This window comes from Acomys minous (genome assembly GCF_964271855.1).
Source record: "Acomys minous genome assembly, chromosome: 19".
Lineage (NCBI taxonomy): Eukaryota > Metazoa > Chordata > Mammalia > Rodentia > Muridae > Acomys > Acomys minous.
The window spans coordinates 52867634-53011812 of record NC_140499.1 but is presented as its reverse complement, the minus strand read 5'-3'; the positions used below and the strand labels follow the sequence as shown (position 1 = coordinate 53011812).

General features: G+C 41.3%; 1 protein-coding gene and 2 long non-coding RNA genes across 3 annotated transcripts; 2 read left to right on the top strand and 1 right to left on the bottom strand.

Annotated features, from left to right (window-relative positions):
* The first annotated feature begins 41353 nt into the window (after positions 1–41353).
* On the top strand, positions 41354–42585 carry LOC311590229. Its single transcript, XR_014776802.1, has 3 exons — positions 41354–41566; positions 41960–42124; positions 42281–42585. It is a non-coding gene; the product is annotated as an uncharacterized lncRNA (long non-coding RNA).
* A 32021-nt stretch (positions 42586–74606) lies between these two features.
* On the bottom strand, positions 74607–124475 carry GASK1B (golgi associated kinase 1B). Its single transcript, XM_084768654.1, has 4 exons — positions 123528–124475; positions 105567–105781; positions 81362–81588; positions 74607–76547 (listed from the first exon to the last, which is right to left on the bottom strand). The coding sequence occupies exons 1-4, from the start codon at positions 124432–124434 to the stop codon at positions 76340–76342; spliced, it is 1557 nt and encodes a 518-aa protein (XP_084624780.1). The 5' UTR covers positions 124435–124475; the 3' UTR covers positions 74607–76339.
* A 131-nt stretch (positions 124476–124606) lies between these two features.
* On the top strand, positions 124607–143239 carry LOC311589921. Its single transcript, XR_014776694.1, has 3 exons — positions 124607–124735; positions 125758–125846; positions 140135–143239. It is a non-coding gene; the product is annotated as an uncharacterized lncRNA (long non-coding RNA).
* Positions 143240–144179: the final 940 nt, after the last annotated feature.

The following is a 144179-nucleotide window of genomic DNA, read 5'->3' as shown; positions in this document are numbered from 1 at the left end:
TTTCCTGAAAGGAAAAGGCTCTAAGTGTCTTTTCTATTGTCTTCCTGCTCACAAAACAACTTCAAAGGAGGAGAGATGGTGTTGGCTTGCCTTCTCTTTAATGGCACTGGTCTATTTTAAAAGCTAGCCTCTTTGTCCATAACGTTAAATGTACGTCTGTTCTAGACAGACAAATTGCAAATCTAGACAGGCAAATCTAGACAAATTGCAAGGTTTTCAGCTGCCATGGAATTCTGTCCATCAGGTAAACTAGTCCGTTACCTTTAAACCCTTCCTCCCTCCATGAGCTTGGACAAAATGTAGCCAAGTTTTTGCCAAACGTAATTGGAAGGGCCATTGGACACCTACTTGTTCTCAGGGAAATCTTGTCTTTGCGCTGTTGGCAGTACTTTGGGTTTCTGCGCTCTCACCAGAGCCACCTACTCTGGGCCCTACTGCGCTCCCGGCCTTCTCTAGCCCACGTACTCAAACATTTCGAAACACCCACGCTTCACCATGAAAGGTTTTTAAAACACGGCACCGGGGAAGGACACAGCACTTACCTTCATCCTGTAATAATCAGCTTTCTATTTAGTCAGAATTTTCATCACTGAGACTAAAGAGCTCACAAAACAACTTTAAAGGAAGAGAGATGGGTTTGGCGCATGTTAGCAGAGGTTTCAGCCCACAATCAATAGCGTTGTCTCTGAGCAGCATGGTGGCCAGGGAGCAGAGCAAGAAAATACTAGTTCTCGCTGACTCACTCTTTTTTTCCTTGTATTTTTATCTGGACATAAGCAGAGCCACATTCAATGGGTTTCACTTAGGAAACCTCTAAAAACCTCCCTCAGACCCACCAGAGGCGTCCCTCCTGCTAAACCCTCAGGTGCTCCTCAGTATGGTCAAGATTAACGACCTTGTCAGACTATTTTTTTGTTTAAAAAAGGGAATGATGAAAGAAATTATGTATTTCAAAGTTGCATAATTACATAGGGAATTCAGCCTTCTGCCCAGGGAGCTATTTATTGGGTCAGATTAGAGAATGAGTCAGCTGAATAGAATTTCTGTGTAACCCTTGCAATACTTACTTCTTTTTTTAAATTTTTTTATTAATTCATTCATTTTACATCTCAATAGTTATCCCATTCCTTGTATCCTCCCATTCCTCCTTCCCTCCCGCTTTCCCCCTACTCCCCTACCCTATGACTGTGACTGAGGAGGGCCTCCTCCCTCTGTATATGCTCAAGTCTCTTCTTGGTAGCCTGTTATCCTTCTTCTGAGTGCCACCAGGTCTCCTCACGCAGGGGTCGTGGTCAAATATGGGGCACCAGAGTTCGTGTGAAAGTGAGTCCCCACTCTCCACTCAACTGTGGAGAATGCCTTGACCTTTGGCAGATCTGGGTCAGGGTTCGATGTTTACTGCACGTAGATTCCTTGGTTGGTGTCATAGTTTGAGCAGGACTCCGGGCCCAGATCTGCCCATCATAATGTTCTTCTTGTAGGTTTCTAGGACTCTCTGGATCCTTCTATTTCCCCATTCTCCCATACTTCTCTCACCTAAAGTCCCAACAGGATGTCCTCCCCTCTATCCCACTTTTCTGATAAGTGAAGACTTTCGTGGGATATACCCCTTGGGCTAGTGTCCAGATATAAGTAAGTATATACCATTTGACTCTTTCTGCTTCTGGGTTAAGTCACTCATTATGATCATTTCTAGTTCAATTCATCACGGGGCTGGGTCCACCTAGCTCAGAGAGAGGGCCCACAACCCACCAGGCCAAACCGGGTCCACATGGGAACAGAACGCAGGGCAATACTTACTTCCTGAACTGCACGGCTTCTTCCAGCTTCCTCTGCTCTCTCCCTTCAGCTTCACAGGCTCTCAGCTGAATGGAGTTTGAGGATTTTTTTTTTTCATCACCCGTAGTGGTGCTAGTGATGGGGGTAATGGCAGCCTTTGAAACAACTGCTTCCTATTTCAAGTGTTTCTTCTCTTGCTTCTATTTTGCTCAATGCTGTCCTTGGTCTAATCAATAGTTCGCCACCACTCACAGGAACCTTGCTTGGCAGCACAATGTGAGACTTCAGCTATCTGACTTCAGTGATCATGTGGTCCATAGACTCCTCCATCAAAGACTCATTTAGGAATAAGACAATGCATTCAGAAATTCTCCTGTGGTGAGCAGCATTTCCATCTCTCTTTAGATGAATAATTCCCCTGTCAAAGATCTAGTTTCCCACATAATTATATACAGAGAATTATTATTTATTTTCTCCAACAATACATTGGCATCATACCAATAAATCATGTGGCGTGGCGTTAAACGCAGCTGAAATAAATGAACTTGGGTTTTTTTTTTTTTGGTGGCATGCTCTGTGAATCAAAAGTACCTATGACTTACATATTTACCCATCATTTACTCAGGAGCTGACAGGAGATTAATAATTGGAAACTACCGTCCTAATGTCACAGGGGGAACCCACTTCTGCAGAGATGGGTTCCTGTTTGAAATAAAGAGTCCGAGTACTCTCTCTACCTCTATTGTTGGCAATCTAGGTTTCTCCTAATGTAGAAACATCTAAACCAACCCTGCTGATGCAGGAAATTTCTCTGCTCTGAATAACATGGCGTCAAAGGATAAGATAAGGGAAAATGCACAATGCTTCTGAAAGTAAGATGGGGAGCTGATTTAAAAATAAGCTTTAGATGTAATTTTTAGTATGAAAAACATTTATGTTAGGCTCATGCATGCAATGAGTAGCAAACATATTTTATTTATAAATGCTATGCCATTGCCATAATTATGTACATGTATCCTGCCACTGCAATAATTATGTACATACATCCTACATATAGTTGCATAGGAAAACAAAATTTCTCTTTGAGTAATATCAATTATGAATAGTTTTTGTAGTTTGCTTTTATATCTTTCCAAATCTTCTACAATGGATATAAACAAATTTAATATTAAAAATAAAATGAATACAGACCAAAATGTTTTAACTATAGGCATAGATTTAAAAGTAGTTTCTTCCTCTACTTTTATTATCTTTCAAGTGTTGTCACTATTTTTCCCTCCCCCTTACCTCTAGAATGATTTCAGATAAGAAACAATGAGAGTTTGTTGTATAAAGATGACTTGAATTGGCCTGGTGTAGGTGCCTTATGCTGTAATCCCAGCACTCTAGAGGCTGAGACAGAAGGATCGCTGTGAGTTTGAGGCCAGCGTGGGCTACAGAGTGAACAGTAGGCAGCCTGTGAAGTGTTGTAAGACTATCTCCAAACAAATTACTTCAATTAAATGTTTTATCTTATAGTATGAACACTACTTAAAATTATAGTACTAGTTAATGATACGGTTCAAAATAGAACGTGTATCAAAGCTTCATGATGTCTAGATGGCATAGCTTTAGCAAAACACTTGAGTTCCCTGTCTTGTTTTGCTGATATGTTTATGTATGGATAAATAGAATGCACCCAGAAGACTGTTGTGAGTCACTATGTCCAAACATGAGAACAGCGGTGCACCGTGTGTGTTAACTTCTACACCATACACACCATTGACAACTGAGGTGGGTTTGTCTTGTATTGGTGTGACAAGTAGGTCAATAGGAACCACTTCTTCCTGTAGTTCTCTGGTTTGGTCCTGATGGATATGTACTCGTTCGCTACAGTCTCAGCTTCTGTACCTGATGCCTGGTAAGGACTCATGGATGGAAGTGGAGGCCACTGTGCTGGTAAACCAAGCCAGGCCAGGAAGACAAGCACCGCATGACTGTAGGAATGGAGTCCATAACAGTTGATCTCACAAAAGCTGAGAGTGGAATGGATCCTACCAGAGACTTGTAGAGTAGCAAAGGAGCAAGGCAGAAAGACTGGTGAATGGACACTAGGTTACAGTTAGGCAACACACTTTTTTTTTTCAGGTAGGTGGCTATAAATCCCAATAATGCAAGAAACAATTCAGAAAGCTAGAAGACATTCTCAAAGTGTTACCATAAGAAATAATAAATATTTAAGTACATGTTTAACCTGCCTTAAACATTATATAATAATGCACATGTCAGAATATCCCATTGCTATATATATATATATATATATAGCATTGGTTTTATGTAGCATTTTAAGCAAACTTAAAATATTTGAGGAACTAGAAATAAGGCTCAGCATTTAAGTGGGTTAAGAGTGCTTTTGGCCAGAAAACCAGGTTGGCTACCCTCAAACCTTCTCCGCAGACCCCATCTGTCTCACCCCTATCTCTGCAATGGAACACCATCTGTGGCCTGCCTTCCCCATGCCCACATCTCTTGCGATCACACAGACCATCCCCTTCTAACTTTCCTTGTCCCCCTCAGCACTTATCCCAGCCTCTAACACCAGCAGGCTTTCCCTGTGAACCCACGAGCTGAGCAGGCCAGTAAAATGGGCACTCTCTCAAAATCTGGAGAAACTGAGGAACAAAACACCCACCCAATGAAGACAAACCCAGAAATCAGCACCTAGATAAATAATCACCCCCAAACTCAGATGCCTACACCCCAGCATAAGGACAAATAATCCAAGGCAAATGTCTCTTCTAGAGCCCAGCTGTCCAGCAAAGCAGAACCTGAATATTCCAACATAGCTGAAGCATAAGAAAAAGACCTTAAATCCAACTATATAAAGATGATAGAGGTCTTTGAAGAGGAAGTGAATAAATCTCTTAAAGAAACCCAGGGAACAAAACCAAACAATTGGAGGGAATTAGTAAATGCCTCAGAGAAAATAGAAGCAAACAGTTGAAGGAAACAAATAAAACTGTTCAAGACTTGAAAATGGAAACAGAAGCAATAAAATCCAGACTAAGAAAATTCAGGAAATGAAAAGTTCAGTAATTTGAACAGGAACCACAGAGGCAAGTGTCACATCAGAATATAAGAGATGGAAGAAAGAATCTCAGGCACTGAAGATATAATAGAATAAATTAATATATCAGTCAAAGAAAATGTTAAATCTAAAAAAAAAAATTCCTGATACAAAACAATGACTTCCTGAAAGTTTCAAGAAAATGGATGGAACTCGAAAAGAAAAAAATCCAGACTGAGGTAATCCAGACTCATAATAACAAATAGGATATGTATTCACTTAACTGTTAAGTAAATAATAACCAAACTATAGTCTATAAACCCAGTGAGATTAGATAAAGAGGTCTAGGAGAGAGTCATGGATCTTCTTGGGAAGGGAAAATAGAATAGATTTTAGTCATGGACTCAGGGCAAGTGGAGACCGGAGCAGGAGGGATCATGTGTAGGGAGTTGGGGTGGAGGGAGAGTGTGCCAATAGAGAGGAATGGAATTGGGGTGCACTTGGAGGGTGGAGTGGAAACCTAGTACTGCAGAACCTTCCTGAAATGTATGAAGGTGGTCCTAATGAGGACTCTTAGTAATGAGGGAGATGGAGTCTCAACTAGCCATCTTTTATAGCCAGGCAAGGCTTCCAGTGGAGGGAGTGGTTTGCATTCAATTGAGTTGTTGGCCAAGGGGGGACAGGTGGGGGTGGCATGGAAATTCATGCCAAACAATCCAGACTGATGCTAGGACAAAGGGTTGCTCTCTGCAGACTGACAGCTGAGCCCATTGGCAAGGACAATATTCGCACAACTCTTGACACATGAAGAAGTTGAGCTGATGCCCGCATGAAATTATAGTCTCTTTAGTGCAGGAAGGTACTCTTCGGGCTACAAAAGAAGAAAGGACTACACCAGTGCAGCCACATAACCTTTGACCTACAATCTGTCTTACGAGCAAAATATGTTAGGGTAATGTGTCACAGAACTTGTGGGAGTAGTCAACCCATTCCACAAGAAGGAACACACACCTTACACTGCTTGGGTTACCAAGAACCAGATAGATACACATTATATCTTCGTAGATCGGTGCCTTATGCAGTCATCATCAGGGAGGCTTCCTCCACAGAGGCAGAGACCCATAGACAGATACGACGCAGAGACAGAGTCTAAATTGGAGGTCTCCATCAAGTCCCTCTCCTCAGAGCTCAGAGAATCCTGTGGTTAAAAAAAAAAATGGTGGAAAGATTGTAAAACTGAGAGGGGATGGACAACACCAGGAGAACAGCCTCTGAATCAGCTAAGCAAGGTGCATATGTGCTCACAGAGACGGAAGCAGCAAGCACAGAGCCTACCTGGATCTAAACCAAATCCTCTGAGAAAACATTATAACTATTTTTGTGGGGCTCCTGACTATAAGAATGAGTGGGTCTCCGACTCATGTGCCTGTTCTTGGAACTCTTTTTCTTCTGTTGGGTTGCTGCATCCAGCTTTGATATGAAAATTTTTGCTTTGTCTCATTTTATTTTATTTTGTGTTGTTTGATTGTTATCTCTTAGAAGCCCGTTCTTTTCTAACAAGAGACAGAAAGGGAGTAGATCTGGAGAGGAAAAGTGGTAAGGAAACTTGGAAGAGTAGACAGAGGGGAAACTATAGTCAGGATCTATTATATGAGAAAATAATTTATTTTCAATGAAAAATAATTGTGCTCAATTACTCTCATTATAGTGTGTTTGTCTTACTCCCATAATTATTTTTGAATAAATTTAAACCATAACAATGAAAAAACAATAATAAAAATAGCAGAAAAAAATAACTAAAGTTCTACATCTGATACATTAATATTTTATTTTGCATAGCTGGCTTGACTATCCATAGACTTTGAATATCTGGTAACAAGCTCCACACCAAGCAAGCTTTGAGCAGGTTGAAACCTTTGAGGAGCTTGGTTCTGTTCTCTTCTGTGAGCATCCACAGACTCAAGATGCTATGACTTGCTGGGAAGCCACAGTGAGCCTCACAGTATATGTGTGGAATTTAAATTGGCGTTAAATTGAATTTTAAAAAGCTCTTACAGAAAGTAGAAAAATGCATCTACTTTTCCGTGATCAATATCCTCTTTCTCACTTTGGTAATATTTTGAAGACCAGGGCCTCAGATTTTTGGTGTTCCTCCTTGTACACTCAGTTGGGTGCCTTTTAATGATGATTTGGTGATTATCACATATGGCTCTGGAACAAAAGGAGGTAAATGACGACTCATCTTGTGGTTCAAAGTCATCATTCCACTTTCTCACCCACAGCTGTGCTGGATTCCTGCCCACAGTATGTTGGTCTAAAGTCCCCCCCCACACCCCCCACCCCCCCCCACCCCCCCCCTGTTTCCCCTTTCCTCATTTACTTGACACCTTGCCCCCAGATGAGGAGCTAGAGAATAACAGCTAACACACACTGAGCGTAGCTGGCATCACTTTTGTATTGTATATTTAATCATTAGAAGCCATGAGGTAAACACTATTACTATGACAGGATAATGGCCTTTCAGAGACACTGGGTCCTTAATAGGTGACACAAGGATATGTTATATTATGTAGCAAGAAGATGTCAAAGCTTTGGAAGAGATTGGAAATATTGGGTCTCTCTCTCTCTCTCTCTCTCTCTCTCTCTCTCTCTCTCTCTCTCTCTCTCTCTCTCTGTATCTGGAAAAAATCCCTCATTGTGTCACAGGGATCATTTCATTTACTTTTTTTTTTTTTTTTTTGAGATAGGATCTCTCACAGGCCTGTAACTCAACAAACAGAACAAGCAAGCTGACTGACCTGCAAAACTCGGGGATCCACTTACCTCCACCTCTTCAGCAGGTGGCCATTCAAGTGCATGCCCCAACACTTTTGTGGACATGTTTTTGTTTTTGTTTTTCTGCAGAGGAAACTCAGGTCCTTGTGCTTTCAAGACCAGCTGAGCTATATCCCAGGTCCCCACTCAGTTTTTAAACAGAAAGCTTATTATGGCATAGCGATTAGGTCAATGGAATGATAAGAATTCCTCAAATGTAGAAGTCGGAGGGATGACGATCAGAGAAAATTGAAGATGTTATATTGCACATAAAGATGGAGGAAGAAGTACAAGCTGAGGACACGAGCAGCTTCTAGGAGCTGGAACAGCAGCAGAAATGTGAGTCAGGCTCTGATGAGGTCCTGCTTTGGGGTTGCACTAGTATTTCTAGCAGAGATGCCGGAGTGTTCTCTGGGGCCTTTTCTGCATGAATACTGATCTCATTCACAAGATCTCCAGCATCATGAACTAATTGTCTCCCAAAGGCCTCATCTCCTAATACCATCGCATTAAGTGCCAAGGTTTTAGCATGAATTCAGAGAGATATGCAAACGCTTTACAACAAAGTGTGTTTCTCAAAAAGTGGATGCCAGAAGGCAATAGGGGATGACATACCAAAGGAAAGAGCTTGCAGTGTATCAGCACATTCTTATACACGAACGCAAATGCCACAGTAGCCCTACATCATGATCAGTATGCTTAATAAAAAGTTTTCAAGTGTGAAATATTAATCCAGTTCACTATGTGCCTTTATGTTATAATATAAAAGTAATAAAAGCTGCAAAAACTTTAGGTAAGTTGACAGTAAAACGAAGCTGAGCCAACTTTGTTAGCACCTGACACAGCACTGATGTCTCCTATTGATACAGTGCCCTGTGATCCAGAGAAATGTGACAATCATTGATTATAAACACCTAAAGCAAAAGTCCCCAACTATAGAAGGGGCTGGTAAGGTACTTCTCCAGGTAAGGTTCCTACTGCTAAGACTGAGGACCAGAGTTCAGTGGCCAAGACTAACATGGTGGAAGAAAGAAAAAACTCTCACAAATTGCTCTCAGATTTCCACGTGCTTCATGCCATGGAATGCTCAGGTATATATTCTACCCCCAAATACATAAATGTGTGGAAGGACGGCAGGGTTGGCAGGCTTTGCCCCTTTGCAGGCTTTGCCCCAGATGAAAGCAGTCTTGGTGGGCTTTGCCCTTGGACACACCACAGATACTTCCTGAGATTAACCTTGAGATAGACTGGGTGGAGCGATCCTGGGTCTGGAATTCAGGAAGTAGACCAGGGGACTCTATCTGGACTATTGTGTTTCTAATCAAATCTTGATGGGTGGAGGAGACCGACCCTTGCTCGAGAGAGACAGACCCAAGCAGAGGAAGAGAGGAGGCAGCAGGTTCGGACCATGCTGGAGAGCACATGGATCTGGAAATGGATCAGTGTACTGGCCGGACCAGCGCACAGGCCAGAGACACCTAGGGACCCATCCTGTGGAACAGATACCAGAAGGTTCACTCTCGTTCCCTTTAACCTTTTTTCCCTCTTGTGTAAGGTAGTCGGGTTGTATAATAAAGTTTAATTGTTAAGAAACAGAGCCAACATAAATGTAATAATGTTTTTTAAAGCTCACATAAATGTATAAGAAAAGGAAAATATCAACAATTAGAAGTAGCAAATTTGATACTCCATCCTCAGTGGTTAGCAATGAGAGTAAAATCAGCAGTGTGGATACAAGATACAAAATCCAACTTAACCTGACACCTGGAGAAACTATCATTGAACGGTGAGTCCACTCTCTTCTGAGGACACTAGGAACTCTCAGCATTGACCCAATATAAAAAATGTTTCAACCCTTTGAAATAGGTTTAAATAGCACCCAATGTATCCTCTTGAAAGACCCCATTTCTAAATGTTGTTTAGTCAAGGCTTGCTATTTTGTAAATGATTCTATTTTGTAAGGCTTGTACAATGGTTAAGGGAGGTCACCTGAAAGGCTCAGTCAGACTGGAAAAATACCACCATGTCACAAGGCTCGCAGATGTCACAAGGTTCGTGGTCACCCACCATTTCACAAGGTCTACACAAGCGGTTCTGGGAAACTGCCCTGGGGTCAAGTTATTAGAAAAACAAGATGTATGGTCAGTGAATAGGCTAGCCTAACCATTTCCTGATTCCAAAGCCCTAACCAGAGCTAAATCTAGCCGCATTAAGTTAGCCAATCAAGACCCTGTAACTATGCTTCTCGCTTCTGTAACCCCCGCTTCCTGCTTCTCACCCTATAAAAGGGTCTCCTCCCCTTCACTCGGCGCGCCAGTCATCCGATAGACTGTGTCGCCCGGGTACCCGTGTAATCAATAAAGCCTCTTGCGTTTGCAACCGGACTTTGGTTTCGCTGGTTCTTGGGGAGGGTCTCCCTGACGAAGGACACTCCGTGAGGAGGGTCTTTCACTCTAACCATAGAAATCAATGTTGGAAATAAATGACAAAGAGTGGTCTGTGCTTACGGTTAAATTTATAATTTTAAGTACTTACAGTTGAAAGGAAGAAAGATCAAAAATCAATAACCTCTGCCTCTACCTTTAGAAGCTAGGGAAATAACCACAAATCCAACACAGCGGGGGATGCGGGGGAAGAGCACAGAAATAATAAACCTAGGGTGGAAATCAAAGAGAAAACAGGAAACGCATTAGGGAAAAATCAATGAAGCCAAATGTTGGTTCTTAAGAAAAGCCAACCCTATTGTTGGAAGGAAAGTGGTAGAGGCAGGAGCAGAGCAGAGAGAAAGGCACTTCAGCCTTCATGTGTCACCTCTGCTGCAGGGAGGCGAGGCGGAAGGACAGTGGGCTGCCCACTGGAACATCGGAGGCCCACAGACAGCCCCCTCTCCCCCGTTGTATTTGGAACCAGAGATGATGCAGATAATCCTTTCCCATCTCAGTGTGGGTACAGCACACCCAAAGGAGTGAAAGTGGGGGAGAGGGGGTCTGAGGAAATCCCTGGCCTCCTGCAACAGAGTTTTAGGAGAACATTCAGATGCTCTGTGTCCCTCAAGAGAGATTTGAAACCAACTGAGAAGCAATGCACTAGATGATCACTGCAGCTAGGGCCCTGAAAATCCTCCAGATGGTCCTGTGTTAAAAGCATTGTGCCTAGTTTGGTGCTGTTAGGGGAGGAGAGGGGATGGAGACTTTAAGACAGGAGGCCCCGCGAATGAGCGCATTAGAAGCTGGTCTGTGCCTTTGTGGGAGCTAGGTTGTCTTTTTCTTACTGTTCCCAGCCATGAAATGAATGTTCCCCCTCTAAGCTGCCTCCTCCGTGGTGTTCTACCTGTCACAGACCCAAGGCCGGCTGACTAGTGATGGACCAGTATCTCTACAGCAATGAGCCAGCAGGCCTCTGTGTATTCTGTTATTCCCTCAGCTGTGCAGGTTTACCACAGTTCCCCCTGATAAAGGCTGTCTGTTTGCTGTGCAGTGTTTTCTTTTGTTTCATGTAGGCTTTACAAGATTGCGTAAAAACCCTCTTGCATCATTTTAGTATTGTTTCCTATGCTATTAAAAATCTTCTCATAAAGATCTTGTTTCTTCCTATATCCAAGATTTTTTTTAAAAAATCTATCTTTTCATCTAGTAGTTTCAAACTTCCGATTCTTATACTAAGGTCTTTGATTTGATTTTAAATTAATATTTGTTCATGGCAAGAGAGAAGGATCTAATCTCTCATCCCTCTATATGTGGATTATGTGGATGTTTTCCTACCAGGATTTGTTGGACAGGCTCACGCGCTCTCTCTCTCTCTCTCTCTCTCTCTCTCTCCTCTCCCCTCTCTCTCCTCTTCTCTTCTTCTTCTTCTTCTTCTTCTTCTTCTTCTTCTTCTTCTCTCTCTCTCTCTCTCTCTCTCTCTCTCTCTCTCTCTCTCTCTCTCTCTCTCTCTCTCATGAACACATTTTGACACCTTTCCCCTGTCTGTAGCTGTGCAGGTTTATCAGGTTTATCCTTAGTCTTTCCCGCTGGATTCTTTTGTGCCAGCACTATGCAGTCTGCTTTGCCATGGCTCTGTAGTACAGCAGGTCTGAGCAATTACAGTACCTCCAGCATTGCTCTTTCTGCTAGGATTGCTTTGGCGGCTCGGGGTCCTCTGACCTTCCACATGAGCTTTTGGACTGCCGTTGCTAGTTCTGTGAAAAACATCACTGGAATTTGGATGGGCATTGCACTATATGTGTAGATAACTTTTTCACAGTATGAGCTTCGCACATTACAAGTACAGAAAGTCTCGCCATATGCTGGAGTCTCATCTCCTTTGCTCTCAAAGTTTTCACTGTAGAGGTTTTTACATCCTTGGCTAGGTTGGTTCCTAGATGTCTTATTTTATTTTGTGAGGCTGTGTGGAGGAGATTTATGCCATTTTAATATCTACTTAGGTTAGATTAATATCCTCTGTTTCTTCCCCCATCTCCCTGTCTCCTATCCCAGCTGTGCCCTTTTACCTCACCATGTTCTCTTCTAATTTTATCGCACGTGTGTTTTATCATACTCCTCACCACAGTCCTTTAAAGCCACTTCCCTGATCATGGGCCCCTTTCAAAATTCCCTGGTCTCTACTTACACCAACTCCCTCACATTTAACAGAAGCTGGATTCACATGCAAGAGCAAACAATCAGTATTTGTCTCTCTTGGGCTGGGTTAACTCAGTTAGCATACTATTTTCCAGTTTCATTCTCTATCTGCAAATTGTATAATTTAATTTTTTGCTGTTACTGAATAGAACTCCATTACGCATATCTATCATATTTTTATTATCCTTCTGCTGCCCTGTATTCCTTTCCTCCTGGTGTATCCTGGCTTGTTGTGCACCAAACTGGACTTGAGAGAGGGAACCTTAGTCTGGCATGGTTGAGTGTAACGCAGGAACTTGGTGGACCATGAGAGCTAGGCTTGTGTGGCTGTGTACCGTTGGCCTGGGCAGGGGTGTTAGAAGATGCTTCATCTGCGTACCCAGGGGCTGTAGGGGTGAGGGAAACCTTATAAGGTCAAACAAGGTCAGAAGCCTGATAACTGTCAGGGTAATACATTCTTACTAGGGTTGATGGTCGGGGAGCTAGCTTTATGGTACCCAGTTGGGAGGGTAGCCAACTCCTGCCATCCCCATGTTTGAGATATACAAGACTGAAGCTCCCTCAACCCGCCATGACTCTGAGCCATTATAGTCCCACAGCCATTCATCTGCTGATGGGCTCTGTTGGTTCCATCTTCCTTGCTGTTGTTAAAAGAGCACCCAATAAACACGGATGTGTGAGTATCTCTATGGTAAAGTATAGAGTTTGTAGGTTTTGACCAGCTACCAGTGGTGTAGCTGGGTCACATGGCATTTCAATATTTAGATTTTCCCATAGTCCTGTACTGTTTATACTCCCTACCACCAGTGGATGAGGGTTCCTCTTTCCTCATAACCTCAGTAACATTTGTTGTCATTTAGTTTCTTGATAAGACCCATTCTAAAGGGGAATAGGATCCAAAAGTAGGGACTCTAGATGAGAGAAGCATGGGAGAATGGCAAAGTAGAAGGATCCAGAGGGTCCTAGAAGCCTACAAGTAGAACATTATGATAGGCAGATTTGGGCTCAGGGGTCCCGCTCAAACAAAGGCACCAGCCAAGGACAATACAGGCTGTAAACCTTAAACCCCTACCCAGATCTAGCCAGTGGACAGAACACTCTCCACAGTAGAGTGGAGAGTGGGATATTACTTTCTCACATACTCTGGTGCCTCACCTTTGACCATGTCCCCTGGACGGGGAGACCTGGTGGCACTAAGAGGAAGGACAGCAGGTTACCAAGAAGAGACTTGATACCCTATGAACATATACAGGGAGAGGTAATCCTCCTCAGGAACAGTCATAGGGGAGGGGAATAAGGGGAAAATGGGAGGGAGGGAAGAATGGGAGGATACAAGGGATGGGACAACCATTGAGATATAACAAGAATAAATTAATAAAGGAGAAAAAAAAGATTAAAAAAAAGTAGTTTTGATTGGCATTTCTCTGATGGATAAGAATGTTGAACACTTTTAAAAAATATTTCTTGTCAGTATGTATTTCTTCTTTTGAGAACTATCTGTTCAGTTTATTGGCCCAGTCACTGACTGACCGTTTGTACATATATGTGTGCATGTTCATGTACAGGTATGCAAGCAGAGGCCCGAGTTTCAATACTGAGTGTCTTTCTCAATCACTCTTCACCTTATTTTTTGAGACAAGGTCTCTCGCTGAAGAGTTGATGCTGAGTCAATGAGGCTGACTGGTCAGTAAGCCCCAGGGAAGCTTCCTGCCTCTACTTCCTCGGTTCTGACTTACAGTTCTGTGCTGCCGACCCTTGCCTTTCGCATGGGTTCTGGGTGATTGGGCTCAGCTCTTCATGCTGTGTAGAAAGCACTTGACCAACAATCTGTAACTGAAGACTTGGGTTATGTAATTTTTGAAATTCTTTGAATTCTATATATTAACCCCTTGAGTTAAGTACAACTGGAGAAGATTTCTCCAGAATGAAATTCTTTAAACAACAATAACGAAAATAAATCATCCAATCAACAAAAGGGCTAATGAACTGAATTTATAGTTCTAAAAAACTACAAATGGTCAATATATATTTTGAGATGTATACACCATTAGCTGCCAAGGAGATGCTAACAGAAACTCCTTTGAAATTGCCACAATTAGAATGGCTGTCTTAAACCAAAGAACAACCTGAGGCTGTAAGAATACTGGGAAAGAAGAAAACCCATTCACTGCTGGTAGGAATGTAGACCAGTGCAGCCGCTGTCAGAGTTGAGCTGCCTCAAAGCACTTAAAGTAGAACTACCATATGCGTCACATACACTCCTGAAGGACTTTAAGTCAGCCTACTTCAGAAATGCTTCATGTTTATCACTTTGTTATTTACAATGACCAAGATATGTAACTAGGATAGACGTCCATCAACAGATAAATGACTAAGTAAAACATGGTAACTATATACATTCATTGGCTCTAAAAAATAAAACATGGACATCTATGGTAACATAGAAAAAACTGGAGATCATTATATAAATAGGATAAACCAGACACAGAATTTGTCTCTATATGGCATGTTTTCTTTCATGTGCATATGTGAAAGTGCATGTAAATTCAGTGTGTGTGTGTGTGTGTGTGTGTGTGTGTGTGTGTGTGTGTGTGTGTGTGTAGAGGGAAGGAAATAGTCTTAATGAAGGAAGGTGGAGGAAAAAGCGGGTAATAGATATGTGTGAGGTAAAACTAGGGAAGAAGACTAGTAAGGAGGTGGAGAGCAAGAGTGACAAGACAGTACAATGGGGAATGTGATGACTTAGAAGAAGGTATAATGACATTTGTATATGAAAACCTGATAACAAAACCCACTCCTTTGTTTGCTAACTTAAAATTAAAAAAACAAAACAACTCCATAAATAAAAATAAATCTAGATAACATTATTAGAAAAGAAAGTTTTCTCTTTTAACTTGGTTTATCTCGGGTATTTGTTACAGTGACGATAGCTAACAATAAACGATCTTCTACAGTTTAATAATGGAGCTAGAATAACTTTTTTTCCTGTGAGAAGTTCAAGTTTCTTATACTGTCATTATTGGGGTGCCAAGACAGCAAATATGTTATAATGGGTAAAATTCTGCTTGATTCCCGGGGACTGCAGGGATGTGGTGGAATATTTAGGGTTTGGAACATAGATTTGAGCTGAGGATCCTGGTTTCTGGTTGTGAGATTCTGGCAAAGCAACCTGACCCTGTTGAGTCTAATTGTCTGTAGTACATGGCTGGCTATTATCTATTTTCACCTAATTCTACCAAAGTGTGATGTCATTTGGATGCATATATGGCATGGCATCTGGAATACTTCTGAAATATTATACTTATATCTCTATATAGTAATTGGACCCATTTAGAAATACAGGCCCATTTTTTTCTTATTGACTTAAACATTTTCCTTTAATATTATTACAAAAATTTCCCATTTTGCAATTTCTTTGTATACAAAAAAAAATAGTAAGCTTGGAGATTGTCTACTTTGCCAAGTTCTAAAACATATTTTATTGTTTTCATAAGTCTCTGTCAGAACGGTTCTGACAGAAACTCATACTTGACTCTTCGTGTAGCTACACTGACAGACTTCCCCTCTCCCCCCTCAAAATAGTCGTCCAGTGATTCACACTAAAATAAAACACTTGGAATGGCTCGAAGTGATATCTTTGGGGAGAGAGCCTGACGTTTACTGGAATTTCAATCTTTCACACGTACTCTTCCTGGACCACAAATATCCTCATGCAGTCATTCTGGGGTGGGGTTTAGATGTCTGCAATTTTAAATGAGATATTTTAAAACGCTGAAGGATGCCCATCTTTAGAACTGCTGACCTCAAGGATAAAGCACTCTGTAACGTCAGGTGTTAGTGACATGAGGAGGGCATCCTGGTCTGCCTGGAAGCCCTGAGTCATGTCACAGAGATAGCTGTTCTTCATGACAAATCTCTTTCTGCCATCTGATGGCTTTGCAGACACAGGAGGAGTTTTCAGTGTCCTCTCTGTCCTGAGAGACAGAGGCCTAGTATAGCAAATACTGTTTGTTCTTGTCTTCCTATAGCATGTTTGTCTTAGTAAAATTGCTAATATTGATAGGCAGCCAGTTTATTAGTGGCCTATAACTCAGACAAGCAACACTTTCATCCCTATGGAGCTCTGCTTCAGCTGTCACTTCTTCCGCAGAGTTTATATTTGACAGACACATTTCTTTTTTTTTTTTTTTTACATTCAAATAACTTTAGTACATAACTGCTAATATTTATTTTCAAATAAGTTTCAAAACAATGACTAAATTGCCCAACAACGGGAAATTTCAACTCAAGTGATTTTTTTTTATTATTATTTTTTTTTATTTCATTTTTTTTTTATTAATTTATTCTTGTTACATCTCATTGGTTATCCCGTCCCTTGTATCCTCCCATTCTTCCCTCCCTCCCATTTTCCCCTTATTCCCCTCCCCTATGACATTTCTTAAGTATTGATGCTCATATGGATTTTTGATTCATATTATTTTTTTATCCTTATCTACGTTTTGTTGGAAAAATAATTAGAAATAGTTGCACTTTTAAATTATTTAAATTGTTTTTTATGACATTTGTGTGCTACTAGTAATTTCCTTTAAAGTATTTAGTTTCTTATAGGATTTGAAGGCAAGAAAGAGTTGTCACACACAATGCTACCATATAGGTGAGTGGCCTAACATGTCATATTTCCAATTGTCAGAATCTTTTGGTGATGTAAAGCTCACACAGTTATGAAGCCTAGACTCTCAGTCGCCAACTCCCCTGGCCGCAGGAACAGATGTTAGCACTTGGGGATTTTTTTTTCTTCCTGCCACATATATTGTCTTCCAGGAAGTCTTCTGTCTTTCCTTCCAGGATCCTGTGATGACATTGGAATTATAGATGTGTGCCTCCATGTCTAGGTCGGTTGTGAGAATTCAAACTCAGATCCTCACACTTGCACAGTAAACACTCAGCTAGCCATCTCCTCAGTCAAAAAGTGTACCCTGGGCTGAACCTGCAATCCTCCTGACTCTGCCTTTCCATCTTATCTTTCTGCCATGTACCACCAGCACTGATGGTTTGAAGTATTCTGGTAACGACAACCATTCAAAGCATAAATCAATCATAAGCAAGGTTGCATATTTCCACCAAAATGCAACAATCAGTTATTCTTTATTTAATGCATAGCTTTAAACTGACCTTTTAGTGCCAGGAACTATTCTAAAGATTTTTCACATCCACTATTTTGATATGTTCCTATAAAAAATGTAATTAAGTAGATCATCAACAACAAAACCTCCCCAAAACAACAGCCATTCCACTTTGAAAGGAATTTAATACAGCAGCAGCCCTGTCATTAAGTCAAAGGAAGCAGCTGGAAGTACCAGCCTGTCACTCCCTTATTTCTGCAATATCATCACAGTTGCGTCACTGATGCTTTGCTTTGAATGTAGTGAGGACGAGGAGTGAAAGGAAGACAGATTGTTCTGTTTTCCTACTGTGGACCTTCTGTTCTGTGCTGCATGGTGCAAAGTCCCGCAGAAGGAGCGCAGTGTCTAGCACTTTTGCAGTGAGGAAATATGGTCTCATTCCAGTTAACATATGTCCGCTATGTGAAGGCCACGCCCTCCCATTGCTCTTATGGGCAGCAAGTGATGAGCATTTGGGACTGGGGCCCATATAGGTATGAGGATGTCCTTTTGAAGTTCTATACAAAGTTTCCATTTAGCCTTATGTGTGGTATTTGGGAATGTCTTTTTTAAAACTTTATTTTAAATTCACAGAAAACATCCAAGTGAGGTGCCTTATACCATGGCACTGGAGAGGCTGAGGGGAAGAGATTTACAAGTTGCAAGCCAGTCTGGTTTATACAGGGAGATCCTGCCTCAAAGTGTACATACATGTGCGTAGCTCATGGGAACATAGCAATATAATGTTGAAAAATATGTGGCAACTCATAAAATTCTCAATTTTTTCCTAAGGTTTTAGAAAGAAAACCAAGAAATGATAAATATTATTAGCTAACTAAATGATATTACTCTTAAACTTCATGACAACTATTTCATACTTTAATAAGCAACTATTTCTTTAAAAATATGAGCACACAAACTCTTGGGCAGAACACTGTTAAATAGTAATACATAGCTAATTTGTTTCAGGAGACAAATAAACAGCCCCTCCAGTATGTTTAGAAAATGTTTAAAAAGCCTTGGTGTCACTACAAGCTTGCTGTCGCCCCAGGAGCTGATCTGTGCTCACAGAGTGGAGACACACTGCCAAGGGAGCAGCGGAGAAAGCCTGACGTCTGTTCTTACGTTGCAGAGATTACTTTTTAACAAAAGGAAAAATTAGATTACTAAGAGAGAAAGAACCTGCTGAGTGCTTCCCGGGGCTCCAGCTTATCTGTTTTTCTAGTGTAACTGAAATACATAATGAACAATGACCTATTGTTCTCCAAAGCGCTGCTATTTTTCCAAACGAATTATACCAGTGTTAAGAATCTGAGATTTTTAACAAACAGTTACATGTATCACTAAAATAATTTCCTAGCTTCCTATTAGGATTTATCATGGATATAATCTACTAATACAGAAACTTTCTTGAATTATCAAGATGTTCAGTTTGTTGCAGATGTTCAAAGTTTTCAATGTCGGTGTACTGTAGGTATTGAAAACCTGCTAAGAGAACAGGCTTTGGATGCATGTGAAAAAGTTACTACATGGGGAGATGCATTTTTTGATTTGTTCACCTATACCAAGAGCTTCACCATGTGTGTATAAACCCAGACCCATGTTATATATATTAAGTATATCCAAGTTAGGGGTGGGGGGAGGGGGGCTAGAGAGATGGCTCAGAGGTTAAGAGCACTGACTGCTCTTCCAGAGGTCCTGAGTTCAATTCCCAGCAATCACATGGTGGCTCACAACCATCTATAATGAGATCTGATGCCCTCTTCTGGCATGCAGGCAGAGCACTGTGTACATAACAAATAAAAATCTATTTTTTTAAAAGTATATCCAAGTTAAAAAACAAAACAAAACAAAAAACTTATCCTAGTCCGGTGGTGCATGCCTGTAAGCTCAGCACTCCAGAGGCAGAGTCAGGCAGATCTCTGTGACTTTAGGCCCAGCCTGGTGGACACACAGGACAGCCAGGGCTACACCATGAAAACCTGTCTCCACCCTGGACCTTGCACCCGTGCACAAGGAAACGTGTTTACAAATAGACATCAGATCCAGCTTTTTTAAAGTGTTGATTAGGCCTTTACTTTTCTTATTTACTTACACATTTACCCACGTGATCGGTGCTTAATTGGTCAGGAATCGTTCACATACGCAGTTCTGAATAACAAATCAACCCCTGATGCAGCTTAGTGGGCTTGAAATGGTTTTGACAAGCCGTCCTCATACATTAGCATTTCCTTCGGTTTCTCGATGGAGTTCTCACAGAATGCTCATATTTACTAGAGAATTTCCAGGCAGCCTTTTTAACTTAACCACAGATTGTTAGAAGCCAAAGGTCAAGCCGTTGCCTTGCTTTCTAGAGGTCAGATTCTGCATATGGAATTCCCCACACAATGGAACATTTGTGAACTCAACACACATTCTTGCTTTCTGAGCATCTCTGTGCAGGGAAAGCATATGGAAAATTCAACATTTTTTTTTACTATTTTTTTTTAACTGAACGTAATAACTCAAATGGAAGGAGAGAGTTGTATTTAGGTGGATGAGCCTCTTGCCTGTTGAATGTCAAATTCTTCACAGTCATAAGGTATGTAGCTTTCTTCCCCTGAAAGGGTGCTTGTCTACAATCAATCATTTCCTGTTACTTGGGCAAGTGGACATTAGTGTTATGCATGGTAAGAGATCAAAATATTGAAGGGTCTGTCAGAAAAAAACTAAAAAGTTCTGCCCTGATATCATGCAGTGAATATGAAAATTGAAAACAATAATACACTATGAGAGAAGAAAACAAAGTGGGTTATTTTCTGGGAAAAAAAAAAACTCCTAGTTGCTGATAATATAAATATATAATCACATTAAATTAGTAAGTAGTTTTGGAGAGAATTTAACTGTTTAAAATATGCAGTCTATATCTTATAAACCAAAACCTTGATGACTTAAATAAACACAAAACCTACAGTAGTATTGTAAGGAGAACACTTTCAGATCTGTACAAAACCAAGAAAATTATTGAAAATGAAACTTCAAAATGTTAACAATTGGCATTTCTAAATGATATGGTTGTATTTTGTTGTTGTTGTTGTTGTTTCTCTTTATAATTTAAAATTTTTCTTTCTGCAGTTGTGACTTGTATCTCCATTTCAGGGTGAATGTTCAGCTGTGTCACAGCATCATACATGACTGGGCTAAACAATTCATTTAAGAAGGCTCAAGTGTGCTAAGCCAACACACACATACACGCACACACACACACACACACACACACACACACACACACACACACACACAGAGTCTTAAATTGTTAAATCACCCGAGAACCAACTTAGTAAGGACAGTGAGAATCATGAAGCAACATCTAGACCCCTCTGCCTCAGTGGGTTTTGATTAAAGGCTCCGGAGATGGGTGATGTGCCAAGGTTTTGCAGGTAGGGCACTCATGCATGGTCTAATCCTTCTTTTTGTGACAATTAAGAAATATAGAAGGCCATCAAATTCACTGGACCCAGGGCCTCTATTTCATAGTACTGTCAGTTTTCAATAAGCCTTTTAATTCTGGGACATTAGGTTGCTATAGAGTGCGTTTGATTTAATTAAACATGGTAGTTAAATATAAAACATTTTTAAAGCTAAAAGTAAGTGTGTCCCTGTTGTAGTCAGGGCTACTATCGCTGTGATGAGCGCTACGAATAAAGGAGCTCAGGGGTGAAAGGGTTTATTTGGCTTATGCTTCCACATCACTGTTTATCACTGGAAGAGGTCAAGACAGGAACTCAAACAGGGCAGCAACGTGGAGGAAGGAGCTGATACAGAAGCCACAGAAGAGTGCTGCTTACCAACTTGCTTCTCGTGGCTTCTTTACCCTGCTTTCCTCTAGAACCCAAGACTGCCAGCCCAGGGATGGCTCCATCCACAATGATCTAAGCCCTCCCACTTCAATCAGCAATTAAGATCATCCTGATCCTGAGTGAGAAAACTCGGACCCAAAAAGACACACATGATATGTACTCAGTTATAACTAGCCTATGACCACATAGTGGGGGAGGAGGTCTCCCTCGGTCTTAGACCTAGGGGAGAGGAATAGGGTGAAAGAGGGAGGGAGGGACGAACGGGAGGATACAAGTGATGGGATAACAATTGAGTTGTAATCTGAATAAATTAAGTAGTAATAATAATAATGATTATTATTATATTTTATTTTATATTATAATAATATATTATTATTATTATTATTATTATTATTATTATTATTATTATTAAATTTTTAAAGTGAATTTTAGCCATACAGTTCAGGATAAATGTACTACAATGCCCAGACCCAAAGAAGGTAACTAACAAGGGAGACCCAAGGGAGAATCATAAATCTCACTCAGAAGAGGAGATAGAATAGACAATGGTAGTGGTTGAAGAAAAGGAACAGGGTAGGAGAAGGAGCACAGAGAGAAATGAGAGATCAGACCCAGGGAGAGCTAGTGCAGGAGGACAGAAGGCCTGTAAGGAAAAGACAAACTGCAGGTAGGGGCATCTCTATGACAAGCTGGAGACATAATTCAGAATAGACTTCTGAGGGGCACTCTAGCAGGGACCATGGAGATTGGAAAGGACATCCTCTAATAGACAAGACTCCTAGTGGGGGGAGAGGAACATCAAGCCACTCACAAAAAACTTTGACCCCCCCCCAAACTACCCTGCCTACAAGATATACAGGAATCAAGATAGAGCAGAAATTGAGGAAATGTCCAACCAATGTCTGGCCCAACCCAAAATCCACCCCGTGGAAGAGAGCCAGCCTCTGAAGCTATTAATGATACTTTACTATCCTTGCAGGCAGGAGCCTAGCATTGTTGTCCTCTGAGAGGCTCCACCCAGGAAAAGTTCGAAACAGATGCTGAGACTCACAGTCAAGCAGTATGTGAAGTGTAGGGAATTTTGTGGAAAAGTGGAGAGGAAGGGGAAAAGGACCTGGAGGTCGCAGGAGCTCCACAAGAAGACCAACAGAGCCACCTAACCAGGACCCAGAGGGGCTTGTGGAGACTGAAGCATCAACCAAGGGCTGGACCAAGGCCTCCTACACAGATGTAGCCAGTCATGTGGATCCTCTAGTAAGGGGAGCAAAACCTTTCTCTGACATGGACTCTGTTGTCTGCTTTCTGATCACTTCTCCCTGGTGGGACTGCCTTGCCTGACCACAGGGAAAGAGGAAGAGCTCATTCCTGATGTGATTTGATGAGCTGGGATGGGTAGGTAGGGGGCTCCCCTTTTCTGAGAAATAGGGAGAGTAGGATGGGGTAGAAAGGAGGGAGGTGGCTATGTCCAGGTAAAGTGAATAAATAAATTAATTAATTAATAAAAAGAAAAGAAAATGTCCCACAGGCTTGTATGCAGCCTGATTATATGGAGGCAATTTCTTAATTGAGGTTCCTTTCTCTCAGTTGACTTCAGCTTATGTCAAGTTGACTTAAAACTATCTAGCACACTCCCTCTAAGATAATAATTAACATACCAATCTATTTGATGCCCCCAGTTTTAACATTCACAGGTGTTACTTAAGACATATTTGTGATTCTTTTGTTATTATTCTTCTCAGGAAGAAGTATAAAAGACTCTGGTTTTCTTTAGAACAGAGCTTTCAGCCAATCACATTAGAGCTCTGAGACAATAGTTTATTTCTTGTAAGTGTGTTTATGCAGAACTGAACAGTAATCCAATGTAACTATCAATTTTGTAATGGGAAAAAGCAATATTTCTCAACCAATGATGGGCAGCCTCAAAAACAGCTTTGACACATGTCTATAAAGCACATTACCTGAATTATCCACACAAGCTTTGCGTGACAAAGACTGGGGTCACATTTATTCATGTTTCCAACTTCCTGTGGGTTTGCACAATTTGGACAGAAGTAAAGGGATAAACATTCTTTGGCCCACAGAAGCTTTTCAGTTTCATGAGGTCCCATTTGTTAATGTGGTTCTTAGAGCCTGTTCTATCAGTATCCTGTTCTGAAAGTCATTTCCTGTGCCAATGAGATCAAGGCTCTTCCTCACTTTCTCTTGTATTGGGTTTAGTGTGTCTGGTTTTATGTTGAAGTCTTTGATTCATTTGGAGCTGGACTTTGAGCAGAGTGTTAAGTATGGATCTATTAGCATTCTTTTGACTAGCACCATATGTTGAAAGTGCTGTTTGGGTTTTGGGGTTATTTTTCCCCAGTATTTCTAGCTTTTTTTTTTTTTTTCTTTTTTAATCAAAAATCAGATGTCTGTAGTTGTGTGAATCTCTTGTTTGGGTCTTCGATTTAATTTCACTGATCAATGTGTCTGTTTGTTTGTATTTTTTTATGCCAATACCATGCTGTTTATTACTATAGCTCTGTAGAACAACTTGAGATCAGGGTTCTTGGGGTTTTGTGGTGTGTCTGTGTGTGTCTGTGTGTGTGTGTGTGTGTGTGTGTGTGTGTGTGTGTGTGTGTTTGTCCGTATGAAGCAAAAAAAATGTCTTTTCAAGTTCTGTGAAAAATTATGTTAGAATTTTGATGGGGATTGCATCTGTAGATTGCTTTTGGCAGCATGGTAATTCTCATTATGTTAATCCTACTGGTCTGTGAGCATGTGAGATCCTTCCATCTTCCAATATCATGTTTAATTTTTTTGTGTCTTGAGGTTTTTACTGTATAAAGTTTTTCATTTGTCTTCAAGTACTATAGTGAATCAGTACAGAGAGATTGGATAACCTTGTCTTCTTCCTGAGTACAGTAGAACTACTTTGAATTTCTCTTCTTTTAGGCTGATATGGGCAGTGGGCTTGCAGTATATTGCCTGTTGTTGTTGTTGTTGTTGTTGTTATTGTTGTTGTAGCTGTTGTTGTTGTTGTTCTCTCCCTATATTTTAGTTAACTCTTTATTTCATCTATTCTTTATATTGTTTGTTATATTTTCTTGATTTCAGTTCTGAGTTTATTTATTGTCATCTACTCCTTTTTGGTATTGTTTCTTCTTTTTGTCTAGAGCTTTCTAGTACGCAGTTAAGTTATTGATATATCTCCATTGTTTTAATCTAGGCACTTAGTGCTATCTTTGATGTTAAGGTATGATTTGTGGATGCAGCAGAAGGATGGATCCTGTTTTCTAATCCATTCTACTGGTCTGTGCCTTTTAAGGGTGGGAAATTAAGACCATTGATATTGAGAGTTATCAATGAGCAGTGTTTGTTGACTCCTGTTACTTTGTTGTTATGATATGGGTTCCCCCCCCCCTTTGGATTTGCTGTTCTTGGTTTATGTATACCTTGTGTTTTCTTGAGTGTAGTTAACCTCGTCAATTGAGGTTTTTCTTCCATCACCTTTTATAGATCTGAGATTGTAGATACAGGGTACTTTAAAGTTGATTGTACTAGCCAATCATGGTGGCTCAAGCCTATAATCCTAGTGCTCAGGGAAACAGAGGCAGACAGATCTCTATGAGTTCTAGGGCCTGGAATTTATGGGTGTTGGTATTTATTCAAAGGAACTGGAAACTTATAACCACATACACAAAAAGAAAAACCTCTACAACAATGATTATTGGAGTCTTATTCATAACTAACAAAACTTGGAAGCCAGAAAAGTGTCTTTCCATAAGTAGATGCATACTCCAACAGCAGCAGGAAATAGGGGTCAACTCTCAAGACATTTAGGATAAAGTAAACTATTCTAATCTTTCCCACCATTTCTATCTTTTGGCAGACCATGACTTTGCTAGACCTTAAAAGAAAAACATTTGACTGTGAAGAAGAAGTGAAGATTAGTATAAATAGAATGTGTACTCCGAAATCCATGTGGGCTTCAGTGAGAAGTATATGATTCTTGGTCTCTTGGTCCCAGTGTTTCATTGAGCCACACAACTTAATACCTTTAATGGGGAACTGATGAACTGAGTCAGTAAAGTCTTTATTCCTAGCTGGTACCAGTTGGGAAGAATGTTAAAGGAAGAACATCTATTGCCAAAGGGTGGGCTTGCAGCTGTCTATACCCTGCTTACAGAACTGATCTTGGGGCTGGGTCATTTGAGAGAGCAACTTGAAGGGAGTAGGAAGCTGAAGCGAGACCAAAATGAGTCATGGAGCAAGTTGCCGATAACGAGGTGAATTCATCCAGTGTAAACTGTTTTAATAAGTCCTTTAATGCAGAAGAGGACCAGGGAAAGCAACCAGTTTTAAGTGAGAGAGGAACAGACTGGAGAAGGAGTATTATCTTTTTTAAGATAAGGAATGTGAAATTGTTTTTAAAAGGAAGGGAACGAGCCAACAGAAGAAGGAGGTCTGGGGTGATAAAAGTGGATATAATTGAGAGTGAAAGATCTCAGAGCAGACAGGAAGAGAGGGTGGAGATCCAAAGTGCAAAGGAAAAGGCTTATCTTTAGACACATGTGAAATAGGATGACAAGAGAAAAGAAGGGGTTACAGTCAAGCAGATAGTGAAGGCAACCTGAAGGAAGTCTTTCTTTATGGCATTTGCCTCCTTTAAATCAGAGAGTTGTCCAACTATTAAGTGGCAGAAAAGTTATGTTTAGGTCAATCAAAATTCAGATTAAGTGGTTGCAACTGATGCAGGGTGGAAAATGGTGTTGGTAAAAGTGAACATCATTTTGGAGCAGTACCAGAGAGAGGATACAAAATCTGGTGAAGACCTGGTAGGATTGTGCCAAACATTTCCCACCATTTTTCGTTTGTTTCATTTTGTTTTTGTACGATTCTCGTGCTAAGTTCCACCTCAAAAGTGCTGTTGGGTAATAAAGCTTTTTCCATCTCAACCAAGAGAGTTGAGTGATGAACTTGTTTTAAGAGGATGCCAAGTGCAGCTGAAAGCAACTGGAATTGGAAATAGATCTGTGCTATTTGCAGCAAGCTATCTGAAGCTGTTTCAAAAACTATAAAGGGAATACAGGATTAAATGAGACGTGCTGTCCTTCTGATTGTTGTGCTATTGTCTTTATTCTTGCTATAGTCTAGAGGAGAGTTTAGAGTCTATATAAATCTCAATCTTCTTAATGCTGTGACCCTTTAATACAGTTCCTCCTGTTGTGGTGACTTCAGGCCATAAAATTATTTCATTGCTACTTCATAACTGTAATTTTGCTACTGTTATGAATTGTAATATAAATATATGATAGACAAGATTTCTGACGTGTGAATCCTGTGGGGGTTGAGACCCACAGGTTGAGAACTACTGGTCTAGAGTCTAGCAGGAGATTTCTAGTAGAATATGCCTTCCAAGCTGGACTCAATACTACTGGCTATCCCATCTGACCTTTTCATACACACACACTCATTACTTAAAACTACAATACCACAGCACCTAGCATTCTCACATCTTTTAGTTATATTCTTCCATTGAGAAGAATTGTAGCCCATGCTCTTGAAACACAAAGGGTTTCTGGGATTGTTTGACCACCAGTCAAACAAAGCGTGGCAGAAGTGGCATTGGAGGACCTTTCAGACAAGGACATAGTAGAAGTCTTGGCTTCCATTTTGCCCCATTCTGGAGTCTTGACCTGTGGTGTGACTTGACATATAGCTTTGAGATTATTGCACTGAGCTGAATTCGGTGGTGCACGCCTTTAACCCCAGGACTCCAGAGACAGAGGCAGGTGTATTGCTGTGGGTTCAAGGCCAACCTACTCTACCAAGCAAGTCCAGGATAGCCAAGGCTACACAGAGAAGACCTGTCTTGGAGAGAGAGAGAGAGAGAGAGAGAGAGAGAGAGAGAGAGAGAGAGAGAGAGAGAGAGAGAGATTGTGCTGTGAAGAGTACCAAATTAACTCATGTTATGAGATTGAACAGAAAAGCTATGAGACCCTAAGAAGAGATAGAAATAGTTGGACAACTCCTACCTGTCACATCTTTACCTTCTTGGAGACATATCTGCCTAGCTACACTACTAATATGTTCCTAACAAGTACAAATCATGAGAAATAACATTGTGATGGATTTAAGATGCTAGCTTTATGGAGATTTGTTTTATTGCACCATCAACTGACCCAGTGATTTTTTTTCTAACACTTCTCAGATTTATTTTTAAAAAAAGTTTCCCTTAATCAGTGGATATATTATATTTACTGTTATATTACATTTAATAAGAGTGTGATATTTAATTTTAAGCATTGACATTTCCCTCTCTTATATTTATGACTAGAAATACACTTTTTTTTTTATCTGTAGGGCTATAACTCTCACTTCTTTTTTTCCCTTCCTTATTTCCAGCTCTTCAGGGAGAAATGAATCTGAATTTCATAAAGGAGAGCTACAGCAATGGAGTTGTGCATTACTTTCTGGATCAGTCAACTGCCAGAGTCAGTAACATCTTCTTTTAGCATCAGTTTATTTGAAATTACTTTATTACCAAAAAAAAAAAAATATGTCTTCCAAGTACCTCAATGAATCTACCATTCAGAGATAATCCCAGCTTTCCCTGTATTTCCTACTTCTGGTAGCATCATTGCTTTGATCCTTCTGCACACATATAATTCTTCACGTATTTTACAGTATGATTTCTCTTTTTTTTTTCAGTGTGGTTAATGTTTTACCATTTATGCCAATATGGTTCTTATACTAATTTGCTGCCTTGCCTCTCATGGTCAAACTTTCTCAAACATCTGCTCCCTGGGTTTCTTTTTGAGCCAAGGTGAAGATGGTAACAATGATACTGGGAATTTTCCTCCTCTTTTCTTTGCCCTTTGTAAAGGGATTCTAATGTACCTGTTTCCCAACTCCGCTTAGTACCAAAATAATGAACTATGCCTGACTGTCCTTTGATAGTATAAAATTCATTGCCTTCATTTGTAAGTTGGCCTTAGGAAGTATGTACTATCAAGGAAAAGAAACTAGCCCCTTTTCCTCATTTCCCATCTTGGATAGTGGAAGTGGCAGGGAGGAAAATTTTCAAGATGGTGGAGTCATCTGGCCAAAACCACACACACCTTCTCTTTCTCCCATTTCAATACCGTCAACCTTTGTGGGTCTCAACAGCCAAATGGTTTCTTTCCTAGAACTGCAAGAAAATTTTCTCTTAGCTCTTAATTTACTCTGAAGTACAAGTGACTATCAATGACACGGGCATTATTTTTAGTTTGGAGAATTGAACCTAAAGTTTAAAGTATGTTGCACAAGCCCCAAACCCCCATGGAACATATTTTCAAGAGCTTTTTCCATCCACTGGAAGATTTCCAATAAAGTATTCATTTCCTTAGCTTTACTACCACTGTCCAGTCTCATCGGATCTTGGCTCTTACATTCTTCTCCACTTAGACTACCACTTCACATAATTATATTATTTCAAACTCAAATGTGTATATTTCCTGACATTTGCTTTTATGTAAGCTCAATTTTACCCAGATTTGGAACTCAAATGTTTGTAATTGAAAGGGGAAAAAACTATTTGGTAGCTCTCAACCAATTCTTAGCAGTAACGGCAACACAGCTGTAATCCCAGCACTCACAATAGAGGCAGAAGGGCTGGGAGTTCTGGGGGGTTCCGAGGTGAGGACTAAAGCCCCAGCCACGCAGGGGTAGCTTGTCTCAGTCTCTTCCTCTATTGCAAACAACCAAATAAACACCCAACAAATCAAAGCAAACACCCTGTGTGTGTGTGCTTCTTTTTGTCAGTCTGCAAAATTCTCTTAATTACAGAAAATATTTTTTAGCATAACTGATGTGCAAAAATCTTGTTACAGTGTTCAGTTGTCATCTTATGCCTCCCCTGTGAAACCTGGTCAGTAGGGATGATGCAGTTAGTTTTCATGCTGCATGTAAGTGAGGACATTTTATCTATACCCAGCTGATCTCTGGATGACCATGAGGAAAGTGTGCCTTTGGCAGTAGTCCACTCTTAGAGGAAAAGAATAAAATAAATTATTCTGGGGGGTTTATTCTCTGTTCTTGAGAATTCCTTGCCTAGTGTGGTAGAATATACCTTTATATTCAGCACTTTGGAGGCAGAGGAAGATAGAACTCAGTGAGTTCAAAACTAGCATGGTCGACATAGTGAGTTCCAGAATACATAGTGAGACCCTGTCTCATATATATATATATATGTCCTTATTTGAGCTGAGTGCTATTTGTGAATAAGGTACATAGCCTGGTTCAGGTTGGTAGAATGCCCTGCCTGACATTCTGCCCTGTGACTTTTTATAAGCCTACCACAAATGGATGAAAAACAAAACTTCAGTCATCTGGAAATCTATGCATGTGGTATAAGTATATGATAGCTTTCAGGACACTATTGAAATGAACACTATTTTCTCTCCACCATTGATTCCAGGACATGCGAACGGACTTGTTGATAGTTAGGTGCTTAGTGGTGCAATACTTCTTGTTCCCTGAACTAAGCATTTGGAGATTCCAGCATGCCATAAGCACTGAACAAATACTTGTTAAATAAATATCACTGTGTGATCAAATACAAAAGCCTGAATGCTCTTCTTTTAGCCTCAGGTGTATGACTTCTCCCATCATTTTCACATCTGTAATATGTCGGTAATAGTAGCTTGTGTCCATTAGGGTGAGTTAAATGTGTTAACACAGGCAACATTCTTAAGAAAGTGCCACATGTATTAATAGCAAGCACTGCCTTTAGTCACCCACTTATCCCCAGCATGCCCAAAGATAGTGCCCACACTCTGGGCTACACCACTAGGCTATAATTAGAGTGATGCTTCGCAGCCTTGGCTTTATATGGAAAACCATGGAAGGCTTAAAAATGTTCTTGCCTGGGTTCCATTCCTAATGAGTTTAATATCATTGATTAAGGGTTTTACTAGAGCAGAGAGCTTTTCAAAAGCAACTGTATCTCCCATGGTACCTGAATAAAGGTTTAGCCACCAGGCCATCGCCCAGCCATCCTTCAGACTTGCTAATAGGCTTCTTTTAAGAGTTGCTCCTCCATATTTGTAATCCCTTTATGCTAGATGAAGCCTAGAAAGGGAATACCTTCATAGTCTCAACATCTGAGGCTTGTCTTGAGACCCTTGTGGTGTGTGGGCTGTTGGGTCTGTCCCTGCTGCTGCAGCATTACATTGGTGTGACAGGAGCGTGCTGGTGAATTATGAATTCCATACACGCACTTTAAAAGTGGCAATGGCAGGTTTTCAAAGCTTCTTAGCAGGAATTACTGCTTTGAGTCAGTACCAGGGGATGGTGAATGCTGTCTGAATACCCATTTGTTTTACTGTGAAAATTCCTTTAGCATGATGTCGAGGACTGACAAGATGAAAAATGGCTTTTGTGATTCATTCCCAGTCCTGGGCTTCTAGAAGCACTTAAATATTGTGAGACGCCCCCCTCTATCCTGTTATTGTGCTAAGTTGAGGCTGAAAGGATCCCAGACATATGAGCTTGATCCCAGGGTTAAGATATCATACTTTATTTTCCTTTTCACAATTCACTAATGCTGTGAAAATAAGCATCACTGAGAAGCATTAAATGTGATTAACTGACAGTTTTGAACTTCTCATACTCCAGTATAAATTGCCTCCAAAAGTAGGGGGAAAGATGTATGCATGCTCTCCACCATCCACTCCATATCAGGTGTAACAAATGACCAAGGTATCATTGGCTTCTTGAGGCAGGGGAGGGGGGACAACATTTCTAAGCACAGACCATGTGAGGCCAGTTTTTAACGTCTTTTGTTGTTCTAATGCATTTTAAAATAACTCCCAAGAAATGTTCTGACTGACTCTGACTCAACAGTCAGGGGATCTAGCCAGTGGAACTTCTCAGCATGCAGGACTTTCCGAGGTCTGCAGAGGCTGTGGGTACGCGTCAATGTATGCAGCCAGCAAGCAACACAGGAAGGTCAGGTGGCAAACACATGCCAGCCCATTCAGAAAATACCAGCCTGTGCTCACCAGAAGCTTTATATCAAGAAAGAATGCAAGCCCACTAAGAAGCAACAGACCTTCAGTGAAATACATAAACAGTAGTCTAGGGTCTACAAAAATAACCTCTCTGAAATACTGTCTAGTTGCTCTTGATATAGATAGAGTGTAGCCTCCAAAGTTCAGATGACTGATCCAACACCAGATTTCATTTTTAGCCACAGTTAAAACTGGACTTACTCACTCAACAAATATTCCTTGTCCTAAAAAGACTTTTAAGAGACTCACTCGGTGTGTGTATATCGAGTGTGTGCATGTGCATATGTGTGTGTCCCTGTGCATCTATGTGCATGCGTGAGTGCGCATTCACACGTATGCATGCATGTATGTGTGTGCGTGCGTGTGTGTGCGTGCGTGCGTGCGTGCGCGCGCGCGCGTGTGTGTGTGTGTGCGTGCGTGTGTGTGTGTGTGTGTGTGTGTGTGTGTGTACACACAGAGGCTGAAAGAGCTAGTCCTGGAGCTAGTTACTGAACCACTCAGTATATGTGATTCAGTCCTCAAGTCCTCTAGAAAAACAACAAGCACTCATTTTTTGTTAGTTTGTCTAGTTTTCTTTGTTGTTGTTGTTTTGTTTTTGTTTTACAGAATATATTTATTTCTCATACTATATACCCTGATCATAGTTTATCCTCCCTCTACTTCCACCCCGTCACCTGTCCCCTCTGCATCTACTTCGCTTCTGTCTCTCATTAGAAAAGAACAGGCTCCTAACAAATAATTGCCGAACATTTACAAGATAAAATGTAGTAAGATGAAACAAAAACTTTTATATCAAATTTGTACATAGCAACCCAGCAGAAGAAAATGAGTCCTAAGAGCAGGCAAAAGAATTAAAGACTCACTCATTCTTATAGTCATGAGTCCCATAAAGATACTAAGCTAATAGCAGTAATATGTGTGTGTGTGTGTGTGTGTGTGTGTGTGTGTGTGTGTGTGTGTGTGTGTGTGTGCGTGCACAGAGGACCTGGTATAGACCCATGTAGGCCCTGTGTTTGCTGTTTCAGTCTGTGAGCTCATGTTGCCTTGCTTACTTGATTCAGAGGGCCTTGTTCTCCCGGTGTCCTCCATCCCCTCTGACACCCTTTCCACCTCATGTCCCGTGATATTCCCTGAGCTCTGAAGGTAAGGATGTGATGGAGACCTCCAACTCAGACTCTGTCTCTGCATAATGCCTGGCTGTGGGTCTCTGCATCTGTCCCCATCTGGTTCTAGAGGAAGCCTCTCTTTTAATGAATGGATAAGCCACTAGTCCGTGAATATAGCAGAATGTCATAAGGAATCATTGGATTAATTTTTTTTTTTTAGGCAAGTTGTGTTGGGCTTTGCTTCTCTGGATTATCTAGTCCCTGGTTTGTGGTTACCCAAGCAGTGTAGGGTGTGGGTTCCTTCTCGTAGAGTGGGTCTTACGTCAAATCAGGCATTGGTTAGCTACTTTCACAAGCTCAGTGACCTCTTGTAAGGCTATTTTTTTTTTCAGTAAAAAAGTATGCAAAGTATATTTGGCATAAAAATAACTTCTGAAAGAAATACAAATTGTAACTAGGGTAACAAGCTTCAAATAAACACATATAATATAATAGAACCATTGTTCATAGAACAGTCCAGGGCTATCCATATTAATATACAAAATAGTGATGTTAATTACAAAGCATTGCCCTTCTCATATCAGGGGGAAAAGGTTCTGTCTGTGGTATAACAGGAACTCTAACAATTACAGAGAGTAAAAGGTGTATGGGTTGACTTGGTGTGGGGGGACACTTTTCAGCACATGATGAACATGGCTGTGGCCATAAACACTGCCGTATGAAAACACCCATGCGTTGGCATATAGTGAGTGTGGACTACTGTGTATATTATCACAGCATTGTCCTGATTACAAAAGCTGAAAAGCATCCTATGGCCCATTTCTGGGAAAGACGTTAGGAAAACCTAACACATCCTATGGCGTTAAAACCATAGGATTAGGTAGCAGTATGCAAACACTGGCCATGAAATACAGAACTGAGAAACAACATCAGGCTGTTAATATGATTTGAAAGACACATGAAACAATATTTTAAAGCTATTAGTATGTTTTTGTGCATGCTGCATGCAAGTCAGCACATGTGTACCATGGTGCAAATATGAACATTGGAGGATAATTATTTTGAGTGAGTTCTTTCTGCCTTTTTATTTATGGATCGAGCTCGGTTCATCATGCAGATGTAAGAAAGAGTATAGAAAGGGGAAAAATACCCCACGTTAAAGCTGTGCATGCAATGAAAGGAGAGTGCAGAGGGAAGCACAAAGAGAATGGGGCATCAGGCTGTAAAACTTCAAATTTCCCTGTGAGACAGATTCTTCATCAAGCCTCCACCTCCCAGAGAGATTCCACACCCTACCCAAGCAGCCTCCATTTGGGGGAACCAAGGATTCACACACACGAGCCCATTGGAGACATTTCACGTAAATGCCGCCTTGACACTTAATTTTAACCCAGCAGTTAGAAAAAGAGCTATGCCTTTATCAGGTCAGAAGTTCACGTAAAATTCACAACAATTAGCAGGATGGTAGTGCTGCCTTTAAAGGCACACAGCAGCATCTCTAGATTTTACAAAGTTCAAAGAATTCCCCCATGACGATGTGCAGTTCACAGAGGTGCAGAGGCACCAGGCAGCTCAAGAGTGTGAAGACCAACTCCTGTTCCTGCCTCTCCCTGAGGTACTTTCATTCAGATATTCACTTTAATCTCAAAAGCCATTCACTTCAGTTGTCCCCGGTCTGTCATTACTCATAGCTCTCTGTCGCACCCTTGAACCTCCATCAATTTGCACTCAAAACACTCTGAATGTTTAAACCAGGGACAGTGTCATTCCGAAGTCTCTCAGTATGCCTCACTTAAGAGGCTGTTTCTATCTTGTGACAATCCTGCAAAACCATCACATAAATCCTGTCGATGTGTCTAGAGCCAAAGCTATAATCAGGATGGCCATCAGAGATGCCCTTTATCGTGGGTTTCACACTGCAACCACACCATCATGAGAATGAGGATGCTCCTATCATCCTCTGCAGGAAGCATATATGAGTAGGAGAGAATAAGAAATGTCAAGATCATCTCATATGCAGATTTACATTTCCCCAGATGCAGCTACCACATTATTATAATTAAGAAAGACAAGCTAAATTTTAGCTAAGCGAATGAATGTTTTTTCTAACTTAAAAAAAAAAAGTTAATAAAGAAATTCAAGTATTTTCTTTCTTAATAATTCAGAAAGAAATGTGTTGACATGGATAGTAAGCAATAGCAGTGTTTTTATGTTATTTTGTCATTATGTAGATGATACCGCTAACTTCAATACTATGTTCAAAAACTACATCTATGTGCTCTGCATGTTTAAAGTGTAATATGGCTCTGAGCACATCCTGAAATGGCTCCATCATCTGGGAACCAGATGATGTGGAGGATGTCGCACATCTAACCCATGACAGTTTCCAGTAAAGGCATATTTACAGAAATAGAAGTAAGACCACATCCTGTGTGTGAGCATTTATCTGTTCCTAACCACTTAATCTACTTGTCATAATTCACAGTTTATCTACTTCCTAAATCTGCACAGTACATTTTTTATGAAAAAGAAGGAAGATTGTTTTAAAGTCCCAGTTCTCACCAATTTGCTTCTTAAGACTGATTTCTCCTTGATTCACAGCGGCAAAGCTGAAAACTGTTATTGCCAGTTTATAACTTGAGTCCTACGTATTTACCTTTCTCTACTATATTTGATATAAGTGCTACCTACAATTGATGGGTTTTCTTATTATTTACAAACAATTCTGTGGTCCATTATGGAGATTTCATGAAGCAAATCATACTGCCAAAGAAAATATTTCATAGAATCCCAGGTCCTAGAATAGTTTAATGTGCTAAACAAAACTGAGGGAATTTTGAAGAAAGGCAAAGCTTTTGACACGGTTTAAAGACATAATTTGTCAACAGATGCATTGAGCTAGATTTCATTCAACACATTTAATTAGACAAATTAAATGGCTGCTAGAATGAATGATGAGTGTTAAAGAAACCACACTTAGCCTTTAAAAAACCTAATAATTGGTGTTGAAAATGCAGCATCTTTAGCTTTCTTTTCTTGCAGCCAATTTCAGCTTTTCAGGGAAAGATAAATCTAACATGCTGCGAATAAAAAAAATTCTTAAATTATTTTTCTTTTTTTTCCAAGATATATATTATTTTATTAATTTGTTCTTGTTACATCTCAATGGTTATCCCCTCCCTTGTATCCTCCCATTCTTCCCTCCCTCCCATTTTCCCCTTATTCCCCTCCCCTATGACTGTTACTGAGGAGGATTATCTCCCCCTGTATATGCTCATAGGGTATCAAGTCTCTTCTTGGTAACCTGCTGTCCTTCCTCTGAGTGCCACCAGGTCTCCCCCTCCAGGGAAAATGGTCAAATATGAGGCACCAGAGTACATGAGAAAGTCATATCCAACTCTCCACTCTACTGTGGAGAGTGTTCTGACCATTGGCTAGATCTGGGTAGTGGTTTAAAGTTTACAGCCTGTATTGTCCTTGGCTGGTGCCTTAGTTTGAGCGGGACCCCTGGGCCCAAATCTGCCTATCATAATGTTCTACTTTATTCAAGTTTAAAAAAGAAACAACAAGCAAATCAAATAAATATATAAAATCTCAATTTTACTCTCTACATTTTTTATTTTCTTGATGCCTTTTAGTTGTTGTCTCTCTGAAACTGAATGACCTTCCCTTGGTAACAGGACCATGCTTATCATAATAGGTTCTGATTTCTTCACTTTCTTTTTACTCTCTATAAGAGGCCCTGCCTGGCTAACAAATCCATCTGGACACTTCAGGGGTACACTGGCAGAATTTCATACAACTCATATGCTGATGATACTTCTGGAGAAAGTTGTGTAGGGCTCATTTTATGAAATGGTAAATATTATGAAGGGTTGTCTATTCTTATCCACTACAAAATAATTGATTAGCTGTTGTATTTTATATAACATGATATTTCCAAATGACTTCACAAATGTTAGCACATTATATTCTTCTAGATTCTTGGAAGTCATTAGAGTGGCTTATCGTGTTTCCATTTTTCAGATATAAAACCCATCTCTCAGGGGATAAATTATGCATACAAAAATCAGAAAATTAGTTAATGATAGAACTTAAATTAGAACTTATATGCCCTTCCTCCCCTATTCCATTTACAGCCTACTAAACTCCATTGCTATCAATCGTCTTAAGATGTGCATAGCACAGGGTGCACAGGAAGTGTAAACGTAAACAGAGTGAGTTAAGAATCGGAAAGGCAGTTCAATTCAGAAGAAGTGGGTTACAATACAGAGTTCAAGGCCAAAGGTATGGCCCACAAAGCATGAACATAGGTTGTTTATTTCTTTGTTTCTTTGAGACAGAAAAAAATTGCCCAGCAGGCTTAACATTTGCAGTGATCCTCCTGCCTCTGCTTCTCCAGTGCTGTGATTACACACGTGCATTGACGTTTTTGGCTTGAGAACCAAGTTTTAAAGAGCAGATTATTTAAGGATAGAATAAATAGGGCCTGGCTCTTTTTTAAAAAAAATGGCTGGGAAGAAGGAGACTAGCCTGTGGTCGGAAAGTGGGAAGAAGCAGAGATTGGTCTCTTGGTTACCAAGTACCAAGAGAGGCCTAAGAGACAGTGTTAATTTGCCAGAAGGGTGTTGAGTATACCTTACCACCCTTGCTGAAAGGCACAGAGCTTTTCACTCACATTGATAGGAAACAGGCTTGCAGGTCCTACTGACTTTTAGGGGAAGGAGCCGAACCACACTGACAGACACAGCACTCAGCCTGATTAGTTTTGCACTGACAAAAGGCAAAGCAGTCTGCCATTGCTTGGGATTTATGACTACTAGAGGGAGCTGGGGCAGTGCTCAAAGAAAGAAGAATGTTTGCTAATGACATTAGCAGTCCTCTTGGAAACATCTACCTTTAGGTATCCCTACCGAGAAAATGCCCCCGTGCTTTCAACCTAGTGCTTGCCTAGGATTTGGGCTCTTCCAATTTATGAACTCAGTAAACTACTAAAATGCTCCTCTCAAAGGAAAAAAAAAGGCATTTTGAGCAAACACAAGTCCAATTTTTAGTAGTTACCATAAATCTTTCTCATCTTATACCATTTTATCTTTGTAACAACCTTGTAGTAATATTATGGATCTGCTCATCCTATAGATAAAGAAACATGAGCTGAAAACATACTAAGAGATTTCAAAGATTGAAACACAAGTGTGTCTCCGATCCCAAGCTCAGAGACTTGAGTATATCTCCTTTGATGGCATTTGTTTAGAATGGCTGCGCTTAACAGTATAGTCACAAAGAGGTAGCCTGGAGAGTAGCAATAGCTACGTGTAGAACTTGAACTGCTTTCTGTTGGCCCTTTAATAGTTGCCCATTTCTACTTTCTGAGCAACAGATGATGACACCAAGTTTCACAGACATCTCTGAGAGCATGGGATAGAGAAATTACTGAACTTTGCAATGTACTGAAATATCAAAACCTAGCTCCGGATACGATTAAGTTTTTAGGTGCTAGCACTTTGCCTAGACTCTATGATTCCATGAATACTATTCTTAGCACCACAGAAACTAGATGTGGTAGTCCATACCTGTAATCCCAGAACTCAGGAGTCAGGAAAATCAGTAGCTCAAGGCCAGCCATGGGTATATTATAAATCAGAGGCTAGACTGCTGACGTTAGTTAGGTCTTACCCCAAACAAAAAGCAAAACACAAGCAAAAAGAATTACATATCCCACCCATGTGTGCATCTACTATTTGTCCAATATACACATGTTGGTATATACATGCCCAATATATATATATATATTGAATAAAAAGAAGTGTGTAGAAATTTGTTTTGTGTGTGTACATGTGTGTTTACTCTTCAAAACTAACAAACATCCAGACCAATGGTAGAAATTGAAACACTGACCATAAGAAAGCGTGAAGAAGATATAAATAGCGCCACAAAAGACTCAAAAGCACCTCAGCCAGGCCGTTGTGGCACACCTTTAATCCCAGCAGTCAGGTGGCAGAGGTGGGTGGATCTCTCTGAGTTTGAGGCCAACTTGCTCTACAGAGTGAGTCTAGGATAGCCAGGGCTACACAGAGAAACCCTGTCTTAAAAATAAAAAGTAAAGACTCAAAGTAAAAGTGCTCAAAGAATGTTCAGCAGTGGAATATAGGCCAGTCTGATAAAAACAAAGTAAGGGAAATATGTCCTCAGACACAATGGCAAGACGCAAATAAAGGAACGCACTCAAGGATCCATGCCAAAAGGAAGATGGGTCCTTCTCAGAGAAAGCATGTCTTTCTCCTTTGAAGATCTACCCAATAACAAGCTCCTGTTGGATGATAATAAAGAAGATAGTGACCAGGTGCTGGACTTAGTAACGACTGGATCTGTGATGAAGCTATATAACATAATTATGATGAACTATTCTGGAGTATGAAACCTTGTCACTCAGGTTTCAGGAATCAAGCTAGGCAGTGAGAGGAGAAGATGACACGGTTCTGAAAACAGAGGGTCCATCCATTCCACATGAGCTCCTGGGGCCTCAATTGTCTATTGCAAATAAAGAGAGGCTGCAGAGGTTCCAGAGAACCAGGCTCATCCTCATAGCAAAAAAGAGAGGTGATCTTGGCTATTTTTCACTCAGCATCTCTTCCCTCTGCTACCTTGTGCTGGGATTCACCTAATGAATTCATGGCTCAGACAAGTACTGACGAAGCTTGAATGTTTGCCTTCTGTCACCATATCACTGAAAGTGGCTGCACAGATGGGAGGGAGCAAAGTCACAACAGCACCAGGAATTCCACCAAAGCCGCCTTCTTCGGTGAACACAATGATTCCCACCATGCAGACATCGTGTTCCATTTTTTTCCATGCATGTCTGGTTACTAGAAACAAAGGAAAAACATATCCTTTCCATGTGCAGCAGGGAGCTTTATGTGGAGAAAAATAAAATCTTTTCTTCATGGAAGGAATTTTAGCACAATAGAGATCTGACCTTCACAAAAATGTGTGTTGGAAGGCTTCCCCTGGGGAGGAGGGGGAAGTTGAATATTTAGCTGTGCTGACCACCACGTATTATATTCTCAGACATCAGTCAGCTCTTACAGGGAAAAATATCAGAGAAAGCTCAATAAACAAAGTTCTGCTCAGACACCACGCATTCCTACAGCAAGCCTTAAGTGTGCCACTGCCTTTATGAAGTTTAGATTTGAAGCAAATTCTTGCTACTATGTAAAATGTAAAAATCAAGACCATGATGTTTCAGCCTGCCCTCCAGACTTAAGCAGGAAGACATCAGGAGCTATGTGGACATAAGGGCCCTCAGGGGAGAAGAAGATCCTGCATACGAGCAGGAAAGGTGAAACAGTAATGCAGGCCACCACCCAGTCTGGGTTTCCTCCACATGGTTCTCTGTTGTCACATTGTTCCTTACCCTCTCCGCATGGATGGCACATGAAGTACTTCAGATTACCAAGTTCATGACAAAACCACTCATCTTTCCCCCAAAGCCATCCTTTCTGTGGGTCCTAGCTCTGACAGTTGCAGGGATGTCTTCCAAGGCTACACAGTTCACCAGCATCAAATTCATGCATGCTTTCTTCTCCCTGAAGCTCGTTGGTTTCTTCCAGCTCACAACACCATTTCTTTGGAAACTTGAGTTCATCTTGTGGTTGGATAACTTTGAAAAGGTTGGGAAAGAAGTAAGAAGAGAAGAAAAGGGCTAGAAATATTTCAAAGTTTGCTTGCTTATAACTTGGTGTCATGTGCTAACTGTTTGTGTGTTCTGGACTGAACATGCAAAACAATAAGGAAATTTAATTGTATGTCCACGTGTGTTATTTTTTTAAAAACTGTTATATCACAAACTAGTATAATGAGTTATGCATTGAGTGTCAATGTAGATTTGATCATGTAATGGGCTCTCTAGAATTTTCCAACTATACTGTGGTTATATAAAATTCTTATCCATAGAAAATACATGCAATAATATAAATAGATCAAAGAATATGACCTTTACAGCCTATTGTCAAATGATTCAGATAAAAATAACTGTGTGGGTGTGGTGGGTGGTAGAGAGAAAGAGAGGGAGGGAGAGACATACAGTCAGAGAGAGAGAGAGAGAGAGAGAGAGAGAGAGAGAGAGAGAGAGAGAGAAATATAAAACCAATTTGTCATGAAGTTAGAAATTATCACTTGAGGGTAAAGAGTCATTTTCTTTTCCCGACAGAGCATCCATCACTTCCTGCTGCTCTGGACAAGCCAGAGGCCTTTCTCCTCATTCCTACTCATTCCTAATCTCTGCTTCCGGTCACTGATAGGTTTGAAAGCCTGAAGATTTGCTGATAACTCTGTCCTGGGAAAGATTGACAGTATCTGAGTTAAGTCGTCCGTCTTCTACCGTGGGTTTGCAGTTCTGGTCAGCAAATGGTTTTGCACATTTCCTCTTGGATTGAAATGTTGCAGATCTTGAGTTGTTACTATGATGATTCATTGTGTGGGCTGCCATGTATGTGCTTGGGAAATGGACTTCTTAAATTTCTTCATCTGGAAAAGTGTTGAGTAATCACTAGATTACATCTGTGAGGTCCTTCTTTTCTCCCACCAAAATTCCTCTTCCATGTAATACTTCCTTGACCTTCATAATGCAGAAGAAATTCAATTATCCGAGCACACATTCCACTGTCACTTGGGAGAGAGAGAAACATTGTTTGCTCACGACAGAGACGAGATGAAGCCTGTGGTCAAGCCTGTTCCTCTCCACCTGACTTTAATTTCTTGGTTGAGCCTAGAATTGCAAGAAGCTTATTATAACAAGAACCCTAAGAATACTAGCCCCATGCCTGAGATGGCTCTCATTCTTCCAAGTAGAAGGAAATTGTTGAAATAATTGTCATGTTGCCAGATGAATGCCTTCAGTTTTCCTCATTTCTCAGGCCTGCTGTCTGTTCCAGCTCCCCGGGGTTGCTGCCCTGCTCAGCTAGCCTGTGTGCTGGCCTTAGGGTCCAGAAGGAAGCACTATCAGAGGCCACCAGTGCCTGTGTGCTTTATGAGTAGGGCTGCGCACACACTGGAAATGGGTTTTCTATTCTTTTTCCTCTCTGCGGAGACTTCACAAAGGACTGAACATAATGCAAGAGGAAGCTGCTCCTGTCACATTGACATGTAACAGACATGGCGTCTTGGTTAGATTCCTGGGATTTGAGGGTTTGGGTGACAGAAGGTCACAAATCTTATCTCCAAGAGCAACAGGACGGCAGGGAAGGAAGTGGTTTCTATGATGCCATCTGTTACTCTCAGAGGCACCAAGACCCAGTGACATATCAAAAGCAATTCATTGTCTCACAGTAAAAAAAATTAATTTGTATTATGCTTAATTTACTTGATACACTGTTTTAAGTCCTTACTACAGTCCACAGGTCAGACCTCTGCTCTCAGGAAAATTGCATTATAAGAAAAAATCAGCTTCTAAGCCTGATTTATTAAAAATTAAAAGATAGTAATTTGGTCATGTAAACATTTTTCATATGATATTTTTATAACCTTTTTAAAGATTTATTTATTTATTATGTATACAGTGTTCTACCTACAGGCCAGAAAAGGGCACAGGTCTCATTATAGATGGTTTTGAACCATCATGTGGTTGCTGGGAGTTGAACTGAGGACCTTTGGAAGAACAGCCAGTGCTCTTAACCTCTGAGCCATCTCTCCAGCCCTCATATGATGTTTTCCAGTTGAAAGAGGTATATTCATAAAACTGATCTTAAAAAATGTTGACAATTCTTCTTAAGTCATGTTCTGAGTGTTTTCACATATTATATAATCTGTCTTAACACTGTACAAAATTTCTATCTTCAAAATTGCACATGCTGTTGCACAGATCATATTTTTACTTTCAGCCGTGACATTCATCCAACTTCAAGTTTTTAAGATTCAGATGGACAGTGGGTGTTTACAACATTGTTCATCGTCCCACACAGGCATTCAGAGGAAGTGTCCACAGTGGAATAGAAAAAAGTCAATGTCATTAAAACTGGCTTTTCCTAAACAATATTGTCACTGTCTAAATGTCAAGGTCTATCAGAACTGTAAAGCTTTACATGGTTCAAGCCTTGTAATGTTCTACCAATAAGCAAGCTTTGTGGTCTAAAATTTCTCCATGTAAATATCCCTGAGAAAGGAAAAGATGGTGTTCTTCCTAAAACATCACCTAATAAAACATGTTTTACTACAATTAATATTGATGTTTTCTGTTTAAGCTTTTTATACGTGTGTGTGTGTGTGTGTGTGTGTGTGTGTGTGTGTGTGTGTGTGTGTGTATAAACACATCCACATATTATTGGAAAAAGCCTATTAGAGCATTGCTGCTGCTGCTGCTGCTGCTGCTGCTGCTGCTGCTGTTTTCTCTTCTTCTTTTTTGGTCATGCAAATGGTTATTGTTGCAGGATTTTAAAACGTTGGAATATTTTTCTTTCAGAAGACCAAATGGTACCTAGAATAATGAAATGTGGTCTCTGCTTTTTTGTGTGTGTGTATGTGTATTTCATTATTTTATCCAAGAACTGCAAGTGACATTTGAGCTACACTGCTGTTGTACTGTAAACAAAAACTCAGTAATAACCAGTACTTAATCCATTTATTTTAAATCTTTTTTTTTTTAAAGAAAAGGTTCAAAGTCATTGATTAGAAAAAGACTTTGGGTCTTCACTGAGGAACGTGATGGCCCATTTTATTTGTTAAAACCTAGAAAAATGTGAATGCAAATATGAAGCGATGCATGCTCTATTTGCACTTAAAAATGTACTTTTGTGTCTTCTCTTTACTTATTTCAGAAACTGTACAGCTTTTAGGGTGAGATAGTCTTTTCTGTTAATATACTTATAAATCATTAAAGGATGCAAGTAAAAAAATCCAAATGAGTTACTTTTGAAAGTAACTCATAATCAAGCTGTTAAAGATATATAAAAACTGCCATTTGCAGAATATTAATGGAAGATTACACATTTAATTTTAATTTCCTTGATTTCTGTGCATATGTTTCACTTGCATGAATGTCTGTACCCCATGTGCATGCATGGTACCCACCTAGGTCAGAAGAGAACATTGGATACTCAGGAGCTGGAGTTTTGGATGATTGTGAGCCACCGTGTGGGTACTGGAAGTTGAACCTAGATCACTGCAGGAACAAGTGCTCTTGACTGCTGAGCCACGCTTTCAGCACCAAGATTTAAATTGTATGTTCTATAAGAGCCTAGGACAATATTTCTCTAATTTTTACTTACACTTTTTAGTGTGTGAGTTTGTGTTTGTGTGTGTGTGTGTGTGTGTGTGTGTGTGTGTGTGTGTGTGTGTGTGTGTAAATCAGCGTGGAGTTTCTACAGATGAACCACAGCAGGGCTGTACCCCAAGACCTCTATGACACTAGACAGATGCTTGCACACCTATGTTCATTGCTTTTCTAGTCCTGATAGCTTAGAAATGGAAACCACCTAGATGAATGGATAATGGGAGTGTGGTGCACATACACAATAGAATTTATTTAATTGTAAATTAAAATGAAGTTATGAAATTTACAAGAAAATAGATTGAACTGAAAAAAACTTAAACAGACCCAACAAGACAAACATTGTGTCTACTCTCATATGTGGCTCTTAGCTTTGGTTCTTTAGTCTGCTGTGTTTTAGAACTAGAATTCAAGAACTAGAAAAAAAGCTCATTGTGTGGGGAAAATCTCAAGGGAGGGGGCATGGTAGAACGGTGATAATATGAAGAAGTCGAGAGGGGTGTGGATATATTGCCTGAATTTTGTTTTGCTTTGTCTTTTTTATTCACTGGGAGAGAGTTTTCAGTTCCTGTTAGTATCTTAGGAAAATCGATTTCCCCTCCTGATCTTAAAAAAAAAAAAAAAAAAAAAAAGCTAAAGGAACAAAAGAAAAAGAAGAGAGACACCAGAGGAGAGATGAGACAGTTCTTCTCCTTACCTGCCTTTGAGATGTGCAATAACTCTCCTCTTGCTGTTGTTACAAATCACACAAACTTGGAGGCTTAAAACAACAGAGATTTCATATTTATAGTTAAGTAGGTCAGAAGTCTGACCCAGGTCTCAGAAGGATAAAAATGAAGAGACAGCACAGATGCATTCCTTTCAGGAAGTTTTTTTTTTTAAATGAATCCATTTCCAGCTTCTAAAAGCCATTCACATTCCTTGGCCCAAGATCCCTTTACTCCATCATCCAAGCCTATAACTTCACAACTCTATTTCTCTGTTGTCCCATCTCCTCACCCCAGCAGGGACGAATGGCCCGCTTTACACTCCTGTGCCATTAGATTCTATTCAAGAGACAAATCACGTCCAGGTTCCAGCTCCATGTCAGAGCGTACATCCCAGGGCCCTTTTGTCACACAAGGTAACTTATTCAGTGTCAGGTTCGATGCAAATGTGGATATCTTCAGGAAGGCATTACTCTGCTTCCCACAACTGACAGCTTGCGGCTTAACTATTACTGTTCTGTTCCCTTTTAAGCAAGAATGACATTCACAGAAATCCTTTTAAAAGCATTCAGTCAAATGCAAGTTTTTAAAGATATTTGCCAGTGTTTCTTTGATACACAGTTAATAAAGTATGCAGTTGAAAAGACTTTCTCTGCTTAGCTCACTCAAGACACTATACATGTATATATACTCTTCAGCATTACTCCCAAGAGTCTCCTCTTGCTTTTTCCATATTGCTTGGTATTGTTTCTCAAACAAAAGTCAGAACTAATTATACTAGTAACCTAAAAGTCACTAATTGGGACTACATTAAACACTTCATTTCATATTTTGTTCTTTAATTTTTATACCAACTTGTTAGGATCACAGGGGTTTCAAATTGTATGTGACGTGTTATTCTGGATGTTTTTGTTAGGCTGTGTGGAGTAGTACTGACCATGATTATGGTAAGTTGTTTTCTTTTTTAATTAGAGTTTTTTTTTTTTCATTCAATGTATCCTGATTGAAGTTTCTGGGTAGATTCTTGACTAATGCAGACTATCCCACTCAGGCCATTTAATTGAGACCTGAAAAGAACAAAAGGCTGTGTCTACCCCAAGTGGCATGGAACAACATAGGAGACAGGCATGCCCTGGTTATACAGGAAACTGTCTACGGACTCCATCTGCCACACTGGCTGCACCAGACTGGAGCCTACCAGTTCATTCTGCACTTTTGGAGTGGTCAACTTTCATAACTTTGTAAGCCCATTCCTTTTCAAACGTTAATATTGTATGAATAAAATACAACTATAAAGGCATAAGTGCAGCAAGGGGGTTACTTGGGGGAGGAAGAACAGAGGGAAACAAGGCAGGGTAGTGAGGGATGAATGTGAAGGAAGAGCAGTGATAAGTGGGTAAGAAAATAAAGTCGCATAATGAAGCCCACTACTTTTTACACTAGTTTAAAGGATACTAAATGAACATGATATTAACCTCTATTTCTATTTGTGTGTCTCTGCCTCTGTGTCTCTGTCTCTACCCCTCTGTCTCTCTCTGTCTCTCTCTGTCTCTCTGTCTCTCTCTGTCTCTCTGTCTCTCTGTCTCTCTCTGTCTCTCTGTCTCTCTCTGTCTCTCTGTCTCTCTGTCTCTCTCTGTCTCTCTGTCTCTCTGTCTCTCTCTCTCTGTCTCTCTCTGTCTTTCTCTCTCTCTCTCTCTCTCTCTCTCTCTCTCTCTCTCTCTCTCTCTCTCTCTCTCTGTGTGTGTGTGTGTGTGTGTGTGTGTGTGTGTCTGTCTGTCTGTCTGTCTGTCTGTCTGTCTGTCTGTATCCCCCCTATGGACTCTGTTTTTCTGGAGAAGTCTGGTTAATGTCAACATAAATAGCTCCTTCAATATATGAGGTATCTATTATCCTCATTTTTTAAATTAGTATTTTTAATTGACAAATCAATCTTATACAGTTATAGAATAAATGTGAAGATTTTATATATATGCAGAAGGCAGAGTGATTAAATCATTTGTTTTTGTGAATCCATTACCTCACTCACCATTTATTTTTTATGCTGAGACCCTTGAAATTACTCTCTTGGTATTTTGATACATTATTATTGACTCTAGCAATGTTACTGAGGATTGTCTCATAAAATTTTCCTTCCTCTCTAATAATTCTCATTTTATAAATGTAAACCATGAAGTGGGTGGTTAGTTCAGTGCTTCAGAGAAAGTGTGAGTGAAAAGAAGACAGAAGGCAAAAAGATACATAAGATTTGGGTTTGACATTCTTGATTGGGGAGGCATGCATAGATGTCTATTCACAACAGGTAAAGCAGTGACCGAACAAAGAAACAATTTTGTCCAAGTACAGCTTAGTGAACCAAAGAGCTCATCAGGGTGATTTGTGGGTTGGGTAGGGGTTACTTTCAGGATCATGAGCAACTCAAAGGCAGTTATATCATCAAAATTATTTGCTTCGACTTGAGGAGGAAATATTTAGTTGACTACCTCAGTTCATTTCTATCAGGAGGAGTGTCTTGGTACATCATTTAAGAAAAATGACAGGGAAGCTGGAGAGATGGCTCAGTGGTTAAGAGCACTGCCTGCTCTTCGAAAGGTCTTGAGTTCAACTCCCAGCAACCACATAGTGGCTCACAACCATCTATAGTGTAATCTGATGCCCTCTTCTGGCCTGTGGACAGAACACTGCATACATAATAATAAATAAATAAAACTTTACAAGAAAAAGAAAAAAAAATGACAGGGCAGCAGAATCCTAACTGCATTAGTATCCAGGGTTACCATAGCAAAGTAACAAAACCTGGGTGCTTTAAAACATACATGAATTCTCTAGTGGCTTCCCTATTCACCAGGCTAGCCTCAAATTCACTGTGCAGCCAAAAGAATAACCTGCAAGCTCTGCATCCTCTTGCCTCCACCTTCTCAGTGCTAGAGTTATAGTCATTCACTGCCATAACTGGCTTATTCAATACTGGAGATCAACACCAGGACACTGTTCAGGCTGAGCCAGCACTCTACCCACTGAGCTCTGTCTCCAACCCCTTCCGAAAGAATACTGCCACAGAGGTTAAGGTCTATTGTAAGGAACTCTTCTTAATCCTATTGGACGTACTCAGACCCTATTTCCAAATGGAACCATAAGGCATAAGGATATGCCTTATGAGTCTGTATTGTATTTTTGTGAAGAAAACAAAATGATCTTCTCACTGAATTCAGAATCATATAGCTCTAACCTCTTGTTTGCCATAGAGTTTATGCTGAGTGTCATTAAGGCCGAGTTCCCTCTGCAACCTGACTGTATGCCTCAGAGTTCTGTGATCCAGTTTCACACTGGAAACCATAACCTTGAGAATGGAAGCTTTGATGTGTACCAGAGAAAGATTATGTCGAACACTGCCCATGGAAATGTGAAATGTACAGCCCTTTCAGCTTTTTAAATTCTATTTTCACATCAGTCACCATTATAAAAAACTTGGAAACAAACCAGGCGTGGTGGCACATGCCTTTAAACCCAGCACTTGATAGGCAGAGGCCGGAAGACCTCTGTGAGTTCAAGGGCAACCTGGTCTACAGAGAGAGTTCCAGGGCACAGAGAAACCCTGTCTCAAAAAAAAAATAACAAAAAGCAAAATGAAAAACAAAATAAAAAAAGCATGGATACATTTTTCTCTTGTTTTGCCTGATTATTCCAAGATTCCATATATGTTGATCAGCTCTTTCCTTAATGGGCAGCTATTTGACCTAATACCACACTAAGTGCTGTGAGGCCACAAAAATGTAATATATGTGACTCTAAAAGAGTCACCAAGGCAACCTTCCATCTCTGCCAGAGTAGCAGACTAATACCCACAGAGTTCAGTTTCTTCTTAAAGTTAAATCCATTTGAGACAGAGCCAGATAACCCCAAGCATCAGTTGGACCTCACCCAGTCACATTTCTCAATCAATATGATATTTATATAACTCACAAAAATACTCATGAGGACATTTGTTTTGATTTGCATTCCTGTCCTTAATTATAATCCTTACAGAGAAGAAAGTTCACAATCTTGTCTTCAACAAAGAAGCCCTCCTTTCTTATCACTCAGAGGATTCTGGTACAGATCATGACAGAGGAGGCATTTGCTCTTTGCCTTATCTGGTAAATAAACTGATGAGAGAAAGTCCAGGCATCTTCTTTGCCCCCGACAGCTGCTTAAACCATGGCAACTCTACTTGCTCAAGGCAGCACTCCTTCTCTCAGGATTTCAATTGCCCACAAAACCACTGAAGGCTTCGCTTGGGCAGCTGTCAATGCCTAGCCCTGAATACTGAGCAGACAGCTACACAGTGAACAATCACAATCTTAATCAAATAATGTTTTGTGCCCTTGAAACTTGGCAATAAAATTCAGATTGACTTTTTGGAAGCTACTCCTTCTCCCTGCAATGCACATAACCTATTTCCGATTTTCATTTTCTGTACCGTAAGAAATTTCAAGCACTGCTGTGGCTTGATAATTGCAGGAATGCGTTTTTATGAGGAGTGTGATTAATTTTTCCCCCAGCCTCTTTTTTAAAAATCAATGGGGAAACGTTTTAGAGCCTGAATCTCTGCATCACTGGCTGCATTAAGCCGAGTGCCCACTGTCAATGAAAAGGACGGTGAATAAACCACCCAGTGGAAGGAAAGTGTAGCTCCATTAATGGGAAAGCAATCCAATCAATCCTGTTTTAATTGATTTATGATGCCAAACAGTCCTTAAAGATGTTGGAAAATATGAATTTTGATAAGGATCAGACAAGTAATACTGAACAATAGGCTTAATCATTATAAAGTAACTTGGATCTCCCAACTCAAATTTTTCACAGGAAAAATAAAAGTAGAAGCATTATTTTTCTTGAAATGGCTAAATAGTAGGTTTATTTTTACTTCACTCCACCTTCCCAGTGACATAATATAATACAACATTCAAATAAGAACTCTAGACTTAGGTTTCCTTCATTCAATGGTAGGCACTGTGGTTGACTAGCCATACATCCCTGGATAAATTAACTTTTATAAAATGTCCTCCATTTTCTTGTCTACAAAACAGAATTACAGAGTAGTACCTTGCTCCCATTATATTTGTGCAGATGCACCAGGACAGTGCATGTAACACATCTTGGGTAGTAAGTGCCCAAGTTCCCTCAGCTACTTGGTCTTTTTGATGACAGAAGGCCATATGAAGACCCTCTTGTAGATGGAAAGGGAAGTTTTAAGCATTGGTTACCCCCACTGGTAATGTCTTTTTTTTTTTTTTAACAGCAGACCGGAGTCACCACCTTATCTGTCTGTCTGAAACAAGTTACACATGATGGAAGTTTCTGACAAAGCATGTGCATTCATGAGGTTCACCAACATGAAACTGAGAAAAACAAGATGTTGTTCATATCCTACAATGGTTTGTGTCACTAAACTAAATGGTGACTATTTTTGCTTTAACCACCATTCAGAAATTTTACAAGACCTACTAGAGAGAGGGGAGAAGTGAACTAGAGAATCTGTGATGTTCCAAGAAGCAAATATGTAATTTATAAACATTTTTCTATCCACAAATATCACATATGCTTTTCATAATTTCTTAACTGCAAAGAGTCTTCTAATTTCCATGAACTCCTTTTATAAGAGTCAATTACTTGCAACATGATGAGAAACCTGTGTTCCGCTCTTGGCAGATAACCTTGGCATTGGCAGCTGTGGACACAGATGCTGTCTGCACAGCTATCCAAAAAGAGTAAGGTACACTCCAAGGTCAGAGCTAGCTGAAAAACACCCATGAGGAAAAGTGCCGAAAATGAGGGATAGACCAGAACTGTGGGAACTGTCCCTTGGTGGTGGCAATCCCTCAGTGCAGCTGTGCCATGCACCAGAAGAAAGCAGCAAGCTTCTAGAATCTTCCTCAATAAGATCTTTATTGCAGATTGTCAAATCTTATCCAGTCTCTTTGAAAATAAATTAAGGTCCTCACACTTTATTCCAGCTTGTGAGACTGTTACATATCTTCTTTTCATTAAGAGCATGGGGTATTTTTTTTAATGATTATTTAATTCATCTCTAGTCTGAAAACCAAATGATTGACCATGACAAGCAAAAGCAAAAGCTCCATCCATTATCAAAGGGCAGGAAGTCAATGTGACACCTATGCTGTGAGGGAAGAGATCTCTGAAAGGCATAGTATAGCTTATTTCATCTTCACAAAAGAGCCTCAGAGAAGGAGCCACATGAATGCTTCCCTGATTCTCTCTTGCCCCTAGTTTTATGATGTAGCTTAATCTTCAGAAAAGAAGAAAAAAGAATGACATAAAGGTTACCCAGAACCACAACTAAAAGCTATCAAACGATGCATTTGCTCTAATGAAGATGAATTTGGCAGCAAAACGAGAAACTGTAATGGTTTATAAAATGAATAAATAAGTGCTGTCTGATGCTATTGGGCGTGACTAAGCAATAACTTGAGCTCTTACTAGCTCTCCTTTATGTTTCTCTGACATGGTTCATGTCGGATAAGCTACAAAACACTCAAACTAAGAGCCAGGGGTGGAGCTCAGTGGCTGGGCATCTGCCTACCATGCATCAGTCCCTGGCTCAATCCCTAGCACCAAACCAAAAGAAGAAACTCCCCAGACCAATTCCCATGTTTTAGATCCGCACTAGCTTCTTCTACCACTAACCAAAATACCCGAGAGAGCTACTACCATGTAAGAAAAGAAGACTTATTTTGATTTGTCGTTTCAGAGAGTTCAGCTCTTGTTAAATTGGCCCTAAACATTTGTGTAGAATGCCATGGCAGAAGTAGCTTTTGACAGAGCAGAGACACTGACTTCACCGTCAACCAGGAGTGAGGCAGGAGGCACCTAGGGATAACATAGCTCCTGTGGACCTTCCTCCAGTAGCCTACTTCCTCTAGTTGGATCTCCAAAACATACGAGAACCTCCAAAATAGTGCCACGGGCTAAGGACCAAGTGTTCATATCCTGAGCCTATGGGAAGCATTTCATACTCAAATCATAGTAAAACTCAGTCTCTGTGCCTGGCCATGGAGTAGAGAACAGCGTACAAAGGGACCGAGTGAACACACCCAGTAACCAGAGGAAGCATGGTTTCCATCTTCTGCTAAGACAGTTCAGGCAGACAAGTTTCTTGAAACAGAGTTAAGGGTTTCAGGAGGCAGCTGCTATCATTGGCTTCCAGTTGACAAGAGAGGCTAGTTTTCACAGCTGGACCAAATGTTCTTAGGTTTGGAGGTTGCTTCCAGTACACAAGCCTGGGAAAAATAGAAAGATAATAGTCATTGCTTCACTTCTTCTTTCTCCAAATGAAAGGGATATGGGTTTTTTTTTTCCCCAGAATCAGACTGAAGGTTTAAAATTATAAATTCATATTGTTTAAATTTATACTGCTAATGATAAATATTTATGATAATAAAGTCTGTATCATGGTGATATGTAGGCACAGCTTCTCACCTGTTTCCTTTCCCCCAACTCCCCCAGGCATATGTGTGTGTATTTGTGTGTGTGTGTGTGTGTGTGTGTGTGTCTGTCTGTCTGTCTGTCTGTCTGTCTGTCTGTCTATCTGTTTGCCTGCCTGCCTGCCTGTCTGTCTGTCTGTCTGTCTGTCTATCTGCCTGCCTGCCTGCCTGTCTGTCTGTCTGTCTATCTGTCTGTTTCCTGGATTCCAAGGTACTAAAATATCTTAGCAGGCTACCAAGAAGAGACTTGATACCCTATGAGCATATACAGGGGGAGGAGGTCCCCCTCAGTCACAGTCATAGGGGAGGGGAGTAAGGGGAAAATGAGAAGGAGGGAAGAATGGGAGGATATAAGGGATGGGATAACAATTTAGACATAATATGAATAAATTAATAAAATATATTTAAAAAATAAAAATAAAAATAAATATATCTTAGGTTTGCACCTGTCTTGTCACTTGCTTGCTTTCAACTTCTTGAAGTACATTAGACATAAAATATACAAAATAAGCTCCCTTCCCTCACCGCTGCCCTTACCTTTGCCCCATACCCATCTGGTTCTTATTTCTCAATGAGTCTTCTCTTTCCTTCACACAAACATGCAAACACTTAGTCCATCTCCAAAATGTGTCCAGCGTCCAACCATGTCTCTCTTCTACCATTGTTTGCACTGTACCGTCATTGCTCACCTGGGTCACTAACATGGTGTCCTTACTAGCTCTACACCTATTCCCTTGCTTCTTAGATTGCATTCTCCACATATAAAGTCCACTAAAGAAGGATCTTTTAGTTCTCAGCCATAACACTCTTTTAGAAGAGAAGTTATATGGTGTCACACTTGCTGTGCTTTGAATGTTAATGTCCCCCAAAGCCTGCATGTTAAGACTCGGTCAAAGCAATAGTTCTGTTGAATGCTGGCTCAGTATCTAGGAAGGGGAGCCTTGTGGGAGGTCTTTAGGTCATCAAAGGTGTGCTCTTGAAGGGGATTGTGGAATATCCCTGTACCTCTCCAAAGTCATGGTGGGGGTGGGGGTGGGTGGGGAACTTAAAGGACAGTGACTGCCTGTCCCACTCACTGCAAGCAATATTCTCTCCGCTGTGCTGCTTTCCACTCACTGGGTTACCCCAAGCAAAGTAATCATTCCCAGTGTAGTGCCTCTGTTGTAATAAGGCCTGCTATTTTTCTAGGGATCTCTGATTATCCCCTGATAAAGTCAAGGAAATTGCCCTGGGCCTGGCAGCGCCCTTGCTAACACTCAGGCATTGTTGAAATTCCACCAAGGAGAAGGCTCAGATGATTATAATTCCTCTGAGACTCAAGGTCCAGACCAAAGTCAAGAATGAAAATTAGTATTGTTCCCAATCAGAGGATAATTGCATATTTCTGGACTAACATTTTAAAGCTCAGGTTTTCTTATTTACATAGTAAAAACAGTGTGCATTTTCAGGAGGACACTAAAATGTATTGAGATATTAGTTTGAGACATGTAAAGTATAAAGGCAAATAAGTGCTAATGAAGAAAAACTGTACAATCTAGAGATTGAAAATTAATTAATAAACAGATAATAAATAAAATACCTAAGTGCTTGCCAAAATTATTTGCATGCTCAGCATCTTACCAGGTGCAAGAAGGTAGGCATTTTTTTGGCCAGAAGAGATTTGCTGGGAGGAAGTGAATTGTTCCTTGGAAGACTGGGGATCGCAGGAGGTGCCTTCCTGACTGAGAAAAACTTGGCAGCAGTTGGTTCGCAAAGATAACATTGGAGCACATTCTCTAAGCCAAGCCTGTGCATAGGCAACTCTAATGCGGTATCCTATTGAATCCTCAGAGCATCTTGATCAGCTACACATAGCTGACTCATTCCCACCTTACAAATTAAAAACCTGGGGCTCAGTGGCTTGGCAATTTGTCCAAGGACACAAGGCAAAGAGTCGTCCTGGCTTGTACTCAAACCCAGAGCCTGCAAACAGGGTCATATTTTTGCCACTGCATTCCAATGTTTCTTGGCCAGCAATGAAAACAATTAAATAATGAACAGCCATCTTTCAAATCGTTTCTTAAGAGAATGAGGCTGTCACATAGAGTCCCAATAGGAAGCATGGGAGAATGGGGAAATAGAAGGATCCAGAGGGTCCTAGAAACCTACAAGAAGAACATTATGATGGGCAGATCTAGGCCCAGAAATCCTGCTCAAACTATGGCACCAGGCAAGGACCCTACCCATATCTAGCCAATGGGCAGGGCATTCTTCACAGTTGAGTGGAGAGTGGGGACTGACTTTCACACGTACTCTGGTGCCCCATATTTGACCACGTCCCTTGGATGGGGAGGCCTGGTGGCACTCAGAGGAAGGATACCAGGCTACCAAGAAGAGACTTGATACCCTATGAGCATATACAGGGGGAGGAGGTCCCCCTCAGTCACAGTCATAGGGGAGGGGAGTAAGGGGAAAATGGAAGGGAGGGAGGAATGGGAAGATACAAGGGATGGGATAACAATTGAAATGTAATATGAATAAATTAATAAAATATATTTAAAAAGGAAAAAAAGAGAATGGGGCTGTTGGCTTCCTAGCTACCTTTGGAGGACCAGAACCCCAGGTATGCACTCATGGACCCTGGGAGAAGGAGAATAGTTCTTTTCTAGGTGTCTTTTATTTACTTGTAAAATGTAACAATAACAACTATGAGTGTTGTGGAAACTGAGTGAATGGGCAAACAGGAAATAACCCATCAGTAAAAGACACTGGCCCTGGGCCCCAACACTGGCCGCGCCTTTTCTTACCATGTGAAGGGGGCTGCCTTCTGGTTTCTTAGCTTCGTCTCCTGCCTATTTGTAGGGGCTGTGGAAATTCTCCCCTCCTAGCAGGCTGCTGAAAGGGTTAAGACAGAAAATCCTTACATGTAGAAAATGTCTGAAAATTTTGAGTGGTGATTTTTATTTAAGAAAAGAAAAATCTGGCAACCACTGATACTGGCTGTTACTGTTTTGAGTAAATAGAAGATAATTTATGAGAATGATGACAAAATAAAAATGTAATCTCAAATAAACAGATCACACCAAAATTAATATTACACCAAGAGAAATGATCTTGGCCATACGTAAAATGAAATAACTTACTTGAAAGTAAACTCTCACCAACTAAACTGTAAACCCAAATTTAGTGATTGGCTACATAAGGAAACATGTAGAGTAAAATAACACATGTAGAGGTAAAATAAGATGAGCTATGACAGCAAACTATATAGGTCACAAATAGAACAGTATAAGCCAAGAACATAGAAGGAATTTGTGTGGGGTTAAAGGGAAAAGCAACTGCCAATTGAACATTATCAGCCTATCATTAAAAAAATTAAAATTTAAGTTGAGAATTCTAAAAATGAACATTTTTAGTATATGTGACTGTGTGTGTGTGTGTGTGTGTGTGTGTGTGTGTGTGTTGTGTGTGTGTGTGTTGCACACACGTGTAGAAGCCTAATGTCATAACAGGGTTTCTTTCCTTGATTTCTCTTCAACTTACTTTTCTTTCCATTTTTTATTTTTTTTTCTTTTTCTAACAGATACATTTATATTATTACACAGAAATAAAATAAATTGCCATACAGCAGGAAGAACCACGAAACAATCAGGAATTATATAAAGTTACATTCATAGTGATTTGGCTATTTGTATTTGACAAGCTTGAAGTAAATGTCTTCCTATCTTGTTGAGTCTAAAATTCTGGATGAAAATCAATACCTATCCTATCTCATCTCTATTAACTTAAAACATCCATCTAGATCTAAAAACATCTTAACCCCTAGCCAACTAAGCTTAGTTGTAAGACTAAACTATCTGGTGTTCAACCCCATCAGAGACTTGAGAATGAATAAAACTTAATTACCTGAGTGAACTGGAAGTGCAGGTTAGCAGCTTCCAAAATGAAAAAAAAAAATGACAGAGACAGTTTACTGCCTGAACAGTCACCCAAAACTCTCTATAACACTGGAGCATCATCTTCAGCCTTCTAGCGCAATATATCTGTCAGATATATTTGTGAGACAGGAACTATTGAGGACTTGCTTACCCTGTCTTGGCAGAGTTTGGCCATCGACTCTACCTGCATCCACGCTTGCCCATTTTGAGGCAGAATTCTGTCTGTGGCAGAAACGAGGACATTTTGCCCAGTGGCTGGTTTGCTGAATTTGAAACCATCTCTATAAGGAGCTTATCTGATGCTCATCATCTTCTTTGAGGTAGGCTGGGTGTTGCCAGGAGTTAACTTTGTCTGTTGCCAAAGAATCTTGAGAATAACAAAAACGTCTTTAAAAGCCTTAATTCTTCTGCGCATCTCACACAGCTCATACAATTATAATTTTAGAACTGTATAATGCTTGTGAGAAATTATGTTTTCAGAACAAAAGAACCAGACACTGACACTGGATCAGACCTGACAGGATTCATTCCTCTCAGCATGCTGCACCCTGACATCCTGCATCCTTCATGTTCCAGTCCCAGGTGCCTCAGTTGCTGTTACCCATCAGAATAGGACAGCTTCCAGGACAGCATTGGAGAAAGCTTCTGATCCCAATTGGTCCAGCATTTCAGACTGTCCCACACAGGACTCCTATTAAGCCTGGAATTTCTCAACATTTAGAAAATGCTATCCCTGGATTGCTTATCCATTTCCCCAATTTTATTTGAGCCCCTTCAAAGGTATTATTTGCCCCCAAATCAGCCTGACAAAACCTTAACAGAAAAACATCCTAGCATCCAGATGCTTACTTTTATCGGGAGTTGGTTATAAGTTATTATTGGTCTTATACAGAGAGAAAACTAGGTTGGACTAAGGGATGTCTCTTTTTTCTTTTATCAACTTACTTTTTGAGACAGGCCCTCTCCCTAAGTCTGAAGCTCATTGATTTGTCTGGACTGGCTTCCGGACTACGCTTACCTGTCCTCTCAACCCCTAAGGCTAGGATTACGGACATGTGTTGCCCTGCCTACTCTCCATGGGTTCTGAGAATCTTAACTCAGGTCCTTGCCCTTAATTGGCAGATTCAAAGAGTGCATCGCTTAACAGTTCATGCAGTGTCCTGGGAAGCTGGCAGCATGCGGAGAAGTCTTCTAATACAACTTTAAAGGACATGTTTGATTGTATCAAACCAGAAAAAGTATTTTCAACATATAATTGATTCTTGGTTGCTTTAATAAAATAAAATGAGGAAATTGGACAGCAACACTTCATAATGCTGAGTGACAGCTTGGAGACTGAAGATCTTTGATGTGATTTATGTTATCGAAGACAGAGTCCCTAGATCAAACCAGTTTATATTTTTATTATTGTTTTAAGGCAGACTGATTTCAGATGAGGTGCACGTGCTCCACAGAGCCAGAACTTTCTTTAGTAAGCTTCTTTTTCCGCTTGATTGTACCCAGTAGCTGAATGAACTTAGCAGACTCCAGTCTCTCAGACATTCTGTGTGCTTGCCAGACAGACATGTGCCTAAGGAATGAATCTCTTGGCCTCTGTGTCTGTCTCTATTCCACTTGCCTAGGTAAGTCCTCTGGAATACGTGCTCATTTTAATGTTCCCCAGCTTGTTTACTTTGGGCCTATGATGAACTTTTTATCTAAGTTAAGGTGCATGGTCTGTTATTTCTCTACTTGGGAATGTATGACTTTTGTTGCCTATGGAAATGTATAGACATTGATCCTCGTATGCCAGCCATCTCTCCTTCTTTCTAGACCTCCTAACAGATACACACAGGCTCTTCCCAGGCCCTCTTCCATTAAACCTTATCTTCAGGCACTCTTTTGAGAATAGTTCATTGTTCTGATGGCCAGCTGCTCTGTAAGCCCTGTGTCTACACCTCCATTTAGGTAATTGTTATTTTAAGAATTCAGGTTTGAATGACAATAGGGTGAGAAAGAAATCATCCAAACTGCATCCTTCACAATACCCACAAATAATATAAAGTATCTTGGTGTAACTCTAAGCAAGCAAGTGAAAGACCTGTATGACAAGAATTTCATGTCTCTGAAGAAAGAAATTTAAAAAAAAAAAAATAGAAGATGTAAACATCTCCTTGTGCTCATGGGATGGTAGGATTAACATAGTAAAAGTGGCCACCTTACCAAAAGGAATTTACAGATTCAATGCAATCCCCATCAAAATACCTACACAATTTTTACAGACCATAAAAGAACAATTCTAAACTTCATATGGAAAAACAAAAAATCTCAGAAAAGCTAAAACAAATCTGTACAACGATATAACTTCTAGAGATATCTCCATTTCTGACTTCAAGCTACACTACGGAGCAATAGTAATTTAAAAAAAAACTGCATGGTACTGGCATAGAAATAGACTGGTTGAAAGCTGGGCATGGTAGCACACACCTTTAATCCCAGCACTTGGGAGGTAGAAGCAGGCAAATCACTGTGAGTTCAAGGCCAGTCTAGTCTACAAAACAACTCCAGAACAGTCAAGGATAACACAGAGAGACCCTGTCTTGAAAAAAAATAGACTGGTTGATTAATGGAATCAAATCAAAGACCCAGAAATAAACCCACATACCTACAGACACTTGATTTTTGACAAAAGGCCAAAACCATACAATGGAACAAAGACAGCATCTTCAACAAATGGTGCTGGTCTAATTGGATGTCTACATGTAGAAAATGCAAATAGATCCATATTAACCACCCTGAACAAAACTTAAATCAAAGTGGATCAAAGAACTCAACCTAAAATTAGATACCCCTGGGGGAGGAAGCCATGCCAAATTCTGCCAGGTCAGAAATCCTGTGTTTTGGCTGTATGCTGTGACCTTCGAGTTGCTGACCTTTACCTCATGAGGTCTTGTGTTCTAGGCTATCCTTGAACTATTTACCTTTGAAAGAAGTAGAGAAGTCTCAACTTGGAACCACCCAGAGGATCTAGGAAGTTCTTACAAGGAACTACTCAGAGCTAGGAAGTTCCACAGGGAACGGTTTAGGCTATTGTATTCTTGTCCAGGGGCTAGGGTGAGTGAGATTAGAATAAATCCTATTGACCTTGCTAGTCGGCAATAGAGTGAATCTTGATCAGAAATTTCCTGACTTGATTCGTGATTTCTCGCATCTCTGTATTCTACTTTAAATCCCCACTCCCTCTTTCAGGTGAACCCTGATTTGATTTTTTCCCACGGGCTGGGACCTAACATACACTAAATCTATTAGAAGAGAAATTGGGAAAGAGCTTTGAAGTTATTGGAACAGGAGACAACTTCTTGAACAGAATACCAACAGCTCAGGCTCTAAGATCAACAATTAATAAATGCAATCACTTGAAACTGGAACTCTTCTGTAAGGCAAAGACACTGTCAATAGAATGAAAATACAGTCTACAGATTGGAAAAAGATCTTCACCAACCCTACATCTGACAAAAGGCTAATATCCTAAATACATAAATAACTCAAAACATTAAATACAAACAAACAAGATAATCCAATTTTTAAAAGGTACAGACTAAATGAAGAATTCTCAACAGAAGAATGGCCAAGAATGATTTAAAGAAATGCTCAACATCCTTAGTCATCAGAAAAATGCAAAAAAAAAAAAAAAAATGACTCTGAGATTCCATTTTATACCTGTCAGAATGGCTAATTAAAAAAAAAAAAAAAAACTCAAGTGACAGCACATGCTAGTGAGGAAGTAGAGGAAAGGGGAACACTCTTCCATTGCTGGTGGGAGTGCAAACTTACACAACCACTTTGGAAATTCATTAAATTAACCACTTTCTCAGAAAGTCGGGAATAGCTCTACCTCAAGACCCAGCTATTCCACTCCTGTGCGTACACCCAAAAGACATTCCACTATACAACAAGGATACTTGATCAACTATGTTCGTAACAGCTCTATTCGTAATAGCTAGAATCTGGAAACAACCTAGATGTCCTTCAACCAAGCAATGGATAAAGAAATAGTGGTACAGGTCCTACCAGTCAACATGCTAGCATGGATGGGGAGGGTCTCTCAAGGCCCCACCCCCAGCTGAGGGGTGCTGAAGAAGGAAGAGTCAGTTTTCTTTAAGGTTTGACCTTTGGCAGATTGACCATGCCCCCATGAATGGCCCCACATTCATGAGTGTGTGGGCAACACAAACTGGACTCAGTGATTTATGATAAAAAAGAGAACTTGAAGTTGGCAATGACTGGGGTGGGGGATAGGATTACATCCGGGAGGAGCATGGAGGAGGAATGGGGGAGAATGTGCTCAAAAGATATTGTATCCATGTATAAATTTTTTTAAATCAATAAAAGTGTTATTCTTTAAAATGGTAAAAAAAAAATGTGGTACATTTACACAATGGGATATTACTCAGCTATTAAAAACAAGGAAATCATAAAACTTGCAGGCAAACGGATGAAACTAGAAAAGATCATCCTGAATGAGGTAACCCAGACTCAGAAAGACACATGTGGTATGTACTCACTTGTAAGTGAATTTTAGCCATATAGTACAGGATGGACATACTACAATTCACAGACCCAAAGAAGATAAGTAACAAGGGGGACCCAAGGGAGGATGATTAAATCTCTCACTCAGAAGGGGAATTGGAATAGACAACAGAAGTGCTTGAAAAGGGGAAACAAGGTAGGAGAGGGAATGGAGACAGAAAATAGGGTGGGGATCAGAGCTGTGGAGAATGGGGGTGGGATGACAGGGGCCTAAAGAGAGAAAAGAAACCATGGTTGGGGGCATCTCTGTGACAAGCTGGAGACCTAAGACAGGATAGACTTCTGGGAGGATAAGGGGGTGACACTATCTGAGATTCCTAGCACCTGGTGTCATGAAGGCTGAGGAGGACAACCTCTAACTAGACAGGACTCCTAGTAAAGGGAGGGGCACACTAATCCATCCACAAAGGCTTCCTGCCTTCAAGATGTGCAGGAATAAATATAGAGCAGAGATTGAGGGACTGTCCAGTCATTGCCTGGACAAACTTGAGACCCATCCCATGGAAAATAGCCAACTCCTGATACTCTGCTACGTTCCCAGACAGGAGCCTAGCATCGCTGTCCTCTAAGAGGCTACACCTAACAACAATCCAAGCAGCACATACAGAGACTTACAGGCGAACGTTGGGTGAGAAGTGTAGAGAGTCTTGTGGAAAAGTGGGGGGGACAGATAGAAGGACCTAGAGGTGACAGGAGCTCCACAGGAAGACCAACAGAGCCAACGAACTTGCGGACACTGAAGCACCAACCAAGGACCACTCATAAACTAGACCAAAGCCCTCTACACAGATATAGAAGATGGGCAGCTCAGGCTTCATGTGGGTCCACTAGTAAGAGGGATCTGTCTCTGACATGGACTCTATTGTCAGATTTTTTTTATAACTCCTCCCTGGCCGGGATGACTCTCCAGGCCACAGGAGAAGAGGGCATACTCAGTGCCGATGAGACTTGATGAGCTAGGGCGGGTAATGTGGGGGGGAGCCTCCCCTTTTAAGAGGAATAAGGGGGAGGGGATGTGAGAAGAGAAAAGAAGGGTGAGACCAGGAGGAGAGGAGGGAGGGGGCTATGACTAGGATGTAAAGGGAATAAATAAACAAACAAATAAATAAATTTACAATTTTAAAGAAATAATTTAGTTTTCAAAAACAGAATTCCACTTTGTCTTTTTCACCATGGTCTCTTGTTCATATTAACTTCCTTCAATAAACTTATTCTAGCATTTTAAAACATCCCACACTTTATCTGTCCAGCTCCCTATATGAATTAATGGATCAGCTGGTTAATGTTTCTACTTCTTTTGTCTATAAACTTTGGTTTGTGACGAATGAGTTCTTTATATTTGAATTTAATTTATTTTGGGGAGTCTTAATTTTCACTAGTATCTTTAAGCTGACAGCTACTGAAGGTGACCTTCCTGAAATTTGATGTATTTATTTTTCACATTCCCCCGGATACCCTGAGTGCCAGTTTTTATATCACCCTTTTATCTGGTGATTCTATGCTTGCCACACACTGCAAATTTAAATTTCCACCCAAAAATACCATATTGGCACAGGGTTTTTATTGATTTGAGATTTTTTCCCCCTGGCAACAGACAGAAAAATGAGCTTACTTGTCAACCCTGGGTCAGGGGACAGCCAGTTAATGCCCACCTGTCATGGCAGGTTCACATTTCTATCATCCAGGATTTATTGGAAGTTTTTTTTCCCCACAAAACATCTTTGCTTTGTAATATTCATGTGTCATGTGCAGATATTGAAATTCGAGCCCAGGGCTACTTTCACACCACCCTTCACCCAGGGCTGCAGCGCTATCTACTTCATGCTTTTTTGACCTCAGCTCTATTCCATTTTTTTTGAAAAAGTAAAAGGTTATTATGATTTCTAGGACTTTCTTTCTTTGCTATGTTCTCAGTGTTAACTTTTAACGTCAGCATATATTTTATCAAGCAGTTCCAACACAGTGGGAGGATTTGGCACTTATTTGGCACATAATTCGATGGAACTGAAACTCTGTGGGTGATTCTTCTACTTATATGGAGTGAAAATTTCCTGTGCATTTTAATAACTCGTCAGTTATGACTCCAAAACCAGTGGCTCTCAACTGGGTGGTGCTGCTGGCATATTTTTTAAATCTATTTTTATCTTGGGTTCCTTATATCTCTTTCTCCATTTTCCACCCCAATCCCTCTAACACCCCAACACCAGGTAGGAGAGAAAGAAGGTTAGTGGAGAGTAGGGGTGTAGTTTTTCTTAGCTACTTCCTACTGTTCGAGGTCAGGAGGCTCCTTGGGGCAAGTCCAATCACCTTTTCAGAATGTCTCCAACTTCTTCTCATCAAATTGTATCAAAAACAACCAGGCACAGCAAGGGGGAAGCACCAGCAGCCTTCTTTTTTTCCTGGGGCCCCCAGTCTCTCTCTGGGTCTGGGTTTTAACCCCACTGACAAAGACCAAGCCTCAGCACAAAGTAGTTCCCAGCTGACAAAGATCACATGCCCTTTCAGGAGGCAATTATCAGCTGTGGACAAACTGGAGCAGCCCCCATATCTCACACCTCAGATTAAAACAAAAACATGTTCACATGGTGCCTCTGCCTTCTAGAGGACATTTGGTCACGTCTGGGGGTATTTTCAATTGTCATAATAGGAGAGATCACTGGCTCATTGTGAGTAGAAACCAAAGGGCTGTTAGACAACCTATAAGTCCCAGCACAACACCACAGCAGACACATCACTCATCAAAATGCCAACAGTCAGAGCCTCATGGCCTTTATGTACTTTGCACCACTCCTCTGTTTTCTAGATCCCCACTTCAATGCATATTTACATGTGGTAAACAAAATGGTGTTTTAGATTTGGTTGTCCAAATCATTTTTCATCCATCTTTCCCATCCTGCTGAATAGCAAGCACCCTTATAAGACTGGCTGCTCAATTCAGGAACATGGTAGTCATTCTTAAAATCTTAATAGCCCAATCCAATTGATCAGACTTAGTAAATACGAGCTCGTTTTTCATCTCCACCCCTCCAAGCTTACATATCCTGTTCCCTCAAAGGCTCCTCACCTATCTGCTGCCTCTCAGCCTTGCCTGTCCTGATTTGTTTTGCATATCATCTGGATGACCTTCTCTGGAAATCAATTTCCTCAGCAAGGGCTTCATGACCTTAGCCCTCCGAGCCCTTTAACCCACATGTGTTTCATACATTCCTATATCCAGAGCCACATATCTTTAAGATGACCTACTAGTTTCTGAGTCTCTTTCCTTTCGATTGCAAGGTACTCAGGCCTTTTGTGGGATTTTTGCCATTAGTGTTTTTATAGCTTAAGTGTTTTGCTATTGGTACCAGGGGTACCAAGTTGGTTTGTTATTTTTGTTTTTGTTTTTGTTTTTTGGGATGAGATAGAAAAAATTATAAATATAAATCAATTACTATTCAAGGAAGACAATTGATAAACAAATTTTCCAGAATTCGGTGTCCTAACAGTTACCTTTTGCAAATGTCAATCATTCCTTTGAAAATGAGATGTTCTCTCTCACTTCTGTTACGGCAGAGGTGTGGGCAGAAGTGTGGGCTTAACAAACTGTCTTGGCTTCATAAGAAAGAATATAGTCTTCTGAAAAAGTACCTCATCCAACAAAAGAAAGCTGGGCTGAGGCCATGAATGCTGTTCTATTATGCATGTCACACAGTAAACTCAAATGTCTTTGATGCTCTTCCCTGCTAAGGTCAGGATGCCTCATAAAGAACCCTGTATTCTTGAAAAATCTGTGCTTGTCTCTAAAAGAGTTATGTGTATACTGACCTTTCCGTTTTCTCCAGCCCTCGTACAAAAGCTCTAACAATTTAAACCAACTGAGCAGATTTTGAGTCTCTGGATATATACTATTATTTTTAAGGCTGTTGTTGCTGATGGCAGATAACAAGAATATCACACCAAAAATATTTCAATCAAAACATCAATATCAAGTTTTGAAACGTATCACTTCTTAGTCCTGAAAAATGAGTTCATTTCTACTTTCCAAGCAAAACTAAGACTTCCTTTCCAGTAGAGAGCTGATTTTCTGATTTGAAATCTGGCTCGGTTTTTGCCTGCCTCATGCTTCAGAGCACACTAACTAACCAATCAACCAGGGCTGCGTTGACCGTTCTGTCTGTTTGCAAACTAGCAAATTCAACTTTTAACATAACAACACAAAGTAAAATGAAGTGGAATGCTGTGATTTTAAGGGGGCTTTGGTCTCTTTTGTTCTGTGAACTTTGCCAGCTTTCACACCATAGACGCCCACAGTCCTTTGTTCAAACTCACATCGAATGTAAAGAATGGCTTTACATTGTGATTTCCTTAGCAGAGGAATCCAAAGGCATCAAGAAAAATGTTCACTGAGGCTTGGAACAGAAAGAAGTATTTATTTTACATGTGCCCTCATTTTGTGCAACTCAGCATCGGGGACAGATGGGGCTGGGATTGCACACAAAAGTCTGTGCTCTCTTTGTCTCTATGAACCAAGTGTTGTTTTTAAACAAAATCTTAATTGTTCCATTTTACCAATGAAGACTCGGGAGTCAGATGCTGAGGTAAAAGCCTGCTAGCTCAGAAAGGCAGAGAAAGCATCCAACTAACCTTCCTCTTCAGCCAAAGCCCCCAAAGAGGGAGCGCTCCTCCATGCTGTCTCAAAAACGCCATCAAACTGTATGTCCTTCCCTTCTACTTTTTGTGAGCCTCTCTAGCCATCCTCCTGACCACCTTTCACTCTCTATGCTTTTTTTCCCTATGTTCACGCCCTGTCAACTGGTTGCTTGATCCACCTTTTGACCTACAGTTAACTTTATTTAATCCTGTTTACAACACTCAAGCAGATATTATTGGATTAAAGGCATGTGCTAGGGCTGAGGCACACCACAATTTGAAACAGGTTCTTCCAGTAAACAGCAAAATCTTGGGGTTCACAGTATAATCAAATATTCTGCAACAATCAAGAAGTTCCAACACATGCTTGACCCGTATCTTTTTAAATATCAACTACTGGCAGGAGGGGATATTGAAAATCACACCACACCACACATGTAAGAGATACCACAAAATGTATTGTTGGCTCATGCAGGTATCTATTATACATGTTTTACATGTGACTGTGGTTTCTGCAGTTTATCTCTTTACATGCACAAGATATGAATTCTCTCAAGGAAGACACAGAGGCAAAGTGGAGAAAGCTCAAGATAGACTAAAGAAACTTGAGTGACCTAATCTTCATAAGCATAAGTGGGTAAGGTTTAAGTGAAAATAGAATTTGAAGTGGCAGATGTGTTGATTGAATTAATTTACTCATTCATTATTATATTATATTTTAAGGCATATTGCTTTGTAGTCCATGAGTATATGAAGGCTTTTTAAATGAATTTGGAAGACAGTATTTTTTAAGAGCATAGTACTATGTTTGCTTTCATTATAGAAAGAACCTGACACAGGCAACTATAACTATTTAGAGTACTATCTACAATGTTTTCCTCTATGCTACAATTCTCCATAGTTCCTATGACATCACCTTCAAAGTGCACATGAAAAAAAAAATTATAGTATAAAAGGCTCAGTAACCTAAACAAGTTTCCAATGTGCCAGCTTTACAATTGTGTTCAGTTTTCCACTGTGTGCCCCTTGCTCCTTGCATTCCTTTAATGACATCCAACATCTGTGTAAAGAAGCCTGAAAGGTTTGGAAACACAAACAGGCAAAAGCCAAACATAATGGTATGCACATGTTAATCCCAGTACCCAGGTGGCCAAGGCAGGAGAATCCTAGAGACTGATCAGGGCCAGCCTGCACTGCATACTGAGATCCTGTCTCACCACAACATGCAAGCGCCAGGAACTCACACATGCAAGCACCACAAACTCACGTAAGTGTGCACACAAGCTTGTGCTCACATACTCACGCACATGCACAAGACATCTCTAAAAATAATAAGGGACCAAGGGACCAAAAGCAATCCTGACACATAGCTGGCATTCAGTGCACATCGGTTATATGAATGAATAAATGCCCACACACTAAGGCAAGTAGAAACATAGGAATGGCAGAATGTCAAAGGACAAACCTCCATTATAGCCCAGCAGAGAAGAGAGTGAGCATTAGTGAAAAAGACAAAGAAGCAATAGAAGTCATCCAAAGATGACGTGTCCAGACAGTGCCGAGAAGTTAGCTCAATAAACAGAAACTATATTGAAGAAGCTTCTAGAAAAAGGATGAAATAATGGTATCAATTTTGCAATGTACTTAGACGCAAAATAAGAGTGTTCTGGCCACAGGGGAAGTGCTGGGGGGGGGGGTGCGGGGGGGGGGGGGAGTGCACAGAGGACAGCTCTTGAACTTGGCTGTCCTCCCATGTCTTCCTCTTCGCAAACACCATCCATCTCATTCAGAGCAGGACATCTTGCCAAGTATGCTCTTTAAATATTGATTTTTAGAACATTTCCTTGATTTGAAAGTTCACTACCAGGCCTGGCAGCGATCCAAATTCCTTCTTTCCGTAGTTGCTGTTGTGATTTACATAGGGAGCTCTTTTTCCCAATGACCAAAGGGGAGAAGACCAGACAGTAGAATGGTGACAAGCTCACCATTGCAATAAGAAAGTACCTTGGGGAGAGCAGTCATGAACACTTGGTTTGATCCAAGAGATCCTCATTGTGTACACAAAGGCATCCTTTGAAGGCTTGGAGAGCTAAAAGAACTCTGCACAGGATTTGTCTTCATGATGTGTGCACAGTTTAAAATGAATGCTCCTAACTTCTGTTGTTCCACAGATGTGCTGGCATTAACTTGAAGAAAATAAATGGCCAATGGGGAAGGCCCTAACTCTGCTTTCTGCTTTCTCAAGGGACCAAAAGCAATCCTGACACATAGCTGGCATTCAGTGCACATCGGTTATATGAATGAATAAATGAAGCATTACAGAAATCACATTAGCAGATGAAATGAATTCTTTCGTCATCACAACCTGAGAGACCCCTGGGTGAGAAGCCCTGAGAACCTTGAGGTATGAGTTGCTCCTCATGGTTTTGGGCTCTCAACCTGAGTTCACAGCTCCAGCCAGAAGCTAATAAATTAGCTGGTTTGTGATCAACCATAAAGAGAAGTCAGCTTTTCATTAAGAGAAATAAGAGGAAAATGATCAAACTTATTTACATTTGGGGTGTGTGTGTGTGTGTGTGTGTGTGTGTGTGTGTGTGTGTGTGTGTGTGTGCCTGTGTGTGTGTGTGTGTGCCTGTGTATGTCTGTGTGTCTGTGTTCCCTAGTGTGTGTCTGTGTCTGTATGTGTTTGCATGAGCACATGTGTATTGTTGCATGGATGCATGTCCTGTATCTTTTGGTTCAGTGTCCTCAGTGACCTTCTATGACTTACATAATTCTCTTTAAAGAGAAGGCAAGGAGAGTATGCCTAAACCCTGAACCAGCTCCTTTTAAACTATGGGGTTTTTTAAATTTTTTTTTTTTTGGACTTGTATCTCATAACAACATTTTTCTCAGAAGTTAGTACATTTCCTACTAATTTAAAATTGACCCACAATTACATAGGCAAAACTCTTGGAAACTATGCACACAATACCTCTTACCTTGATTATATCATACTTAAAAGTCTTACAGAGCTTGCTAAATTCCTTTCCATATCTCCTGCCACCCCTCCAACAACATGTCCCAGCACTGGACCACACGCCTGTCACAAGGCATCTTTTCTGAAAAACACAGTGAAGCCTGTCAATAAAACATAACAAGAGAATAAATACAATATTTAGTGGAAACTGGGGAAGGGTTAAAAAAAAAAAGAGGATTTATCCCCATAAATCACATGGAAAGTGAAAATAGCCCTCAGTCCAGAGCTGCATGAAGCCAACTGAGAAAGAAGAATTCCAACACAATTAACATTTGCGATAGATTCTCATGCACTGAGTTCCACAGAGAAATATCTTCCTAAACTGACTGTGAGGAGACCACAGTTAAGGTTTGCCTGGTGTCTAGGCAGTGGCTCTCAGCTGGGCAGAGGTAATCTCCTGAGTGATATTTCGCTTCTTTCCTGGGAAGAGTGGAGGGCAAGGTGAGGGCTTATCTTGGTTGCCATGGAAACTCCTGATGGCTAATCTTGTTTGTCCACCTGGCACACCTGGGAAGAGGCAATTTCAATACAATTACCTCCTTCAGATTGGCTTGTGGGTGTGTCCAGTGGGGGGGCATTTTCTTTACTGCTAACTGATACAGGAGGGAGGGCCCAGCCCAGCCCAGCGTGGGCAGCACCACCTCTAGGCAGGTGGGCCTGAACTGTATGAGAAACTTAGCTGAATGGGAGGCTGGGAACAGGCAAATAAAGAGCATTTCCTTCAAGTTTCCGCTTCCAGGCTCCTGTCTGAGGTCTTTCCTTGATTCCCTTAGGTGATGGACGGTTACCTGGAAGTTTAAGCCAAGTAAACCCTTTCCTCCCCAAGGGTCTTTGGTCACAGTGTTTGTCACAATAACAGAAACAAACTGGAACACTGTTCAACCACCTGCACTACACATAACAGCTACCATAGCAAGGACCCCCAGGTTTAAAATGTCTCTGGTACAGAAAACCCCATGCTATAGTTAAGACTTAACTAGGAAGTCTTCTTCTTAATGAGAGACTTGCTCCTCTGTGTCCTTCCGTGCCACTCCTATTAAAACACTGGAGACAATGCTTTTGGCATCCCCATAACAAAGGAAGGGACCCAAGAGAATAAGACAGGAAATTAAATAATACTAGCAATTAGTATTGTCACAATAGCTGCCAGAACATTTGGGAATGTCTTACATTTTAACTGTCATGCTAACTGATTAAAATAGATTAATGTTCAATCCCTCAAGGAAGAAGCTACAGGTTATTCTTTTCCTCTTTTTAAAATATCTGAAACTTATACGCTGAATCATAACATGTTTTCTCCAATTTAGGAAGAATATATACATCTTAGTTTGTTGTTATTGTTAAAATGCTACAGATTAAAAACAAAAACTAATGTGTTGATCTCAAAGTCTAATTCTCCTGAGATTAAGAAATAAGTGTCTTGGTCTCTTAAATGGATGTTGAGCCAATAATATGACACTGTATAAACTAAATAATGCCTGTCATCTTGGGGCTAAAGAAACCCTTGGCAGACCTACAAACTCACTGTTTCAGTCAGGGTTATAGACTCATTCCTGTCCCAGAGGGCCATCTTTCCTGCTGAACTAGCATGGCAGCCAACTATTCTGCAACATGGTGTGAGATCCATGACCCACCAGGAGTCTGGCTTTCAGTCTTTAGCTCAGTATCACTAAAGCTTTAGAAGGTCCTATTAAGAAAAACAGATGACATTTTTAGAAAAGTGATGCATGTAGTTGTGCACATGTAGTTGTGTATTATTATTATTATTATTATTATTATTATTATTATTATTATTATTATTAAATAAGAGCATTTTAGAAGGACAAGGATACTGGGGTAACCAACCTTTCCACAATGTTGAGTTGAGGATGCACAGTGCCCTGACATTCGTTCACTCAGCATGTGCATTTTTGGGCTCTATAACTGACTGCCAGCAACTCTGAGTCAGGCCTTTCTTACATCAGAGCCCCATCCCAGGGGATTAAAGAGCTTAAAAAGTAGGGAAGATGCCATATTCTGACATGAGACAGCTGTGTGTAAACAGGGAAAGGACAAAGATGAGAGGAATAAGACATCCAATGCCGCTGAGAAGCAAAGGCACAGGGCATATGGCCTGAAAATGTTTTGCAATGTCAAGGAAATAACTTCATTAGCAAATGTTCATTAATTTGTTTAGAAAATTGTCAAAGTAAATGCGGATACATTTCTAATGTGTGATAAATCATGGAGTAATAATAAAGTAGCTTATTTTAATACCATGTATTACCTTAGCTTTTCTCCTATCCCAAAACAGGCCATACTTTTTTTGTCTTGTTTTGTTTTGCTTTAGATAAAAACAAATCAGGCAACAGAATTTTAACTAATTAAATGATTAAATAAATTCAAATGGCATTCTACAATTATGTCAATGAATTGGGAACTGATAGTATAGACTAAAACTAAGAGTTGCTAACAATAAGTGGTTTTTCATTTTCATTTGTGAATAAAGCAGTTTATAAACTATTTTTTTCAAAATTCAAAGTTTCTAATTTTGTACGCAACTACTCTACTAAGTGATGCCCTTTCATATTTGTGTACTATAATTCCTTATCCTCATTATTTTGCTGGAAAGGAAGCATTTTAACCCTCAGAGGCAAGAAGAAAGAGCTCCCCAGTTATAGCTGGGTACCTACGGGTCTGAGAGCCCACTGAAATTGTGGGCAGAACTATTGAAGAGACTAGTTTCAACAGCTCCCCAGAGAGATCCCGAGCTCAAAACTTTTTGATGCTATTGTTATAACACAGAACACGGTGAATGAAGCATTTAGTAGTTGAGGTGTGGGTTTCTGCACACTCTGCACTTGGGCAGAGTGACAAACTCAGGACACACTAAATTTGATGGCATGGAATAACCATTGTCAGCCATAATAGTTAATAATGGAAAACAGACTTAAAGTCATTAAAAGAACAAAACCCCTTTAAACATTTCAGGGACAAAGTTTAGCTCTAATTTTAGACAATTTTCTATAGAACTTGTCTCCTAAACTTGACTCCTAACTATAGAACTGAGCCGGGCGTGGTGGCGCACGCCTTTAATCCCAGCACTTGGGAGGCAGAGGCAGGGGGATCGACCTGAGTTCGAGGCCAGCCTGGTCTACAAAGGGAGTCCAGGATAGCCAAGGCTACACAGAGAAACCCTATCTCAAAAAAGCAAATATATATATTTGAAAGCCTAGCCATAGGGTCTTGATTGGGAATTAATACACTAAATGTTTGCTTACTAATTTCAACATTTGCATTGCCTAGCGCAAAGCGTAAGACAGTAGATTGCCAATCAACTATGCCGAGGAATTATCAAAACTTCCTATTTATTTTCCTCCCTGAAAGTTCATAAGACTGAAATTCTTGCCACACACCAATCTGCCCATGTGAAGCTGCCTTGTTATATGTTTATAAGTAATGACATTTACTCGTGTCTTGACTCTTTCTATCGCAGAATAATAAGGGATGCCTAAATTAGAGCAAATCCAGTCACCTTCTTTCATTAAATGTTTATTTCCAGAGTGAGAGTTGGACAAATGCTAAATCCATGAAACTATTCAGTTATAAAAATTATATTAGTATGCCTTAAGAGTTTAAGTGAACTTTTCAAAAAAATAACCCTCAAACAGATAAAAGTATACAACAGTGGTTAGAAGTTTATTAATGCAAAATTTGCCAAAAGATAAAATTGGTTCTTAGGAAAATATATACATATAAAGTATTTTATTCAAATAATAACTACAGTATTACTAAAGTGATAAACTCATTGAAAGATATTTCCGAAGCTAAATATTTACAAGCCATATTATAAGATAGCTGGAGTAGATATAAAACTGGTTAATGTCCAACATGGTAATAAATTTACCTATTAAGGTTGTTTCTCCCACCGGAAAAGAAGCATTTCTGTGGAACATGAATTACAAGCTAACCTCTTCCCTAAAGTCCTGTTTCATAGGCATTCAGGAGAAAATAAAGCCCAACACTCTTAGAATATTCCAGACCCACAGAAGGCTATTTCCAAATTTCATATACGTTTTCTGAAAAGTCAAAATCAAAGTCCTTGCGGTCTGGTGTTCTGCCTCAGTTTTCATTTGTTTCTGAGAAAAGGTCTGACTGTGGTCCAGGCTGGCTCAAAATTGAAGTCAGTCCAATTCAACCCTTAAAATGCTGAGATTCCAAGTACATGCCACTTTCCCTCTATAACACATCAGTGGAGAGCAGTCAGTCTGGGCAGCGGCCCACCAGGTGCTCGCTCTGTTTTCCAGTGAGAGTCCAAAGGCTTCACCTTAAACCATCTTGCTGTCACAAACTACCCTAACCCTGTTACAGTGTGGTCTGGTGCTTTGTAGTCAGATGTTAATTGCTTGCCCCCAAGATTCCTACTGTTCTACCAGCAAACCCTCATGTATTCCAAAATGACATTTGTGTAACCTTGCCTCCAAAATTATGCCTGATTGGCTAAATAAAGTTGCCTACACACCTGGATGGGGTAAAAAATGAGGTAGGCTGAGCGGTGAAGGTTAGAGGACTTGGAAGGCAGAGGATCATGGGAAGGGAAAGAGAAGACAGGAGAGACCGGAGGAGACAGGAGGAGGCTTGAAAAAGAGTTGTCGTCGTGAGTTAAGCATGGAGAGATGCAGGTGGCCAGGAAGAGCCGGCTCTGAGGATCGGCGTGGCTGGTGAGAAAAAGGCCAGATGAAAGCATATGCAAGGATTCGTATTAATTTGGATGGGCAGTAGCCCAGCTAGGATTGACTAGAGCAAATAGCATAGGACGTGGGGCTGGCAGGTAATAAGACAGCTTGAGGGGATAGTTTCTGCCCAGTCCAATGTATAGGCATACTAAAAATCTAACAGGTGTCTTTGTCTTTTATTTATATGGTAGCAGGTTAAATAAAAACTGCCATAATAATTACATGGATTATTAGTAGATATTAATAACCATTTTCAACAACAAATACCTTGGACCCCCCTCAGCCTGATGGCATGATAATATTACTCAATTTTTACAGAAAAAGATCAATTTCATTGTTATTTGATCCATATATAATTTCAGTGTCTTTTTCAGACTAGTACATTAAATATGACTTACCTAAGTCTGTATTCAAATAAACATTATGATTTCATAAGGCACTGTGCAAATAAATTTCCATATGGATATTTTGTCCATTGCATGTAATGTAATGCATATTTAAAGGTTGAGTAGAATAAGCACATTATTATTCAAGTCCAAAGACTTATTTTAAGAATAAGTCTAGGATATTTTAGATTTTGATCAGTTCCCTAAGTACTTAACAAACTTATTCAACATGAATAATAGGAAGGAGACTTTAAGCATACTTTAAGGCTCACATCAACCACAGAAATTGAACCAAAAATTAAATCTCCTCCTAAGACGTACGATAACTAATTTTTTTTTTTTTTGCCAACCCTATAGTACAGTGCCATATGTCCACCAGTAGAAAGCATAGTAATCGTGAGCTATGGTGTCAAACGCATGCACACATAATCCAGGCAGACATCTGGACCTTTAAATTGTCTCTTTTTTCAATGACCATTGATGAAGTAACAAACAAACATATTTTTGTAGTTTATTGTTTGTTATATTTTCCAGTTTAAACAGAATATTTGTAAACAAAAAAAAAGACAGTATAAAGCAGAGATAGATTGCAGTGGACTGTTCTAAAGGAAAAGCGGGGTGGGGGGGCTACTGTATTTAGCTCCCCAAAAAAAGTACAAAAATTTTTTTAACATTTTCTTACAGGGTCTAATATATATGTGCATTTTTATATCTGCTGAAAGAAAACATATGCACACATACAAATAAGGAGTAAAAACAAATCCTTAAAAGATAAACTATTTTTAAGAAATGTTCTTGAGCCTTTTGTTTACTATTAAGCATGTTCAAAAAACTAAGCAAAAATACAGTCAGACTAATCAGTGGGAGGCCTGGCTGAACAGAGGCATCATAGCTTCAGAGGCCCAAAAGGTAAAAGATTTTAAGAAGCTCAGAATGCCTGTAGTTAATATCACAATGAGAAGTAAAAATGGTAAATTTTGTAAAATTAAAAAGTATTAAAATAAAAGTAGATCTTCTTGCAAGGCATGAAACAACTTGGCAGAAATCTTTTGATTCTAAGTCAAGGGTTTGCAAGGATAATTTAAAAGATGATTTATGAGATAAAGCTCATAGCAGCAGACAACTAGGGGACTCACCAGGGCCCATAGTCATACTCCGGTCACAGTGGGGGGGGGGGAGGACTAAGAAGAATGTGACAAAGGTCAACACTCCAAGGGAAAGGAAACACACATGAGGATAAATGCGGGGCTTGAACATGAGCCTTGAAAAGCAGAAATGAGAGGACTGGTGGACGATTCTCCCCTTGGTCTGTCTTCTCTTAGATTTGACACACTATTTTGACAAGTTGGTGGGTTTGTATCAATTAGAACCTACACAAAATTTTTTTCTGTGATATAGGCTATATTGTTCTGCTTTTAAAATTTCACATTGATACTAAATTATTCTTCATCAGAACACAGAAATTGTTCTGCACATTAGGAAAAAAACTGACCAAAAAAAAAAAAGAGAGAAGACACATGATAAAAATGTGTAACTTTATTTTTAATTTTCCAAAGGAAGAAAAAGTCAGTCAGTCATCTATTGTGATGAGAGGGGCACAGTTTAGATAGAATTATCACTTTGCAGACAAGACTGGCCTCAGACTGGCAGACCTGCTTCCTGCTTCCACAGCTTCCTGGGTGCTGTGTACATCACCACACCTGGTGAATCAATCAGCTTTTAAATAAGAGGTAGGAGAGCTCAAAGTGAGAGGGAAGTAATTGATTCTAGATTCAAAGCCTCCATGTAAGGAGTATACATGATGACCTTTCAAATTTTCCAAGGACAGAAAGACCCAGAGCATAAAAACATTGTCAGCCTTGTTCCTTCCAACCCAATGAAAAAGTTGCTACAGGGATTTTGCCTAATTTGTTGCCGTAGTTCTCTAGTCATGTGCTCTTCTTGAGAAGACCCAATTAATATATTTAACATCTGAATTGATCATCAATACCTAGATAACATTGGTTAAATCCTCTATAGAGGAAGTCCTCTATGATTAAAACACTACAGAAATTACAGCATATCATTTATAAAATGACAAATTATTAAACATTCAGTAAAAGTGGGATGGGCTGTGGGCTTAGTCATACAGCACCTATCTAGCACGATTGATGCCCCAAGTCTGATGCTGAGCACTGCTGGGTATGGTGTCACACATCTGTAATCCCAACACTTGGGAGACAGAGCCTCAGAAGACCAAGTTCATCCTCAGATGCATAAGGAGTTGAAAGCCAGCCTAGACTACATGAGACCTTAACATTTTTTTTCTTTTTCTTTTTCTTTTTTTTTTTTTTAGGTTGATTTACTTATTGTATATGAGTGCTTTATCTGCAGAGGAGGGCAACAGATCACATTATAGACCTTAACATTTTTTTTAAAGCCAACCAACAAAGGAGAAAATTAAGAGACCCTACAAGTAAATTTTCAAATAGGTAGCATCATGTTTTATAACTTTTCAGTTCTCTAACCACTGGGCATAAATTGGATCAAACTTGAGTTAGCAAAGTAGACTAATATATCAATTGTTACATAGGGATTTTTTTCCCCTATGCTAACACTAAATGTCTTTAAAGGGTTGGATATGAGATTTTTCTTGTTCAAAGATAACCGATTGTTCTTAGACTGTAGGAAACATACCGGTCACTTGTAATGAATCTACTACCATGTCTACTTGGAAAGTGTTTCAAGACTCTGCTGCTTTTGCGGACCACAGGTCTCATGTTCCTGATGTGGCATTGCCTCTGCACAGGGCTGAGAATGCTGCTGTAACAACCAGCAATGGGAGAATGCCAGGCAAGTCTCCACCAGCAGCTGGTCAGCTCAGCCAACGGGCATGAGAATGGTTTGTTAGAAGAGTTGGTGCCTCTGGTTTATATTGCTCCATCAAATGCTGTGAAAAAAAAATGGTGTAAACGCCAGTGGGAATAATCACTGGGGACATTGTGCAATAACAATGCTGAGATGCACATGCCAGAGTGTTAGGCTAAAACATCATCAGGCATTTTACAAGCAATATGTTATTCTGAAACTTCTTGACTCTGTATACCTTTAAACTCTACAAACTCTTTAAACTTGGTTCATGATAAACATCGGGTCAGTTTCATGAATGTATCTACGATGCTTCACTCCTAGACACTCCGAAGGTTGATATCCTTTCTTTAGGAAAGACTAAATGTCACATGTGTATGGCCCTCAAGGCAGAAAGGCCTGAGTCATTCGTTCATAGGTAATACTCTGGCCCCGTGTGCGTTGATGTAGGTGAGGAGGATTCTGGCTCTCTGCTCTATCACGTCGATAAGCTTCTCGATGCCTTGTCGGCCTCCTTGACTTTCCCAGTAAACCCGATCAAGGAACAGAGACTGAAGGAGTTTCTGCCGTAAGTGCTGGCTCTTCAAAACAGAAACTGCAGATTCAGGAAACCTGAAACGGTAACACCATATTTCATTCTTAGAAATTGCTCAGAAATATTATTCCTTCCCCCAGTTGCTCTACCTTCATTAATCTGACTACTCACACTATCATATAGGACTTTGAGAACCAACATGTTTTTATCACTGACAAGTAGACATTTCTCCTAAAAAAACAAAATACAGAGAAAAATGTGTTTCAAATGAGCCAAATAGTCCAAACCACTCAAATCTTGACACCCTAGTTTCTTACTTAAAGGTTGTTAAAGACTGGCAAAGAGAGGCAAGGACTTAAGATCACATTAAGTCTGAAGATCTAACCCCTTCATCTTAAACTCCATGTTTCCCACAGAAAGCCTTTTATCTACTCTGTCAGTAACAAGGTAGAGTCTGATGAAAGAAAACGGTGAGAAGTGAAACATGTGGTGTCAGTGAAATGTTGTCCCTGAGCAGAATTAGAGTTGAAAGCAGAATTAAAATGATTCCACACTTGTAATAAAACAAAAGCAAATTTGTTTTGGAAAAAAATCAGTTAGAGGAAGAATTTCCTTCTGATTCATATTATATTCTTGAAGTTGAGTGATTGCCAGTGGTTTTTTGTTTGTTTGTTTGTTCGTGTGTTTGTTTTAGGTTTTGGTTGTGCTTTTAGTTTTTTTTAAATTATCTTTTATCTGTGAACTTTAATATAATTATCTTTTATCTTTGAATTTATAATATAATTACATAATATCCCCCTTCTCTTTCCTCCTTCACATATATCTCTCTTTGAGCTCTTTCAACGTCATGACCTCCTTTTTCATTAATTGTTTGTTATTGCATGAATATATGTGTGTCCGTACATATATATTCTTCCATCAGATCTGCTCGGTCCACATACTGCCCCTTGTGTGTATGTAGTTGGGGCTGACCATTTGGTATTAGATAATCAGTTGGTGTGCTCTTCCCTGGAAGGACTATCTGTCTGGCTCTCAGCATCCCTTGGTTGCTGTAATTCTTGGTGTAGAGTTGAAGCCTCATGGGGTGTGTAGCTCAGTCCTAATGGATTCATCTACAAAACGACTCCCACAGCAATGGCTTAGGGAGCCTTACAGAGGAGGGAGTGGGAAAAGTGTAAGGCCCAGAAGATCAAGGAGTTTGCACCCAAAAAGTCTCACCAACATTACCTGAGGACAATAGACATGTCAAAATGGATGGGAGGAAGGCCAGTTTTTTTTTTTCCCTAAGTGGAGTATTAAATGATGTTCTCTAGTTTCTTTCTTGAGGGTCTCCCAAATGTCCATGTATTAAAGCCTTAGTCATTAGAATTCTATGATTGGTAGATAGTGGTCCTTTTAGGAAGCAAGGCATAGTGAAAGATGGGGTCATTAGGCCATGCCCTGAAATGGACACTAGGGCTTCACCCCTTCTTTTTCTTTTCTTTCAATTTCTGGTCATGGGGTGAAAAGTACCTCCCCATCCTTATAAGAGATGTGTTCATAAAAGAAACAAAACAATTACTCTACTATTGGTTTTTACATTGCCTTGGTTAATGGGAAGAAAATGGTTAATAGGAATGTCACCACAGTGTACAGTGCCACTAAAGGATCACAAAAGCAGAGCCAGGGGTCTTTGGTCTGGAACCTCTAAATCTCTGAGCCACAGTAAGGCTTCGAATCTCCAGGCCTCAGTTACATTAACAGAAAGCTGGCAGTTATTTTCAAATAATTCAGCAAAACTAAGTATTTAGAGCAAGGGCATTCAGTGGCATCTGGCTGCACACTCTGAGGTCACGCAAGAAGGAGCTGGCTGAATCACCTTGACAGAGTTCACTAAACTTGCTTCTTGTCCCGCAGAAAGACTAGACCCAGAGTCTGGCATATACAGTGTTGAAAGATCTTTAATTTTTTTTCTGGTTTAAATCATATTTTATTTTCTGCTGCACTCCCAACTTGGTCTCCTTTAGCGCTCAGAAATTCTGCAAAAGCACCATGTAATCACCAGGGTTCAAGAGTAACTTTTAAATAAATTCAGCTGTACCTGAAAGACTACAATGACAAGAGCATACACTTATTTAAAGGCACACTTAGGGACAACACACAGGATTCGTGGTCACTAGGGACCCAGGGTCAGAAATTCTGACGATTTTAGAAGACCAAAGGTCACACAGCTGAACATGCTTAGTAAATCTAAGAAGTGTAGCATTAAAGATGGCTTATTGTGTGCTCCGAGTTCCCTAGAGACATGCACCGTGCAGTCTGTGGGACATGGCTTGACATTTTGTTGTATAAAGTATTACTATCCATAACTGTAATTACTATAAGCCCCTCAACCAATTTAGCTGAAGCAGAAGGCATGAGATGAGAATATTAAGACCTCCTGGCTCTTCGGTGATGAGGAGAAAACAAACCATTACTCTACTGTTGGTTTTTACATCGCGTCAGTTAATGGAAATATTCAGTGTGTGACTCTGAGTTTAACAAAGACTTCAGTTTTGCTTCTTAATGTATGAATCATACATTCAAAGAAGATTTAACCTTAAACCCATTATGCCTCATAATGCAGTTAAGGCTTAATCTTCTTTGAAAGAATAAATAAACGTATTCATATTTATTTGAATGTTTAAGATAAATAGATGTGTGCCTTGGGCACTCTCAATTTTGCAAAGAAATTTGAGTCCCTGTGATATCAATTCAGTATGTGATGGCTTAAGAATGTCAATTTTCATATGCAAAAATTCTCCTCGGCTTAGGCATTTTTTAAAAAAAGAGAATCTGGAATCTGCCAGTATTCTGCATTCAATTCACAGACACATGAAGCTCATCACAAGGGAAGGATGTGGCAAAAAAACAAAAAACAAAAAACAAACAAACAAACAAAAAAACCAGGACTCTCAAAACCCACAGGAAGAGTGTGCCTCTTAATGTTGGGAATTTGTAAAACCCATGTTATCTAAGTACAGAGTTAAGGGGAAACACATGAAATATGCTGCAGAGCATCATCCGTGAACACTTTTGTGTTCTTCTAGGTTTGCTTTGGCTTGAGCTCTGGGTATGGAACACACTGAGCTACACACCAGGAAGAGCAATAGCACTGGAACACGAACACAAGTTACTACATGAAAAATCAGCGGGTGCAAGCTTGGAAGAACCGAGTTCCTGCACTTACTTCAGACTTATTGGGTTGTTTTCTTGATGCCTCTCAGTTCTTGATACCTAGAGCTATCACTAGCTTATGAACTCTTAAGCTTCAATCAAACCTAATTTCTTAGGGAGTCTTATTTCTGACTGAAATGGGTAGTGAACAAGGGTGGCTTCACTTGCTATAAAATTTAACTCATGAAGTGGAACTGACCAGATTCTGTGGCCAGCTCTAGATTATTTTTTCTTTCAGCATAATATTTCTATTGGCTATTTGGGAATTTAACATCATATACCTTCCCTTGTGACTGTCCCAAACAACCAGCACCCCCAACAAAAGAAGAAGAAAACTGCAATTTGTGTTGCTCATATACTCAATGAGGCATGGTCAAACTCCCAGTGGCCAGCCCCCGTAAAGAAAACTGAGCCGTTCCCCAACCCCCACCCCAACTCCTACCCTCCCCCCACACCCACTCCCACCCCTATCCCCACCCGAAGCCATCAATAGGAATCTTCTCTTCCACAAATGCATGGGATCACGAGATGGGCCATGTTCTTACTTCTACAAAACAGCACTGTCTTCTTTACCTTCACACTGTCCCCTCTTTACAATGGATCCTTGCTAAGTCCTACCAAATGTCTCCCAAATTATTTGTGTCGCCTCTGAGTTTTTGGCCAATCTGGAGTATAATGATTCTTCTTTGTTTAGCCTCCTGCAGTGTGTTCCAGCACCCTCCTTTGTAGTGCTCAAGACTCACCTCCATAGTCGTCTAAAACTACCAAAAAGATTTCTGAGTATTCCAAAGCCCTGTTACCCAGCATAAAGGGCCAGCCGTCCTCTGATGCCCTACTCCTCAGCAAGCTCTTTTCCTACTCAAGTGTATTCATAGCAGCCACTTGGGTTTATCATGAATCTGACATCCTGCCATGCTTATTAGTTCTATTGACACGCCAAATAGCTTATTACAGATTTGGACATCTCTGTTGTTCCTCCCGTGTCCAGTCCTGTGCCCTTATGACAGAGCCTCTGCCACCTGATTATCCTACCCCTGACAGCCCTGCATCTGTCCAGCCACCCACATGGGTTTTCATAACGAAGGCTGAGCAAGGCAGTGAAGGTAGAAAGCAGCAGCTCTGTAGGTGCTGTGGATTGCTGGTAGGTGCACTGGCTGCTTTTGGGCGGGGGGGGGGGGGGGGGGGGAGGGGGGGTATTTTTCTTCTTTGGGTCTCTATTCCCATACTCACAATGTCTTTGGAAATTAAATCTGTCTAACGTAAGGTGTGAGTCTTCTCAGAACTTTATTTACTGGTTAACAAACATGTGGTCTTCCAAGATGTCACTTCATTAAAAATTTACTCTTGGTTCTAGGTGTAACAGCTCCTTCCTGTAATCCTAGCCCTCTGAAAGCTGATGCAGGAGGATAGCTGCAAGTTTAAAGTCAACTTGGATGACAGTGAGTTCCAGGAAAGCCTGAGCTACACAGAGAATTCCAGAACAGTCATAGGCTAAAGAATGAGATGGGGGCCCAGCGTGATGGCGCATGCCTGTAATCCCAGCACTTGGTAGGCAGAGGCAGATGGGTCTCTGTGAGTTCGAGGCCAGCCTGGTCTCCAAAGGGAATCCAGGATAGCTAGGGATACACAGAGAAATCCTGTCTCAAAAAACCAAAGGGGGGGGGGCGGGGACTTCCACAACAAACAAAACACTTACTCTCTGATGCCTTCTAACAATTTGAAGTTTAAGTTGTCTTCGCTTCTATCAAAGAAGCCCTTATTGTTTATGAAGACCAAATGCCTTGGGTCATTCTTTCGCTGGATAATGTGTGCTAAAGTCACAGAATTTTGGTCATCACAATTTGGCCTCTGTCCATTCTGTATACAGGCGTCTTCCTTGCGAGGTCTGAATCCACAGCAACTTGCATCTAAGCGATTATAAATCTGAAAATGGAAATGAAAACAAAATCCAAGACGCTGAGTAAAACCTTGGGAAAGTAAGAACATTTCCAAAGAAAGGGAGTGCTCTGAGCAGCTGACCTGCCAGAATCCAAGCAGACCAGGCTGGTTTAATTAAAAGCAACTGTTAGAATAAGTCCATAGTTCAAAGTCCTCTGACTCAGACGTATTCCTAAGCATTTCCAGCTTCTGCTAACAACAGATCATCCAACTCAGGCATCCCCACCCCAACTCAGATAGCCACAGTTCCCACGGAATTGTATGGGAACACGTGGCCAGAAGAATCCCTAACTCGGCAGGAAAGAAAAGACAGCAACGTACTTCTGTAGACTCGGGGGACTAGCTCTGGTTTTCTTCCTGAGGTTGGGCTGCACAGATTCATATTACTTCGTTGGCTCTAAAGTCTATTGTACTGGACTCCAGTTTTGAAGTCACTAGCCTGAAATAAGATAGGAGAAATGTGCAGAAGGCGTGAAATCCAATAATGAAGCACCAGCTGGACTCTGAACATGTGACAAATTATAGAGACTTCGGGGGCTTGTTACAGCACAGAGAACCAGAAACAAAGCTAGAAAGGTTGATTAGAACATTGCTTAACATCACTTCTTTTGACCAAGAAAAAACTAACATTTAGTAACCAGAGTGAAGCAAGCCTGGGCTCAGGAGTTTAGTCAATTTAAAAATCAGCCCTGTGCTCTTATACATATTAGCCGTGTAACCTTGTGTAGATTCCTTCACGTCATTGACTCTGTTTAATTACCCATGTGCTGTAATTTATTTATCTTGTACGGTTAGTAGAAAGACTAATGAAACACTGTACACCTGCCCTGACAGGCAGGGATGTCCCACCTTTTGACACTGAGGCACGACACTGCTATTTATAAACATATTGGGCCACACTCACAGCAAGCCTAAGCTGCACGTGGCCCTGCAGATACATGTTAGACACACTTAAAAGAGCATACAGTCTTTTCCTTCCATCTTAATGATTCCTGCAAAGGCCCACATGTCAGAGATTTAGTTCCCAGGCTTACACTGTTGAAGTAGTAGAAACATGAGAAGATAAGCTTAGTAGGAGGGTCTTAACTGACCAGGTTAGGACACAGAAATAGATGGACCCTGGTCGTTCCACTTCTTGTCTTTGGTTCTCAGCTTCCTCTGCCCTGTACCACTGCCTTCCCACCCGTGCAAAAGCAATGAGGTCACCCAACTAGGGACTGAACTCTGCCTAACTGTGAGCCAAGGTTGGCGTGGCTGGAGGCCATTTTTCATTATCACCATCATATGTTCATGTTCAAACATATTAACATTCATAGGGGAAATGAAATGTTGTTAGTTTTGACTATGCTAGAATTTAACTCTTAAGGGCAAGCTTACTGATTGTTTCTTTTTTGTTTGTTTTATTTTGATTTTTGTTGTTGTTGTTGTTGTTGCTGCTGCTGGTGCTGCTTGAGACAGGGTTTCTCTGTGTAGAGCTTACTCTAGAACTTACTCTGTAGACCAGGCTGACCTTGAACTCAGAGATCCACTTGCCTCTGCCTCTCTTGAAGATTCCAATACCTCCCAGCAGTGCCATAAGCTGAGGACCTAAGCCTTTAACAGAGGGTAATGTACGGGGAGGATTGTGATCTGAACTATAACAAAAGCCATGAATGTTCAATGTGTTTGTGTTTCATCATAAGCTCTCATGAATTGAGGCCCTGTCAGCAGCTCTGTAAGAATTATAGTCTATGGTTTTTTTTGTTTTTTTTAAACTCCATGAGAGCATGAGCAATTAGAGATGGGAAAGAATGACGCAGGACGTCTTTTTATTGCCTCCCCTACTTGTGTGTGTGTTCAAAGTGTCTTGTGTAATCTAATTTTAAGTCATAAGACATTCCGGTGATTTCACCGATTCTGCAAGTCTGGCCCACATCGCCACTGATGATAGATATGTAGGACCAGTTCCTTTTCTAGGGAATGTTGCCACTGATGCTATTCAGATCCAAACATATACTTGGTAAGTACATTACCATGTGCTGAGTGTACAGTCAGCAGTGTACAGTCAGACTACAAGGCCCCTAATCATTTGTTTTACTCAGTATTCATCGTTCTCTGACTGAAGTACGCCCTTATATTTCTGCCCTTGCATAGCAATGGCTTATGTAGCTATTAAATCATGTTCACCAACTCTTCTCAGAACGTTGTTATAGTTTTCCTTTGAGTCCTCATTCAATATACCAAGGATGTTGCTATAATCCTTATCTTGTAAAGTCCCTTAAAGTCAGCACTGTTAAGATCCAAGCCATGCACAGGCAGTTGAGGTGCCTATTTAACATATCAAAACAGACCTGGGCTTCCAGGGTCTCCCAGCATCCCCAAGTCCCTACCTGATACAGGGTGTATGGTTGACATACTGGCTGTCTACCCTGAACTCTCCAGCCTAGGGGCTGGGTTGTCCTTCCCCCAAAGGCTCTTTCCTATATAGTCTAGACATTGCGGTTACTTGCTCTCTCCATCTCTCTTTTGCTCCTTTTGAACTTCTGGCCTCCTGGCTCGTGTACTTGTCTCTCTCTTCTTCTCCTCTTCTCCCCACATGGTTCAGGGTCATGACCACTCTGGACTCTCCCAGATGTGTCTGACTCTGGCTATGCTCTCCCACATATCTATAATAAACTTTCTCCTCCACCATATGTAGGAGCAGTCACATTCTTTTCCTTTTATTTATCTTTTTCATTCACTCACCAATTTTTAAAGCCTAATAAAGCACATCCCACACAGCTAGGAAGCCCAGATGTAATTTTAATGTGCTTGTTTAGTGCATAAATTAAAATAAACACTTAAGCGTTGCATGGTAAAGTACCGGCAGTGCCCATCTGTGTCTCTGGTCTTAAGTAGGTAGCCTACAAAGAAGCCTATAGAGAGGTAAATGTTCAGGTAAGCCATAATGATGCTAATCACCAGTACTGTTTGTTTGGATTCTTAATATTTTATTAATTTACTTATTTAATGTGCATGCATGTGGGGTGTGTGTGTGTGTGTGAGAGAGAGAGAGAGAGAGAGAGAGAGAGAGAGAGAGAGAGAGAGAGAGAGAGAGAGAGAGAGAGCCTCCACACATGGAGGTCAGAGGACAATGTTCAGATATGGGCTTTATCCTTCTACCATGTGGGTACCAGAGACAGGACTCAGGTCATCAAGCATGGCAGAAGGCACCTTTACTGGCCCAGCCATGTCTCTGGCCCTGACTGAATGTACTCTTTTTTATTCTTTAAAACAAGAAAAGTCATTTTTGCAAAAACTGATCTACTGCTGCAGAGGACTGCCAGCCATCATTTTCCATGAAAGCACTCTTTCCTTTTATTTATTTATTTTTTTAAAAACATCTTTTCAATGTTTACCTAACTAAAATTACACTCAGAAAAATCCAGGTGTTCCAGCCAGTTCTTTTTTTAAAGAGTTGGGATAGATATTTTTAGATATATTTCCTTCAAAAGCTTTTCCTCCTTAATTCCACCTTCCTTTGGTAGCACTGTTTTGTCTTTAGGAAAATATGCATCTTCTAAGTGACTTGCATATTTTCTCTAATGGCACCTAAGCAAGAGAGCCTCTGCCTTGCTGCATGGCTCTGTAGAGCCATTGGGCTTCTACAGAAAACCAGCTCCTCTCCTCACAAAAGGACACACTGTATCCAGCTATGCCCTCAGAACTAGGTCCATCAAAGGCTTGTGTGAGTTTACTCATATCTTCATTGTCTTCAAAGTAATACAGTTAAACAACTAATTACAGACAGTGTCCCAACAAAGCAACAGAAAATAAACAGGAACACAGAGCTATGAAGAGAGGTAGATGACGCCTCTGGGCTCCCTTCTTCTCACAGAGGACAGAATTCAGGAGTGCAAGCCGTCTTCATGGCACTGTGCTCTCATCCAGCATGACTGTATCCTTCACGTGTTGTTTCCCAGCAAAGGCAAAACCAAGCACTTGTTTACATTGCCATATAACATTAAATGCATTCTGCATTCAATTAGTATTGATTATAAGAGTTTCAGCAGACATACAAAGAACTGCAGGCCTGAACTGCAAAGAAAAATGCATGAAGGAAAAATCTTAAGACTTGGGATTATGATGGGCAGATCTGGGCCCAAGGGTCCTGCTCAAACTATGACACCAGCCAAGGATAATACATGAAGTAAACTTTGAACCCCTACCCAGATCTACCCAATGGACAGGACATTCTCCACAGCTGAGTGGAGAGTGGGGTCTAACTTTCACACGAACTCTGGTGCCCCATATTTGACCACGTCCCCTGGATGGGGAGACCTGTTGGCACTCAGAGGAAGGATAGCAGGCTACCAAGAAGAGACTTGATACCCTATGAGCATATACAGGGGGAAGAGTTCCCCCTCAGTCACAGTCATAGGGGAAGGGAGTAAGGGGAAAATGGGAGGGAGGGAGGGAGGAATGGGAGGATACAAGGGATGGGATAACAATTAGGATGTAATATGAATAAATTAATAAATTTTTTAAAAAGACGAGATTAGAGAGCCAGGCAGCGTTAGCTGGAGAAGAAATGTCTCATTGCGTTTAGTAGGCAAAAGTGGTCTACTAAAATGCTATGGCTATTTCTACAAGTGCTCACAGTCACTGTTCGCATTGGTGTCATGCACTGGGAGGAAATGGCTTGGGTCCTTGGGAGACTGTGGACAGCACAGTCAGAGAGTGCTGCTGGAACCGATGGCAGGCAGGCAGAGCCAGTGGAAGTCAGAGTGGCGCGCCCATGTGGGAAGTCTAAAAACAGACTTATCTGAAAAGTTCCCCATTTTCTCACACCAAACTGGAAGCACAGAAGGTCAGTGTTCAGGGACTAGGGGAAATTGTTAGAAGAATGAGCACTGAAGCAGAGCATGCTGGGAAGCTGAAGGGAGAGTATAGTGAGGATGTTCTTACCAACACAGACAGGAAACTCCCGTCAGCCACATGTTATGACACAAGCCAGCTAAATTAGATAAGCCTGCATATTGGCATCCACCTATTTTTCTTTCTTCAACCGTAACTGGTCTGCATGAGCAAGCATATGTGTGCAGGTATGTGTGTATATATTTAATAAGTCAGCATCTCAAGTCAGCATTATACTTGTTAATTTGCTTGTGCACATATGCATGCGGGTACATGAGCAGCTGGGTACACATGAGCACATGAGCAGGTGCATGTGGAAGCTAAAGACTGACCCCTCCATCACTCTTGCTGTTAGTGTTTGGCAAAGTCTCCTGCTCATTGACTGTTCTAGGCTGCCTGGCTGCTGACCCTTCTGTCTCTGGCCTACACCCCCTGCTGGGGCTAAGGATACACACCCACTGCCATGCCTGGATTTAAATGGGTGATAGGATTGCAAATCCAGGCCCTCATGATAGAGTGCACTGCAAACACTGTACCAACTAAGCTATCTCCCCAGCTACCTCCCCTATCTTAGGACCTTATCATCTCTGAGCAAACTATTTGGTTTTGTTTTTAGCTCTTTGAGCCAGAGCATCTTGATGTCAGCCTGGCTGTCCTTGCTGAACAGAAGAGAGATCCACCCACTCCTTCCTCCCACATGCTAGGGTTAAAGGTGTGTGCCACCATGCCTTGCTCAAACTTTTTGTTTTTAACATTTAACAACTGCCATCTTTTGGAAGAAAACACCAGATTTCAGAGGGGGTAAAAAAGCTTAAATATTCAAGAAAGTATGCAGATAAACAGCAGTTCCACACAATAATTTACCCATAAGGCTAGCATGCTGTAGGCACTTGGTGAATCAACTCTACCGAATGCTAAGACTCATTTGGGATTTGACTATGCACAGACCTGTGCCAAAGCAGTGCCTTATATTGAGAAAAAGCAAGAACAGCAAGGTTGCGTGTCAAGACAGGAGCTTATAAAAGTACTGTTGGAGCAAACCACCAAGCTGCCTCTGTGCCTGTCATTTGCTTTAGGTTAGTCTTTCTTTGGGTTTAATTGCACTAACAGTGGGTGTTGAGTTCTGCATCTGGTAGAAAATCTGCCCATAATGCCTTGCACGGCATAAGCATAACAGGCAGGTGAAATGGAAATAGCAAAAAAAAAAAAAGTCTTTCTCTTCTCTGGCTGGCAGTTTTTTGGCAGATTGCCTCTGACTGTCAATTATATGACTGAGCATCTCACTTGCTTGCGAAAGACCTAGGCAGAAAATCTGGCTTACTTTCAACAATTATCTGAAGTATTTCAAAAGGCAAAGAGACACAGAATCAAATTTACTAGCACCACTCCAGGCATGGGAAGACACAAAACATTTGGACTTATTTAGTTGTCAGAGAAACTCACATGGGAAAATGTGCTCCTGTGTGTATTTGCAATGCTACAAATGTAATCAGATTTGGTTTCTTACAATCTAATGAGTGTGTAAGGAAACACCACACCATGGAAAGAGCAATCTTGGACAAACACCACAGTACCCATAGTGCTTGTTAATACAGGTATAGCCTCTTCCTTTTGGGAACTACAGAAAGCAAAAGACTAGAGGGGGCAGAGAGAGGAGAGAGAGAGAGACAGAGACAGAGAGACAGAGACAGAGAGAGACAGAGACAGAAACAGAGATGCAGAGAGAGACAGAGACAAAGAGACAGAGACAGGTAGATACAGAGAGAGAGAGAGAGAGAGAGAGAGAGAGAGAGAGAGAGAGACAGACAGACAGACAGACAGACAGACAGACAGACAGACAAAGAGAGACAGAGACAGAAACAGAGATGCAGAGAGAGACAGAGACAAAGAGACAGAGACAGACAGACAGACAGACAGAATGCGTTCTCCCCTGCCTGCACCTATACCACTTAGAAGAAGCTGTGTCCCATCATGAACAATGGGCTTCACTTGTGTTCCATGCTGCCATGGCAACAAGTATCCGTTAGATTAGCAAGCAGGACTAACAGGGCAGTTGAGGAGTGATGAGAAATGGAGAAATGGTCTTCTGTGTCTAACATCTAAGGAGGAGCACAGGCTCTCAGTTCCTGCCTCCATAAACAGCAGCAACTGCTCCAATCCGCCACCACCCCAGAGCTCCACATTTAAATAGCTATTAGTGTGCACCAGCTCAAGGATGCATAGATCTCTAGTTTCTTCCCTATTACAGATTCACAAGGGAAGACAAAGCTTAGTTTTCTGCTCAATGTTCATTGCTATGACGTAGTTGGCTCATTAAATGCACTCTTATAAGCTTCACTGCACCACAGAAAGGCTCTGGCTAAAAGCACCAGGCAACCAACGGTGTATTTTTAGAGAAAGAAATTCACTTTCTATAATTTGAACAAGCAGAGCTGCATAAAAATAACCTCTGGCAGAGACACACCCACCTTCCTGCAAATGAGTTTTAAAAAGCCCTCAAACTAACAAACAGAAAAAGGCAAGTATTTCTGTATCTTCTGAAGTTCTGATCTGCAGACTGAATTTATATTAAGCAGAGAACTCTAACACAGAACGGGAGGGTGGGGTGGAGGAGAGGGTGCTGGAGAGATGAGTCAGGGATTTGATTACTGCTGCTCACCCAGAGGATTCAGGCTCAATTCCCAGTACCCACACAGTGGCTCACAACCATAGATGGCTCCAGTCTCAGGGGACCCAATGCCATCTTCTGTCCTCCCCGGTATCAGGCAAATCTGTAGGTGGTGCACATACTTGTAAACAACGTACTCAAACACTTAACTAGCCTTTCTTTAAGATTAAAAAGTAAACAAAAGGAGAATGAAAAAAAAAACCCTAATTTTGTGTCTAAGGAATTTGTAATAAGTAAAGAAATTTAAACTGGAGATGAAATATACCTAATCTAAGAAAAATCTCCTTAAAATGCATTCCTCGAATCAAATGAAATGGCAATTTAGCTCCCATGAACTAGGATAATCAAGGAGCTAAAACTCCTGTTCGCTTACAGCTGAGCATGCCACTGAAAATTGCTCTTTTATACAGTGGTGTTTGTTCGTATGTAGTCCTCACATAATTAGAATTCCTGTCAATTTTATTTTTCTCAATCATATGAATTTATTAAAAGAAAATTGACAAGAATAAAGACAAACTATATGACAGTGCTCAGACCATTCTGTTCATGGCTAGAATTGACTTGACAGATCCGATAAAGCCACCTGGACTCATATTCTTAATGGAACTCAATTAAAACAGTAACTACTTCTGACAAATTGTTTGCTAGTCTCTCAAAATACTTTGTTTTTGTTTTCTTTATTAACCTTGCTTTCACAATTATTTTTAGATCCACTGTTCTAAATGTATTTACTTCTAAGATGTATTTACTTCTGTGCTTCTTATAAATTAAAGCCTTATATGCAATTGGCTAACATGTTTCAAAATACCGTAAGGCTTATTACATTATAGATGTTTTAATCACTAAGACAATGAAACGCTCCAAGAGGGAAACTCAGTTACCCAAGAAAAGGAACAAGAACTGGTTTCCACAGCAGCCTGCCATGGTGTCTCCTGCTAGGAAGGCCAATGCTCTTGCTGCCACTAATGTCACAGTCTCTGTGCTAAGCGTGACTGATTTTGTAGGTTTTACCAATGCACTTCCTATCTTAGAAAGACTGTATACTTAACAACCGTTTGCTAATGAGAAACTGTGAAGACTGGCTCCACGGGACTCCACGGGACTCTACGCACCTGATATGAATAACACTAAACGCCACTGATGTGATGCTGAAGCCAGACACCCGTGGTTCTCTGCCTAATGCCTCAACACAACAGTTGAGCTTTGAGATTGAATACGTGAGACTGCTGTATATATTCTTCCCATCACGTCGCTCAAGGTGTTTAAAAGGTGTGTACTTACAGGCAGACATTTAATAAAGTATGACTTCCCCAAGGCCTGCTTGAGAGGATCCAGCTTTAACTCCAGGTTTTCTGAGATATGCAAAGAAGCACCAACTGGGGCTATTACTGGTGGGTTGCTGCCTACCTTGACTCACGCTAAGACAACAAATGCACTAACTAGTATAAATATGGATATAGTGAAAATGGCAAAGGGTGAGAAAAAAACAGGTCTCAGTATTATGAAAATACATTGGCCTTATGGTTCCTTGAAAAGCCTATAAATCCTATTGCCCCAGAGCAAATTCCATTTGATTTGACCTCATCAGTGTAATGGTTTTTGAAGTTTCATGTATCTTTTAGTAAATGATGGCTGTAAACAACATTAACGTGTCTGGGGAGAACAGGAGAAGACAAGCAGAATCTTCACCTCACTTTCACATTGGATCAACCAGCTCTTAGCTAATCCTTAACCCTCTCTCTGAGTCTATTTCCCCAGTAGCCAATAATGAACTATGAAAATCTTTAAATAATTATACAGCAGTATATGTGTAAATATATGCATAACACTATATGCATTATAAGGGTTCCATGGGCCTGCCTGGAAGAATAGGCAGATGGATATTTATAAATCTCAATGACAGTTCAGGGTTTATAATTTGCTTCATAACAGATTCACCCAGCTGTCCAGCCCACAAAGCTCCAGCTTCCCTGAAACATGCTGGTTAAGTTAGTGTCAGAATGGTACAATGGTATTAGGAAGGAAAGGAAACACTAGTTCACATCACGTGTTAAACAGCCTTTGAATCTCAAAGGGCTATGTATAGTGTAACAGGCTTTCCCAAATGCATCATCTCTATAGCAACCCTGCAAATAACTAGACCTATAATTGAAACATTCCAACTGTGAATTATTAATTTTAGTACTGTCTGAAAAGTATGTGGCAACTGTGAAGACAAACAAACAAACAAACAAAACGAATCAATATGTTCTTCTCTTCTGGCCAACAATAAAATTAGAATTGAGCAAGAGATACTTAGTTTGTTATCACACACACACACACAATGGGATTGTCTATATCATGCCTTTGACCAGACATTTCTCTCTTTTAATCAATTAAAAAAAAAAAAGCAAGTATCTAGCTGAACCTAGGTTAGAGAAATCAAAGACAGGAGTTTCTGAGAATGAATGCTAGATATGTGCAAAAACATGCACTGAGTTATGATATGACTCAGTGATCTTATTCCTGAGTGCATATCCAAAGAAGATGAAATCAGTGTTCCCAAGGGACCTCTACCTCCCATGTTCACTGCCATACTCTATATGGCAACCAAACTATGGAATTATATTAGGCATCCATGTAGATGGATGGACAATAAAAACATGAGTAACACTTGGGATATTATTTATAGATGAGAATAAAATCCTGTTATTTTGGGCAACATAGACAGAACTGAAAAACATTATATTACATGAAACAAGTCAAGCACATAAAGAGAAATCCCACATGCCTCGCTCATCTGTGGAAGCTTAAAGTGTTGATGTCATGGAAACTGTATGCAGACTCGTATTTCCCAGACCCTGGCAAGGGTTGGAGAGGGATGATAAGACAAGATGATTAATGGACCCAGGATAACAGTTTGATAGAAGGAATAATTAACTGTTCTGTGGCACAATAATGTAACCCTGGTTGATAACAATTAATCCCCTATTTCAAAAGAGCTATTAGAGAAGATTTTTAAATTTCTAAAATTAGAGATATCAGTTGACTGGTTCTACCAAATTGTATATGCATACTGAAATACTGCAGAGTCAGGTAAATATACACAATAAAATATTTTTAATATTTATAATAAAAAACACATTAACATTCTTAAATATTTCATTTTGGGAGCAGACATTTTTGGGAACCTATGTGCTTCTTAACAAGGGGCATGGACATAGGTTTTGAGATACAAGTTAGTCTTAAAAGAAAACAGGCTAAGGCAGACACGGTGCCACCAATTTGTAATCCCAGCATACAGGAGAATGACCAAGGAGAAAGACCACAAGTTTGAGGGAGACACGGTCTGAAAACTTTTTTCTTTAAGGAAACAAGCTAGTTTCCAGAGAAGTAGATATTGACTGCTGAGGCCAGCTGTTGGCTCATAAGCCAAGTGTGAGTCAATGTAGCTGAAGACCACTCCTCTCTCTCCCTCTCCTTTTCCCCCTCCCTTGTTGCCAGCATAAACAATTAAATAGCTTACATGATGTGAAGTGAGAATATGATCTCTAAACCTTAAGTCTCTATGGGAAGATGAGGTCAAAACCCAACAGGGAAAATCATCATAGCTCAGTGCACACATACTTGTTTTCCCATACTGTTACGTTTTTAAAGAGAACTTCAGCACCAGCAATGTGTTCCGTTTAAGGCCCGTAATAGTAGAAAGCATTTGCCTCTTGAATTAGAGATGCTGCAACTCCTCTGTCTCCTTCCTCCCTTCCCACGGTCTTGGGAAGACCTAAGTCTCAGAGGAAACCAGGTCAATCTCTCCCAAGAAAGATGCTATAGACCTTCCAATGAGATGCAGTTTGAAGGCAGGAAATCTAAAGGAGCCGTCCTGTTAAAAGGGGATGTAGACCAGATAGTTTAGTTTTACAATTAGGCTTAGTTGTTTAGGGGTTAAGATGTTTTTAGGTCTAGATCGATGTTTTAAGTTGATAATGATGAGATATGCTAGATAATTGATTTATATTCAGAATTTTAGATACACCAAGATAGGAAAGGTGTTTTCTTCAAGGTTGCCAAATGCAAATAGCCAAAACACTGTGACTGTAACATTTATATAATTCCTGCTTGTGTCATGGTTCTTCTTGTTGTAGGTAGTTTATTGTATATGTATAATAATATAAATGTATATATGAAAAAAGACAGAGAAAGGCGATGTACTATAGAATGGTAAAGAGGAAGTAGATGCAAGGATCAACCGCAAAGACACCTGGGCTGTAACCCCGCTGAAAAACAGGGCACCAAAATGATGTTTTGTCAGTGTCAAGAGGCCAGCCCTCAAGCCTCAAATGGTAACTGAAGCCAACAAGAAATGATAGAAATCCCTTACAGGAAATGCACTGACAGTCATCTAAATGCCTATAAATCCCAGTTTCATTTATATAACATAAAATGAGAAGAGCTGATATATGGTAACAGCAATAGAACAGGTGATTTATGTGCACACGCACACACGCACACACACACACACACACACACACACACACACACACACACAACTATTTCAAATCAAACATCTAAAAGGCAAAGCAAAGTTTCCTATTGTTGTTAAAATGGTCACAAGCAATGATTGTATGCTGTTAGTACTTGTCACATCAAGTTCTGACTTCAGGCCTGGAGAGATGGCTCAGTGGTTAAGAGCACTGGCTGCTCTTGCAGAGAACCTAGATTCTAGGATTCTATTCTCAGCACCCCTGTGGTGGCTTACCATCATCTGAAACTCCAGTTCTCGGGGAGAGATGACACCCTTTTCCAGCCTACACGGGCATCAGACATGCACGTGGTACACAGACATACAAGCAGGAAAACGCCCATATGCATAACAAATAAAATCAAAAGAAAAATAATCAGGTTTCAATCTATAGACTATTTCCTGGTCTGTGTCCTCTTCTTGTTTGATTGGCTAGTGGATTGGTTGGTTTGGTTTTTTGTTTGTTTGTTTTTTTGGGTTGTTTTTTGTGGGGGGGGGCAGTTGGTTTGCTTGTTTGTTTTTCAAGACAGGGTTTCTCTTTGTAACCCTGGATATTCTGGAACTCTCTTTGTAGATCAGGCTGCCTTTGAAGTCAAAGATCTGCCTGCCTCAGCCTTCCACATGCTAGGATTAAAGGAGTGCACCACCACCAACCAGTGAATGCTTGGTTCTTTATCTGTTCTCAGAAACACATTATCCCCAAAATGCAACCCCCTCTATCCCTCCCTCCTTGTTATTGATGGTACAGAAGTGGGAAGGTGCAGAAAACTGTAGTCACCTGAATTTGCAGGGGGACACCTTTTGAAGATGCACAAATATCCACTTACTACATGTGAATTCATAGATATATGCATGTAGAGGGGTTTTCAGCTCGCTAGAAAGACACATACTGGTTTTATGAGAGGGATCACACCTGGGAGAATACAAGAGTGGGCAAGAGGAAGGTGACAGGAGTCTAATATGCCAAAAGATTGACAAGATTGTCCTGAAAAAGGGAATGTTGTATCCTGGTTTTTTAGGCCAGGTACTTTTGGATTTATAACAGAAACCTCCAACTAAGAGAATCCAAGAATGAAATGTTGATTTGTTTGAGTCTATAAATTGAGGGCCCAGCAGTTACTGAATACATCCACAGGTGTTCACTGCAGTCTGTATAAAAATGAAAGGCCAGATGGGTGCACACTTATAGTTCCAGACCTCAGGAGGCAGAGGCAGGCCGATCTCTGTGAGTTCCAGGCCAGTCTGATCTACGAAGGGAATCCAGGACAACCAAGGCTACACAGAGAAACCTTGTCTCTAAACAAACAAAGAAACAACAAGAATAAATAAAAGATGTAGGCTTAGAGGCTTGGAGTTTACATATTAAAAGATCACATGGCAAAAAAAATTAATTAATTACCTAAAAATTTTAAAAAAGTTCACATGGCATGGGCTTTGCATATGCCACTTCTAAATAAATAAAAACCTGGTATATGACAGCAATTGTTAACAATTTGAGGTGTGCTAATAGCAGTATACTCGTATGTTTTATCTTCTAGAGATACATGCTGAAATATTTACGAGTGAAGTAATATAATGCCCAAGGCATCCTTCAAATTAACACATGGCATAAGAAATGGACAGAATTAAAGAGGAGACAGGACTGTCCTGAGTATGGGACCTAGGGCCTCACACTTGCTAATCATGTCCTTCACCACTCAGCTGTAACCCTGGTTCCATAATAAATTTGAAAGCACTCAGGCAAACACCATTGCCCAAATAGACATCCTTACAGATTTCTGTTAGTCTTCCAAGAGGTAGATTCAGTGATCTTTTGCACAGTAAATGGCAGCTAAGAAAGACTGCCAAGGAGATCAGCTGGGAGCCCTAGATGGCATCAGGAGAGAGTCTGATTAAGGTGCCATGTCAGGAAGGAAAGACAGGCTTATGGAAGTCATTCGGAAGAACTGTCAGATTTTGCTGTTGCTTGACTGAGAGGCACTAAGCAAGGGAAGGCTAACAGATGACTCAGACTGTACTAACCTCCAGATTTAACACGGTTGTGTCAGGAAGAAGAACAGGTAGGTCAAAAGAGGAAGTCATTAATGGTGAGTTGAAAAATTACCCCCAGGCAGTCTGAGAACCTATTGCTATTGCTATTGGTCTTTAACTAGGCATGGATAAAAATAATACCCTAGTCAATTGTGTGATTTATTTATAAACCAAATATCATGAATTAAACTTACTGTAGTGAAATCACTGAGTAAAGCTGGTCAGCTGGGTGTAATGAGGCACACCTGTAATCCCACGCTTAGACCGCTGAGGCAGGGGGATGGAGGGGTTAAGGACAGTATGGGGATATAGCAAGACTGTCTCAAACAGAAAATGAATAGTCAACTTTTCTTAGAACTAATATAAAATAGATCTAAACCTTCCTTAATAACAATATTTTTAACTGTTCATCCATTTCATCTAATGCCAAAAACCTGCTTCTTCTTATTTTAAGCAATCTCATAAGTAATCCTTCTTTTACATGACTTCCAAGTTCTCTATTTGCCTAAATAGTAAAAAGCAAGAAACATGTGGACATCCAATAAACACCAAGGAGTCTGGGCAGTTATTAGAAATATTTCTAGATAATACAATGAAATTGTAGTGTCACAAGATAATTTTAAAAGAAGGAGAGAGCTTCTTGGGAAGAGTTTTAAAGTAAGATAACATCATTATCTTCCTACGCACAACCGTTAAGTGCACTAAAAAGCATTGACAATGCTGAAATAATTTCTCCTGAATTTCTCTGGTGAAATAAGACAGTTTTATGAATCTCAAATAGCCATTGTAAATGCCAGTGTTTAGCATGTCCCTCCCTATGAAGTGTGACATTGGTCAGTTTTTAAGAACAATGTGTCTTCTCTAGAGAATGTCATACATGTGTATAAAGAGCCGAGATCATATCTATCCCCCATCCCCCACTCCAACTTCCCCCATATACCCTCCCACATGTCTCTCTTACAGCATCCTATCTCCCACTCAGTCCAGTGAGTGCAGTAAATATGAGCATGGGTGTTTGATCAGCCACTGGAACATGGGACACCTCCTAGCTGCCACAGCCTCCAAAAATTGATGATTCTCCTTTCCCCAGAATCCATTGCCTGCCAATAGTTCCTGGGCAAGGCATGGGTCCTGGAGAATGCATCACCCATCTATGACCCTTGGTCATTTTTAATGTTTAGAAAGGCATAGTCCCTACATCCTTTATCCAAGGAAGGGACCTGTAGCCAAGGAAACCACTCCTATTATCTTATTATCCCATAAGAAGAATTGGGATGCTATCTCAACAAGCAATAAGAGGCAGAAATATATATAGTTCTGTATTCCCTTTGCTCCTCTCCCTCTTCACTCACTAGGCCCGAGACAACTCATCACGGCAGTTAACCACTCTACGAAGCTAGTCCCGGTCCTGAGGCGTTATTTGAGACCATCATCCTCACTCTTTGCTATCAAACAAATGACAAAAACCGCACCATTGATTTGACCTTAACAGTAAACACATGGCCACAGGTCTTTTAAATCATTAATGGTCCAGTTCTGAAAAACAATAAAACTAAGCCAAGCTGTGTGAAGTCTCAATGTGTCAAACCCTGGACTACTCTATCTTCTGTCACTAGAATACTAACCCGTGACAAGTCTTCCTCTCCAGCTCCTGATAGCTGCAAGTGAGAGCCTTGGTCTCTGAGAAAGAGAGGGGGGGGGATGAATGCTTGAGGGTCCTTTATGATCTGTTAAGGGACCATAAGCAGGATCTTCCTTTGCCTAGCAGAGAATGGTCAAGACGAACAAAATATCGTTTTGTAAAAGATAATAAATTCTCCCTTATATAGAAGATGGTTGGGGGTGGGGACTCGGGAAAAAAAGGCCCACCATGAGGTAAGTGCTTGTGCACACATGAGGGCCTAACTTCCGATCTCCAGCACCCACATTAAAAGCCAGGGTAGCACACACTTGTAATCCTAGTGCTGGCAGGCAGAGGCAGGAAAATCTCAGTGGCTCTCTGGCCAGCCAGTGAACATCTGGTCTCTATATACAAGAGTATACACAGCCACCTATAGATGAGCATGCACATACACACACACACACACACACAGAGAGAGAGAGAGAGAGAGAGAGAGAGAGAGAGAGAGACAGAGAGACAGAGAGACAGAGAGAGAGACAGAGAGAGAGAGAGAGAAAGAGAGAGAGAGAGAAGATGGTTGGGATTTTTACTTTCAACCCACAAAGATCAAAGTAAGGGGAATGCAATTCATCCTGGAGCAAATTCCTTAGGCACCAGATGAAAAGGGAGGGGAAGGTAACTGGAGGAGACAGCTGTGGGGACAAGGAAGTTGCGGCTGATGGTTGAGTATATCACCAGCGGCTCATTACTCAGGCGTCTAAACGAAAACTACATTTGGAGAACAGGAAGTGTCTTCAGGCATCATTTTCCCGTTCTGTGAACGTTTTCACACTTTGACCTCATTGCTAAGATTCTCCTCCGTTCAAATATCTTCCTTTGGAGTCTTGCTTTTCTGGATTAAACGTTAAACTTCCTAACTTCATTCTTGAGCCAACCATTTGAGAATAACCCATAACCTCCAGGGTTTTTTTCTCCATAAGATTTAAGACTTAGTTGTAGTATCTGATATCTTCTACTACAGGTATCTTTCTCTTATATTAAATTGTGTAACTCTTGAGGCAAGAGATTGTCTCTTTCAACTTTTTGTTTGTTTGGTTGGTTTTTGGTTTTTGGTTTTTTGAGACCGCGTTTATTTGTATAACCCTGGATGTCCTGAACTCACTTGTAGACCAGGCTGGCCTCAAACTCACAGAGATCTGCCTGCCTCTGAGTCCTGAGTGCTGGGATTAAAGGTGTGTGCCACCATGCCCAGCCTCTTTCAACTTTTTATGTACAGCATTAAACCTGTCTATGTCTAGGACAAACAAGGGCTCAAGAAAATCTATTAAAGTAGAGAGAAATATATTATAATTTTTTGGTGATAGTGAAAGCAAGTATCTTCTGAACACACAATTGTTGCCCCCCTAGTGCAAACATTCATTAATTTCTAATTCAACAAATAGTGGCAGAATATATAAGCCCATCAAAGAATAAAAAATGTTTTACATTTTCTATTCATTAGATTCTTCCATTTATTTTTTCCTAATTCCCTTCCTTTAACAAAATTACTTACTTTCTGTATTACAAGCAGTTTTTCTTTCACTTGTATCAATCCTAATTTGATACTTCATATTTAATATTTTAATATAACTAGGTAGTTTTGCTTGACCAAAAAACAGTGCTGCGAGTGCTGTAGCATTCCCACACATTCGGCTGCTAACAGAGAGGTTCAAGTCAAACAGAACAAGAACTTGCCCTTGAAAAAAATCAGAGTTTATAAGAAAAGACAGAGTAGTCAAAAGGAATTAACCTTAATAACAAAAGACCTAGAGAAGAAGTACAGCAGTCCATAAGCATTCAAGAAATTAAAATATTTGGTAAATGACTTGCAATTTAATGACTAAAACAGTGGGAACATAGATTTGCTTAACCTTAATTTACATCTATGAATTTCTAAGGTGTTTAGTTGCATAAATAATGCATACTTGCTGGCTCAGGCATCATTCTAAACACACAAAGGTATGTGTAAAAGTAACTTGTTCTTTGATTAGTTCTCTATGTAGTATGAGAGTCCTATTTTACAGATGGAGAAACCAAGGAGAGAGCAACTTGAATTCTCAAGGCTAAGAAAGGCTGCAGCATGGCTGACGTTCAAGTTCTGCAGACTAATCCCTTCTCGGTTTCCAGCATTATGGTAGAGTCTCCTAGTTCAGGAAACCAAGTCACTCCTGTTATTTTATCTAATCATTTGAAAGCTATTGGGCCAAACCTCAGAAACACAAAATGGTCTCTCGAATGCTTTGTTTTCTCATCCCTGTGGTGATCAGTTTTGATCTGAGCAGTTCATACCCCTACACTGCAAGAAGAAAAGATTGCTTGTGGCTCTTTTGCACTTTACAGAGTCCATAATATGGTCCAGCCTTTCTGAATATAGAGTTAGTAACTGAGCGAAACAAATGAACCCTGTATGCAGGGAATAACAACCGCTCTGTGTTCCCTGGCCCTTGCTCTAGCATTACAGAGCAAGTAACTATAGTTTGCTTCTGGCATAACTTGTCTAAATTTGTTCACAAATCCACTCACTGCATCCCCAAGTACCACATCCACAAGGCATATTTCTAATTAAAAACCAACCTCCATGTTATTAAATTAAAAATTATACAAATATATTAACTATGATGACACTCATGAGCTGGTCTGTTTATACAGACTTCAAAACTCTAATTTCTATGAACAGTTTATGATGCTAAATACAAGAAGTGAAAGAACCAATTATAAATGACCTTACATAAGATATAAAACTGCTCCTTTGGTAGCAGAAGAATCCAAAGGAAAACATTACAGTAGATTGGAGCTAGAATGTCTCTTAAAGGCCCCTTCTTAGATTAGTCCCAGTGTTGTGCTATTGGGAGGTAAGGAAAGCTTAAGTACATTAGGTCTAAGGGCAAGTCTTCAGCTCACTGGAAATGGTATAGCATAGCTCTAAAATGAACATCTGGTAGCCACTCTGGTGATGAGATAACTTTGGCCCCTTAGTCATAATAATGAAATAATCAAAACAGCACAATGATAGCTCAATCTCTGGTGATAGTAATGGGTCTATTTACACTCCTTAGTAGCTGAGAGAAATGATCTTGATTTGGGAGATTAGGAGAGAGAGAGAGAGAGAGAGAGAGAGAGAGAGAGAGAGAGAGAGAGAAGGAGGGAGAGAGAGAGAGGGAGAGAGAGAGACAGAGAGAGAGAGACAGAGAGAGAGAGAGAGAGAGAGAGAGAGAGAGAGGGAGGGAGGGAGGGAGGGAGGGAGGGATAGAGTCTTTTGTGAAAGCATTTACTTCTAATTGAAACATTGCCCTCAGGATGGAAGGTCTTCAGGATGCCTCAGGAAGCTAATGAGACCTACTAGGCACAGGAAGCTCATGAAACTTACAGTTAAGTACAAGACCCACAAGGTACCTTCCCGAGGTTGTATGAACAGTAAACAAGAGCTGGAGAATTGGGATACTCTTTGGTGGAACTGCCTTAGAGGTGGGCACTGAGTTCCAATGATGCTGCTTTCCCGGGCCCATCATCTATGTGAGGCCAGGCTTTTTGGTGATTCAGCTGCCTTTGGACCAGCCATGATCCTACACGAAACTCCAGCAAATTAATTGATTTGGCAAGCAAGCTAGACTTGGATGGAATCATCTATTTAGTCTGTCACTGATGCCCTTCCTACTTGAGATAAATAGGCATTTATCTACGTCTGTCCAGGAAAAGTCATCCAGCACAGTTGTCACCCAAAGACCCACAAAATCAGAAGAGAATTTGCATGAGCATTTGTGCAACAATGACAACAGGTGATAAGACTTGCAGCTGGGGCTCATCCATCTGTAGGTGAAGCATCCACAAGAGTAATATAGCCAGCTACATTTTTCTCATGGGCATGGCATGCAACAGTGGCAAGTGCATGTACCTTGCTGTAGGATAAGACATGTATGCACCTGACACAGGAGAGTTAGTAGAATGGAATCTTCTGCACTCCTCTTATGCATAAGTCAAGGACTTAAAGGTGTTAGACACTCTGGGACAGAGCTCCAAGTTTGTTTTCTCACACTACTAAAGCTTAAAAATATCAACTCTCATGAGAACACGCAAAACAGAACCAAGCTTTATTAAGAAGTATAATAAGAAAATGAGAAATTGAAGAAAAAATGAGAGAAACTCTAGAGAGTGGGTAGAATTTCCAGGACAGTAAAAAGATGTCAAACTTTCTTATCTGTGGTTTTTTATAGGCCTATGGTACAAACTACACAGATGAGGAGGTCATTGCTATGAGACTGATAAGCTTTCAATGCTTGCTCACCAAGTCTAATGGGGGTGCGTTTGCTGAAGAGCTAAGGAAGAAATTAATTCCCAAAAGGCTTTGTTACTTTACCTAGCCACAGGTGGGGCATGGTCTTGATGGGGTAGATCTGAATGATTTAAATATTTAAACTAGAAATTACACAAAAGGGGTGTGTCCAGGACACCCAATATCCAGTGTAATGAGATCTGTGAAAAGCCAGAGTTCCTAGGGTAGATTTTAACAGAAGCCACATGCTGTGGAGGGAACCTTAGGAAAGATTTTTAAGGCTTAAGAACCAGTTCACCAAAGACACAAAAGAAGGAATGGAAGACAGAGTGGTACAGTTAAAAGAGATTGTTTGTCCTAGAAGTAGTCAATTATTTCCCCAGAATAGTCTGTGCACATTTCTTCCCTATAAGAAAATATATTGGGGGTGGAGATTGTACCACCCAGCCAAGGATTCCTTCAGCAGCAGCAAATATGGCTGACAGATTGATAACAGCCATGGCACTGGACCAGAGTCTGTCCTTGAGTAGCAGGTGAGAGAGGGCAGCCATGACCCAGGCTGAGGCAAGCAGAGCAAGGCAGCCCAGTGGATACCATCTAACATGGAGAGATGCATCGTGCACAGCAGTGCCCCAGGATGGGAAAGTAAAACAGCTAGCTTATGGAGAATGGGTGAACTACAGAAGGCCATTGTCTTCCATCCACTCTGCTCTATTCAACACTCCTCTTTTTATAAGCAATTGGTACAACTTGTAAGATCTTTTAATGCATTTTAAAGGCTCTCCCTACCTTTTGAAAAGATAAGTCTGGCTGCTAAATCCAAAGACCAATTGGCACTTGCTGAAAGTGGACAGTGGTAAACCTTAAGATATCTTGCCTTCTATAAAAAAGGGTTTCCTTACATAATGCCCTGGAGTGTCTTGAATGTTACAAATTAGGAAACACATCTAAAAGAAAAGCAAAAACAGATGTCAGAGATTCTGAGTGAAGGGCTCTGTTTAGGTGGGAAAAGGCACGCTCAGAATCCATGGGTTATTAAGTAAAAACCTTGGTGCCAGGAATAGGTTACCTCCTGTTCTAATTATTTTTCCCGGTAGCTATGACAGAACACTCTGACCAAAAGCAGTTTAGTAGAGGAAAGAGTGTGTCTCACCTTATCTTTCCAGGTCACAGCCCGTCACCAGAAAAAGTCAGGGCAGGAACTCAATGCAGGAACTACAGAGGAATGCTGCTTGCCAGCTCACTCCCAGGTTCATACTTAGCTAGCTTTTTTTTTTAGCTCAGGACCACCTTACATCCATTAACAATCAAGACAGTTCCTCATAGAGAAGCCCACAGACCAGATGATAAAGACAATTACTCAAAAGAGACTCTTTGCAGGGGATCTTAAGCTGTGTGGAGTTGACAGTTACATACAAGTATGTCATAGGCCTATCAACTGTAGGCTAGGGGGGCCCTTGGGTTCCCACAAACTGCAAAGTCTGTTGCTCTTGCTGTTGGTTACATGTCAGAGCCAGAGAGTAAGTCCTATTGCTAAAGACACTCACATTTTGGTTTTAGGATATCGAAAAATCCAAGCTGTAACTAAGAAGCTCTTTCCGTATTGTCTGGCATTTGTAGCACTGGAAAGTCCTGTGCAAGTGGTTCAAGGAGAATTGTCACCAAAAGCCCCACTCAGTTGTGAACTCTACATACTATATTAGCAACATGCCATGCAAAATGTGGCATGCATAACTGTTACAGGGTCAATCAACTGCTTTCCAATTTGATTTAAGGCTGTCACCAGAGAAAGGCACTCATGTTGGTACCATAAACAAAACAAGCCAGGGCAAAGATCTGTGGCTGGAGAGCAGACAGGTCCCAGTGTTGTGTTTTTAGTTAAAAAGATATAGCTTGCCTATCGAAATGCTTTCTATGCATTTGTATTCACACCCACAGATGGCTGCTGCTGTTCGGTTTTACCTAGGAGGGAAACTTCTTTTGTGGCAGGTACTAAGACTCACACCTGGTTCCGCAGGGAGAGGGAAAGGATTTGGGAGCTAATGAGACCTAGAGACTTAAGGCAGGAGTCACAAGGCCTCCTGAGGTCGTGTAAATAGAAAACAATCTCTAGAGAAAGATACTTTTGTAGATGGAACTCACTCGCTCCAAGTCGTGCAGAGAGCTGGGGGTGCAGGGTTACAGGGGTTACAGAGAAGGATGTGCAGGGAGGGATGCAGCTTTTATGAGTCCCATCCCATGCTGGGCTCTTTAGTGATACAGCTGCCTTTGAGTCACACACATTTCTTTAACATTTCATCTGCGCATCCGTAAGTTGCGCCAATCAACTCATTGGTTTGTAAAGTTAGATTTGGGTAGAATTGATTCTTCAGTCTGTCATCAATGCCCTAAACAGGGTGAACAGAGTTTGTTCATGTCTCGCCAAGAAAAGTCGAAGAACAGCATCACAACCCTCCCCGTGTCCCCAAGCTGCACATGATCTTATGGAGTATATAAGAGGTAGACACATCTGAAGGCTGAACTTCTTTACCCATGGGCGGATGGTGCTTTTTAGTAATGCAGTTTTATCACCATTTAAGTGATACCCTTCCTGTCTACCTAGAAGCTCACTAACCACATTGGCTCAGCAAGCTGGATTTGGATGGATCATTTCTTTGATATATCACAGGTGACAAATGTTCATTCATCTTTCTTGAGAAAACATAAACAGGAACTTATGGGAGGTTGCCCCACTCCCTCTTTTCTCTCTCATTTACTTGCTGTCCATGAGATAGGCAGGTTTGTTTCACCACACTTTTTTGCCACAACCTACCAACTCATCATAGGCCCAAAGCAACGGGGCCAATCACAGCCTGAAACATCAAAAACTGAACTAAGGTAATTCCTGCCTCTTTGTAAGTTGATTGTCTGTTTATGTCACAGAAAGCTAACTTACGAAGACACAAACACTGACATCAAAGGTCATTCTCTATGTCAACAGATTCATCTCCTAGACAGTGACTAAGCTAGTTTTTTCTCTACTTTTCGGGTTTCTGTGACAGAGTCTCACATATACCAGACTGGACTTGAAATCTCTATACAGTCTGGAAGGATTCTGTCTGTGTTTCTGACCCTTTCCATTTCCTTCCTTCCAGTCATACACACATACATAAAAGGAACTAAAAAAAATAGGAGATGGTTTTACAAGTGTTCTAAAACAACTCTAAATTCTTTCCCAATTACTCTTTAGTAATAAGATACGAGAAAACCAGCTTGTGTCAAATGGGAGACAGGAAAGGCAGTAGCCAGAACGAGATGAAAGTGAGTCATGGGGTCTCTAGTAGAAGAATTATAGTAGACATAAAAAAAAAAAATCAAGGCCTACTAAGTTATGTAGAGGGATTATTTTCAAATGTCGAATCTTTATGAAAGTATTTTAAAAAGAAACAATGGAGCCAGGAGTGGTAGTGCATAACATTAATGCCAGCACTAAGAGGCGGAGGCAGGAACATTTATCTGATTTCAAGCCCATCCTGGTGTACACAGTGAGTTCCAGGCCAGCCAGAGCTACATAGTGAGACACTGTCGAGAAAGAGGTGGGGCAGTACTGGAAAGAAAATAAGGAAAATGGTAGTTGTAGTGGTATAGCCACTTGAGTATTGAAACACAGTAGAAAGAAGAAAACCCTTTAGCATCATCAGGCCCCAGGGAGTCTGCGCTCTCGGTTTTGCTAGTTGTCAGAACTTGAATGAGCTACCCATTCTCACCAAGCTGTTGTTGGCCTTCAGTATGCATGGCAAAATACATCCACCACTGCTCAATATGTTGTGGTATTGAAGGCTATAAGATTTCATAATATGCATGCTATGTCTGCCAGATATAGCTCTACAACTCCATAGAAACTCCAAGTGCTGCAGATTTCTTTGAGGTCTTACAACACTGTCAGTCTTAAATAGACACTTAGGGGGCTGGATAAACTTACCTGTAACAAAAAATCAAAGAGCGCCATCTTGGACCATTCATAGTGATGGATTTCCGTGCAGCCCCTCTCAGGTCTGGGGACCCGGCCATTCAGCCAGCACTTCTGTTTTAGCGACTGCTGATAAGTTCCCCAGGTGATCTTCACAGAAGAATGGCTGTCGTTGCTTGCAGGTGCTAGAGATGAGTCCCAGAGAATGATAGGACGAGGTTGGCCATCTAGAGAATCAGAAAAGCAAACAGTTCACTAAGGATGCTGCCCTGTTGAGTGGGCAAGCATCGCCGGAAAGGTCGTTCACTCTTTCTCACCTATCTCACCTGTGAGATGTAGGATGCTGATTAACGAAATTCCATGCTTCTTGTGTGTTTGCAAGTTTTAGCATTTTTATATCAGTGATACTCCTGGTCAGCTATAAGTCTTGTGAAATGGAAAGTTACTGTAGACAGTGAAAAGAAAATTTAACAAGATTTATGGGTGTGGCAGGAGCAGCCTACTAACCAGTACCCAAGCATCCTCTGGTTACTATGGTTTTATTCCGCATCTAAAGAGCAGCCGCCACAAGAAAGGAAAGAATCCAGACATTTATAATTGTCTATTCAGGGTCTGAGCAGAGCAGTCTCCTCTGTTTGTAATAACAGCTGTCTGACTTTCTGAGGCTCCACCAGGATGCCAAGGGTAGGGAGAATTTTTAGAAGTCACAAGTTTCAAAGAGAACTTGGATGCTTCACATCAATTATAGGAGTCTCCAAAGAAGGAAAACAGGAGAAAGAAATGTTTTGGTTTCCCTGTTTTTTTCTTTTCTGATAGGAAGTGTGCAAACACAACAGTGCTCTTGAGAAGAGGTAACCCATCCACACAATAACCACATTCGGTGTCTTTGAGCAAATGTCACTTCTTCAGCTGCCTGTGCGTAGATGATACTTTTTAAAATGTCACTCAAGTTGTTTGGATCTCGGTGACTGAACAGAGGTGCAATTTCTACCATTGCCAAGCTGGATAAAGTAATGACAACCCCCCCCCCAGCGGAGTCATCATCAACAGGAAAGATCACGACGGAGTCCACTGAACAACACTTCAGGCTTAAAACCAGAGCTGTCACTTGCAAGGCCACATCTCAGCCAAATAAAGTCACAGAGATGGTGATGATGGGCATGGCTTATAACTCAAAAGTCAGTGCAGCGCCCTTGAAGAAAGCAACTCATCTACAAGCCCCCATAACTCATTCCAAACAAGCCTGAACAGCAGAACCCGAGGAATGTCAGCCGGAATGTGCAGGCACGCCGGGGGGAATTTCTGAAGCCCTTTGAAAATGGCCTGGGACGTTTGAAAATCTACAACTTCACCCAGCTGGAAACCCAACCCCTCTTGCTTGAATCTTGCAGTGCTCTTATCTGCAGGAAACAGTCAGCTGCTTGGACCATTTCTGAAGCTGGTGGCACACCACCCCAACGGTTTTAAGCAAGTTCACTTAAGCATTCTAACTGCCCCCATCCCAGCCTGTTTCAAAGAAAGTCCAGTTTGTTTGTTTTTTTCATCAAGAGCGTGGAGTAGAGAGTGTGGAAGGTCCGTGGCTTATACAGAATACTACACCACAGTCACTGGCACACAATTAAGAGACAGAAAGAACCTCGGGACCGTCATTTTTGCCATTGCTTCCTCCTTCTCATTTCTTTTTAACCAAGTGATTGGTTAAAGACCTAGGCAACTGTGTACACTCCACATACTGTGCTGAATTTTTTTTTAAGAGAGAGAAAGAACACAACCCATGTAAGATCTGTCTATCATATGAAGGAGACAAGCTGCGCCCGTGTGACTGAATATGAATAGAAAATATCATGCAGCTTTCAGAGGCAAGCACGTGGGACATCTCAACTTCAAGAGGCTGTGAGCCAGTGTCCTTGACACCACGACTCACACAAACAGCATTTTTCATCTCAGAGCAAGGAAGTGTTCAAAGGAACTAAAGCCTAAAACTGCATGGCCACAAGACAGTCAGTACAAGGGACAGGCAGACAGCTGTTTCCTGTACAGCCCAAGGCCTGGGAGGAGCAAGAAGAGGTCTGCGGAAGTCAGAGGAACCCTTCTAACCTCCCCCCTCCCCCATCTTTAAGAGCATCTACACCTTACTATAAAACTAAATAAAAAGAAGTCTCCTCAATTTAGGCAATGAAGAAAACTCTGTATGCCAGTTGTCTGCAGCCGGCAAACAGTTGTGTTTTGTTTGCTAAAGTTTTTCTGCCCCTTTCACTCCCACCTGAACAAATAAAAGCTTTAGAAATTCAGGAAGACAGCATGGCTAACTCATGGTTGAAGGTTACACTGTGGAACCCAACAGACCTCTTGCTCTCTACTCTATGACATCCTTGGTTTGTTGTTGTTGTTTTGTTTTGTTTTTTATTTTTATGGAAACATTGGATATTTTAATTTCTTTGATATTTGAATAAAAATCTAATGTTGAAACAAAAGCTGATACATTGGTAAGAATAAGGCCTTTATTAGTACAATCATAGCTGGTGTGGTGTGTATTTTTTTTTATAAATTCCTGAAATCCAACATGTAATGCAGCATTTTATTTTATTTTTTATTTTTTATTAATTTATTCATATTATATCTCAACGGTTAGCCCATCCCTTGTATCTTAGAGACGTCCTTGTTGTACAACATTCGGCAGTGGCAAAACCCTCCAAACCTGCCTCCACCTCCACATCACAGGGAGTGGTCATGGATCTTCACAAGCTGACTTTGCTGTTACTAAATAAGACTGTGCATGAAACAAAGATTCCTTCCCTAAGCTTTTATCACTTCTACTTTGTGCAAACATTTGGAATTCCCTTTCTCGAGGTTTTTAGGACGTATTCGGAGCATAATTATTATCTGTGGCCTCTCTGCTGTGGAAGATCAGCAAGATAGATACGTTTACCCTGACTCGCACATTGTGCACCGTATACATGTAACTCGATAACAGGTAAACGTTTTTACGTTGACATGTTTAAAATGAATGAAAGAAAAAAGTAAAGCAAATGAATAAAACCTGTCATCCTAGCGTTTAGCATAAATGCAGAGGCAAGAAATGTTTTATAGCAGCTGTTTCCATATGTACCCTTCCTACAGTCTCAGCACATCAGTATTCCCCGAACTTTGCTGCTTACTGAGCCACTACTGCATGTCAGGCAGTGCTGTAGAAGCTAAATTATAAGCAGGCACCAATTTTTCTTTCTTTCTTTTCTTTTTTTTTTTTTTTTGGTTTTTGGTTTTTGGCTTTTGGTTGGTTGGTTGGTTTTTGGTTTTGCTCTCATGAAGTTTAAATTTTCCCAGGATAAGGAAGCAAAAATTACCCAAAGGAAAACAAAACATTTCATGTATAATGGATCCTCATAGTTGTTTCATTAAATATTATAGCACAACTGTATCTTCCAACTAAGTATTTGAGTAGTATTGCTGTAATTGTGTTGCAGCGATGTAGCCTAGTGGTCTACACACTGTGCAAATGGCAGTGAGTAAACACTTGGGGCTTTGGCGGCCCTGCAGTCTCCGTCACAGCCACTCATCTATATGCTTGGCTCAGTGGCACAGTGGCACAAAACAGTGGGACAAAAGAGTGGCAAAGGAGTCAGGACTGAGCCGACTCGGCACTAACACCAAAGTGTGGATTCCATATGATTTTCAGCTGTCATAGTAATATTATCAATCTTTTCATTATTTTTCAGCCATGTAAAATTACAGATCTCAGTTGAAATCAAAATAGGTAGTGGGCCATCTTTGGCCATAAGCTGTAATCCTTACTAGCCCACGAGTTTATCAATCTCATCTATAGATCACAAAATTCTTTAGCGGTTTTGTTGTTGTTTTTCATTTGTTTGTTTGAAACATGGTCACACTGTATAACCCTGGCTGGCCTGGAACCTGCTACGTAGACCAGGTTGGTCTCAATCTCACAGAGATCACCTGCTTCTGTGTCCCAAGTGCTGGAACTAAAAATGTGCACCAGCACAACTCATGGCTTCTTCCCACACCCCAGTGCAGGCTTCCAGCTGTAGTGATAGCAGGACTTGAACCTTCAGTTGCGGGCACACACCATACTCAGTCATTTGGTATACTTCCTATTCTGATAATAGCAGGGCGTGGTGGTGCGCGCCTTTAATCCCATCACTGGAGAGGCAGAAGCACTTGGGGAGGCGGAGGCTGGTGGATCTCTATGATTTCAAGGCCAGCCTGGTTTACAAAGAGATTTCCAGTTCAGCCAGGGCTATTACACAGAGAAACCCTGTCTCAAAAAAAAAAAAAAACACCACAAACAACAACAATAACAACAACAACAAAAAGTCATTCACAAACTGTCAAAGGTGCCTCAGAAAATAAGCACCGTAAGTTTTTCTCCACAGCCATCCAAATTTCCCCAGAAAAAAACATAGACATTCTTTCTGGACTTTTAGGGAAAGGGATTCCCAGAGAACAAAGAGAGAGCTGGTGATCGAAGACGCTCTGGTTGGTGAGTGGAGCACAGGGCCCCTTTCTTTTTCACCCTTGCTGTTCAGTCTTCCTACAATCCCTGAATCTGTGTGACCACTGTAGGCAATAACATCTATCAGTGTAGCCATGGACCCCATAGCAGTGAGTGCCACTGAGGGGAAAATTCAACTCTATACAAAATACAGCTTTTGAGAGGAGCAAAGGAACACTGATAGATCTGAAATGATGCTGGGGAAATGGCCTCTGAAAACAGGAGCCTGGTTAAAGGCATTCACCCTGAAGGGTTTTTTTGAAATGAGCAGTATTCATCTCCTCCCATTCAGATTTGTCAAAATGACGCAGTGCTGTGCTCCCCGGAGAAATCCTAACGGTGAAGAGATAAAATTCTAACTGTCAGAGTGATGGGCAAGCAGCCTTTAACAGATGTATGGCTGTCCGTGTGAATTAAAGGTTACACAGCTGTCTTTAAAATGAGACTTGCCAGTAAAACTCCTTTCTTCCAGTATCTGAATATCTCCTCAGAATTTTGATGTTCTCTTAAGTCATTTTTTTTTCTCTCTCTCAACAGCACAAAGAAGACATTCTTTGGAGAAGATGGACATGAAAATTAGCCAAGAATGCATGCTTTACACAATCTCCTTTGTCTTCCTGTGTTAAATGCCCTTGACTTTAAATGCTGGTTTTGCTGCACGATAGTGCGCTATAGAGGCAGGCCAAGCATGCTGGGGGAGTTGAATGTCTGCCTGTATTTATCACCGGACAAAAAAAAAAAAATAGGCAAAAGTGTTCTGAGCTGCGAATCAAAAGTCCTTTCTATCACATGGGCCAAGTTCCAAGACTCTTTGGATTGAATGAGACTAAAAGGAACTAACAGTCCAGCTCAGAGCCTTTCAGTAAACACACAGAGATCCAGGAAAGAAAACATGGACCAGTCAAAGCCAGCGGAGCATCTTCACTGTAGGGAACGAATCACAAGCATCATCAAGCCGCTGACAGAAAGCCTTCGACGACAGACTGCCCACTGCAAAAAGCAAGAAGGTGTTCGCGCATGCTGCCCCAATGGCCTTGTGAAAGTGCCTAGGTATGAAAACTTGTTAAGTTCTATCAACTCCATTATTCTGTGGCACCTGACAAAGCAGGATTTGAATACTATGTACGTGGGTCTGGAAAGACGGCTCAGTTTTTCAGCTCCTGCTGCTCCTTGAGAGGACTGAAGGTCAGTTCCTATCACCCACATAACTAACACCCAGCAGCTCACAAACTCTTACAACTCCAGCTCCCAGGGATCTTATCTCTTCTGGCCTCCAAGGGTACCAGCACACATGTGTCATACACACCTATGTACGCAAGAGTACACATAAATAAAAATAATAAATCTTTAAAATATAGTAGACTGGCACTCATGGTGTGGTGGGGCCCAACCTCGTTCCGACACATAGAAACTGAGGCAAGGGCATTTTGCGTTCATGGCAGCCTGGTTTATATCACTGCTTAAAGGATAGCCTGAGCTACTTGAAAAGGACATTATCTCAAAATACCAAGGAATTGGGCTTGAGTTCACTAGTATATTTTGCCTAGCATTCCCAAGAGTACTGCAAACAGCATCTCTATTTCTGTCTTTCTTTGTGTATCTATCTCTGTCTTTGTCTCTCTGTCCTCTCTCCTCTCTCTCTCTCTCTCTCTCTCTCTCTCTCTCTCTCTCTCTCTCTCTCTCACACACACACACACACACACACACACACAGGTTATATACATACATACAGGCATACACACACATACACAATTTTTTTCCACCTATCTTTCTTTTCTACTTTCATTTTTTGAGATTACAATACAATTACATTTCTCCCTTTTCCTTTACTCCCTCCAAACTCTCCAATATACCCCTCCCACTCTCCTTCAAATTTATGGACCCTTTTTTCATTAATTGTTATTCCATGCACATATGTATATAATGTATATACATATATATTCCTAAAGAGCATATATTCAACATACTCAGTTGTATAATATTACCTGTATTCAGACAATTTGGCTGAAGTAACCGGGGAGGCTAAATCTCTCAGCTTGAAGCTGGTGACTGTGCAAGCTAACATGTATGCGGGAGGCCCATAGGAACGTAAGGTTTGTGTTAGCCTTGAGAGAGGAGTGAGTTGGAAGGATTCCATGAAATTTCACACGTAGTCTGGATTTTAGGTAATTCACATATCGATTTAACAAGTATTTAAAGGTATAATTTATTCTGTAGACTCATCTGGTCCTAAGTTTAGGGTAGAAGAAATATGAATGAAGTATATTTTAAAAAAGAGACCATATTAGGAAGCTCCCGGGCCTTCAAGCAAGAGCTAAGCCTTGGAGTTCTTAGAACTTAATATAATCGAGCAAGTATACATGTACAGCATAGTTTTAAAAAAAGACAGATGAAGAGGTGAGGGGACAGGAACAGACAAGAACTAAAGCCTGAGCTCTGAGGCATATGGTTGGAAGTTACAGGTCATTCGGAGAAGAAACTTTGCTTAGAAGAATTTAAGGGCCTGGCTTGGTGGCACACACCTGTAATCCCAGCAATCTGAGAAGCAGAGGTGGGCAGATTGTGAGTTCAACGCCAGCCTAGTCTACAAGGTGAGTCTGGGACAGCCAGAGAAACCTTGTCTCAAAAAAAAAAAAAAAAACAAAAGAAGCCACATAGCATTGCTTGTATCCTGGAGCCACCACTGTCTCTTCAGGACAGAGGCAGGACCCTGCCCTCTGATTATGATACTAACCTACCCAAGATGCACAGAGACAACTTTCTCAACCTGTCCTGCAAGACTGTGTAAATCCAGCACGACAAACACCAGCCTAGTATGTCTTACAAGGAAACAAATCTTCATAAGGTTTTATAAGGTCTGCTTGTTTGTTCATTTTGAGGGAGAAAAGGTAGAGAGACAAGATTATGTAATTTTCATATGTGTAGATTCTACAAAACTAACCAAGTGGTGGGGTTCGGGATTTGTCTTGGAAATAGATTTCTATGTAAATCAAAATACATCGCTACACATCTATTAGAATGCCTATTATTAAGATTAAAAAAATAATAACTGCTGACAAAAGTCTGGAAAAAAGAGAAACTTCAGACACTATTGGTGAAAATAAAAATTAATAGAGTTTTTCACAGTTGTGAAAAACTGCGTGCAGGGTCCTCAGAGGAATGAAAGGCGAGTATAAGACATGATATGCCCACTTCTTGATGGGAACTGAAAACAGAAGCTCACAGAAGAGCCTGCAGGCCCGTGTCCACTGAACCCTAACAGCCAAGCCATGGAGGCAACCTGCATGACCGCCGACATGTGCTACCACACACACATGATGGAGTACAGTCTATACCAGGGGAAATGCTGTCACACAGGACAACATGGATGAAACAGGGTACCTGAGCTAAGCAAGATAAACAGAAGGCAGATACTTCACGATCTCGTATGTAGACACTAAAACACTTGAACTCTTAGAAGATGATACATGCTTGTTGCTCTAGTCTAGAAAGTAGAGATAGAATACTTGACAGGGCCATGTTGATAAAAGAAGCAGGCAAAGTTTCCGTTAGCTGGGACAAAGAAGACGCGATGATCTCGTGACAGGGGGGATGGCTGGGTGGATAAGGCACTTGCTGTACAAGCATGAGTTCCGGGTGTGGCTGCACATGCTTTCAGCTTCAGTGAGTGTCGTTAGGGGGTGGGGGCAGGAATAGGGAGCTCTCAGACTTCACACTGTCTCAAAGGGCACAGCGGAAAGGAATAGAGGAAGACACGCGCCATCTACCTCTTGTGAGTGCGTGCGTGAGAACACTCCCATGTACATACATGTGACAGAGAGAAAAAGAAAGGTTTTTAAAAATGCATGATCTGTTGCACAGACTAAAATAATAACGCACTGTACATTTCAAATTTGGCTTTGGGGGGGAGAAAAAAGCTAAAACGTTTCTTATAATGAACTGCCAAGTATCTGAAGTAATAGGTTTAATTGGCCTGTTTTAACCACGCCGTGTCAGTAATGTTTGTCGAAGCATCTAATTATAACCCAAAAGTATACACAATTATCAACTAAAACTAAAATTAAAGAGGTGTTAGACTTTTGGGTAATTTAGACCACTACTGCAAGAAGAAGGAAAAAAAAAAAAGATACACGTCTGTGTATTAAGATAACTACCACTCACTTCATAGGTCACCTTCTCTGGGTTGAGCAGAGCTCAGTTCCTCCCAGTGTCTCATTAAGGATCAACTGCTCAGGCGAGCGCGCAGCCTGGCAACAGGGAAGAACGCCCTGTGACTTGTCCACCATGACGTGCCTACATGATCTAAGCCTTCAACTCCACTTTGAACACTATTTTTTTGTTCTGACCTCTGTGTATGGAGCAACTCCGACCATCCACTCCATAAGAGTTCTCTACTACACAAATGGAAACGCCTAGACGCTTCCTGCCTTGGTGTCTACTTTTAAATGCAGGAATCAAGGCTGGGTGTTGTGGCACAGGCCTTTTATTCCAGCAGTCAGGAGGCAGCGCCGGATGGATCTCTTGAGTTTGAGGCCAGCCTGGTCTATATATACTGAATTCTAGGACAACAGAAATCAAATTGGCTTCCAAGGGTGGTGGTGATGCGGTAAGAGTGCCAGGCTCTACAAACAAACAACCACATTTTGAAAATGAACTTCTTACCTTTGGGTAAACTAGTCTGGGGTGTTTTGGTGTATATGCAGTTTAAAGGAGCCATGAGCTCCTGACAAGAGTAACCTTATAACACAAGCCCAAGGGTATCATTCCCTTCTCTAAAACCCTCCATCGCTCCGCATTTCCCACATGCTGAAGACAAAGCCCAGGGTCCTGGCAGGACAAACCTCAGGGTCCTGACAGGATAAAGCTCAGGGTCCTGACAGGATAAAGCTCAGGGTCCTGGCAGGACAAACCTCAAGGTCCTGGCAGGATAAAGATACTGCCTATCGAAGTCAGACTTGTCTCACCTCAGCCCCCCAAGCCCCAGTCGCCAGCTCAAAACCCCTTGCATTTGCCTGAGTCCATGCTGCCTTCCCACGCCTTTCAGGCTGTCTGCCTTTCTACACCTACACCGGCTCCTACTCTACCCACAGTGACTTGGGAGAGAGAATTCTGGGTCAGCAAGACAGCTCAGTGGCTTAAAATGCCTCCTGCGCACACTGGATGACCTTAGTTTGAGCCTTGGATCACACTGTGGAAGAGGAGAAACAACTCTGGAAAGAAGTCATCCTCTGATACACACACACACACACACACACACACACACACACACACACACACACACATACACACACACACACACACACACACACACACACACAATGTCAAAACAGTTGTGGCACATGAGTGATTTGCTTCATAATGTCCCAATATCTTTGTATTGGGACATTATTGTTCTAAGACATGGCCAATGGACTCAGAATAAAAATGTAGCTTCTGTGAGACCCCAATAATCTTCAACTTCAATGGCCTCCCTGAAAATGAATGAGGAAGACTAAAGAGAAACTTGGAAAGCAGATCTAGGAAATGTGCAAAGATTTCCATGCCCTCCTCCTGGCCAACTGGTATTTGACTCTCACACTCATCCATGATGCTACGGGACTCAGGAAGAGGAAAGACGGGATGGAAAGGCACACACATAGGCATGCACCTGCTGACCTCAGGCCACCGATTAGAGGTGGGAACTGTGAGGACACAGGGGCTACACCCAGGAGAGACAAGACAATGAGGCTGTTGAGAGCAGGCTGAGCAGTGGGGATACCACAGCTGGACGCCCTCCTGTGACATGATTCATCTCAGAGGCAGCAAGGCGGGAGGGTGAAGGATCAGGCTAAGAGATTCTCCCAACTCACATCTGTAGTCCAGCTTCATCATCTGGGCACTTGTGTGATCTTCTAAACTTCAGTTTCTCCACAGGAACTAGGTACCACGAGAAAATTATGTGTATGAGACTCTTGTAGCACTTAATGAGCTAATGGATGGAAAGTGCTCTCATTCCAGAAATCAGAAACAACAGTAGCATCCACTGCAGCAACAGGACTTGCTTTGAATTAATTGTAGCTGCCCATTTACTCCTCTCAAGTAAAAATATAAAAACTATGACAATCTAAAAAGCATACCACAAGATGCTAAATCAGCTTAGAAATTAAATAAAAACAAAAGATCCCATATATAAATATGCAGTAAGCACTATTATAAATATTTTTATTATATATGTATATATACACATTTTGTATTGCATCAATTTTAATGACAAGCAGGTTAAATAGTATTATAAATATCATTATTCTAATGATCATTACTATGCTATTAAATAAGGTTCAGTAAGTGACTGAATCCAGAATCAAACTCAGGCAGCACACACTGCCAGTGTACACCCTCAGATGCACAGCTGTTTGAATTAGAACTCCTACTCCCTTCCCACGCCAATAAATTGAGCTGATTATGGCTAAATTGTGCTGAAGTCATAAGCATTGCCCTTTAACTAAGGTGGGAATGGTTTCTCTGGTCCCACTGAGCCTGCGTAGTCCTCCCACCAACCCAGAGCTGCAGCACATTCATTTCAGATAGAGAAAGGTCACAGCTTCAGGGGGATGCTGCTTGAAGCCTGCAATCAACGGCAGAGTCACTCTCACAAGGTTCAGTGATGTCAGGTCCTGAGCTATGTTAGATAGGCAGCCCCCTGGAGTGAAAGAATGATTAGTATAAAGTGGATAGAGATAAATATAAGGAATAAAAATAAATATACCTCTTCGGAAGGAGTAGATTTGCATGGGGTTGGGGGCACATGTTTACAGTGCGAATACCATGACAACCATTTATTATCACTTCTTGTCTCAGTCCAGTGTGAGATCAAGGAAGAAATTCCAGATGCATAGCAGAAGGTTGCCGGGTCTGCAGCGTGTCTGTGGAGGTATGTAGGGGGCAGACAAGAGGATACTGCAGCCAGCCAGTGATGCTTGGAAGGGATGCTCAGTAAACTCTTGTCCTCAGATGAATGCAAGTATTAAACTGGCCAGCTCAATTTGATTGCTAAAGAAATAGCCCTGGGGCTTTTCTGATAAAGAACACAATGTGCTTTTGAGCCGGAAATTTTAAGAATAAAACGTGATTATACACTCCTAAATAAATATTTTAAGAAAGCTTGCAGACATGTCAAGGTTTTGTAGGATTTGGAACCAATTTGTGTTTTCAAATTGTGAGGGCGTTCTCAGAATGCCAAGCCAATGGATTCCATCTCCATCTGACCCCTGAAACAACAGGAAAAGCAAAGCTGTCATTCTTCCACTCTGGCAGATACACCATCAGCTTGGACTCCCAGAGTTTCTCCAGTAAAGTTGAGACAACAGGAAGAAGAAGAAGAAGAAGAAGAAGAAGAAGAAGAAGAAGAAGAAGAAGAAGAAGAAGAAGAAGAAGAAGAAGAAGAAGAAGAGGGAATACAGCACACAGTATATTTCTCCTGCTCTGTAATAAGAAGAGGCAATGCAAGTTGGAAAACAGTGAGCAACACGGGATCCATGATGAATTTAAATGGAAATTTGTGGGTTGCCTGCAGTTTGTCATCTAAGCAGCTCACTGCACAGAATTCTTGGAACTAGCCTACCTTAACTCAGTATGACAGCTCCATGGCAATAAAACAGCATCCCAAAAATAAAGCATACATAATGCATCTTCCATGCCGGGCATGAAAAATACCAAGACACTTAAATGCTGCCCGAATGGTGTTCCAGAGACCCATTCACAGAAACATGCAGACTTGAGGGAAGCTTTGGCAAAGCTACTGATTGAGAGGCCATAGAGGGCACTGGGTTTCCATTCATTTATCTATCTATCAATCATCTATCTATCTATCTATCTATCTATCTGTCTGTCTGTCTGTCTGTCAGTTCATTCAATTATTTATTTTGGAGGGAGACCAAACACATACCAGAGCTCTTGTTGAGGTTAAAAGACAATTTGAGACGCTGATTCTTTCCTTCCACCATGTGAGTTCGAGAGATCAAACTCAGAGTCATCAGGCCGGACAGCAAATGCCTTTACTTGTTAAGCCATCTCGCCAGCCCTGGGCTTTCTTCATAAAATGCATTGACTTTTACATTACTCTGTAATGATTGAGTCACTGTTACTTTCATCAATTTTTAAAACTGTGAAGACAAGGCTGGAGAGGTCGCACAGTATGCTTTGTCTTATCCTAGATGAATGTTTTAGATATTTCTCTTCAAAAAAGTCATCTGAATATATCCTCACAACACCATGAAGGACCTGGTGCCCTCTACACATGATTTGAGAGTCTTGCTCAAGAAATGAGTATGTCCAACCCCGTTTTCATGTGCACGGTTGTTCACCGCAAACAAGAAACTCTGTTAAACGTCAGAATTATACTTTTCATTTAAAAATAAGTGTGGCAGTGTTCAGAATGGTACATCAATACTTCTTTTCCTAAGCTAAAGTATTGTCAGTGTTATATTGTTGAATAGAAAAATAAATACCATATATTGTCATAGTAACACAATCAGAAACTATGATGCTAAAATTTGGACAGTTTGGGCATTAACCCGTAACTGTCCTAGCTAGTATTTAAAATATAGGGTTGGGGAACAGAAGCAACCTGTGGAAGAACTAGCCCATTAAGAACCAAGAACAAGTTCCATCTTCAGTAAGTACTAGCCATGTAGCTTGAGGAGAAGGTTATAACTGTATATAGCTTTAGAATTTCTCTGCTTAAAATAAAATAGGGTCTGAGTACGTGGATCCTCAGGGTTTTAGATAACTGGTTTCATAGACAAACTTAAACAAAGGAAAGGATTCATTAATTAAGGTGGAGAAAAGCAAGGAAATCCAGGAATGGAAAGGGATTTTCCCCCAACACGGTTTTCTTCAACTTTTTGTCCTTACATTTGTCACAGTATCAGATGCAGATGTATTTAGAAAGAATTTACTGTTAGACATCACAGTACCTTTAGCACATGTGATATCTTGTTTATTTATTTACTACCAATTCTACTTATCAGACAGTACTGATATTTTATTTTACTCAGTTGTTTGCATTTAGGATTCAACCAAAGACTTTGTATATGTTAAGCAAGTGCACCGCTGGTTATATCTTAATAATGGAGAAAAGCAGTCTGAAGCATAATCCCAATTGGCCATGTCGGTCTTAACCAGTTTTACGGGTTAGACCCATCAGCTTTTAGTCACTGCACAGTTTGCTATTTTTCCCATGTGGGTGTCCAGCCAACCTCTTTCTCCCCTCAGAGGTTTATATTTCTTAATCTTAAAGGTTTGAACATGAGCCAAAAACTGGATTTTTTTAAGGGCCCTGGATGCTTTATCATTGGACCTCCCTCAAAGATAGCCATACAACACAAATCTGTGCCCACAATATTGACTAGATCCTTTATGGTGGCACACTGCTTTCATTCCCTACCTAATTACAAATCTGTGACTTTCTTATACACTCTCTTCTTTTTCTAGAATATCTTTGAAGCATTTCAGAAAAGAAGCTGGTATCAGTACTGGAAACTGCTCTGATTTCAAATATATATATATTTTTTTATATTCAAAAGATTCATTAAAAATGTGTCATTCTACAACCAAGAACTGGTCCAAGAGTAATCTGAGCTAATAACTGTAATGATTGAGTCACTATTACTTTCATCAATTTTTAAAACTGTGAAGACAGGTCTGGAGAGATGGCTCAGTAGTCAAGAAAGCATATTACTCTTGTGGAAGACTGCCATTCCATTCCCAGCAACCACACATAACTCGAGCTCCAGGGGGATCCAGTGCCCTGCCCTGGACTCTGAGGGCTCTTCATCCACATGCATAAGCCAATGCTCAGACACACATATACAGATAATTTAATTTTTCTAATCTTGAAAAGCATATGCTGAAAAGAGTCTGTATTGACAGTTCCTGTACTATGGCTCAAATCAATTTACAACTTTTCAGCTTTAGGATGGTATTAAAGTGGTCAGAAGTAACTGTACTTTGAATTCTGAGTTTCAATCTTTCCCTGGACTAGCAGTATCTGATGATACTTTCTAGAAATTCTCGGTGGAAGCATTGTTCCCCACTTAGCCATCTGACTGTGAGCATCCAGAATGCTGTATTGGAGATATTATTTGAATACTGTGTTTTACATTCCACCTGGTATATGAAACACACACCTCTGTGTGTATATTAGCCTTTATTACAAAACAAGGTTTCTGGTAGATGATTTTGCCTAGCCATAGGCTAATGTAAATGTTCCTGGGAGCTACTTGATCATGCTTAAGATGGGGTAGGCTGAGCCATGATTCCATAGGTTAGCCATAGGTTAAGTGCATCTTCTAATTCCAGTACATAAACTTATTGTGAGGTGAAATGCATCTGTAATTGAGACCCTCTTATCATTGGACTGAATCAATAGAGAATTCAACTGGGAGACCTAAGAGTGAGCGAGTCATTCAGGTTCTTCCTTTGCATCTCCCTAGGAGTGTTTAATAGCCTTATGTGGTCATGTGCCTTTAATCAAAGCACCTCTTTATTCTGCCCTTCCATCTCCATATCCATTAATTTCCTAGCAGGGAGCTCCAAGGTCCTATGACCTGAGTACATCTCTCTGAAAAGTTTTATGTGGACTGAATACGGTAAGGAAGACCCAGTTCTTCAAACAAAATGGTTCCTGGTAAAGAAGTGACATTCTGTGAGCCTCCGTTATGGTGGTGGTCACTGTTCCCTTGAGAGAAGAGGTTTCCACAGTCTGTGTGTGTGTGTGAGTGTTGGGCACCTGTGATACTATATTAAATTACAAGGCTCTAATTGTTAAGTATACATAGGAAAAAAGACATGTCTTGTAGCTCCTTAAAGGAGCTTTGTTTAGAGAAGCCAACTGGTGAAAATGGGAAAGGCTTGGAAAATTGGGAAAAAATATAGAGGAAATAGAGTTTGAATTCTTTATGGTCTCAAGAATTTATTCTTCTTCTATGGCCCCAAACACACATATTTTTCTTCCATATCAAATTAAGTTTTTTTTTTATGCCAACTGCAAATAAAGTTCTCGGGAAGAGTCAGTGAGATAACCCAAGCAGCTACACCAAACTCTGCACTACAGTCACGTCGTCCTCTTTGTATGAGACATAATGTATCTTCTTAAACACAACTAAAAATCAAAGAACAGAGTTTCTTTCTGTTTAGGACCGATTATATACAAGATTTGCTAATTGCCTACTCTCATCTCCATAGGAAAAGAAGTGTTTCTAGGCCAAACCCTATCACCTGAGCAAATCCTGTTGCTCCTCTTGTAGGAAACCTATCATAGAATCACTCTAGCATAAGAGCCAACACGCCATGCTGATGGTCCTTGGCGTAATACATCTACAAGCCTTATTATTTGTACTGTGGGGAAATGACCAGGAACATTTGTTATTAGCCTCCCACAGCAAACTTTTGTCAAATCCCCCCAGATGAATCCAAGCCTAGATTTAAGGTAAAAATATTAATACTTGTCCTTAGCATTAGAAGGTGGAGGAAGATACAGATTTACTGTTTAACATCAAAGTAGCAAGGCAAGAAGGAATTCCAGTATTTGTTGGGCATGTTCATCTGCAGTATGTTATACACTCCAGCAGGAAACATTACTGACCCCAGATGCAGAAACTAGTGGGAAGGAAAGATGATACAATATGATGATACGGAATGAGCCAAATTTCCATCAGAGCTCAGACATGCTCATGTAAAACCAAGCTATGAGAACAATAGGAGGTCCAGACAGGGAAAATTCACAGTCAGTGGAAATGAGGAGGAAAAAAAACAACGTAGAAGAATCCTGAGGGTGTCCATTGTGTTCCAGGACTGGTCTGTCCACATGACCTGCCTCCCTGTACCAAACCACACGTATAAGATGCTGTGCAGATAGATGCATGTGTGTCATTTCATAGGCTCCTGGGGGAAGCTGGCCTGACATCATGACTCTAAAACGCCCAAGGGGGAAGATACTGAAGAGAGAACAGAGCACCCACTGGAGCCATTTGATATGAAATCCTAGGGATTTAAAGCATCTCACTGAGCTGTGACTGTGACACTATTGATTTATTTCAACTGCCACTTAGGTACGGAGAGGGGACCATGCCAGAGACTTCTTCATATTGAATCTCAATTTGGGGGTATGCTAGAAACCCAGGGAACAGACTCAAATATCTAAGAGGAATCCTGGCACAAATTAGGCCGAGTCAAGAGAGCAGAGTTTTACTGCTAGTTTTTTTCACAAGAGAAAATGACCTTTGAGGATTGAAGGCCCAAAGCAGCCCAATGAACTTGGGACTTCGTGTACTTAGTGTAATAGCAGCAATAGCCAACACTTGGTGATGCTTGGCTTGGGCCAAGACCTGTTTTCCATGAGTGAGCTACTAGCAACTTCACGAGGTGGACAGTATTGCCATTTCATAGCTTAAGAGACAGTCTATAACATTATTTTGTAATGTATGGATTGTTCCACATTCCAGCACAAGTCCCCAACTGCATGTGCCTTGGATCCCAAGCCGACACGACATCCTTACTCAGGAAGTACCCTCTAAGTGTCATTTCCACAGACCAGCTCTAAGAACTTGTGCTTCAGCTACCTTTGTGTTCCAGGAAGACACAATTTTGAAAATCAGGCTCAGTGAGCGACGGAGCTTGAAGAAATCACACACCTAGTTAATATACATTCAGTGAACTCACCTTATTTTCTTTATTTATTAAATAAGGAGGCTGAGTACATTGTCTACAGGGAAGTAAAGAGGTTGGCTGTTAGTTGTCAGTTCTGACTGAGCCTCTGATAAAGATTCTATTTGATAATTTACTTCCCTCTTACTCTTTTTTTTATTTAATCTTTATTTTATGCATAGAAGTGTTTGTCTTTGTGTGTGTACCACATGTGTACATGGTGCCTACAGAGGTCAGAAGATGGTATTGGGTACCCTTGAACTAAAATTACAGGCGGTTGTAAACTGCCATGTGTCTGTTGGGAATCACTTTCACCTCCAGTTCTTTGCAAGAGTGCTCTTAGCCACGGAGCATCATCATACTCTTTAAACCGTCCTAGGAAGGAAGTTTCCATAGAAACCTGTAATAATATGCGGGGCTGTCAGCAAGTTCTGTACCGCCACCCTGGCTTCTTGTCATCCTGCAGATTGCCGTTGGCTTTAATTAGATTTAATATGCCACGAAAAAAAAAAAAGTGCAGCGAGGGAAATGGAGAGCAAAGACCGCAGTGTGGGCTTACTCTCGCATGCCCAGCACAGCCTTGTGCTCCTGGAACTCTGACATCACCAGACTGGACGAAAGAAGAATGTCAGGCATATGGAAAGTTGACGCTGCTGCTGTCCAAATGGGAAACTGGGAAACGTGGGTGGGGAAAAAAACCATTCAGAGAGAGTGAGGGAAAAGAGAAAATGAGCCCAAATCCCCAACAGCTGCAAATAAGAAGCAAGTGACTCTGTTACCTTGGATGAACTCTGATTTCCGGCTCACCGATGGCAGGGTCCTATTGAGACCCAGGATCCTGTCCAGGTGGAAGGCAAACACTTCACTCATGTCCAGGGGCTGCTTGAGAAGCCCACAGGGGCTAGGCCCGCAGCCAGGCACAGAGCCGGAGGTGCTCCCTTCCAACACCAGCAGGCGGCCACCACTCTTAGAGACCGCTGGCAGGATGCTAGCCACCTCACCGTCAGCCAGCAGGCGCATTCTGCGGATGTCATCTTTGCTCAGCCATGAGGGGGCGCTCTCGCTGTAAATCCTAATGTTGCTCTCGCGCGCTCTGTGCTGCCGCAACTTTGAACGCCCAGTTCCGACTCCAGGACCACGCAGCAGTCTCCAAGGGCGTTCCCCAACCTTGGTCAGGTAACCCTGAACATAGCCAGGTACTTCAGCATCTGCTGCCTGTGCATCTTCCTGGAGTATAATGGATGGTCTAACCAACACCTCTGGACCAGGGGCTACAGATGCCGCTGCGTACTTCTTCCTGCGCTTGGGTTTCACAGTGCCACGGATATTGGCAGGCTTGCTGCGCTTGGAGCGTAGGGTAATGTACACCACGTTGGGCTGCAATGTGCTCCCGTTGCCCTGCAACTCTGGAGGGGCCAGGGTACCATCCAAGGGGATCTCCGGAAAGGGTACCTTGGAGATGTCGTGGCTGTAGGGTGACACCCTGTCAGTTGTCTGCCCATGCTGGAAGGATCCCCTGCTCACCTGGCTTACCAGGAAGCCCAAGTAGATGGCACAGGCAATGCCCAGCAGGAGGTTCCGTCTGGTCCTGGGACGCCGACTGCTCCAGAGTTTACACACTCGTGGGATGCGCAGAGAGCAGACAAACCAGTTTATGAGCTGCCTGGGCTTGTCTGGACAGGTCATTTCTCTGCCGCTTCCACATACTGAACAGAGTTTAAAGTCTGCAGCTGCCTCCTGGTGACATGATTCCTGAATCCAGCCGTCCAGTCTGCTTCGATATCTAAGTAGTCTCCAATAGGCAGAGATAAAAGAGACGAGCCACTGCTGGCGCTGGGAACACGTCGCGCACCGGCCACCGCGAGCCTTTTAAACTCCTATCAGCCTTCCCCCAGGAGAAAGGAGGGCTGACTCTGGGAATGAATGGAAACAAAGTTGACTGAGTCACAGTCTCAACCCATTTCACTTCCTCCACAAGAGGAAAGAGGCAAGTAACCCTTTCCTTGCAGAAACACTACCAAGTTTGGTGTAAAGTTTAAAACACGGAAACAAGATAAGGGTGTGAGTCTGATTTCGCGTTAAAAGTAATGAAACCAAGCTGCAAAGAGCTTTCGATGGCCTGTACTCAAAGCCACTACATCTGGGAAGCAAAACATTAAAATATCATGAGCAGGGACTCCCTGCATTACCCCTTTTTGTGATTCAGAAATAACTCAAAGCAAGTAATAAATATTTTTAAGATTTTTTATAGGCACCCTAATTTTTATAATGTATGTATTAACTACTTGGGCAAAAGCACCAAGTAGTGAGTTCTTTTTTAAACATATTCTCTTAACAGAAATGTCCTGTACTGTCTCCACAATATAGCTTGGAAAAGGTGAGTTTTAAACCTCTCTCTCTCTCTCTCTCTCTCTCTCTCTCTCTCTCTGTGTGTGTGTGTGTGTGTCTGTCTGTCTGTCTGTCTCTGTCTCTCTCTTTCTGTCTCTTTATCTCACACACACACACACACACACACACAGAAACACACCCTACACATCCAATTATATTTTCTTTCCACTGAAGAGAGCAAAATGAAAGAAAAGAATCTCCAGGATCTTGGGGCTTTTTTTTTTTCTTTTTTTCTTCAAGTTTTTAGAGAGAGGGAGAGATTAGTTTAAAAAGGAAAGCAAAACTTTACTTACACAGCTGGCCCCGCGCTTAGCTCCGGGAAGAATGCAATCCCTGACTCTAATGCACAGAACTTTGAAAGGCTGAGGCATGTAAGGAGAGCACACTTCATGGTCAAGGGTGTTCAACCCTTCAAACAGCTCAGCTCAGCCCCAAAAGCGGCTGCCTTCTTAACAGCGAAGCAAACTGATTTGTCAACTGGGCTGCTGCACCGTTTTCAGACACGACACGTGAGGTTCTTTTTAAAGATGACTTTAAAAAAAAAATACATAATTTACTTTTGAATTCTCTAAACACAGTTAAGAGCCAGATCTCAGTCAAACAACTTTCTGCTTCTCTCAGCGCCTGGGAGCCCTCTAGCGGCCGGTTTGCTAACCGACGCAGCAATGTCAACCTTTGGGAAGCAGAAGTGATCTGAAGTGTTTGCTGAGGTTGGTGGAGATTCCCTTGCCAAATAAACACCTTGTAAAATGAGGAGTGCCACTGATTCCCTCTTCCTGACCCTTATGGAGCAGGGGGACAGGAACAGGACGCCAGAGTCCAGGGCCTGCAACTTACCTTACTCCTGGGCTGTTTGCAGACTAACACTTGGCTCCTACCAGTTCTGGGAAGAAACGGTCAGGAAGTGGAGACAAAGCTACGAGGGAGGTCACTGGCAATTGAGGAGGGGCATGGAAGCGCGAGATAAGAGTGTGGGAGATGGGACGGCATTGCGCTGTGCAGCTGCACATAGCAACAGCACTCAGGAGGCGGCCTGGCCTCCTGATTGGAGGCCTTCTGAAAACAGGTTAGTGATTGGCCTGGGTCCTGAGCATGTCCTGGCACAAAGGCACGCACAGATGACCTTGGGGTCTCACGGGGCTCATTCTCGTTGCTTCTGCAGCAAAAAGAGTCAAGCAAGAAGCCACTAATGGGATGGGGATGATTTTCCCCTTTTAGAAAAAAAAAAGCCTGTGATGGCACGGAAGGAGAAGAACAGAATTTGGTGCTGTAGAGGCCTATAAATGTTGTGTTAGAGTGCAAAAAAAAAAAAAAGCAAGAATTTTTCCATTCTCAAACTTTTCCTCCTCTTTAGAATTTCTGGTGTGTGGTGAAAAGAGACGAAACAATTCTGAGCTAATGGGTAGCCTTGAACTTCTGGCAGGCTTTGGCCAAACTTTCTGAGAATTCAGGCGCTGACATCATTTTCTTTATGCTCCAAAACTCTTAAAGCACCTACCCCATGAACGTGGAGCTGTTTTCTGGAAGGTACCTTGGAGCTTTCTGAGAGGGGACAGTGGCTGAGCTGCTTTTATAGCCACCTATGTTTTTCACATATTCAAAAGATGATCTGACTGAGTCTTTACAAATGAAAGCCATGGGCTGCTATGCAGCTCACTGATAGGACACTTACTTGCCTGGCATGTGGGAGAGCTTGAGTCCTATTTCAACAACATAAAATATTACATTAAAAAAGTTTAAAATAAACACTTGGCATAAGCCTCTTCCAGACTTTTTTTTTCCCAAGACAGGGTTTCTCTGTGTAACTTTGGCTGTCCTGGCTTCATACTGTAAACCAGGCCTGCCTCGAACTCAAAGCAATCCACCTGCCTCTGCCTCCCAAGTGCTGGGATTAAAAGCATGTGCCACCACCCAGCTCTTACAGATATCTTAATGGCAACTTTACTGGTGCCTAGGAAGCAGGTAAAGGTCGTGTGAGCTGATACAATGTGTTGACTTCTAACTTACATCCAAAAAATGTTCATTATTAGGAAATAACAATTAGTCATTTTCCTCTTTCACTCACAATAGAGATCAACTGGTGCTGAGGCACATGCTCAGCAAAGGATGGGTTAGAAATGGGGCAAATGTGGCTCTCGCCCTCACTTGCTGTGCTGCATACTCGCACCTGTCGATGCCTATGTATTGAGGATTCCACACCGAAAAGCTTGACTACAGTATTCATCCTGAGGGCTTTCCATTGTGATGAAAAGAGAGGGCAGTAATAGAAGGACCACATGGAAGAGGTGATGATATGTTTCTCTTTATCTCCCCTGTACACACGGTACTGAACTTCTCAAAGAACCTCTCCTGAGACCTGTTGTGCCAAGGCAAAGCTGCTTATCATATAATTTGAAACAAGCACAAGAAATTGTTTATGTTGTAAAATTACATTAATGTAGCAGATGAGGCTCATTAGTCGTCATCAGAAATCAGTCAGTGTAGCGTTCCTCCTACTGACCATCAACCCTATTCTGGGCCTTCATCATTTTCTTTGAAATCCTTGGGTGACACTGCAGGGGCTCTTGGACTCCTCTAGCTGCTCTGGGGTTCCTCGGGGAGAAGGTTTAAAGTTTGTCAGTCACTGTTAGTCCTAGATGCATCTACATAACTTCCTAAAATGGTAGCATAGTCAACCCCTCATTTTAGAGTCGAATCATGTTTCCTCTGCAGAAGCTCTCTTGCCCTCTCAAAAAGCGTGGGTAGCAGATGGACACAGCAGCACAGGCCACAATCCTAGCACTCTGGAGGATGAGGAATTTAAGTTAAGGGGCCAGCTTGGACTACTTAGGAAGAACATAAATTAAACACACACACACACACACACACACACACACACACACACACACGCCAAACAAACCAAAATCTACAGTCAGAAGCTGGGAATATAGCTCATTGGCACAGCACTTGCTAAGCATTCAAGATGTAACACCTTACCACCGCCAATACACACACAAAAAGAAAAAGAATCTACTTTAAAAAAAAAAAAAAGAGTGAGGAGACTAATCTGGTTTTTTTTGTTTGTTTGTTTGTTTGTTTCCTGTACAATGAGTCCATTCTATTCTGGACTCATCTACCACCTCACCCACCTGCTAAGCCTGGCTCTAGGATCTCAGTGTTCAAGGGTAGCAAACAAAGTAGGGGTAGAGCAGAAAATCTCCCCTTTGACACTGTTGTGAACCTGAGCAGTACTCTGGGCATGGGGTATGTGTAAAACTGACCCTTCGATGAGCACCTTGCAGCATCTGCAATGGGGCCAGTATCAAAGCATCTCTCCAAGTGGCTGTTGATGTCCTCTCACACTCTGAAATCCATGGACCCGTTGTCACACAAGAGGGTGACTTCACGTCTCCCAGCTGTTCTCTGAGGCAGCACGTCAGATGACCAGCAAAGCGGGTTCCTCACCCTTGCCTTGTAAGGGATGCAATTCAACAGTCACCATCAGCACCCTTACTTTACCTGGTGCAGCAACCCAAGTCCTTCCGTGCGATGATGCACACCTGATCTCAGAACATGGGAGCTGTTGTCACCCATGACCTCTGCTGACACCAAGGGTAGTGTGGGACACAGGGGAAGCTGAAATCAGAATGAGTGCAAACAACTTATTGTCACAATGTAACTTAATGCATGTATAACACTCAAAATTTGTATTATTGTTATTGTAGCATAGATACCAATAAACTCTGTGCCTAGATTATTTTTTTCCCCGATAAAAATAACATATAAGGAAGCCAAGGTAAAAAGAAAAAAATGGAGATTCTAAGAATTCCAATTATAAGATCTAAATATTGGGGAGGTCGCCTTGCCTTCAGCCTGGCACAACCCTAGAATCAGATTAGAAAGTACATGGGCTTCAATTTTCTCACCAGTGCATTCTTACGTCCCACTCTCATCAGGTGCACTATGGTGTACCCCTGTGAGCTCAAGCTCCTCTGCCTCCTGAAAGCTATTTGCAAAGTGAAAAAGAATGCATAGGGACTCTCACTGAAAACAAAACAAAACAAAACAAAACAAAACAAAAAAACAAAGCCTTCCCTTTTCTTTGTTGGCCCTTGCTTGTTACATGTTATAGAACCAAGAATGGGCATTCACTGAGCTCCTTCCACTGGGTCCCTAACCCTGGCTCACCACCTCCTTAGCATCTAGGATGCACCACTTTTCTGGAACTACCATTCTGCGCAGCCCCTCTCCTGCTTCTCCTGTGGAAATTACTCATGTGTTTGCTGACTATTCTCACACCAGGCTGGATGGCTCCAGGCTGCCCTGCCAGGGAACTGAGGTACTCTCACCTTCATCACCTTTAAAATGCCATGTCTAATTGGTACTAAGGAGTGTGGCTTTACCTTGGGTTTTGCTTCCCCCTCCCCCATGGTTTAATTATTGTTGTTGCTGTTGTTTGGTTAGTGGTGGTCTTGCTCTTATTTTGAGACAGGGTCTAGCCTGAAATTGACAGCGATCCTCCTGCCTCAGGTTCACAGACGCTAGCATTACAAGTGTAAGTCACCACATCAGCTTGCAATTGTTTAATAGCACTCTGTATTTTATCTTTTTCTTAAAATCGTGTGTGTGGGGGGGGGGGGGGGAGAAGAGTTCCACATCTTACATTGCTTTTAGAAATCCGAACAGCATTAGAAGCCCCCTCTTAGATTCCTGCTGAGCGACATGTCCACACTGACTTGCAGTAGAATAAGTACTTGAGGAGACCTGGTCTCCTCAGAGAGCTGTCCTTATAAATCTGTGAAGTGACACTGAGTGTCACAGCTTACAATCTCATACATAAGCAAGAGACAGAGTAGCCATATTTCCAGAGGATGAGATGCCTGGCGTCTAGTCTTGGATGTGTGCTCCTTGATCTGTGACTTAAAGTGCTTAAGAGCAAGAAGAGACTCGTGGCCTTTCCCCAGTAAAGGAATGTCCTGCCGTAATTCGTTTAGCCTCATTTCCCTCTTTAAAGTTCGGTGTTTAGAATGGTCCTGCTTTTTGGCCAGATATGTTTGCATGAACAGACGAAACCATAACACATAAATTACCCAGCAGGAGCCAGGTGTTATGGCACATGCCTTTCATCCCAGCAACTGAGAAGCAGAGCCATGGGTGGGGGTGGGGGACCTCTCTCGGAGTTCAAAGCTCCGTGGCAAGTTCCAGAACAGCCAGAGACATACAGGAAGATCCTGTCTCAACCCTCCCTAAATGGATAGCAGCCAACTTAACTTAGGTTGAAACAAGGACTTAGAAGATTGTTATTTCACCTGTTAATAATGAGATGATTTACGAATATTAGAATTAACATGTACTTCAATTCAGACTTATCATAGAGTTTTAAATTTTATTTTAGCTTTATTCACTTTATTTATTGTGTGTAAGTGTTTTACTTGCATTTACATATGTGCGCCGTGTGTGGTGTGTGTGTTTGTGTGTGTGTGTGTGTGTGTGTGTGTGTGTGTGTGTGTGTGTGTTGCCCTTGGAGGTCAGGAGACAGTGTCAGATCCTCTGGAACTGAGGTTACAGATGGCAGTGAGTGGTCATGTGGGTGCTGGGAACTGAACCTACGAACTATACAAGGGCAGCCAATGCTCTTATCTACTAAGCCAACCCTCCATCCCCATCAGGAAGACAAATAATCTGGAAAATTAATTGAAGGCTCCTAAAATTATTGCCAAAATATGGAGAGAATCTAGACAAGTAAAGGCTTCTATCTTACAGGTAGGCACTGAGTCCTCTGTGTGCTGCCCAGCCCCAGCTAGCAGACCACACATGAGAAAAAACCTGAGGCTGCGTACTGGCCTCAGGACACTCTAGCCTGGACAGAAGCACACAGCAGTAGATTTGCATCTTTGCAAGCAAGGGAAGGTTGCTCAAAGCTGCCTCAATTTTGGGGCCCCTGGCAAGAAATTAGACTAGAACTGCAAATCATCGCCCCTTACCTCGGGCACAGTTTATACAATGGAAAATAAGCTACGGTATTGTATCTGAAGGAAGGAAGGCTTCTTAGCTATGCTAGATCAAATTTGGCACACTAGAAATGCTTGAGAATTTTAAATGAATGTCATACAAGTGCGGGGAGAAAAATGGTGGAGAAAGGGGGATTTCTCGTTCATTTAAACCTAGAGTTTATATGCTGCCTTCTATGATTCAAATGCGTGCCGCACATACGATATGTCAATGCGTGACTGTACGTACATGTGCCGTGAAGAGAGATGGCTCAGTGGTTAAGAGCACCGTCTGCTCTTCCAGAAGTCCTGAGTTCAATTCCCAGCAACCACATGGTGGCTGATAACCATCTATCATAAGATCTGGTTCCTTATTCTGATGTGCAGGAGTACATGCAGGCAGAACACTGTATACGTAATAAATAAATCTTTAAAAAAAAAAAACTAGATTAGGAAAGGCAGCGTGGAGTAATACCACAAGCCATGCCCAACCACCATTTCTCACCTCTGCAACGCTGATGGATTCAGGGTGAGATGTAACTATGGGAAGACACTGGTTCTTTCGTGTATTCTGAGATATACAGAGATACAAGTGACACATTTAGAGCGTTAGCTGAGAAGATATGACGCAGGATCTGAGGGCACCTCCCTCTCCCAGTGCTGCTCAAGCACCTCTGGATGTAATCTATGTTGGGAGAATAGGAAAGCAGCATCTGTGGGGTGGACCATGTAGGAGACAGCAGCGGTGGCTGGTGCAGCAGTGGCCTGCCCTTAAACAGCTGCACAGACAGAAAACGTGCACAAACAGGGCTTATATGCAGTAACCAGAGCTGACAGGGTTACCAGGGTATGACTGACAAGCCTTGACACCCCTGAGGCACAATTAAGAGCTTTATTGAGGGTGCTGGTGGGCTTTTCTCTTATAGGGGAGTGACAGCCTGCAATTCAAGTCAGTCCTGCCAAAGGGTGCTTAGTGAGATTTGTGAAAGGGAGGTCAGCCTCCTCCCCGGGAACCAGTACAGAACATACCCAGACACCAAATTCTCAGCACAAAAGAGATTTATTACCCTGGAGGGGCAAGGAAGAGGGCAGGAGACTGCAAAGGCAGTGGGAGACTGCAAAGGCAGCTGCGGCAGCAGCAGTAGCATTAAGTTCAAGCAAGAAAAGCAAGAGAACTCGGGAGGCAGAGGCAGGCGGATCGCTGTGAGTTCGAGGCCAGCCTGGTCTACAAAGTGAGGCCAGGACAGCCAAGGCTACACAGAGAAACCCTGTCTCAAAAAAAACAAAATGAAAAAGAAAAGAAAAGCAAGAGAAGCAAAAAGAAACGAGTCGGTGTTTCTGCAGGAGTAGGTTTTTAAGTGGAAAAGGGAGCAGTCTGCTACGGTTAGTTGGTAAATCCCGATTGGACAATTGGTCAGATAATGGATTTTGATTGTTGGACATCAGTATTTTGTCTCAGGAATGAGTCAGTGATGAAATAAGGGAATAGAGCCTGGGGGCCAGCTTTAGTAACAGGTTTTAGCAAGGGAGAGGAGAAGGATTATAAGAGCCAAACCTGTCTGCGATGTTTGCCATGCACAGGTCTGCATTTGCCATGTTCTGGCCTGTTAGATCCCCTTCATAGACTGATAAGCCATTTAGTATGTATAAAGTCCTGGTTTTGGATCACCATTCATCTGTGGAACATATTAATTTCTAAGACATTTGATCTGGTCAGTTTTTTTTTTTAAATCAACTAGATACAAACTATAATAAATGGGGAAGAGAGAACTGCCTCCACCAAGTTGGTCTGTGGGACATTCTGTTGTTGTTGTTGTTGTTGTTGTTGTTGTTAACTGATGTAGGCAGTGGTCCTGACTCCTCCAAGTAAGCTGAGCAAGCCAAGGAATCAGTGTTCCTCCATGGTCTTTGATCCAATTCCTGTTTCCAGGTTCCTGCTTGAGCTCCTACCCCATGGCCCTCACTGATATGATGGGATGGAACCCTTCCCTCCCCAAGTTGCTTTTGGTACTTTTCACAGCAAGAGAGGGCAAACAGCACTGCATGGCTCAATAATATCTCGGTAATCGTTAAGTAATGAATTAATGATTGAAAATATTAAGAAGACAAAGCAAAGCCCCTTGCCTGATAGTCTCAAATCATAGCCATGCCCCACAGCATCAGCTACAGCTAGTAGTTTCCTAGAAGAGCAACTCCTTAGCTGTAGCACCAGATCTAGGGAACTGGAAGCTTTGGGTGTGAATATTAGTGTCTGTGTATGCTCAGTTTTCTTAACCAATATATTTTATTAACAACTTAGTGACCGAGCATACGTCACTTATAACCCGACTAACCAAAACAACAGGAAATGAGGATTATTGGACACAATAACAAAACCATAAGGATATCAGTTCCAAGGAATGATTCTCCTGGCACAATCAACAGGATTTCATCTGCTGGAACCTGGAGTAACCAGAACCCAGAACCTCAGCAGGAGCCAGAGCCCCGAAGCCTTCCCTGGAGCGGTTCTCTCTAAGAGCGTCTCAAAGTGCAGCGATGAACAGCCAAAACTATCCCAAGTCTCCAAAAAGCCCCGCCTCCAGTTCTGGGCTCATTTATATATCTCCTCCCAGAGTCTGTTCACGGGTTCTTTTCAGCTGGCAACAACTAAGCTCCCGCACGAGGTGGTCAGTCTTCTCGTGGATTAACCTCACCTGTTCTCTCACAAGACCATTCCAATCCTGCACTTGGGATCCTAAAAAACAGGTTTATCTCTCCTTCATATCTGCATTGACAGAATCCAAAAATTGAGAACCACTGTCCTGGATGAGAGTGCACAAACAATGTAGCAGGACTCAAGGGGGGAGAAGAAGATACCAGAGAAAGAAGGACCAATAAAGACAAAAGCTGTGAGAAGATTCAAAGTCATTTCTGCAGTTTGTCTGCAGTTGTTCTACACTGCCTCCTCCTAAGAGTTCAGTTTTCTTCGTACCCCTTCAGGCATCACACTCTGCCTAGCCACTCGCCCTCACCAGCACCCCACCAGCCCTATGGATTCAGCCTCTGTCTCTAAGCAAGGGTATAACATGTAGATAGAAAATACCATACATCAGACAGGGCATGCATGTCTGAATCACAGTGGCAAACAGAATCTGAGAACGATCACAATTCCCCATGTAGGGGATGAAAACCAAGAACATGCGTGGCTAGGGATGGATGGGCTATCTAAGGAAGGCATGAAGGAGAAAGCAAGCCTGTGCTAACCCGCAGCTTTCTATACTAAAGTCAAACTGCTTTCCACAGCAGTCCACAGGGCCATAGGCACATTACTTGGTAGTGCAACCAAGACATAGAAACCTAAAGCTTTTTATTAGAATCCTAGAGTGGGTTCTAAAATAAATTTTAAAAGATTTAAAAGGAAAGAGTATGGAAGGCACAGGAGGACAGCAAGTGCCTTCCGAAGAATGAATAGTCTTTTCCTAACTAAAAAACACCTCCGTGGTTCCTCCACAGGAGAAAATGCCTATTGGCTTCAGTTCCTTAGGGAGTGGAGCCATCCTTGATCACAGTAATCGCCAGATCAGAGGCAAATCTTCATTTCATTTTTGCACTAATTGCTCACAGCACAGAAGTAGGCCATATCGTTTATGATTGCAATCTGCTTTTCATTAGGCTAAGCAGAAGAATCTGTAAACAAAAATTCTTACTTCAACCAGGTGCTTTGGGCAAGAGATTAAATTCTACCTAGGCTTCCTCCCCTGAAAATTTAGGATGTTTTTTAATCTAGCTCACTGAGTGGTTCTAAGACCAGATTACCCCTTACATGTGAAGCACTTAGCACAGGCATCAGTGGTAGGATGGTAGAGCTTGTGTAGTTGTTCGCCTCTTTTCTGTAGTGGGTAAACTGTCCAGGTGGGCTATAAGAAGCCAGTCATAGCTAACGCCAGTGATCAGCACATGATTTCAGGCTCATGATACACTTGTCAAGACTTACTACTGTAACGTATTACCTAGAATTTGTTTCCCTATTATATCCACTAATCAGGAGCATATTCTGCTTCGCATTCAAATCATGGGTAATTGTTGCCTTTTAAAATTATAAAGGAAGTAGAAATCTGCATGAAGTTATAGTTGGCACCTTGGCAATGTAATTGAAATCAGGAACCTTTGTCCCAAAGAGATAGTAAGTGTGAATGAATAAGAAATTGAAGCATTTTCTTCTAGGTAATTTGCCACCTTTGGGCTAAATAGCACGTTCCTCCTAATCCTCTGACGATACTGAACAGCGGCTAAGGAGAAGGTTTGCTCAGTTAAAAAGCCTGTTGGGTGATCATAAAGACTTGAGTCCAGCTCCCCAGACCCCGCCTAGAAAGCCAGGTGTTTCAGCGCATCTGTGCCGACAGAGACAAGAGCATGCCTGGAACACTCCGGCCAGTCCATGTTGCTAATCAGTGTATTTTAGGTTCAGTGAGACGCTGTCTCTCAAAAGGTAGAGATGTAACTTTGGAAGATACCTGATGTTAATCTCTGGCCTCCACATGCATATGCACACTCACATACACACACACACACACACACACACACACACACACACACATGCAAGCACAACTACAAAAAATGATGGTTGGTGACAATAACAGTAAAATATATTAATATCAATTTTACTTGTTATTCTTAATATTAGCATCTATCTTATTGGGTTGGTGTGAGGAGTAAACAAATTAGCACATGAAACACCTTACTAAAACAGTCAGCAAACAAATAAATAATAATAGCTTTATCATTACCAGGAAGAAATCAAACACAACTCAGCTCAGACTCATAGCTGTTCATTCCCATCTGTACACTAGTCGGGGGTGAGCCAGCCATCACTAGATCGCCTCAGACGCTCAGTTCCCAGCAGACATCTCTCTTTTATGGAATGGCTTGATGGGTGGTCAAAGACTGAGCTGCTTGCTGCTATATTGCTAGGCTCCCATATTATTCTTTTCTCACTTACAATATTTTTGAACATAGGATATGGTGGAACCTGTCTTTAATCCCAGAACTCAGAAGGCAGAGGTTAGCAAACCTCTATGAGTTCAAGACCAGCCTCATCTACATAGCAAGTCCCAGGCTACCTAAGGCTACACAGTGAGACCCCATCTTGAAAAATAAAACTAATTAATTAATTATATGAAGCACTTTGTTGTTTTGTTTTTAATTTATTATTAGGTATATAGTGTTGTGCATGCGTGTACACCTATAGGCCAGAAGATGGCATCAGACTACATTATAGATGGTTGTGAGCCACCATGTGGTTGCTGGGAATTGAACTCAGGAAGAGCAGTCAATGCTCTTAACCTCTGAGCCATCTCTCCAGCCCGAAGCACCTTCTTGATATCCCTATCAAGTTACTTTAGATTTAGTAATAAAATACTAAATCTAGTATTAAATAGTAAATTTAGTAATAAAATACTAAATAAAGTGTCATCATTCATCAGAGTCCAAAGCAGTGGTTCTCACCCTGTGGGTTATGCATATCAGATATTGACATTAAGATTCATAACAGTAACAAAATTACAGTTATGATGTAGCAATGAAATGATTTTATGGTTGAGGGTCACCATCACATGAAGGGTCTCAGCAGTAGGACGGCTGCAACCACTGGCAAAGGCCAGGACTCTGCTCTAACGTCCTCAAACACTTTGTGCATCTTCTGTTTCCTCTACCACCCCAGAACCTGCTGGAACCTAGCGGAAATCTCTCACTTCCTGTATCAACTCTTGCTCTATTTGCCTCAGTGTAATTGAGTACTTCGTGCCTCCACGGAACCTCGACCTGGCAATCCTGATCATGCCACAGTGCTGTCTTGGTTTGGGTAGCTGTACAATTGGCTTATTTCAGTTGGGGTGAATCATCTATAGCATTTTGTCGTGATTTTCAAACTGAGCCACTGTTTGCTTAAAAGAGAAGAAAGGAAAAGACAAGAACGGTCTCCTTTTCCTTAAATAAGATTTTTTTTTAAGGATTTTTTTTTTAACTCTTAAATGTGTAAATGCAGTCGAGTGGCAGAGCTGAGGACGGTGCTTGGTGAATCAAGTCCTTGTGACAAGTGTAAAGGGCGAGCCCCTGGAGGCCAGGGAATGACGTCATAAGAGAGTAAAGTGGATACCAAGTTCAGTTCTCAGTATCCTTATTAGAAGTGGGGTGTCGGGGGCTAGAGAGATGGCTCAGTGGCTAAGAGTGACGCCTGCTTTTCCAAAGGTCCTGAGTTCAATTCCCAGAAACCACATGGTGGCTCACAACCATCTATAATGTGATCTGATGCCCTCTTCTGGTGTGCAGGTGTACAGACAGACAGAACATTGTATACATAATAAATAAATCATAGATAAAATAAAGCACACACACACACACACACACACACATAAGAAGTGGGGTATCACACAATGACACACGAAACATCATGTGACAGTATAGGGAGAGACTGGAGTGAGCCAGCTCCAAGGAACACTGCATTGCTGAGGCACCAACAATGAAGAACCAAGGAAGGAGTCTTCAGGGGCAGTCACCAAGAGCATGGCTCTGCCAACATGGCCATTGCAGATCTGAGCCACCAGAAATGTGACAAAATAAATGTCAATTGCTTTAATTGACACAGTTTGTGGTCATTTGTTATAGCAGTCCCACACAACAAAGCCATGCAGTAACAGGACAGAGGCTTCATCTAGCCCCTGTTACTGAGGTTTTAGAAAAAATAAAAATAAAATCAGGTCCTCCAACATGTTCTCTCTTCCTATAGGCTGAAGGAAAATGCTGGAGAAAGGCCCACTCACAGGAAAGAGACAGCATCCCCATCACACAAGCAAGAGGCAGGAGGATCTGGCAGTATTTGGTAGAGGTGGCCTCATTTCAGTAAAAGAACAAAAATATAAGAATGAGAATACTTAGAAAAAGCAAAATATATTACAGATTTCTTAGATGATATATAACAAAAATAGCATCAATTCAAAACTTTAATCAGGTGTTAATGTTATTGATTAATAGCCTAAAACAGTGCTATAATATTTATCTGTCATATTTTAGCCAGATGATTTTTTACATAATAATGGATTTTAACATTTTAGTTTAACAAAGAAAAATAATAATCTCATTTTAAGTGTGTATTGCAAAAAATTAACATTAAATACAAATCTAAAGGAGAGTTGACTGCAATCAGTTTCTTATTTGAAATCTGGAAGTTTTTTTTTTCATTTTCACTTATCATTCGGTGCCACTGCCACAACTTTCTCCTGAATCTTTTACAGCAGATTTTTCTTTGTTGGGACTAAGCCCACAGAGAATTCTGGCTTTTTAATAGTGCTGAATATGTTAGCCCGCCCACCCACACAGGCATGCATAATCCCACACATACAATATACACATGCACACAAACACACACATGTACCCACACACACACACATGCGCACAAACACATACATACATAGATGCACATGAACACATTTTCTGGTACTGTATTTATCTTTCTCTTTGGGTCCAAGAAAAAGTCCAGATACTAGGTTGGTCCCAAGGTTGCCTCTTGGTGTCGAGGCAAGTATAGAATAGTGTTATTGACTCACTTTTACCCTACCCTCCACCCAGATACACCACTCGGCCCTAGAGTGATCGATCTTAAGGCAGAGTGGCCACCTGTACAACAAATTCAAAGGTGTATGTAACTGAGGAGCATTTGAGTCCAAGCCTCTGTAGGTGTGTGTGTGTGTGTGTGTGTGTGTGTTTGTGTGTGTGTGTGTGTGTGTGTGTGTGTGTGTGTGTGTGTGTGTGTCTGGCTGTCCTGTCTGTCCACCCACCTTTCCACAAAGCCTGACCCATTTTTACCAGTACCCGCAATTCTGGAGAATGGGCAATCAGGAGCTAAGCCTCCAGCCAATCCGAACCTGAATTCTCTTCATATGGAGGAAGTTATTCTATGGTGATTAACAGGATGATTTGTTTGTCTGTTTAATTTCAAGCAACAGAAAATTTCTACCCAAGCTTCTACAAAAATAATTTTGCTGGCAGCAACAGAAGGTTATCCAGAAACTTCTGTGCAGTTCAGTCAAGTCTCATTTCATTTCTCTATCATTTTCCTTTTATTTTAGATTTATTTATTGTACTTGATGTGCATAAGTATTTTTCCTGCATGTATGTATGTGACCCTTTTCATGCCAGGTGCCAACAGATCCCAGAAGAGGGTGTCAAACCCCCTGAACCTAGAGCAACAGACAGTTGTAAGACACCATGTGGATGCTGGGAATTGAACCCAAGTCCTGTGGAAGGGCAGCCAGTGCTCATAGCCAGAGCGATCACTCCAGGCCATCTCTGTAACGCCTTTGGCACTTTCCTTGCCTATGAGCTGTTTTCATCCTCAGGCTTCTGTTCTCCTAAATCACAAGGTAGCTACCAGGAGTGACAGATATTAAATGTATGCTTTCTCATGTTCAGGTAAAACAAAGATTATAAACATTCTCCGAGCACCAAACGAGACTTCTGAGCTCTGAGCAGAAGCCAGTCATCGCCGATACCAGTACCATCTTAGTTGCATGGCCTTTACTAGACTAATAAATCTAGACATTTTTTGGAATTGTCCCTGGAGCAGGCTGTGGGGAACCCCACACAAACCCAGTGGAAATGTTTAGAATGAGTGCTGGATGGCAAACAAGACATCTGTAACAATCACAGTAGCTTTTCTTGTCTATTGACCCCATAAGACCAGAAGAGCCTGGAATCAGAGCCGCTGCTGACTCAAGGCTCTGGTCTACTTAGTAGTTACCTGAATGAGTGATCCAATAAAAGCATTATCGATTGCCCTCCAAAATAGACTTATCACCTGTTCTCCTTGTACATCTTGGAGCACATGATAGTTGCAATGAGATTTCACCAGCATCTCATTTTTCGGCCGCACATTGCAGGGTTTTAATTTTTATCTATTGTTTCCTGGGTCTCTCCACTTGATTTCAACACATTGCTGATTATTTTTAGGGTTGCCATTAACACAGACTTCAATCGCTATCCTGTTTTCCCTCTAGGCAGTGAAGCAGTTGCCATGGAAACAGGATCCAGTGCCTCCTCTGTCTGGAGCCTACATCAATGCAACTTGATGAGAGGAAGGAAGATACTACATCCTACCTGTATTTTATGCCTCAAGCTCTATTACCCGAAAAGGATGCAAGTCATATCAGGGGAAGGCATATCTGATGCTGCATAGGGGTGACACATTGTCCAAGTAGATGCATCAGTTCTCTCTCCTGGAATGAATGCTTTGGTTTGGGATTCAGAAAGATTTTTAATGCTTGGATTAACTAAAGATGCAAAGGCACAGAGTAGAGGAGGATACTGAAAAAGTGGAGGGAGGCGAATTGTAACTGGTGTTACTTAACAATAGAGTCATGGGGGAGAGGCCTTCTTCAGAGAGCCAGGCATTATGATCTAGGGGAGAGAAGTCTCCCTGCAGCTCCACCCTGTGAAACACTGGGATCTAAAAGCTCTTCCAGGTAAACTAACTAGGGAGGAAGGAGTCCTAAGCAGATGTGGGTGATGACACCTGTCAGTCCAGAGAGGCTCTGGGGTGGGAGCCATGCTCTGGTTGAGCTTCACACTCTCAGCACCTGGGGTGAAGACGCTGCTGTGTAGCGAGCTGTGGGGACAATGGCAACATCTGTAGGTCAGAAGAAATGGCCCAGCACCAAATGCTGACTGGCCTATTTGAGAGGTATAGAACTGATTCATAGGTGGTCTCACCATGGACCAGACCCAAATTCTAACTAAAGATCCATTTTCATGAATGATTCACTTTGGTCTCTTTAGCTATAGAATATATCTATATGGCAGCTATGAGAAAGCCCTCAAATAATCAGAGAAGGGGGTGTTGATCCTTAAAACTAGCAGGAAGCAATGAGATTAAAATATGTGACAAAGGCCAGGTCCACGTAAGGGCTGGAATGGGGCCAGTAAATAGATCAGTGCAGCAAAAAGGGCAGCAGCGGGCTGGTGAAGATGGAGTCAGAGTCCCAGTGAATAGTTTGTTGTTGTTTTGTTTGTTTTTGCAGTATTTGTCTCATCATGATATCTTAAACTGAGTAAGCAAAATACCCTTTTAAAATTATAAGCTGTTTATTTGCTTTGAAATCCTGGCCCTATCAAAGATGGGGGGAGGAGAGAGATTGAGAGAGAGAGAGAGAGAGAGAGAGAGAGAGAGAGAGAGAGACAGACACTTCCAGCCATTGTTTCTCTCATTCATAACCCCAGCACTTGGGAGGCTGATGATTATTGTGGTTTTTAAAGTCAACCTAGACTACACAGTGAGTTCTAGGACAACTAACCTGTCTCAAAATGCTACCCATCACCAGGCCGCTCTACCACCACCAGTCTCTCTTCTGTGCCCTAGCCACAAATATCCATGTTCAAGAAACTTTCCGCTGGCACAAGCCATCCCATCATCTGCTAGGTTAACATCAGGTCAATGTTATCAATGGAGTCATATCCACAGATCACCAAGTTTAGAAATACTGTTTCCGTCCAAACATGCCCAGGCTTCCTAACACTGAACACTGCTACAAACAAAGTCAGACCAGAGAGTCCATTTCTTGGATTCACGGGTATTCAAGGTTGCCAGGCTTTGCCCACAGAGCTGCTTGGCCATGTTCTTCATCCTGGGCCCATTTCCAAGAGTCTGGGAATTCATGTTGTTCTTACTTATTTTAATTTGGACAAAATGTCTAAACTGCTCACCCTCTCCCTGGCTCCTAGTTAATCTGTGCTGCTTACACCATCTTTCCCCAGGCCTTGACTTGCTTTCTCTCCCACACTCTTGTTTTTACTGTCCTCTTCTGTGCCCTCAAAGAATCACAGTAGCAATGCCTGAGGGAATTCATCACACAAAAATAGCGTCACAGTAAGGCTCATGGAAGCAGGGACATGAGTTAAAAGCTACCTGGAACTTCATAGTAAGACTCTTTCTTAAAACAAACAAACTAAGGGCCTGGAGAGATGGCTCAGAGGTTAAGGGCACTGGCTGTTCCTCCAGAGGTCCTAAATTCAATTCCCAGCAACCACATGGTGGCTCACAACCATCTATAATGAGATCTGCTGCCCTCTTCTGGCCTGCAGGGGTACATGCAAATACAGCACTGTATACATAATAAATAAATAAATCTTTAAACAAACAAACTAATATTCAAAAAACAAACAGAAGCAGACTGTAGAAGATGCAGTAGCGAAATCTAGAAAACAGCCCTGTGCCGGGAAAATAATTCAGACTAACATGATAAGAGCTTGTCTCAGGGAGATCATTGTAGAATAGGTAAAAGCTAAGATCATATCAATAGACATAGCTTGAAAGTCAAGGGGGAAATGAGGTCAGGTCAAATGTGAAGAGCTCAGTCTGGACAATTACTTCAACATGCACATGCTATTTCAGGAAGATGGCCTTATGCCAAGCTTGATTCCAGCGGCAGCTCCCTCACTCCCCCAGTAGCACTACATGCCAAGTCCACAGAGGACAAACCGAATGCTCAGGGCCATGTTAGCCACTTGGGCAATGTTTCTTGTTGTGGCTGATCCCTGAAAGGGCATTTGCACAGAAGTGAAAGAGCTTAGGAGCAGTGTTCAGAGCTTAGTTTCAGATGGTTTAAAGTCTGGAAACTAGTAATTACACACACCTAGTTCACCCCCCTGTTAGACAGTATTAGTCCAGAGAGATACCAAGCAAGGCTTTTACTAGCCAGGCACTCGGGCCTCCAGAACTTAGTCCTCCACCAGAGCTAAGATTAAAAGAAAAATTTGCCAATGCGCCGGGTTTTTTTTCTTCTGATTTCTGTGTTGTAAATATCTATATTATTTCCAGTTTCAAAGCGTCGATGTGAATTTGTCCACTGTGGATATTGCTGCACGCTCTCCGCCCGTGCTGTGCTGTACTGCTGACTCAGGCATTTAGAGCAACGTCAAAGTGCCAGCAAATATGCAGCGATGCAAATTCAAGGCTGCCAAGTGGGAAGGAGAGTTTAAGGTTGTTGACGTGGCCGAAGCAGTCATGAAAATAACTTAGACCTGGATTAGAGACCGCATTACAGATGATGATTAAATTCAGATTAAATTCAAGGGTGTGGAGTGACTGTAAAGCAGCTGATTCTAAACTCTGACAGAGGGTGGAGGTGGAGACAACTGTGGCATAAAATCTCAAGATTTCAAAGACATGCCAACCTACTAAAAGAAGTCCAGGAAGAAACCGAGCCCAGGGTTAGAAAGAAGCATCACAGGTCTTCAATGTGAGGCAGCAGCGGGGTCCTCATCCACCGCATTTGTCAAGGAACCCCTCTCAGCCACAGCTACAGAATCTCTGGGGTGCAATTAAAATAACTGTCTCAAACAAAAAGCCCAGTGCCAGGTGTGGGAGATCCCTCTTCCAAGTGGCCAGAGGGGTTCCAAACATACTTTTAAAATTAAGATTTAAAAGGTACAGGCTATTGCCTCAGTTCTTGGTTGCCCACAAGAACTTGACGGGAAGACCCTAATGCTGAACACACCACACGTGTTGGCCACAGAACATGGAGAAACACATTGGTACTGACCTGGAAGCATCCTCCCTGTTGACTAGGCTTCCCTGCTGAAAGATGCCATGTGGGATGCTGGGTAGAAGAGTCACCAACTATCTTACACTTCTATGAGCCCCGCAAGCTATAGTAATGACCAGCCTGGCAAGATATGCCTATTGGAGTAATAGTGAATGTTATTGGGGTAATCAGATACCCTCTGATTGGGTGAAGGCCTGCTTCAGAGGAAGGATGAAAATCTCTACTTGCAGAACTCGCCAAGAGCACATCACTGGGGAGGTTATAGATGCAAAGAGAGAGCCTACTGCTATTATTTTTGCTGACTAAACAGACTATCAGACTATCTTATAAGTATTTATTCTATATCTTTAGATTAACACAGTGCTCAACCTCATCAGAAAGTTTGTTTTTGTTTTCGTTTTTTTTGTTGTTGTTGTTTTTTGTTTTTTGCAATAGACATCAGTTAACACAGAGTCTCCCAACTAGTCAAAGTGCAAAGAATAAGTGACTGTAGAGTGTTCAC

Bases quoted from the DNA above. Each gene is read 5' to 3' on its own strand.
- GASK1B (XM_084768654.1), bottom strand. From the start codon at position 124,434: ATGACCTGTCCAGACAAGCCCAGGCAGCTCATAAACTGGTTTGTCTGC. The intron at 105,782-123,527 runs GTAACAGAGTCA...CTGATTCTCTAG, and splicing joins GAAATCAGAGTTCATCCAAG to ATGGCCAACCTCGTCCTATC. The intron at 76,548-81,361 runs GTAAGTGTTTTG...TTACCGTTTCAG, and splicing joins TTGTTAGAAGGCATCAGAGA to GTTTCCTGAATCTGCAGTTT.